The sequence below is a fragment of the Aedes aegypti genome, chromosome 2 (genome assembly GCF_002204515.2).
Source record: "Aedes aegypti strain LVP_AGWG chromosome 2, AaegL5.0 Primary Assembly, whole genome shotgun sequence".
NCBI lineage: Eukaryota > Metazoa > Arthropoda > Insecta > Diptera > Culicidae > Aedes > Aedes aegypti.
In genome coordinates, this window is record NC_035108.1 from 132,635,119 (window position 1) to 132,757,014 (window position 121,896).

Below are 121,896 nucleotides of genomic sequence, written 5' to 3' on the forward strand. Positions count from 1 at the left end.
GTCCGAAACGTCGGATGAAAACGTAAAATCCGTTTTTGAGCATAATAGACTGAAGGCCATAACCTACAACATAATCATCACAGTCGTATCCCCGAGAAAGTTTATACAGTGCTATATTCAAAAGTTTGAACTGGTTACTGAACGAATAAACGTGCAAGCTCGATATATTTTTGAAGGACAATACCAGACTGTAATCCTGATGTCGTGAAAAATGTGCTGTTCAATAATATCAACCACTATTGCTGATAACGGTTACAGACACAAATTCTTTAAACACAATACGCAAATCTTCTAACGATTGTCTTCATGGCTTTTCGGTTTCATGTTTCAGGTCTCCTGACAGAGTGTAGTGTAAATATATATATTTATTATTAGGTGTGAAATTGGGATATATTTATTATAATTATTAACAGGCATACCTCTAATCAGCAAACCAAAATGTTGACCCAAAACAATGAATTTATGAACTTATCACGCGACACAAGCACCAATTTTTCGCTATACCACCTTAGAATGCGACAACTTAAGCAATGAAGCGTTATAACGCAGCGCCGATTTCCCTACCATTGATGCCAATTTAGTTGTTTTTTGCAATCTGTGAAACCATTGGTAATGTAATGTTCCATGAGCAAATGTTTTCAAACGCTTTGGTTATTACTAATCGTAAAAAGCAATATCTTATGAAAATATATTTGAATTTTGAGACGGTAGCAAACAACTGAATCTAAATAATGGTTAATTATTGGAAATCTTTCAAATCTCTAAACATTTTTTTATTCAAAATTTTAAATACTATTTACAACATTTATACAATTTTTGTATAAATGAATAAATTTTGATAAAAGATATTCAATTTTACTATTTACTGAATCAACTGAACAGCAACACTGCCAAAACAAAAACAAGCTTGTTTTATGGAAATCTGAACAATCATTTAAAAAGGGCACATCGACATGGGTAAACAATGTCTTTGTAAGACGCTGTTGAGCCCAATTCAACTTGATCACGCTTACCAAAACTACTATCATGATGAGCTAACACTAATCTTTCTGATAGTGGTGTTAGTTTGCATGGGCGAGCTAAAAAGGGCTCAACAGCAACGTTTCTGAAAAAAGGCTCAAGACCTCTCCGGCCCTTTTCAAATGTTTGTCCAGAAATATTTGTCAAGGCCTTCTACGGTTCTATTGAGTTGTCATCATATGGTACAAGCGATTCATTGTATCATTCTATTGGTGGAAGAAGATCACCTATGGTACGTATCTCTTACTAAAATTAAAAAAAAATGTTCAAGACCCCCCGATAGAACATTTTCAAACCGGTCTCAAATGAAAGGGGAAAGCCTAAGCTTTCATTTGGTGGGTGTTTCATCGATACTGATTTTTTTTATATTAATGTTTTCTACCAGAGACACCGTGATTACGGACACTTAAGGACTCAGGGAAATATAACCCAGCATAGAGCATACAAAATAAATCATTCTGTATGATTCCTTAGCGCTATTGAGCGTCGGAAGCCCTTTACTTTCGAACGGTGGGTGAAGAATACACACACACTAAAAAAACCCCATTTTTACAGATGACGTAGTCATCGAGATTGACGTAATTATTGATGACACAAATTGAAATCTGATTCATTATTCAAATAATGATGACGTAAACTTGAGAACCAGTAAATTCATTTCCATTTTTAGACATGATCTGAACTTTCCAATCACTTCACCTGATTTTACACGTCAATAACTTAAAATTACACGAACGATGACATAATATCATAATATGACATAAACATAATAATGACATAATATTATGCACTTCGAAAAAATCATGTAATTTTGTGTCATATAGCACCGACATATTAAAGCGAGTAAAATGACACAAAATTACGTTAGATTATATTTTTCACTCATAGTTCTGTGAGCAAAACTAGTAATTTTACTGCTGTCAATGTCGTGTGCTGTAAATTACAAACATGACGTATTTAGTAAAAATATAACGACATAACCACAATCATTTCAAGGGATTCCCTACTCATTTCTTTCGGACACTGATTACAAGTAATAAGAAACACTGTTGTTGACCATTCCACATCTTATTTTATTATTTGCATTTATGTTCCCAATTACTTATAATAACTGTTTGATTATTGTAACGGTCGGAGTGGATGCAAAAGGAACATCTTCCGTGGAATCGATGCAATCATTTGCGCCACGCAAACACAGCCACTATGACACTAAACACTATCTTACACACTTTAATTTGCAGTTGCTCAAAACGAATTACTTGCACTAAATATTATAGGTACCATGTCGATGATTTCACTCCAAAAAAAATTCACTTGCTCCATGTGTTTTGTTTGATATCAACGGTGTTTGACGTTTCACGAACGTGCAGCCATGGATTATGTCATCGTTCGTGTAATTTTAAGTTATTGACGTGTAAAATCAGGTGAAGTGATTGGAAAGTTCAGATCATGTCTAAAAATGGAAATGAATTTACTGGTTCTCAAGTTTACGTCATCATTATTTGAATAATGAATCAGATTTCAATTTGTGTCATCAATAATTACGTCAATCTCGATGACTACGTCATCTGTAAAAATGGGGTTTTTTTAGTGTGTACGCTTCCGCAACTTCAATAATTTTAAATAAATCAAAATGTGTGGCCTTTTCATGATTCTTATTCCAGACGCTTCCTCACTTTTGCCTCATATTCCGGACACTTTGAATCGAATTCCGGAAAGCTCATGATAATCATTAATGGAACAGCAAATCATCAATCGAGATCGTTAAACCACCAAAGAGACAGCTAAGGTACTTGGGCAATATAAATTTTCAAAGATATTCATGGAAAAAGTTTACTAAAACGAGCCTTGAAAATGAGAACTTTTGAACAGCAAAAATTGAAACATTTCGCGTGAAATGTTTCCCCATACAAAGTAGAGTGTCCGTAATTAGAAGCTGTCCGTAATATGAATCAAAACGGTATACAACTTATATATGCAAGAATTATCAATATCTATCCATAATTCTAAGAGTTACAAATCTTCAAAGTTGAAGAATGTGGAAATAATGTCAAAAGAAGCCCCGTTTGACGGTATATAAGTTACATTATTACAACAAATAATGCCGAAAAATAGATATTTGGAATGACTGGAGTACGTTTTTCTAAAACCATAAAAAAGCACGTGGTTCAGTCTATCTGGGCACTGACCAACTACAATTCGTATAATGTCTGACAAAATTAATTGAAAACAAAAGCAAAATTACTGAATGAACTTCTTAGAAAAAAAAAGATATCTGTTTTGCACTGTGCAAAATTTTATGGAAGGCACCTGAAGGCACGGCAGTTCGGATTTGGCAAATTAAAATAATATATAAATATTTTTTCCTTTAAATGTATGAATTAAGCTACCAAAAGCAGATAAGAAGGTTTTTGCAGAGCAGGTTTTTGTATTATGAATTTTGGCTGAAAGATACGAGGTTTCTCTCGATCATTTTTGGCGCGTTTCAGTCTTTAGATTTGTACGGTATGCCCAGTCTATTTGAAGTAAAGAGATTGCTTCTATCGGAACACGTTATGCGATAGATTTGAATAAGTTCCCAAAAAATTAGACGGGGTTGGTGGTCTGATGGCTACCGCTTCTGCTTCATATGCAGAAGGTCATGGGTTCAATCCCAGGCCCGTCCCTTTCCTCGTACTTTGTAGTTGTATATCTCTCACTTTGCTTCTATCTTCCATTCTAAATATATCACACTCAAACTATTCGTTCATAGCAAACGCTAGAACCAGAAACGGATAAGAAACCGTTTCCCTAACGCTTCCTACTTCCACACGCACGCCTTTCTTACGCCTGATACATAGGCAGTCTGCTAACCACAAAAGCAAACCTCTCTGCCATGCCTTTCCCCCAATCCATACACTCCCGCATGAACTGACGTGGATGCAGTGGAATATACGGTCTACGTGGGAGTCAGTTCAATGCATCATCAATTCCTCCCCCTTCCCCTCATTGGTCTGCATTCTGACGTGGCAGGTGCCATTGTTGCCTAAAAATAGAAGATCACCAGCACTTATACACTGAGGATGCCTGTTAGTCCCAAGCAGTCATTCGGTTGGTTCCTTGTGTAAGTGCAGCTGATCTGGCGATACTGGAGTGCATCCACGGGCGGCCAATCAAGCTCAAACTCAAGCTCAATAAGTTCCCAAAAACTTTAATTTGATGTATTATTCATTTGAACCATAAATATTCCACCCCTTCTCTAACCGTTTACGAAACGAAAACAGCGAACTAATAATGCCCTCTGCCAGATTAATGCACCCTAGTCCGTATGGTGAAATGCGTCATATTGTTTGTTTTTCACGTTTGCTACATTTATGACAGAAAAATTTAGAATCCCCAGTAGATCACAGATTCACAGGGGTTATTTTAGTTTAATCAATGTTATTCCGATCAATACTCAAATCGAGAGTAATATACATATTTTCCATATTTTGGTTGAATAAACTTTCTGACATATCACAATGTAATATTTAAAAAAGTCTCTTTAAAACATGGCATTACGAATGATCAAAAAATTGGCGAAAATGAACAACTTAGTTTTTAGTTTAGACAAACTTGTCGATTACAACTATCTTTGCTAGTTTTTGGTGGAAATTTCTAACTTACACCTACAAAGTACAAACCAATCCATACAAGGTAACCCATAAGTTAACAACAAACCAAATTCAACTCGAAAACTACAAAATTATCAGATAGAAGCTCATCGAATAGTTTCTTTGTTTCAAAATGAAGCGTTTTTTCTCCATGGTATTAAAATCTAAAATTTAGTTTTTCGACTCTAATGTCTTATACAATAAATACGTTTCAAATTTCCGAATTTTGAATAAATCGTATCGATAGAAAAAAAATCGGCCAACAATCCTTGAATAAAAAACGGGTAACTACAGTCACCCCACGCAGTTGAATCACCCACAATTTATGAATCAGCTGACTTCAAAAGACAAAATTATTATCAAACTTGTCACAAAACATCACAGAATTATTTTTACTGATAAGAAACTATGTGTAAAAATAATTCTGTGATGTTTTGTGACAAGTTTGATAATAATTTTGTCTTTTGAAATCAGCTGATTCATAAATTGTGGGTGATTCAACTGCGTGGGGTCACTGTAATTCAAATGCATTGTTTTAATTTTCCTCATTTTAGTAGTTTCATTCTATCAAGGCTATGAATTACGCATTATCATTGCATAGACGTCTACTCAATGCGCACTCCGAATATGGTGTATATGATTACAAACCAAAATGTTTCCGTTTTATTAAATTACGATACGTAACAAAAGTAATGAACGGGAAGCCATTGGCCACGTTTGACCCAACTACGTTTAGTGCAAAACACCATCGGGCAACCAGCAGTTAAAAGTACCTCCCAGGAAATTCATTTTCTCCCACGTTTAATCTCAGAATTGCAACCACGTTCCTTCAACTTTCAAAAGTGGTGTTCCTTAAAACCTCAGAGCTACGCCACGAAGGCACCAGCAGCAGGAAAACTTGTATAAATTTCCAATTACTTTTTCATTACATCCCATTGAACACCACTCAAAGCTGCACCAGCCAACCGCACCTCCAACAACGTATGCAGTAGTAGTCTGCACTACATTGTGAAACGCTTCGTCACGTGGCCGCTGGAACCCGCCTCACACGTGTTTCAAAAGTAAAAGACCCGTATTCCAACCGGCTTTTTTATTTCCTTGCTAAGCTGGTGAAAGTTCTGGGTGCGAATCTGGAGGCTTCCATTTACATTCATCTCCAGAAAGTAGCTGGTGTGCAAAATCAGTGCCAACTTTTACAATACGAAGGCAAAGAGCGAATTCAAACGAACACGACCGATTTCGATGTTACATGGTTTAAAATTTACTTAACATACGTGTCGACACGTAGCTTCTTTTAAACCATGGAAGGCACAGCGATAACATGCCCAATTCATTCGGGAGCAGTTAACCCGTTACGAATTTTCACCTGCTTTTGGATTTCTAAGAAGTTGAAATGAATTACCGAAATGGACGAAACGTGAAAACCGTAACATCGAGTGAAATTGATTAGTAGCATTTGATCAATGTGTTACATGATTTCAATGTTTTAAAATGGAATATAAATAAGTTCGGAGTACCAATAATCGCACAACTAAGAACAAATATTTGTGCCGCTGGCTGCATTATATTTGAATCCTCTAAAAGCTTTTAATCTTGGTTTTGTAAAAATATATAAAAACTGCAAAAACTCATATTTTTGTATTTAATATCGCTTGTGTCGATAGTAGCACCGATTATGCCTACACTGAAATGAATGTTATTGTTTAAATTACTGAATCCATGGTAATATTAAGAACTGCACCAACGATTTTCAACAGACTACATTATTCTGTCAACATTACCAAAACATAGTCAACATCACTACACAAGAAAATATATTCGGTTTATTAAACCACAATTGCAGTATTTATGACTAGAAACATTCTTGATTTGACAGAGTTTCGCATTGTACTTTTGACCACACTGCACAATGGACCGAATCGACAATTTAGCCGGAAAAAAGTGTTTTCTCTGTTCTCGTCGATTTTAGACGTTCGATATCTTCAGAGAAGTTATTCGTAATTGAGTTTTGCATCTTTTAAGAAAAAAGTTGAATAGGATGGCGCCTATTTAAGATAAAATTTTGACTCAAACTTGTTTGTTTGATGAAATTTGTGTCTGCGCTCTTCTGCAAACTTTTAGAAAATGTTATTTTGAGCAACTTTGTCGAAGACACTTTTGATCCAACTCTTCATTTTAGCTAAGTAAATTGATTTTGAAAGTTTTAACGTAGGGTGGACCCAAAAAATCAGTTATTTTGGTCTAACTTTTTTATTTTCAGTTTTACGTGAATGTGGTCTTCAGAAGAGTTACATAGGAAGTAAAGATACACATTTTTGCTGAACATCGCAAGTTTGTGATGTTGAAGTTATAAGCAAATTTAAGTGAAAAAATATGAAATCTTCAGATGCCCATAACTCATGGAATTGGTTCGATAAAATTTTTCTTTTAGTGGCATTAGAAAGGCCATAAAATAGGCAACTTTTGCTGCAACAACTGTGAGAACGTAATTTTTGTAAATTGAGAAAATTCACTTCAAAAATGCACTTAAAAACTCGAAATTCGCTTGTAACTCACAAGATTTTTAAGTTAACTGCTTGCTGTCTTCAGCAAAGTTGCAGAATATAACTAGATCTTCAACTTTTCCATCTTCTTCTTCTTTCTGGCTTTACGTCCCAAGTGGGACAAAGTCTGCTTCTCAGTTTAGTGTTCTTATGAGCACTTCCACAGTTATTAACTGAGAGCTTACTATGCCAATGACCATTTTTGCATGTGTATATCGTGTGGCAGGTACGAAGATACTCTATGGGAAGTCGAGAAAATTGCCAACCCGAAAAGATCCTCGACCGGTGGGATTCGAACCCACGACCCTCAGCTTGGTCTTGCTGAATAGCTGCTCGTTTATCGCTACGGCTATCTGGGTCCCATAACTTTCCCATACACCACTTTTTAGAAAAAATGTGAAACAAAATATGAAAAACTGATGATACGATTCATACGTAGATCACCTTATATTTATTACTATAAAACATTAAGTTAGTATATGGGATCATTCAAATATCACGTAACGCAACAGGGGGAGGGAGGGGGTCTCACGAAGTGTTACGGTCCATACAAAAAATTAAAATTTTCCATACAAAAGCTGTTACGTGGGGGAGGGAGGGGGTCTTAAATTGCCAAATTTTGCGTTACGTAATATTTGAATGAAACCTATCAGTAGTCGCTGTCATATACTTGCTATTATGATTTTATTATTGAGTGATTCCAAGCAACAGCACCAAAAATTGGTAAATTTTTTAATTCATTTTTTTCTATTGAGCTGAAACTTTGCACAGTTTTCCAGTTCCATCTAAATCGTCATTTTCCGATATCAAATCTTCAAGTTGAGTCACGACTAACTTTTCAAAAGGGTGTATGTGAAAATGGTTCAAAAATTTCAAAAAGCTGCACAGCAAAAACGGTTCGTTCGATTGTTAGACAACTAAAGAAACAAAGTTAGACAACTAAATTAAGATTCCAAAAAAAATACAAACAGTAAAAAAAAAATTTTTTTTGCATTAAAAAACATCATTTTTGTCACAAAAACTCAAATATCTCAAAACCCTATCGGAATACCAACGTAATTTTTTGAGGGAAAACGGTCCATTATATTAGCTATCTACCATAAAAATTTGATGATGGTAAACCAATAAACAAAAAAGTTATGACATTTCAAACATGTCACAATTTTCACATTTAGTAGAAAAAAAAAATTTTTTTCGGTGTGAATTGTTACGGGAACCGCAGTTTGTTGCTGATTGTATTGTTAAGGGCCTTGCGTGAATTAAACAAGTCATTTTCATGTATTCATTAGTATTATGTATATTATATGTATAAATATTATGTATATGTATAAATATTATTTGTATATGTATATATGTATAAATTAAAATGAATTAACAGATTACACGAAAATATTTTTTTTTTACCAGGATATTGTTTTTAAGAGTATGATCGATGAGTTTCTAAATGTTATATATAAACTTTAAAAGTTTTGGATTTGGGTATGCGTTATGAGATCATGAAAACATTTTATTAATATTTATTTATTTATTTATTATTATTCAATTTTTTTACAATATCGAACACTTTTGCATCATTATCAGTACAGTTCGAGTATAGTTTTGCTTTAATTTTATTTTCTGACAATGGAATGAAACAGTGAAATTTTTGGGTTCCTTGGATCGTTTTCGCGTTATTATATTGCTCGCTGAGCTCTGATGCCGTTGATTCGTACTCTTCAGTAGTAGTAAAACAAAATAATAATTTTGTTAAATCTTCTTCTTTTCTGCGATTCGCCCAATCAAATAGTTCTTTTGCAGTTTTAATTGGATGCTCACGTTCTTTGGCTAAACTTGCTCTTGTGGCCATGCGCTTTATGGTTCCTCCAATAGCATCACAAGGACCTTTGCCATGTGACGTAGCAAAGAAATGCCATTCTGCATCAATTCCGCACTTTGATTTAAATTGACATAGGCTCGAAAAATTCTTACGGTTTTTGTACTGCGATGCTGCTCCATCAGACATGAAATATATCTTTCTGATTTCTTTATCCTTATCAACGCGTAAAAAGTTAATTATTTTGGCAATGAACAAATTTACAGATACTGAGTCGTGTCTTAAATCTTCGGAAATTACAATAAAACTAATATGTTCAATTTGCGTACTTCCATTGAAATAAATAACGAATGGATGAATTGTAGCTTGTTGTACGTTCCAGTGATGGGACTGCACTTTATCTTGCAATACAAAGCTATAGTTTTCAGAAAAATCACAAATGACTAAAAATTCACCATCTTGTAATGTATTTTTCGTATATTTTAAAAAGCGGGATTGCTCTGTTTTAATAAAGTCGTGAGGAATTAAACTTTCTAATTTCAAGCAAAAAAATGACACAAACTCATCTACAGGTTTTACAATAGTTTCTAGGTCACACCTATCCGTGGTCACCCATTGCTCGAATGATAACTGATCAATATAATTTTCTTCAAACTCAGCGAATAAAGTATTTTCCAATGATGAAGAATCTGGACAATCCGAACAAGATCGTAGATAGCAATTTGATGTTGTATTTTCACACAAAAGACTACCAGTTAACATTTTAATATCCTTTGATAAATTGATGCTTTTCAAACTATGTAAGATTAGGTTAATATTTTCGTGTGTTGTGCACACACAAACATTATGTGTTCCTGAATTGGATAGAAGCTTGCATTGCCTTGGACGAAGGCTTGCAAATGAGGAAAAACCTACCTTAATATTTTCGTTAATTTCCTTGAAGCGTGTATACGCTTCTTTCAAAGTAATCATCATTAATCGTTTTTGGATTGCTTGACGCTTTCCATCTTTTTACAGATACATAATCTTTTTGGCCAGGCATAGCTCTACTTACTTCATCGTCTTCAAAATATTGAATAATTTTTTCTTTTGTCTCATCTGTTAATGAAGTACTCAACCTAGAATTTTTGGTTGCAAGACAGTTATTTTTGAATTGTTTTGCCTCTTTTGCTGTATTTCTATTGGTTTTGAACTCATCAATGGCGTCTTGAATAGACCACGAGCTTGGCAGCATCGACAAAATCAATATTTTTTCTTTCCTTGTCGTGGCTAGATTCGAGAACCTTTCCTTCATATTCATAATTACCTCATCGTAGTCTGTATTTTCCACATCCTCAGGTCCTAATTTGAAGAGGTTTCTTCGTACAGCTTCGTTGATTTCACGGTATTTTTTCTCGGGATAATTGACGTAACCCATCTTCGTCCATTTAATCGGAGTCACTTTTATTCCAGCTATCCCTTCGTTGAAGCGTTCGATGTTGACCTTCTGGATGCACTCATCTTCTGATTGATTTGTTGAAACAGATGTCGCTGATGGTACCGTGGCAAGACTATCTGCACTTGGTACTTCTGGTAACTCCTCAGTTGTTGTCGGTGCATCTAGTAATTCCTCAGTTGTTGTTGTTTTCGAACTTCCTGCAACCTGATCTACCGATGATGTACAGATTGCCCGTTTGTGAACGTTTAAACGGCAGGACGTACAAATGCGTAAATTTGTATTCAATGTAGACATTGGAGCATAACCAGCCGCTTTCAGTTTATCTATGGTGCTTTCGGTGAGATTTCGTAGCTCTTTCGAACACTTTTTTTCTGCAAACGGCCTGCAACAGTTGAGAAAGCGACTACTCATGTTGCTCGTTAGATTTTAATAAACAAAATCACTTTTAAGTTTTTACTGACTAGTTTGGTGTCGTTTGCTTGACTGAAGAAAAATTTTACAATTAAATCTTTTATAACCATAGTGGTAGTATATTTTTAGCTTTTTCGTGAGTATGTTCATGGTATGTACCTATCATGTTTTTGATGTTGTTGAAGTTACTCGCTTTCTCCCAAATATGATTAACAAAGTCTATTCTCTACCAAGGCGGGTCTATACCCAGGTGTAATCAGATTTTAAGCGCCGAGAAAACCGACCTGCTTTACGTATACTAGATCACCTGGGTATAGACCCGCCTTGTTCTCTACGAGGTAAACTTTTTGCAGGTAAACTAGTCGTATACCTGTATAGAAAACTTTTTTTGTAGCTTTTGTCTTCAATATTAGATTTCTTATAGGTTTCTTTTATCAAAAGGTTTCAACACTATTGAGAGAATTTTTCTTCAGTTACGTACAATAAAAAATATGACACTATCAAGACTTTAGATCACAACACTGGATCGCGTCTAACTTTCTAATAGATGCTATAATAGTTATGAATAATTAAATAAAATATCATGAAAACAACTTGTTAACCTCATGTGGTACCCTTAACAAAAAATTCAGCAACAAACTGCGGTCCTAAAAAAAATTAACAATGAAAAAAAAAAATTCACTAAGTGTCAAATTTGTGAAATATTTGAAATGTCATAACTTTTTTGTTTATTGGCTTACCATCACCAAATTTTTATGGTAGATAGCTAATATAATGGACCGTTTTCCCTCAAAAAATTACGTTGGTATTCCGATAGGGTTTTGAGATATTTGAGTTTTTGTGACAAAAATGATGTTTTTTAATGCAAAAAAAAATTTTTTTTACTGTGTGTATTTTTTTTGGAATCATTATTTAGTTGTCTAACTTTGTTTCTTTAGTTGTCTAACAATCGAACGAACCGTTTTTGCTGTGCAGCTTTTTGAATATTTTTGAACCATTTTCACATACACCCTTTTGAAAAGTTAGTCGTGACTCAACTTGAAGATTTGATATTCGTGATCAAACGTCAACATCCCACCGCTAAATCGCTAGTGTTTGGAGGGGATTTTAACCTCTAAATTGCCAAATAACCTCCAAATCATCACCTCCAAGTTAGTTCTAATAACCTCCGTTATATGAAATACGGTGGCGCGTCGGTCGTCGCAAGTTTATCGTTAAACAGTCAATCGGAAAATGACGATTTAGATGGAACTGAAAAACTGTGCAAAGTTTCAGATATTTTTGAAATGGTCGATCAGAATCGACTTGCATGCCTCCGTGGAATCCCTCTATTGTTTTATTAGTACTCAATGGTATAATTCACAAATAATTCAAAATGTAAAATGGTAACAATGCAACCTAAGAAACTTTAAATGGTTCGTCATTGTGACTGCTATTATCAAAGATGGAAAAAAATCAGCTCTAACGACAAACAACACGGTATTTGAACGGTCCAAGAGGGCCATCGCTCTTGCAGCAACATGATTTCAACACCTCACCACGCGCGCTAATCATAGATATATCGAGCATCCGATAAACTGTTTGTCGTAGGACAAAAGGTTTGTCGGATATTGTAACAAGTTGCGATTAATGCGAATCAATTTAAAATTCACGGATAAACTTTCTCACATTCCATGCACGATTGACTTTAGGATCAAAAATGGTATGCTAGAGGTCATATCGCAGAGTGAAAGCATGAAAATCTTTTAAAATTTATGAATTCGGTTTGCGAACAGTTGATCGTTAGCACACATGCCGAGCGTTTTTTTTTTTCCCGGAGCGAAGTTGGCTATTATTGTGACTAACAGAACAATAGTGTCCTGGGGTACAGAACTGTGAAAATGGTGGAATAACTAACATTATTGAAGAAGCCAAGGTTATCAAGAAGTGTGCAGGTTTGGAAAATTATTGATAGATTAAAAGTACAATTATATTGCTACTACTTGAATAATTTTGTGTTAACTAATAGTAAAATGCATTATAAATTCTATTTTTTTTTTTTGTTTCACATTTCTTCATGAGGTTCGATATGAAAAAAATGTAGATCTGGCTAAAACCTTCAACTTTGCTGAAGGCAGCAGGCCGTTAACTTTATAATCTTGTGAGTTACAGGTGAATTTTGAGATTTTTAAGAGTATTTTTTAATTAAATTTTCTCAATTTACAAAAATTACGTTCTCACAGTTTTAGCAGCAAAAGTTGCCTATCGTATGGCCTTTCGATTGCCACTAAAATAAAAATTTTATCGAACCAACTCCATGAGTTATGGGCATCTGAAGATTTCATAGTTTTTCACTTAAATTTGCTTGAAACTTCAAAATCACAAGAATTACAAACTTGCGATGTTCAGCAAAAATGTGTATCTTTACTTCCTCTGCAACTTTTCTCAAGACCACTTTCACGTAAAACTGAAAATAAAAAAGTTAGACCAAAATAACTGATTTTTTGAGTCCACCCTAAGTTAAAACTTTCAAAATCAATTTACTTAGCTCAAATGAAGAGTTGGATCAAAAGTGTCTTCGACAAAGTTGTTCAAAATAACATTTTGAATGTGGGCTTCGTGGCCTTGGGATTAGCGGCGTCAGTCGTCAAGGCGTATTGTGCCACGGGGTGTGGGTTCGATTCCCGCTCCAGTCGGTGAAAACTTTTCGTCAAACAAAAAATTCATCGCTGGGCCACTGGGTGGTTCGTGTTGTCCGTTGCCTAATGTTAGTGTGCAGCCTATGTGCTCAAGACGGTGTAAATTTTCTTTTTAAAAATAACATTTCCTAAAAGTTTGCAGAAGAGCACAGCCACAAATTTCATCAAACAAAAAAGTTTGAGTCAAAATTTTAACTTAAATAAAGGCCACCCCATTCAACTTTTTTCCTAAAAGATGCAAAACTCAATTGCGAATAACTTCTCTGAAGACATCGAACGTCTAAAATCGACGAGACCAGAGAAAAAACTTTTTTCCGGCTAAATTGTCGATTCGGTCCACTGTGTTGAACGGTGGGTGTCACGGATTGAAATACAATGCTTTGTAGTGGATGCTACTATGGACATGGTTACGTTTACTGCACTGCTCAGTGATTTGTACCAGATTATAGTAAACTTAACAGATATTTATAGTTGGTTGATTAACGTTGGTGCAGTTGTTAATTCTACCATGGATTCGGTAGATTATACAACAAAATTTATTTGCGTGTACATGTGCACTGATAAAAAATGTATGGTAATGCAGACCACTGCCTTTTGTCAATATTACTATGCCAATTAATTGACTGTTTAACGATAAACTTGCGACGATCGACGCGCCACCATATTTCATATAACGGAGGTTATTAGAACTAACTTGGAGGTGATGATTTGGAGGTTATTTGGAAATTTGGAGGTTAAAATCCCCTCCAAACACTAGCGATTTTGCGGTGGGATGTTGACGTTTGATCACGAATAGTAAGAATAACAAAAAGTACACTCAGGATTTACTATGTTTTAGTTCACGTTACTATGGACCGATGACACGTGAACCATATGTTGAACCAAAATGTTGTTTTTTCCCCAAAAAATAGTCGTATGATAGACTAACCTTGTATCTCATGAGTTGTTTCCAGCCTGCTTCGTAGTAAAACAGCAAACTATACAATTTCAGCGTCGAATTTTATAAAACCAACACCGCATTTACTGTCCAGGACGAAAACTTCTAGAAATAGTTTTGCACTCTTGTTATTTGAAACATATGGTTCACGGTACTATGTGTATTGTCATCGGTCCATAGTAACGTGAACTAAAACATAGTAAATCCTGAGTGTACTTTTTGTTATTCTTACTATTCGTGATCAAACGTCAACATCCCACCGCAAAATCGCTAGTGTTTGGAGGTGGTTTTAACCTCCAAATTGCTAAATAACCTCCAAAACATCACCTCCAAGTTAGTTCTAATATCCTCCGTTATATGAAATATGGTGGCGTGTCGATCGTCGCAAGTTTATCGTTAAACAGTCAATAGAGTTTGATTTGTGTTTTTTTTTTTCGAATTTTCTGAGCAATCCTTCACAAAATTAGCGTTAAGCTTCATGAATTCAATCTGGATTTTTCCAAACATCATTTCCCTCCAGAGATCGCTACATTCTTGAAGGAAGTTCCAACCCAACAAACATTTTAGTAGAACAAGAGTTGAACAAACCACTCTAAAGAATACTTCAGCTGAATAAACTGTTGTTTAGCTACTAATGTTACTTGGGAAGTTTTCCAGAAATGTATCCATTGCATCTTCCGTTGATTTTCCCTAGGACTTCCACCAACTTTTCCATTTAGAATCCGTGTTGAAGAATTTAAAATTTTTCCAATTATTGTCGCTTTTGATTCCCAAGGAAGACTTCAAAGATTTGTTTCCAATCATTCAACAAGGGATATATCCAGGGAAATGTCAAGGAAATTTTTCAGATTCCTTCGGAAAAAAATTTGAAAAAAATCCGCGTTGAATATCTGAAGAAAATTGAAAAAAAAATTCGATGCGATAGTATTCCGATGAAATGCTGGAGAACTGTCGAGAGAAATTTAATGAGGAATACCAAGTCAAATTCATGTAAGGTACCGTGGGGCAAGTGGGCAATGGATTTCGCATAGTTGGGATTCTTCAAATTCTAGAGACCTTTGGCAAATTCTAGAGACGTATTGGCTTGTTGATACACGAAATAGTTGAAAACAGCGTTCAAATTACTTTAAAACTAACATTGGTAAAACTTATCTTACATGTACCTAGCTGCGGTAAACTGTTCCTTTAGTGGAGGAACCCATAAAAAAAACAACAGATACCGCAACTATAGGAACACAAATTAAAAATATACCGCAACTAAAGGAACAGTGTACTAATAGTGAAGGTATTATTTTTCGCTGACATGCCGTTGGTTACTGCGATGAAATAATTTTTCTCATTAAGTCAAAAGTCGTTACTTCCCGTTACAACATTAATATGTACATTGATAGCGCATCTTGAATTTAAGCGGTTAAATGAAGTACAATCACGCGTAGTACCTCCACTATCGCTACATCTACCTAGAAGCCTTAGCGAGTTCTAGGATTTTCTTGATCAAATGCTAACGAATTTATTTCTAAACGTCCCTTGTGAAATCGCTGGTAGCATCCCTGAAAGTGTTCCAGAAGGCATCTCTAGAGAAAACACTAGAATGCCTGAACCATTCTCCGGGATCTGAGTAAAATATCATTAAAAACTGGAATAGGGTCCTAAAGCCCTGTGCCAAACGCTTAAGTTTAGGCCAATAACACATGTTTACTCAATTTTCGAATGTTTTCCGTTGGTTTGAGTCCAAAAAACATTTTTTACGTTTTTTTTTTAGATTTTGTCACACTTTTTGGCATAAACTCAAATTTTGGGTGTATTTTGTTTTCCGTGTCCCTTTCAAATTGTCAGATAGAAGCAACCCCAGTGTTAAAACTAAAACCCCTGTGGTGTTTTTGTCGACTAAGCGAACGTCAAACATGATCAAAAGTGTCCAGGTTCATTAATGAACCCAATTTTTAAATTAAAGTTCAAGCATGGTATAGCCGTTATTTGAGCAGGAAAATTTGCTAAAGTAGCTGCACTAACATGCTCTTTGGTGTTATTGAATAAAAACGAGATTTCATTCAAAAATTAAGGACCCAATTAAGGCAAAAAGTGACTTTAGAGACCATTTTGATTCAAATAGAGACTTTGGATGTATTATTTTTCGCACATGTTGTGAATTTTGATCTTTACCTAAAAAGTTTATTATGTTTGTAGAATACACACAAAAGAATGGAATGTTCTCAATCATGTTTCATATGCTAATGAACGATACCCAACAGGAACTCGGAACTGTACTTGCCTCCACCAAATTAGCAATTGTACTGTCAGCCTGTACTTTACGCATTGTACTGTACAGAGCCTTCACTGTTTTACAAGAATACACTGTGGTCTGTTACCAACACTAATTAAATGTAAAAGCATATGTATAACAGTATAGCTGAGGTCTGAAATAAATTAAAGACGATCGATCTCTTTCATTTTTACCGAGCCAGAAGATACCCCATTAAACATTTGACAGTTCAACAGCCGACTAAATTTGTTGAAAAATCGGTCGATTGTTGCACCGACGCTTATGGAAGATTAACACAGGGATCAACCGAATATCACCCGATTTGATAGGGTGGGCCGACGTAATCCTACTAAATAGGTGGATAAATCGGTATTTTAAGTAAAATCCAAGCAAGTGGACCTACTAAACACCAGATTTCGTCGGCCACCCGATTTAATCTGGTGATTAGTCAGTTGATCGCTGTGTTAAACTTCCATAAGCGTCGGTGCAACAATCGACCGATTTTTCAACAAATTTAGTGGGCTGTTGAACTGTCAAAATGTTTAATGGGGTAGACGTTACTTCGTATTTGCAATCTTAAGTTCTGCTTCATTATCTAAACTTGTTTTATGCTGAATAAATAAAATGGACTAAAAATATAAATGAGTGGACATCGCAAGTAGCGTTTTGATAACTGCGCAGCCCCAAATTTTTTTCGATTGTGATACAACTTGAGAAACATATTCTAATTCAAAAAATTCCGCAATTGTGCTCGAAATTCCCGAATTTCAGGTTCTTTTCAGGTAGTAGACACTACACACTTAAATTATTTTACGGATTCCTGTGAAATCTCAACAGCTGAACGGTTCGGTAAAATAAATTAACGGAGTACGGTCAATTTTCACAGTATTCGGTAAAAAATCACCGGAATCCGTAAAATTCCGACGAAATTACGGTGTTTTATTCCACCGAACTGTTCAGCTGTTGAGATTACGGTGAAATTCACCGTAAGAGCTTAGTGTGTAGCGTTGGGCGATTTTGAATCGATGTTCCGAAAATCGATTTTTGCTTTCCGATTAATCGATTTTTTGAATCGATGTTTGGAGCACCTAGAATCGGGTTAATCGATTCTCTTCATTCGATTTTTTTATTCGATTAATTTTGTTGGAATCGTTAAATATTTCTTAATGAGTTTGTGGAAAAAAAAACATATATAGAACTAAACTTGAAGTAGTAAATCTGTTCGATTGATTTTCGAAACTGATGTGATAGAAAGATGTTGAAATCGAATGCAAATGCATTTGGTCTCATTTAAAGTTTCATAAATGTTAATTTTCATCCGATTCGAATCGATTCGAAAACATCGATTCAAAGGATTCGATTAAATCGGTGAATCGATTCAGCAGCTCAAATGTGAATCGATTCAGTAACATTGATGTTCTGGGCAAATTTGCCCAACGCTAGTAGACACCCTGTAAATATATCAAGTTAGGTAGTTGGGTAAAATTTACGAAAGATAAGATTAGGGGTCGTCGTTAAACTACAAGGAGAAGGTGAGTAGTTTTGGTGATTTTTCGATGTTTCTGATTTCTGGGACTCAAACTTGAGACATTTAACTTGAGTGCTTTACATTTGGGTTAATTCTACGACTGGCGTGAGGTGACAATTGTCGGTGTCGTATAACGAGGTGACAATTCTCGACTCGAGTGAAGTGACTCGCTGTGCAAATCAAATGGAGAGTCCCTTCACTCGAGTCGAGAATTGTCACCTCGTTATACGACACCGACAATTGTCACCTCACACCAGTCGTAGAATAAACCCAAACATAAAACCATTTGGATCCAATTCTATCCTATCTGTTCGAATCATGGTATAGCAGATATTGTAACGACTTAGCGAAACTATGTTATCAAATGAATTATTTAATTTATAAGTTTATTTTCCATTAGTTATCGAATACACAGATATTTGAGAAATATTCATCTAAACGACGATATCTTCTATAGACTTATTATTTGACGGTCCATACTGCATCACCAATCGTTCAAACTCAGACTGCTTTTTGTTGTATGTGGACACCAGGGCACTGTCCTTATGCTCGTCCAAAACCTGCGAGAGGTACCGATTGAATTGGCTGTTGGTTTTCTCCTTCTGCTGCGACAGTGCTAGCAAGTTAATCAACGCGTCATAATTATTCGGGTCCCGATTCAAACACTCCCGCAGAACGTTCTCCGCATCATCATACTTTTGTTGGCCGATGTAGCAAACGGCTTGTCCATTCAGCAACAGCAAAGACGGTGAAAATTTGTCACAGAAATCTTGGAAGATAAAGAATGCATCCTGCAGCTTTTCGCCACCGAGTTGGATGTTCAACCAGGCTTGGGAAAGTTGTGTAAGCGTAGCGTCGTCATCTTTCTCCTGCATGGTTTGCAATACTTGTTTGGCCAGATCGACTCGCGACATGTTCAGCAGGCATTCTAACTGCAGCGATAAGCACTCTAAATTGAAATTGCCTTGCAGGATTCTGTAAGAAGAGAAAATCATCAGGTAGGATAAAGAGCAACTGTGTTTTACAGATTTTCTTGAATATTTTGTGACCAAGAATCTGTATACGCAGATTACAGATTTAAAAAAATATATATACAAATTTACAGAATTGTGCCAATTACACATATTTATACAAATATTGGAGCAAAATCTATATTCTTAAAAGCCTTAAAGTTGATTCTTTAGAATACAGATTCAAAATACAGATATTTTGCTCCAGGATACAGAAATGCAGATGATAGATTTTAATGTGGCAAACTTGTTTAGAAGGGTTCGCTGCTGAAATAAATCAATGATCTAGAAATGTCTTACTTAAGAGCAGATTCGTAGCTTCCTTCGTTGCAATAGATGGTAGCACCGACAATGATCCAAATCACATCCAACGCATTGATATCTCCTTTGAACTTTTCATCGAAAAGATCCACAATTGCCTCCTTGCGTGATTTGTTCGAAAGATACTCGGCCAAGAACCGGAGGGCCAACAGGGGAGTGTCATTGCCGGGCTTAATTTCGTCCAACACGACCCGGTATTTATGCTGAGCAATGTACGCCCGATAGAGGAATACGTCTTTCTCCAGCGATGGTTTCTAGGTAATTGCAGCAGGGATATATTAGAGCAAGGAAATTGAAACAAGACAATTTTACTTACGCCGATTTTGTTGGCCTCATTGATGCAATGCTGATAGTTGCCGATGTAGAAGGAATTTTTAACATCGAATAACTCGTTCACTTCATTCGCTTGACGGCTCATTTTGCTCCACAAATGTTCGTTTTACGTAAAATGCTAAAATATGTTCGTTTTATGCACAAATTTCTTCACTTTTCACAAGTTTTTAGCGAAAAATTCAAAAAGATGTAAAAAGTGACGTGGAATGCAAAATATTGTACACAAAAACCCAATGTTGACGTTTTGCTTGATTGACAGTTTTCCCGATGCAGGGTTGCATTCGCGCGAACCTAGCGGTCGATGTGAAAACTAAACGGAGTACACTGAAATTATTTTTATTCATGATTAGGGCGAAACAGTTCAGAATCAACTTCTAAGATTGCACTAAGAGTTCAGAGGCACAAATCTCGCACTCAAAAGAGTTCATTCACTAATTTCATAACGCTTAAAATGGCCAGTTTTGACACCCACCCACTCCCATGTAATACATTTTGTAAGAATGTTGTTCAAATTTTGTATGAGCTGTAACATCTTAAAGACACCCACCCACCCCCTTCAGCGTTATGAAATTTGTGAATGGGCCCAAAATAATCCATACATCATTATACTACGTGAAAAATCACGTAGATCTATAATAATGAACCATCCCCTGACTTCATCTGACTAACGTAACAGTTACCGGTCCTCTAGTGATTTTCACTGCGATGAACCTATCGATTCTACGTGGAATTTACGTACATGATTGAGTTCATTCCGATCGTGTTCATTTCTCGATTCATTTTGTTTTTCGATGAATGGACCTATGCACAAGTTCACTATCTGACGTTTGAGCGGTGCCGTGTTATTTACGTGACCATGGCAACGAGTGAATTTGGCACCGCTCAATGGACCGATGCACGAGTGCACTATCTGACGTTTTAGCGGTGCCGTGTTATTTACGTGACCATGGCAACGAATGAATTCGGCACCGCTCAAACGTCAAATTAGTGAACTCGTGCATTGGTCCATTGTCAAACTAGTGAACTCGTGCGACGATCCATCGGTCCATGTACGAGTTCATTATTTGACATTTGAGCGGTGTCGTGTTATTTATGTGGCCATGGTAACGAGTGAATTCCGCACCGCGCAAACGTCAAATTAGTGAACTCATGCATTGTTCCATGGACCGATGCACGAGTTCACTAATTTGACGTTTGAGCGGTGCCGAATTCACTTGTTGCCATGGTCACGTAAATAACACGGCACCGCTCAAACGTCAAATGGTGAACTCGTGCATTGGTCCATAGTAAAGATGGTGGATAGGAGACTTTCCATCAATTTGATCAAATTCTCACCCGCATAGTAAAATACAATTCGCCTTATTATCCAAACATTAAATATCTTTTACCCATTAATGTTAGTCTATCACAAACGGTTACTTTTTTGTTGAACAATATAGTACCCGAAATTGAGAACGGTTAAAAGTTATTTGAGTAATGCATGCCAAATGTTGACAATACATTATGATGTTCATGTGTTGTAAAACTGTTTGAGAATGCTAGCTCGTGATAAATAGTGGCAATGTGAAATGACCTTTTGTCGAACGGTTTGTGCTTAAATTTGAGCGTCATAGTCATACACATGCATTTCACTATATGAAACCGATATTGAACAATTTGACAAACTGTAGAATACATTGGTATTTGTAAGCTACACTTCGAAAAAATAACATGAACTACGCAAGTTCCCAAACACTTCATTCTATTTTTTCTTCTCACAGCTCGATAAATGTGTTTACAAAATGAGCATGTTTGTATAATTTCATAAAAAGATCCCCATTTATGGAAAGTAAAGGGAAGGAAGGAAGATAGATTTATAAAAAAAGTGTAATTAGCACTGGCCCTACCGAAAATTTTTCTAGCGTGTATGCCTTCGTGGTCGTTGTGCTACTGTCAGAAATCGGATCAAAACAAGCAAAAATTTGTTTCGGATCAGATCCAAACGGAAAAATCCGAAAAGTTCTCCTTCTATTCTGTTCCGATGCGTATCCCAGTCGGATGAATACCAGTGCCATTTGTTAATGGAATCGCCTTCCCCCTACCGTATACTAAGGTAAGATAAATTTTTCACTAATATAAATTACCTAATGATTTATCCTGCAATTCTCTCATATTGCAGCCTGAACTCCAGCCCACATCAAAGAATCAAGCGCCGCGAGAAGATTTCCATCCCCGAGAACGTCCATATGCGGCCTCACCACTTGGACACAAAAGGGACAAGCCGAATGTAAATGCTGCGAGCGAAGTGTGGACACGACAGTATGGGCCGAAAAATGTGCTAAAGGAATGTAGTGTACGGATGAGTGCAGACTTCTGCGCATTTAAGAATGTATACTGCTTCGCGACTAAAAACGGTGAACCTGTGAGAAATAACTAAACCACGGAACGTGCGAAGCTCGTTTTTTGACCAACTTCACCGTGTCGCGAGTCACTTTGCTATAGTGTGCATCTATGCCCTCCACCGTGTGCATTACGCGCACTATTGAGAATCGAGTTGCGACGTGGCGATGTTGGTCAAAAATCAAACTTCGCTCGTTGGTTAACCCGTTTTTAAACGCGAAGCAGTACATAAGCATTTTAAAATTATACTCAGTCACAATTATATAACAGATATGTATACGCACCCTCAGGTAATACTAAGAAAATTTATTAAATAAAATTAAAATATATTAAAATAGAAATACATGATAACAACTAAAACTAAATGGTTTTAAGCATTTATACCCAAGAAACATTTGCCTATTTTATAATCATTTATTAAGCAATTTTTCACAACTACATACTGAATAGTTGCTTTATTACATTACTTTGCAGCTGCTACGCACACATTGTTCAAGCAAATCTGGCGAAATTATTAAGCTTCTTATCATTTAGTGACTGTAATCATATATTGTAATGATGTTTATTCAGGTTTCACTTAGCTTAATAAGGATTGATGATTTAACAACGCTAGTTTAACAAACTACATTATTGCAGTTTAATTCAGCATCATGTTTAACAACATTTTAATTATTTGCAAGTGAAACCTTTGCTCAGGCGTTGTTCACACAAATTTGGAGAAGTTATAAAGCGTGTCGTTGTATATTAACTTTATTCTACAACTTCAAAATCGATTTATAAGCATTCATCTCAGCTTTTATTCAACTGCCACAAAATTGATTGAAAACAAATAAATGACTAAAAATAGCTAACACTGTATACATCAAATGCACTGTATATAGCTTTACCATGAATTAATAACCACACTTTTAATAATTACCTGAATACTGGATTCAAACTCGAGACCTTCCCATCGTCAGCGGTATACCTTGCCATCTGCGCCATCCTTGAATTCATATATCAGCCTTCCAGTGCCAATATAAACCTCTTGTAGCTGATTATTGATCATGCTTGAGCTTCTATTCAACAATAACTAATCAACACGTGCTATGCTGATCAACAACTGAATAAGCGCATTACTTCTGCTGCTGTTCAGTACTGATGCGAGCTGAACTCAGTCGTCTATTTATAGCGCACAGTGAGAAAATTTATTTCAATGCTGGTCAAAAATAAAGTTTATTCACAAAGTAAAAACAGTCTGAAATGATTAATCGAATTTCATAATAAGTTTTAACTTATTAAAACTTTAATTGATTTGTTCATCTACCTATACTAAAATTCATTTATTAAATGTATAATATTTCTACTAGGTTAATATATTAATTACGTGTCGTACTTTTTCCATCTATTGAACATTATACAAATATAAAATATATTTCAATCAATAATCCTATGTCAGAAGACTGATTCAAAATATTTTCTAAACATAATTAAATATTGTATTGAGAAAGCATCAGTTATATGTTGTTTTTATATATTAGTAAGTTAGTGGCGAATTAGCCAAGGGCGAAAAGCCACTCAAATAAAGATAAATAATAATAATATTAGTAAGTTGAACATTGCAATGCATTAGGAATATAATGCAATTTTTTGATATTTTGTCCATTTTTCAAAAAATTTGGCTATGGTGTGACCTCTTTTGTAAGACTTCTTTGTTGCTGAACAATGTGTTACCTATTACCAATACCTATTCAGCTTTTAATCATGTTCATGTTAAACATGGAAACAGCTGAAGTGTGAAGCAACTAAAACGTTAGTTCGTCTCCTGTACATCTGTTTACACATTTATATTTGTTTGGTGGAATATTGGCTCTTTAATAGAAGGAAAAATGACTTGTTCAACTCATTAGTAAAACAATCTTGACAAGATCTTGGCAGAGATTCTTTGGAGAAGTTTAATAAGTGTTGATTCTACTATTATTCATTCCAATGAAAAATGTTGAACATTGACTTAAATTTGGATCTAAATACCATCTTCTCAGCTCTTTGTAGGGCATTTTTTCAGCTGTCATCATTATTCAACAATAATTAACTATGTATGTTTATTTGTGACACTTGACTGTAAGTTGGGTAACCACTTTCATGTAACTATTGTTAAATTATTATTTATACTTCGATTATCATTGAAAATGTTATGATTAGTAACTTTTTCCGATATCAATTACGTCACAGATGATGATCACTACATTAAGAAAATTTAAATTTTGATATTTTTAATCCAATGCGATTCGAACTTTACCCTCGTTGATCCATTACGTCCATTACGTTAATCCATCCATCGCATACACGTTTTGGATTTGATTTGAAAAACATTTGAAACATTTGAAAATAACATAAAAAGACATAATATGTTTTGCTTGAATAAGAGCATACTCATATACTGTTATTCACATTGTTTATAAGTTTTACTAATCATGCTGGTCAACATTTTGAGTATTAGACACTGAAACTTTTGTACGATTTGTTGTTAATCAAATGTTCAATTTCTACTAAAATGATGGCTACAATCTATAGAAGCTTTTAATCAGTCAATTGTTAAACTTCTTATGTGTTGTAGAACAAAAGCTACTACCCGGATAAAAACGTATCATTCAGTGAATGGAATAAACCATTAATGTACAATATAACGTATTGGATACAATACAGCGTATTGTAATTGAATGTCGAAGCAATATTATTCATGTTTGGATATACAATCCAAAAACAATATAATATATTGTAACAGAACATTGTATTGTTTTTAATTGGTTTTATACCTTACAATTTTGGTCAAATTCCTATTTTCGCGTAAAACAACTGTTGCTTTTTTCTATGTAGCTTTGCTGAAAGAAATAAACAAAACAAGTTCATAAAGCAAGAAATGTTGGGTGGAAAATATTCAAAAAGTCAAAATAAGTAGTTTTTTAGAAGTCACTTGACATTAGCTGACATGCAACCATGATACAGTTTGTTGAATTGTTTTTGTATTGTACAACAATACACGAATTGCTTATCAAGACAATACATGAACAATATATCATATTGTGTTTTCAAAATGTTTGTATGAGAAAATATCTATATTTGTATTGTTACGATACTTAACCACCCATACATTATATTGCAAAAATCTCATATACCATATAGCGAACTGTTCAAAACAATATATTGTACTGTAATTGTATTGTCATTATACAATATACTGTATTTTATTTCCAATATATTGAATGGTACTGTTTCAATACGTTATATTGTTTTTGTATTGTATTTTTTATCCGGGTATATTTGCATTTTCGGAGGTTTATTCAGCTCTTATTCAAAACACAAACTGCAAGTGGAATAACAGCTTTTTTATAAGCGGAAATTAATTTTATACAATTAATGATTCAACTAAAAATTTGTTCAGCAATGGTTGCTGCTATGCAGCTTGTATTAAACACGTAAGTATCTTAAAAGCTACCAATTGTTCCTTGGGTACGTATTTATTTCAAATAAGACAATGAAACAAGTGATACGTGTGCTATAAATTAACTTCAGAATTCAGCCCTTAAGTGTAGTTCTTTAATTTCATTAGCTCCGTAATTGCATGAACAACTGAATTGGCTGTTTTAATAGACCATTTCCGTGATTTTTTTTTATTGGCTTATAGCTTTCTGTCAATTTACTGAACAAACTTTCCTAAGGAACCGATATGTTTTGGAGCCTTTAACTGTTAGAAAACAATGATAAACTTGCGGCACCTTAGTTCACCCCTCGGTCCCCTACAATTTGTTTCACCTCGAAAAAATGCAGACCCCTTTTTCCCCTATGGTTTTGCCACCACGTTGTGGTGAATTTACGATCAGCTGGCATGACCAGATGATTTTTGTTTATGTTTTCATTCATCATAATGGGCTCCGTTGCGGTTTCGCTCCCTCCTTCCTTCACGGCTCCTGAAGTCTCCGTAATCACCGCGGAAACCACCTTCACCGCTTCGGCCGGTTATGACCGCACCCGGCGAACACAACACGGTTCTGTAACGCAAGGATTGTAGTCGACAGATGCCTGATCTCTCTGCTTTGTGCCAACGAATTGAAGGGATTGAGTATGCCGGAAGATTCCCGCCTAGAGGCAGCAACAGCCGCTCAAAATTCCTTACGCGGCTGTTGCTGCCTCAAGGCTGAAATCTTCCGGATCAACAGCCAACAGATAGATTAAGGCATTTGTCGGCATGAATAGACCAATCAAGTTGCCTGCGTAGTAGTGCAATATTGACAAAATTTTCTTTGTTTGCTGTGAGAACTGTCACAACATTGCTTTTGTTTGCTGTGAGAATCCAAATATAAACAGAATTGCTGCAAAACAACTACTTCCTTGTTGGCCTGCTGTTGACCGAAAGCTCAATAACGTCAAACAAACATCGATACCTTTTCATTCTGAGGAAATCGACTTGTGTAAGATTGATTGTGCGTTGGTGTTCGTGGCAGTTTGCTTGTGGACCTCTATAGTAAAAAATAGCTTCTAATAAAACTAGCGGTACCGTAACTGCTGGGTGGATGAGAGATTTGTAGTTAGGGGGTGGTTTTGAATTTTGAATCTGTGGAGGAAAATATATTTTCCTAAAGGAAGACTTGAATCGGGTTGGAGTTGGAACTATTATTCAGAACGGGTTGCGCCAGTTCCAACCTGGTTTAAAAACGTTTGTTTGAGTAGTTTCGGTGGCGCTCCTGTTTGGGGCGCCCTGACCGGGATCACGATCAGTTTGAGCGCGTACCTGATTTGACGTTTGCAAATGTAAACAAGCATCCCAATGCAGGGGTGGAATCGAAAAACTGTTGCAAAATCACCACGCTGATACCCATAGGGTTGAACAAACTGTGCCGCATCTCGAATTATTTTTCAAAATGTGGTGAGTATCCATGTTTTCAAAAATTTGTAAGAAAATCAGGAGTGCATATAAACAAAATCTTAAAGCGTTAATATTCATTAAAAATGATTGTCTTCCAAAGAAAAATACAAAAACTGGGGGTTAGATCTGACGGAAATGGTCTATTTTTGGAGGAATTCAGATGATTTATGAAATCATATTTGGAAAAATTCCATTTCTATGGTTCACCTGGGAAAATCCAGTTTAAGATCTTGGATACCTCAAGATTCAAAAAAACAAAATACTTGGAGAAATTCATTTGGAAATAAACACTAAATGATCTTCTTTTGAATTTTTTTTTTTAAGGCACTCCGTGCTCGTGGCCACTACTGTGCCGGACTCAGTTGATCTTGTAGGCTTCTTTACCGATACAGATCTATTTTTAACTTATCTACATTTACATCTAGTTTCACTCTCTCCTACTCTTTTACTCTCACACCGAGCAGGTAGGAGAGAGCTCTGCTGTTAGTGAGGCTAGCTGCCTGCGAAGAGGGTCAGTTTGTCTCAGTCACCATCTGATACTGACGGAGGATGGACGTGCTCCCCAAAGCACGGTCCTCCGTGAGGCGTATTCTGGTGACTGGACGGGTTTGTTTTTTGAGGGGCTGGGAATCGAACCCATGACCTTCCGCTTATGAAGCGAAAGCGTAACCTCAAGGCTACAGACCCCCCTAAAAGATACTTTCTTTTGAAATATCTGAACATTTGGGCAAATACTTGAATCAATTTCTGATGTAATTCCTAGAGAAAATCATGAAAAACATATACGGTAATACTTGTCGTAATGTCACGAAGAAAAAGGCTAAGATCTTAGATAAATGTCTGTTCTGATGCTACGATGAGTCGAACTCAACTCAGTAGAATTTACTTAACTCAACTCAACTCAGAACGGACCAAAATGCCACTTACATCCCTTTGCGTTTGAGCCTCTCAAACTTTCAATTTCCAGTCCAAGGTTAATTTTTTTCTTAGCTTCAAATATTTGCTATTATTTGTCCTACCCATGATTTCAAACGTGGACGCGCCTCTGCCTAAATCTATCTGTTGGCTGTTGATCCGGAAGATTTCCGTCTTGAGGCAGCAACAGCCGCGCAAGGAAATTTTCCTGCCTCTAGGCGGGAATCAATTCCACGTACTGAAAAATAAATCCGTGAGGTATTTCTAAAAAAATCCTAGAGAAATCTCTGGTAAAACCTAATTCACAAGTATCTCTGACATAGCGCCTGGGCTATTGAGGAAGTTTTAGAAGATTTTCTAGAAAATTTGCTAAGATCATCGAAAAAAATATCAATCGGATCTCAGGATAGTATTCCGCAGGGTTTTCTAAAGAAAATTCTATAATGAAAATTGTATGGGACTTTTCTGCGAAACTTTTTGGAAAATGTTTGATTAAACTGCAGGAGTAATAATTGGATTAAATGCTGTAAAAAAAACATAGAAAAATTGATTTGTTCGAAACCTTTTCAAGAAAGTTTGGATTTCTACGAGGAAACGTGGACATTTTTTTGAAGAAACCCACATGAACAAGTGGGGGAGTTCTTGCAGGTTCTTTTTGAGAAAAAAAAAACCCTTTAGATATAAATACTTTTTAATATACCTTTGAAGATTTTCTCAGAAGAAATTCTGTAGAAATCATTAGAAGATCTTCGAGAGTAACAACTGGAGAATTCGGGTAGAAGTAAAAATATCTGGATGAGATTCAGGCAAAGTCTTGAAAAAAAAACAAAGTAATAACTGTGAAAATTACTGGAGGTACCAGCTTTAGAAATCTCAAGAGTTTTTTGGAGCTAATTCTGGAAAAAAATCTTTTGAGTAGAGATGGGCATAAAGAATCGGAGCCGTTCAAAAGATCCGGTTCGCTCGAAAGAACGAGTGATCCGTGGCTCTTTTTTGGCGAGAGTTGGTTCATTTGATCAGCAAGGATTTTGGTTCGAGTAAGGAAAATCGGCCGAGCCAAGATATCTAGAAGGGAGGTAATCCAATCTGCCATATTCTTCATTCCGCCATATTGAAGTAACAAGTGACAGCTGGCGATTTTGTTCTGCTTGCAGTTCATGCCGCGATAAGAAAGCTCATGGACGCGCGAGAAAATTTTCACTCAACTGCTGTTACTAGCTCTAAACAACACCTAACAACTCCATAGAAATGGTAGCTTGAAGAACAGAGTACACACACCCGCTAGCCAACCAGCTCGCCAGCTGTCACTTCCACTTCCCCTGCAGCTGATCTCACTTCACACCCACTGACTGCTTAGATTGCTGAACCTCCCTTCAATTAATCTTGGGCCGAGCATATCGTGAGATTTTCAAGAAGAATGTACGAAGAATAAGAGAGCGAAAGATACGAAAAGGAATACGCATGTCGCGCAACAGGGAGTGATCGCTCTTTTTTCGGTTCGCTCGGTTCAGTTCACTCTTCCTTTGCGAGCCGCTGAGCCACTGAACCGTTCAAAAGATCCGGTTCACTAAAATGAGTGATTCGGTTCGGATCACTTCTCTACTTTTGAGTATCCTTTGAAAAACCAATGGAAGAATTTTTGGGAAAATTGGTAAAATTTATGGAGAGATCCGTCAAAGTCGGAGACCCTGAAAGTATTCTAAATAAAATCCTATGATAAATCCTTAATCTGATCGAGTTTGTGTATATATCGATCAGATGATAAATAGTTTAGTTTATTTTTCAAGTTTTCTGCTGATTTTATTTTTGTTGAATCGTGGGTAGGACAATCCTTTGACTGTCCTACTCAGGTATTTTTGTGCGTAGTACATGTCCTACCTGTCCTACCCACTTCCCGCGCCACTGGATTTAGGCATTTGTAGGCATGAATAATAAAAAATAGCCTCTAATAGAACTACCGGCACCGTAACTGTTGGGTTGTGTTTGTTGTGATTCAGAACGGCTTACGCAAGTTCCAACCTGGTTCAAAAACGTTTGCTTGAGTAATTTCAGGTTAGTTTCGTTTTGGCGCTCCTGTTTGGGGCACCCTGACCGGGATCACGGTCAGTTAGAGCGCGCACCATTGACGTTTCCAAATGTAAACAAGCATCCCAATGCAGGGGTGGAATCGAAAAACTGTTGCAAAATCACCACGCTGATACCCATAGGGTTGAACAAACTGTGCCGCATCTCGAATTATTTTTCAAAATGTGGTGAGTATCCACGTTTTCAAAAATTTGTAAGAAAATCAGGAGTGCATATAAACAAAATCTGAAAGCGTTAATATTCATTGAAAATGATTGTCTTTCGAAGAAAAATACAAAAACTGGGGGTTAGATCTGACGGAAATGGTCTATTGAAATTAACTGTTGCCTATACCCTCATCTTTTCATACACCGTGATCCCATCCATTATCGTTCATGCTCTCGGGTTTCAGATTTCCGTATCAGTCTGAAATCAAACAAATCAGTCATGGACGAAGCATTTACTTCGATATGCACATCAAAGCTTACCTTATTTCTAATTTCCAATAGACCATTTCCAACATTTAGCTGCGTACTAATTTTTTATTTCGTATTTATCCTTCAACAGGTTGATAAGGATTTTGATCTGCTGGCTAGAGGCGATAAAAATGGATCAAGAACATGGGACTTATGTCTTGAAAAACTGATTCGGTTTGTCAAGCGCCCATACAAGGATACATTTTCCAGTGACATCGTTGAGCAACTTGCTTCATCAGAGTTGGACCAAAGTAAAAAATCTTATATCTATTGTAATCTGGCTTGCAATCTATAGATAATCTCGTTTTTTTTTTCAGATTCCAAGGTTTGTGCCATTTTTATTCTACTGAATAACATTCTGCTGCCAACAAAAGTCACGAAAACGTTCAAGCCGACAATAAATACTATTCGCGCAAGAAGATGTGATCTTTTTTGCAGCGTCGGACGCAGAGGCCATCCAGAAAGTAAACGAATACAACGAGACTGTTTGCAAGCTAGGCCTTAAGCCGTCGCCAAAGCTAGTCTTCAGAGGCGAAAGCTTCAAAACACTGACAGGTGTTTTTGAAGTTCACTATCAGAATATATTGTATCGTCTAGATTCAGCAGTGAGGGCCATTGATGTACTAATCAAATTTAGTACTGTTTTTGGCTTGGAGCATTCACGTATTTCTCGCCTTGTATGGAATTTCGTGAGTTCGTACATGTACAAACTACCTGTTCCAGAGCAATACGGATCTATTATCAAACTTAAGCGGTATCTGTCTGCCGACTAATCATGTTTGTCTGCATGATTCCGGATTGTTCCCTGGAGTTCCCAACTACTACTGGATACCTCGAACATCTAACAAAGGATCACCGAACACCGAGAGAATTCCGCTACGTCTGCACTTTCCCAGATTGTTACCAAAAGGCTGCAAATTTTTACACCTTTAAGCGTCACGTACTTGCCCACATGTCGGATTCAATTGGTGGGGATCAATCTGAAACGAATATCATGGTTAATATAGAGAAAGAACCATTACACACCGAACGTCAGATAATCGAACCCGTTGTAGCTACGGTTACAAATCCTGTTTTACCCAGAGGACTGACACCGCTGTCATCCTGCATACATTTTGGCTCTTCTTCACATCGTTTTTGGTACTTCGCGTTTTGGTACCCACTTTCTGGTCGGTTTGCCCCAACTTGCTTCTGATTTTCGAGTATACGGCTCAAGTGCTGCTAGTGCTAGTTTCTGGCAATTAATTATATTGCGTTGTATCGTCATATTTGATGACGCTTTTCCTCTTTTTAATATTTTGTTGAATGTTTTACGCATCAGTGAGGTATCATTGATGTCTCCTATCCAAAAAATCATATGTTTTGTTAGTCCCAAAAGAATAAAAAAAAATACACTGGACGCCGTGTTGAATCAATGTTGGGTAGCTAATTATTGGCTCATTTCACCCCCCTGGTTTTACCATACCGTGAGTCACCATATACACAAAATTTAGAGGAGATAAAGCGCGACGCAATCGAGTTTACGTTAAGTCTTCATAATGAATCGAACCTGTCTCGTCGTGATGTAGTCAATATTCAACACGCAGTTGGCCACATGAATTCAAAAATAGTAGATAAAATCAAAATTCTTCTACCTTCGTTATCTTCCCATCCGGAAGTGGAATTTGAGCTCACAGGTTATCTCAGAAGATTAGAAAATCCATTTGATTTTATAGATTCTGACTATAAGTTTTTAAACTATCTTGAACGTTTGAACATTTTTAAATTCCCAACGATTATTTCCTTAGAAACTGGTAAAATCGAGCTAGCTAATGACGATTCCATCATACAAGAGAAAGTTAACTGCACTATTATGAACGATATAGAGTTCCAACTCACAGCCTACTTTAATGATGAGAATGTTTTGAGGGAAACCATAGCACATACTCAAATGTTAGAAAACAATGATCAAATAAATAGTTTTGTGAGTGCTCAGCTGTGGACACAAATTAAACAGAAGTATGCGAACCAAATCATTTTACCTGTCGCATTATACAGTGATGAGTTTGAGATAAATGACAATTTAAGTGCTCATAATAAGAGACACTCAATTTGCGGAGTATACTACAGCATCATAACTATTCCAGATCAACACAAATCTAAACTTGCAAACATCCTTGTGGCAGCTATGATCAAAAAGACCGATATTGGAGAAATGGGTATTAACAAGCTGTTTTCACCCATCGTACATAAATTCAAGGAAATTGAGGAGCGCGGTATACCATTCCTCATTGACGCGAAAGAGAAAATTGTTAGATTTGTATTAGTTTTAGTGCAAGGCGACAACTTAGGTATTCACCAGATGCTCCAGTTTTTGTCTTTTAACGCTAACTATTACTGTAGATTTTGTCATCGTTCGCGAGATGAATGCAGGGTAGATATCGAAGAACTTCCTGAGTATCGTCGAACATTGAGTACCTACAACGCTGACTTAGCTGTTAATCGACCTTCAGAAACGGGCATTAGAATGCAATCCATCTTCAACGAATTACCATCGTTTCATGCGGTTTTAAATCTATGTGTCGATCCAATGCATGATTTCTATAGTGGTGGTCTGTGCGTAACAGGGCTTACAGCTGTACTAAATCACTGCATTTATGATAAACAGTATATTACACTAAGTGCTTTCAATGCACAAAAAAGCATATTTAGTAAGACAGCTTTAGATTCCTCGCTGAAAAGAATGCCTGATGTGAATGAAGTATTCTTATCTGCTCAAAAACGAAAATCTGTTGTATTAAGAGCAACAGCGAGCGAAATGAAGGCCTTAGTACATTATTTCCCGCTGATTATTGGATCGTTTGTACCGAAAGATGATCCAGTTTGGAAATATTGTACAGTTTTAGTCAGTCTATCGGATAAGATATTATGTAAATCGTTCACTGAAGATGAGATTGTGCAACTTAATCGTTTGTGTTATCAGCACCATAGTTTGTACCTAGAATTGTTTCACGAACATTTGAAACCGAAGCACCATTTCGTTTCCCATTACGGACATGTGATACGCACATCAGGACCCGTTGCAAGTATGATGAACTTTCGAAACGAAGCGAAACATAAAGTATTTAAGGAGTACGCTCACATCATATCATCTCGCCAAAACATATGCTATACTCTTTGCATTAAGTCTTCGCTACAATTCAGTCATGATTTATTCAAGCATAAGTTTTTCAGTTGTTCAATAAGTGGTACATTTTCAATATGCGACCTTAAAGAGAAAGATTATTACAGTTGTCTACCTCTTCCAAATCCCATCAATGAAGATCAAGTTATACGTTGTTCAAAATGCATGCATTTCAAAGGTAGTGAATTCAGAATAGGTACCTATGTTACTGTTACTGAGCTGCAAAATGTACAAGTGTTTGAAATAATTGATATTTTAAGAACTGAAAATGATGAAGTTTTCATGGTGGCAGTTTTGTGGAAGTTAGGTAATTTAAACGAGCACTATGTTGCATTTGAAATAATTGATAAGACTTCAAGCTACAGAATGATAAACTTAAATGAAGTAGATGGCCCGCCAATCATGCCACACAATATTCAAAACAAACTATATTTTCGTAAAAAGACAGATTTCATTTCAATGGATGTCTAAGTACCAGTGTCAAGTCCTGTAAATACTTATTATCTATGTGTATAAGAAGAAAAGTCAATCTGATACAAGTTTGTAATAAATTTATACTGCTTCGCTACTAAAAATGGGTGAACAAACGTGCGAAGTTCGATTGTTGACCAACTATCTATGTCCTTCGCCGTGTGCATTGTGCGCACTATTGAGAATCGAGTTGCGACGCGGCAAAGTTCGTCAAAAATCAAACTTCGCACGTTGGTTCACCCATTTTTAGTCGCGAAGTAGTATACATAAATTTGTATAATAAACATTTTGTATCTAACTATTTACCATTGAATTTCCCTTGGAACATCTGGTAAACAATATTTTGTTCTCTGGATCAGTGATGTTTCATTAAATTCATAAACTGTGTCCATCCTTCTTTAATACTCCATTGCTAAATAGTTTGGAAATTGTTCGTGAATTTAATCGAAATATTTCTGATTCAGAATACAAAAATGTTTACCTGTACTTTCAATGAAAAGAAACATTTAGAACCACATCCTAAATTGATATGAAACGTCAATAAATACGATTGATGCGGCTCTTAAAAAGTATGTGCGTGAAGTATGGAGTCAATTTGAATTCATCATGATTTTAATGAAAACAGTGATTGGAGATAATCCATTGACTTCGCACATACTATGCATATGCGAACCCCCATTGCAAAAATCCATGTGGGTTTGCACATGCATCAAATGAGGACTTTATCTTGAGTGTACAGTTTTACCATGGCCCATAGACATTACTGCGAAAATATCGCGTATGGGTAACAGTAATGATTATGGTTGCGTTATGTTTATAACTCTTCGCATACGGTAAATATTTATGCGGGCTGTTATCCAGCTATCAATCTTACCTGGGTGGAAATGTCTGACGATTTATTTTTAAGATTTGAGGACAACGAGCCAAAAACCCACATCAAAACCAGGTATTCTAAGACCAACTTTAATATCAGATGTGTCCCACCTTCGCTACACTTCATTGATAAATGTTGTACAATACCTTTCTACTGATACAGCGGGGATTCGCTGGTTGGAACACGACTGCCTTCCATCTATCGAATTCGACCCGTTAGTTGGAACGACTGACAGCTGGAGAAAAAGCACCACACTAACGCATCTGGAGAGCAAATCGTCACGAAACGCACATATACATTCGCATTTGTTCTATATATGGAGACTTCAATGCGACGGTACTCAGACGTCAGAGTCAGTTTGACATTTCCTGTTGACATTTGAGTGCTTTTTTAGTTTAGTTTACCTTTCTATACATACACCTTGCTCCACACGTTTTGATAGTTCAGTACAGTCAGCCATTGTATAAAATATTCTTCACCGCGTGCGTGAGCATGTGCTCATTAAATTTCCTCACCTAAATTGTTAAGAATAAAACAAATTGCTGTTGTGTGTATTACTCGGCCAGTCACAACAAGATGTGTCAGCATTTCTACGCCGAATGTGTAATACTGTGTGCCAAAACATTTGGTCAATAAATATTATGTTTTATTTTCAACAAGTGGTTTTAGAGAAAAATAATTCGATTTGAGAATAACAATGCAAAGGAAGACGGATAGCACCTACACAAAACTTTAGTCAAATTTACTGGAAACATACCTTAGGCTTCATGCAACTACTTAGTAAAATGTTCAAAGAAATCACGTAGCTATTACGCGGTTCTCCGATAGAATGATACGCATTCATTAGTTCATTGGTTCATTCTTCGTCATCTATGATTCCCGTAAAAGCTACGTGAAAAGTGGGATGGAAAAAAACTACGTATGTTTGGGGTCATGCACAAATGCACAAATGCTGGATCCCTGGCGCGTTGATGTCCAGTGCTATAGGTGCTCTTTGGAAATTTCTGAATAAAAGCTCCTTATAAACGAAAAATTGTTCGCCTGCTGTATACTTCGCGGTTATTTTTGAAGAGAATCAGTTCTTGACTCTGCAATTGAACGGCAGTGACGCTTCCGGTGCACTAACCGAATGGAAAACCTATGAAAATTTTTAATTGAATCGCTATCCATTGTTTTTTTTTCTAGGGATTTTCCCCTGGAACCTACAAGCCCATCAAGAAGAGCTCAGGGGTCAGAAAGACAATTTATTAGCTCCTGTTGAACCTTGAATCCTAATGAACTGAAAACATCAATATTTTAAATAAAATAATACGCCATCTACTTATTAGAAGGAAATTAGAAGGAAAAGTTCATAAAATAAAATAGGTTTTGAATTCATTATGTTTTTCCATTTTCCAAAAATCGTGCAATACCTCCATTGAATGCTCATAAATATTGGTAGTAAAGGAGCAAAGGATCATTTCTCGCATAATCTGGGATAACGCCCTAAAAGCCATTGGTAACTACGTATGTAGCTCGTTGTTTCTGAGCAAATGAATGAATAAGCATCGAAACCAACACTACTGGCATGTAGAGAATGATCCTTTCTTCAGTATAGCGTTGTTAAATAACGTGTAACTCCATTCAAGTTCTCAAAAACAACGAGCTACACACATGGTTACCAATGGCTTTTAGGGCGAGATCATAAGTTATGCGAGATTTACCCAAGTTATGCATTGCATGCATTAGCCAGCAAGAATAACTTGATATTCATCCTAAATGCTCAGGAAAATGTTGAACTGAAATAATGCTGGAAAGCATTCATAAGGTTGTTAAAATGGAACATTGCTTGACAGTTATCGAATAAGTGCAAAATAACATTTATAATGCTAGAAGTGTTGGCTTTCGGTAAAATTAATGCAATGATATAATGCTTGTTGTTACTTGGGACAGAGACATTTTTGGTTAAAATAGAGACTTCAGAGACGTTTAATAAAAATAGAGACTTTTGATAAAAGACTTGCATAAAAATAAAGACCAATTCTTAAAAATATACCTGCTACCGACCCTAGATATGATAATCCTTTACTGATCAAATATAAGAGACAATAAATAATAACATCAATTATGGTTTGGTAAGCCGATAGAAATTTACACGCGAAAGGATTTTCACTGAACAGCTAGAATAGCGTTTTGATAGCGACGTAGCTGATTTTTTTTTTTTTTATTGAAGAGAATTTTCTTGCAAATAATGGTTGCCTTGCTCTGGGATTGTCGTAAAAATATTCTACTGTGAATCACTGCTTCAAAATAACTTATTGCGGTCGAAATTCCCTGAGAATCCCATCTTCCAGCTTGAATAATATTCCCTGATAATTCCAGGTTTTAGACACCCTGCATATATTATGCGAGAAATGTCCTCTTTAAGGTGAAGATGAATCGAAGCCAAACTTCAAATTTTCAAGAGCACAAATGTGGAGAACCGAACACCCGTTTGAGTTGAAAACTGAATCAATTGGTCACCTCCAGCTAGTGACCAATCGATTAAGTTTTCAGCTTAAACGGATGTTTGGTTCTCCAGATATGTGCTCTTGAAAATTTGAGGCTTGGCTTCGATTCATCTTCACCTTAAGATTCACTTACTTCCGGTAGGTACTTGCTATCAATTTATGTGATTAAATTGAGTAGCTCTTCTTGTGCCTCCAGAGCGGCAATCTTCAAGATTTTTCGTTAGTTGTTCATAGTGATTGTTGTTCAATAAAAAAAGAGATTGCAAAAAAGAAGTCTTCCTGATTAGTGTCATGTCTACCTATCTCAAGTGATATTAATTATTCTGCCTTTTGACTTGGTACCTTTTATCTGTTCGTACCTACGGTATTTCTGAGCTATAAGTACTGGCTGCAGTTGGCGCAAAAGACAGACTTCCCGAACTGTGAACTGATTAACATATTATTTTATTCTTTATTTGCAGGATATAAAAATTAGAAACAAGTTATTCCAGTGAATGAAATTATCGCGGAATGAGACAAGCATTTTTCAAGCAACTCGACAATTCGTTGCGCGGAACAGATTTCGTGAACAGCTATAATTGTTGATCATAGTACTGACGATAAGTCAGATCGATCCGATCAATAGAAATAATAAACCTTTCACTGCTCCAACTTTATCGGCTCTAAACTTATCGTGATAATTATTATAAGGTAAAAAATAAACAACCGTTGCCTCCGACAGGATTCGAACCCATGAACATGGACAAAAACGAATCACAGCTTCAACCCCCACAGGGATGTTATCCGGCATTCTTGCAACATGTCCTGTCCATCGTATACTTCCAGCTTTGGCCACCTTATGGATACCGGGTTCACGCATGTACAGTCAACTGTCCCTAACTCGATATTCTGTACCTCAACATCGAGTTAGAGAAACATAGTACAGGTTAGTTCTCATGCCTACCTCGATGGTCCTTTGGAACGCAGTTACTTTGGGTTTTGTGTTCTGTAATTCGATACCTCCATAACTCGATGGTCCCTTCAATATCGAGTTATGGAGAGTGCAGGTTGTGCCATATGAGCTCCCTCCCATGTAGGTACAGCTTTTTACCTTCTTTTTGTCTGTGATAATACTTTGATGGCGCTTTCTTTCACTTACAATAAATCATTGATTTTTCATAATTATCTCCGACTGTTTCTTTATTCAATCAATGTTTATTCAAAAACAAGTTTATCAAACTAAACATCTCTATTTAGCCACGAGTGCCGTTTGTGTCGATCCTTCAGTTTTCCTGTTCATCACAACACTACACAATGTAGTACGAGTGACAAACGTTCCCAATCCACGATCACTGGCTGGACGGTATCCTTCTATCCTAACACGCGTTGTTGGAGATCTGTCTTGCAAACTGAATCTCGAATAGTTGTTTGAACCAATTCAGGTACCAAAAAGCGGGAAAACAAATCTTATCAAACAGATAAACTGGGACGACTGAAGAAGCTTCGACGAGATAAAGATATAGGCAGATGGTTTTAACGATTTTTATTGTTCATTTTCGTGAAACTTTAACTTGTTTTATACTTGTTTATTTAAACAAAGATGAAATGACATAAAATTAAAGATGGCGGTCAACGTCACACAATGTTTTTTTTTTACTTTTATTAAATTAAGTTTATTCCTTTTGTAAATATCTAACTTTTTAAGTGTAATTTCGACGACTACAACTCAACAAGAAGATGATGTCTCTCTTTTCAACCTTTGTTCACTTTATTTAATTATCTTATTTACATTGTCTCGTATTTTATAAAAATAATAAATAAACTAAAAGGACATAAGGTAACATAAATATTTGAAAAGGGTTCAACAAAAGATCAACTGAAAAGGCAGTATATAAAGATACAATTCGAGGAAATGAAACTTAAGCATTAATAAATGAGAGAAAAATGTCTTCAATTGTTCATTTTCACTAGAAAAAAGTAAAAGTCGCTGTTGTTCTACTCTACCCCAGGGATATTAACTTCAAATGGTCTGGTTCTGATCTACGGTGAAATGTTAAGAAAACTTCGGCAAAACTTTTTCGATACTTTTGATTGGAACACGCTCACTAAATGTATTGTAGTATTTTTTCACTTTGGTGTAGATAATTCGAATTTAGCCTTAAGTAAAACGAGAAAAAAAGGAAATTCAACTCATTTTATCCTTTGGATTAGTTGTTGAAAACCAGACATTTGATATTTAACATTTGATTTTTGATATTCGGTTTTAATACTTCCTAGTAGGAGAAACAGATGTAGGTTTCCTTCCTAGATTTAATAAATAACGATTTGGTGTTGGTTTTTGTTTTTTTTATTGTTTCGACTTTTTTTATTCATTTATTATTGCATTTTTGCGTTGGTTTCTTGTTTGCTGAAAGAAACACGATTTTGTCGAGTACTAGCAGATGTTAAAAGCCACTAGAGCTTCTTAGTCCCATTTTTTAATTTCGCCTACAGGGTATAGAATGGAAAAAAGAGAAAAGACAATTAAGTTTATTGTGCGCAGATTAACGGCTGTCGAATAGTTTGGGGCGTAACGCGCCAAACCGTCTCAGTCACTTAAACATAACAAACAGTAGCAATCAAAATTGGTCGTTGGTAAAAGGGTTTCGAAAGACAAAAAAAAAAGCATGGAAAAATTTTAATGGAAGCTTTTGGATCGTTGCAAGCCAAGGTAAGTCCGTCACAGTCGTTTAGTCCGATCGGTTTTCTGAACGAGAGGGCGTGGCTTGCAACAGTATGATGAATTGAAGCGTTTTGAAATATTATTCGAGATTTGAAATTAAGGAAATGGAATTTGATAGTGAAACAAACGTCGGATAAGCGTTCAATATGGGGGGTATGAGATAAGTTCGTCTGTGTGTTTGGGGGATAAATTATCTATAGAATAATTTAAAATAAATAACTTTACTTGTTTCCTTAGTTTGTCGTTTATCTGCTTAGAATTATATCACTCATTAAAAAACATTTTAATATAATTCTAATTCGTCGCTGTACGATGGCAAACAGTTTGTGGGGTTGATTGACGTTAAAGGTTAGCAGTAAGGATGGCGTAGGGTTGTTGTATAGTAATCATCAGGTTCTTCATTGTTGGTAAAGGAACAACAACAGCACAAACACAGAACGAGGTCGATGAAGCATGAGATAACACAAATAAAAGGAAAGGGTCTGGCTATATCCGAGTCTGGTTAGATCTTGGCTTAAGGATCTGTTTCCCTGTGTATAGTTGTTTGTTAGACGGAAACAGAAACCATTGGTCGAGAACTCGCGATAGCCAAGGATGTCTGCCTTAAAACCCCGCGCTTCGACGGCCGGTTCCTAGTCCTTCCTTTGCACTCGATGTATCCTGTTCTCCGAACACCAGTGCAGCACGAGATGCACGCGACACAGAAATAGATGGTAGCATAGGTACGGGGAAAATAGGATGTTTTACTTTGGTTGAAGCATGCATCATAGACGTTGTAATTTGCGCGTGGGGTTCAAGGTGGCTGTAGATTTTCTTAGTTCTGGAGGGAATATTTGGTGTGATGAACAGTTGAACTGGATGAAACGATAGGAAGCTTGTTAAGCTTTCTGGAGTGGTGATTTAATGGAACTCGGGGTTGACTGCGTGAGGAGAAAGAGAAAGAAATAAAGGAAATATTCGATTAACATTTCGTTGGCTAACAACGAGTGTCACTACTTCCACTACTTGGTGCGAATTTGGTATCTGGTATCAGAGTTGTAGAAGTGTATAGTTCTAATTGAGCATCATTTTGTTTTGAATTATTCCCTTTTTGATTGTGCTAATATTGTTTCATAAATTAATCAAAAACATTTTAAAATTGATGAAAATGTGACGCAAAATTCAAATATTGAGGGGTAATATTTAAGTACGAAACCTTAATGTATTTAAAACCACGATGGCATTTAAATCCACGATAGGCTCGCTACTGCCACAATAACTGTAGCGATAGCTCTCATTCAATAACTGTAGTTAAGTGTTCATAAAGGCACTATGCTACGACGCAGTCTATGTCCTAGCTGGGACAAAACGCCGTAAAGAAAAAAGCTAGCTACTGTAATTACAATTATGTGATATACGACTGGATAAGTTACTATGGTAATTTTCTGGTTATCAGCCAGAATAAATGGTTTACGAAACAATTATTCTCACTCCAACGTTTCTATTCCGAATTGGATTTTATCCAATGATGAAGATCCAAATCGGGATCGAGACGATGGAGCGAGAATAATTGTTTTGTGAGCCATTTATTCAGACTGCTAACCAGAAAAAAATACTATTGTAAATCTAATTGATCTAAATCATTAATTACGAAAAATTGTAATCTTTTCAAAAATATGTCAAACTAAAACAACTTAGAATCCTTACAATTCCGCTACTCTGATACCAATTTGTACAGCTTACGTCAAACTCGTTGCACTACTTGCTATCCTAAGAGCATCGCCGAAAAACATATATAACTATTCTACTTTTTCGGTTTGTGCTAGTTACGAGTGCTGAAATTTTTACACATTGATGTTGGTTCTATGCGTGTTTGTGTTGCAACTACAAATACCACAACATCTAGCCTAATCCTCTCGCTCGGAATGTTGGTTACAATTTTTTTTTGTACACATCGAACATGGAATGCACGGGTACTTACTGGAGGATGAACAAATTCACCGCATGGAATGTAGGTATATCGTATGAAGTTGGATGATTCGTATGGAAAGAGGCGAAATGATGCTCGAAGATTGATTCACAGATGAGGCACACGTTGTTTCTGAGTTCTTCATCGGGTTTTGGATAGTAGGTATCTGCTTAATCCATGCACAGGCCAAAAAGCACTCGCTCGTTCATTCACTTGATCAAAACACACTTGCTTTTAGAAGAAACTGCGGATCATTTCTTGTATGTGTCTTCTGGAGAAAAGATCCACGGCAGCGGTCGCAGTGAAAAGCTTTATAACTATATAAGATGCTCAAGCATTTGTATATGGTGTTTGATGTTGAGTGTACTCAGCTGCCGAGAGATCGCTAGGTTGGGCATTTTTCCACGTTGCCATCTCTCGGCGACTGTCCCCTCCCATTCCCAAGAGTTGACCGGTGGCATTTGTGCGGCTAGAGAAGAGAAAAAGCTCTGATTGTGGTTATTGGGGGTTAGTGAAAAAAATAGTAAACACACTCGACTAATTTTTGTTAATGTTTTAAATATATTTAAAATGCATTTTTTCTAGGTTTTTCAGTTTTTTCGTGTCTTCATTGATGACCTCTCTCTTGCTACGAAGACTTCCAGTACTCATAATTCTTTGTTCCTTCACTACAGTAATGATAATCATATTTGCCTGCTGCTTCCCATTCGTTTTTTTTTTCATTAAATAGTTGGAGTAAAAAAACTACTGTAGAACAAGCTTCACACAGTCATATCTCTTTTTCATTTCTGTTGTCCTCTATAATGTTTCATACAACCGTCGCGCAAACTTAAGTGCGTTTGGTTTATCTTTTGTTTTTCTATACTACTTTTAGAGCTTGTTTGCTTTCGTCAACAAATACAGGGGAATAATAATAACAACTATTTTACTCATTTGATTTTCCCTTTCCGGAGTTTTTTTCATATCCATAGGCTGCTTACAGGTTTTCCATGGTCGTGTATGTGTATTTAATGTAACTGTTAGGTATTTTTCATGACTTCACATGTCAATCTGTTAATGTTTCGAAGTAACCTAATGTAAATTCTGTTTTTCACATTTCCTACTTAAGTTTCACCGAATCGCAAAAAGAACAATGAAATTATTCAAAAACAATTTCATTTCATGTATATGGTTATTATCTAATTATGCTAACTTGATTCTTCGGCATTTTCGCCATTAGTTCATACTAGGTTCTCCGGAATCTACAACATGTGCCGTGCGCATGAAAAATCGCACACAAAGAAAGTGGTTAAGTTTTGCTATGTATAGACACTCAGAACCACCCAAACGGCCAACGGTATTAAAAAAAATCAAGCAAAAGAGACACGCCACATTTAAAAAAGGTTTCTGTTCCTACCTAATTTCGATGCCAAGCAAATCTAAATTTGCTTGAACATCACAAGACACAAATTTCGAAACGAAATAAATCAATTGCATACAAAGCTATCTTTGTAACCCCACGGTTTCAATTGTTGCACAATGGTTGTTTAACAACGACTACGACGACAACAACAACAACAGTAACAACGTGGGTCAACTTTTGGATGGAATTTAATTCTGTTCTACTACCCTCTTCGAGGCACACAAAAAATGTTTATCAGTTGTGCTATCGGTTGACAATTCACTATTGATTATTGCACAGATTGACAGGTCTGTGCTACAGCAACAAATGAAAAGTTTTGAAAAAAATACAATAATTCTAATAATGTTTAATTGCATTGAATCATTTTGGAAGCTAAATCTGCATTGAAATGGGCTGAAGAAAGTTTCGATTTATACGATTTTTAACTACCAAAGATACAAAAATCAAAACTGCAAAGAACACAATTATGAAACAGCACTATTGCTGAAGAGTACAAAATCCTAATCAATTGAAACTGATTTGCAAATTTCTGAAAACATAGGGCGTGAGAGGACCTACAATTTTATATTTCCTAGTTGATAGAACATTTGACAGATGGTACGATTTTGGGTAAGTAGTGGTAGAAAAATTGAGATTAAATGTGCGATTAACGTCTAGCACTTAGTTTTTCTTTTGTAGTTACTCAATAGTAGTGAATAATATATTAAAAATATTCAGTTGGGTAAAAGGGCAGGGCAGAACGACAAGTCTTGATTTTGGTTTTTAGGTTGAAGTGGTTTGAGAAACACTGTCCAGTTCTAAATCGTCGTGTTCCAACCACCTTTTCAATAAACATGGAAACCAATAGGAACGATAAATGGCTATTTTCCCTGTGTCTAAAAATACTTTCCAAGTCCCAAGATGACTGTTGTTTACATGTTAATCGTTTGTTTTACTATGGAAGATTTGGTTTATTCAATTAAATCTTCATGCTCGAACGATTCACACAACAAATGATGCTGGCTCAAGAATAGTGCAAGTTTAGTATAAGAACAAAAAAGGTGTTTCTCTACAGCTAAACTGTTGTCGTCTACCCGGGAATATTCGACTCCCCAAAGTGTAGCGAAATTGGTGAAACAAAACTTAAGTAATCATTAGTCATTCATTCAAATCCAAAGAATCAACCATTCGCTTTGCGTGCTCGATGCGCGGGATAAATTATTTATCTTCAGTTTGCTGGGTTGGCTTCGATCGATGGGTCATAATAAGAGGAAGGTTCGTTTCAGTGAATGTTAAGTTAAGATGCTATATGATGATGAGGGAAAATTACAAACGAAGGTAAAAAAGATCACTCAAACACATTCAACTCGCGCTTATTAAGATAGAACTCATTCACTATCACTGTCATTAGTAGTACTTATTTTCGTTTTTTCGTGTATCGTGGGAAGGGTTAAGAGGGAGTTTTGTTGCTTATGGGATGAGACACACTTGTTTCTATGGTTATTTGGGAGTGGACGGTCTTTCAAAGCCGTTTGTTTTTGCTTTTCTGCAATTTTTGTTTGTGTATTGGTGTATACGATATTATTAATAGTATTGCATTACAATTTACAATTTATATCTTTTTTTTGGATGAAATGTATATAAATATATACGATTGTATAGCAACGTTGTATAATGATTTACGGTTAACATGCTGTTTTTTCTTTCATAAAGTGTAGAAATAGAGGTTAATCGCAAAAGGGGTGTTTGTTTTTAGAAAAAAAAAACACTTCTCTATGGGGCCCATTGCTTGGTTTGAGATTTTAAAACAGAAACAAATCCTATGCACAATACGCGTAACCGTTTTAAGGGAAAGACGGAAATGTACAAACATAAATGATAAATAGTAATCAACTAAAAAATAAAAGGGAAATCTTATGAGTGTAGTAGTTAAAAAGAACATTCAACAATCATTAGCAATCACGAATCACTTAAGAATTATCATCAGTTTTAACGCTCAGTTTTGCTAAAATCACTCGTTTCGTCTCGATCACGCCCACGCCTCTCGCGAATTAGACTTATCTGGGAGCTAAAAGCTCCATGATTTTCTCTCGAACTGACAATCTTACAATTATAGCTTCCCCGATTTCGATCAAACCAAAAATAATAAATTCAAACGAAAACTGCTAATTGATATCGAGAGAAGTTACAATCACATGGACTGCCGCTCGAGAGTGACTTTTGTTTCCTAAAGATTCCCCTTTGCTATCGACTTGTTAAACTTGTCGCGAAATTCAACTCTTACTTGTAGCATTTGTTTTGAACCGCATAGGAATCGCGTTTTCGGTTGTTCTGTTTCGATTTTGATTGCGTGTTTTTTTTTGAGTTTAGTATGGACCCCATAAAATGTAAGCAAAGAACACTGCCCACGCTAACACTAGCCAATGCATAGTTTTGATATAGCTCTCACCGTCGGAGATCCTTCTGGCGACGAATTTCAGGATTTCATCTAGCAGCACAACTGGCAGCGAGAACTTCATCACAGTGATCCATTCGTCTCCGTTCAGTGGGGTGACCTGGAACACGGTCTGTGGAATAGAAAGAAGGCAACACAGGTTGGAATGGCCATTCGGGATAAAGGAAATAGTGAATTTGAACCACAAACATTGACCCATCACTTACGGAAAGAACATCGACGTGCAGAATGACGAAGTGCAGAGCGAACGACAGGCACATGGATCCAATGAGCCACAAGTTCGACCATGGTGGCATAGTGACCAGAGACTGGTTCTCAGACAAGCTGCAGAAGAAATGGAAAAGAAATCAGTTACCTATACCATATTATAAGCTTCTCAGTGTAAATCAACGTACCTGTTCATGGCGTTCAACATCTCAATGGTAACCAGAACAGACAGAGCCATGGTCATTGGATGTGGGTCAGTGAAGATCTTGCAGTCGATTCCCTTGAATTCGTCTCCACCAGCAATGCAGGACAGATGGTGAGTCAGCTGCCAGTAGGTCAGCTGTGGGCCGTGGTCAGAAAACATGAACCACCAGGCAGCACCACCGACGGTAGCGGCACCGACATAACCACCAATAGCCATGTAACTGAATGGATTGAAAAAATCAAAGAATGATTCAGATTAATGCCCATCCCGTTGACCTCAGTATTCCATGAACCTACCGGAAGAACAGCCAGCCGGAGATCAGACCTTCATCAGCCTTACGTGGTGGTTTCTCCATGATATCGAGATCTGGTGGGTTGAAGCCAAGAGCAGTAGCTGGCAGACCGTCAGTAACCTAAACCAGAACAAATTCGAACGTTATGTCACATCCCATCTGCAAATAATCTTTAAATCATCTCTTACCAAGTTGACCCACAGCAGCTGGACTGGGATCAGAGCTTCTGGCAGACCAAGGGCAGCGGTCAAAAAGATGGACACGACCTCACCGATGTTGGAAGAAATCAGATAACGGATGAACTGCTTCATGTTGTTGTAGATGGCACGACCTTCCTCGACGGCGGCGACAATGGAGGAGAAGTTATCGTCAGCCAACACCATCTCGGAGGCGGACTTGGCGACAGCGGTACCAGAACCCATAGCAATACCGATTTCGGCCTTCTTCAGAGCAGGGGCGTCGTTGACACCGTCACCAGTCATAGCGGAGATTTCGTTCATGCTTTGCAGGTATTCAACGATCTTGGACTTGTGGGCGGGTTCGACACGGGAGAACAGACGAGCACGGGCGCAGGCCTCACGCTGTTCGCTGACTGGCAGATCATCGAATTCACGTCCGGAGTAAGACTTGCCGGTGGTGTCTTCATCCTCAGTGAACACGCCAATACGACGGCAGATAGCTTCAGCAGTAGCCTTGTTGTCACCAGTGATGACAATAACGCGAATACCAGCAGCACGGCAACGAGCGATCGAGTCCAAGACTTCCTTACGTGGGGGATCAAGCATACCAACAACACCGACGAAGGTTAGGTTGACTTCATAAGTGTAGAACTTGGTCGAATCGTTCAGATCCATATCATCAGGCTTCATTGGGTTATCAGCGGTAGCCAGGGCCAAGCAACGGAGGGTATCGCGACCGGTACCATACTGGCGAGTCAGATCCAAGATGCGGTTCTTCAGAGTCTGAGTCAGTGGCACCTTGGTAGATCCGACACGGGCATGAGTACAACGATCCAGGACACCTTCAGGAGCACCCTTACAGAACAGTTTTGGTCCGGTTCCAAGCTTGGAGGCCTTGAGTGGAGTACAGTAGCTGGACATGGATTTACGATCGCGAGAGAATTCCAGGGTGAATTCTTTCTTCCACTTGGTTTCGATTTCCTGACGGACGCAGATAGCAGCCGAGCGACGATCCAAACCTTGCTTGGTAACGTTGAATGGATTCATCTTCTCAGCAAGGACGATCAGAGCGGTTTCAGTAGCTTCACCGACCTTTTCAAAGACCTTCTTAACTTCGTTGAAATCAATAGCAGAGTCATTGCACATAATGCAGATGGTTCCCACTTCCTGCAGAACTTCGTAGTCGGAGGCCTTAACTCTCTGGCCCTTCAGGGTCATTTCACCAATTGGTTCGTAGGTGGATCCGGAGATTTCGAATTCAGTGAAGCTGCTGTCGTTGCCTTCAACCTTTTCAAAGACGAACATACGCGAGACGGACATCTGGTTGGTGGTCAGTGTACCGGTCTTATCAGAGCAGATAACCGAGGTACAACCCAGGGTTTCGACGGATGGCAGCGAGCGGACAATGGCGTTCTTCTTGGCCATACGGCGGGTACCCAGAGCCAAACAGGTGGTGATGACAGCTGGCAGACCTTCAGGGATGGCAGCAACAGCCAGAGCGACGGCGATCTTGAAATAGTAGACGGCACCCTTGATCCACGAGCCACCGTGAGCTGGATCGTTGAAGTGACCAATGTTGATGGCCCAGACGGCAATACAGATCAGAGAGATAACCTTGGACAGCTGCTCACCGAACTCATCGAGCTTCTGCTGCAGGGGGGTCTTGATTTCCTCGGTTTCCGACATCTCGGTACGGATCTTACCGATGGCGGTGTTCAGACCGGTTCCGATGACAACACCACGGGCCTTACCGGCGGCAACGTTGGTACCGGAGAACAGGATGTTCTTCTTGTCCTGGTTGACGGCACGGGGATCCGGGATAGCATCGGTGTGCTTGATGACGGACACGGACTCACCGGTCAGGATGGACTGATCGATACGGATGGTGGTGGAGTAGATCTTGATCAGACGGATATCGGCGGGGATCTTGTCACCGACGGACACCTCAACGATGTCACCGGGCACGATCTCCTTGGCGCGCACCTTCTGGACGCCGGACTTGTCGCCACGGACGACCTTGCCCATCTCGGGCTCGTACTCCTTCAGGGCTTCGATGGCGGATTCGGCATTACGTTCCTGGTTTAGAAGTTTTGCGGGATAGAGATGAAAGAAGATTAATAAATTTTTGTACAATAATCAATAATTGGTATTGATGAAATTCTCAGTTCTGAAGTTTCAGTTTCATATGTTCTATGTAAGTACCTAGTTGGGCTACTCAATAAGCTTAAAGTTTGTATGAGAAAATCGACATAATGTATGTTACAATTACATTGTCAACAGAAAAGAGCAAAATTTGAAACTTTTCTTGTGGAATTGCCCTATTTGCTCCGAGGGAAACAGCATATTAGTTCCCTGGGGTAAAATTTTTGGCTTCCAGAAGAAAACATTCCTTGCATACCTTTTTAAAAGGACCGATCTAACATTGAGAGACTTCTATTTTTTCTTCAATTAATAACTTAGCAACATTAACCCGTATCCGCCCAGCAAATGGACAAAAGTTAGCATTGCTTCTATTTCGGCGATTCTTGACGGTTTGCCTTCGTTTTAGCTCGATTGGAATCGTCTGGGTGTCTAGTTTTTCGAGGATCATTGGGAGATTTTGGGAAATGTCCACCGGTTCGGAGTTATTCCGGTGGATTACTGGGTCAAGGAGGTTTAATACGCCCCAACTTCCATTTTAATCAACTTTTACCCAACTAATTGATATAAATCTGACTCCATTTTTATTTGTCTTTATAGTTTCAACTACGAGCGTCATGTGATAACTAAATTAGACAATGGGAACAGCTTTTTTCTTCGGGTATTTTTTCAGTTGTTCCACAGAGGTCCCATTCTGTGGAACCAGCCCCCAATAGGGCAATTTTATTTTTCTTCTAAAGTGGTAAATTTTTTTTTCTTCTAAACATTATAGTTTTGAAAAGCAGCTCTGACCTCGAACAAGATCATTTTAGTGGTATTGGTCACCCAGAAATAGAACCTAGTTCCCAACTAAGTCACTGGACCTGTTATCTAGGTGGCATGGCCAATATCCTTTAACTGTTTTCTCACGACCATTTCTGAGTTACTTTTGCAAATGATGAAGTTAAGGACCCAAATTTCGACAGTTTAGAAGAAATGAAATTGACCTATCTTCGGCCGATTTCAAGGAGGTCCCACAAATATCCGAAAAAAAATACCCAAAGCCTAAGCTCAGTGTCTATTTTAGTTCTCACATGACGTCCGTACTCGAAACTATTAAAAAAAGTTGAGTTAGAGGAATATTTATACTAAAAAATTTGGCTAACGTTGATTGAGAAGGTAGTTGGGATCGTTTTTATCCGACTTGACCCAGTAACCCACTGGAATAACTCCGAACCGGTGGACATTTCCAAAAATTCCAATGATCCTTGAAAAAATAGGCATCCAGACGATATCATTCAAGCTAAAATGAAGGCAATCCGTAAAAAATCGCCGGAATAGAAGTAATTTGAACTTTAGTCCTTCTTGTATTTAGTATTCTTGTATGAAATTATAGCCTAGAAAATTGTCTTCAGATCTATAGTGAAAAGCTTTGGCATGAAAAGATAACGAGATAGGGGAGAATATCTCATTGTTACCTAGGTCTATTTGAAAAGTTACGCGAGATTTCTGGTTTATTGCAGTATAGTCTCCAAAGATTCAAGAACCTTTATGTCACCAACTGAATAAATTTTGGCTGAATTGGCCGAAAATGTAATTGGAACAGTCTTTCTCATGCATATGATCGATTTTATTCGTACAAATGTCAAGCTTTATGAATAAAACATATTATATTTTTGTATGACTTTACTACCACGGAGAAACCCTGGCCTCAGCAAACCATCAATGGGATCTCAGAATAACGAATACATTATATCTTGTAGATGTTTCCTACCTTCTATATAAAAAAAAAATGAAAACAATTTTGTAAGAAAATTTTCTACATCTTAAATCTTCCCAACGGGTCTAGGGCTTTACCCTTTATCAACTAGACAATTTATATATGGAAATATGGGCTTAAAATAAGCCTTCAAGAACAAATATGCTTCAAGGCATCTTGGCCTTCCTTTCAGATTCAAGGAAACTTCAAGAATGAAAATAAATTAAACTTTTCTTGATGATCAATAAAATATTCATTTGAGGGAACCTAAAATATACAAACCCGCATAATTTTGGACACAGTGGCCAGATAGCCAATAAACGCACAGCTATTTAGCAAGATGTGGGTCGTGGGTTCGTCTCGTACCGGTCAAGGATCTTTGAGATTATCTCGACTTCTCAGGACATCTTCGTACCTGTCACACGATACACGAATGCAAAAATGGTCAATTGGCAAAGAAACCCCTCAGTTAATAGCTGAGAAGAATTCTCTGTCCCATTTGGATCGTAAAGCCAGAAAGAAGAGGAAGAATTGTCAACCTTATTGTAACTGAGCATATAAATGGATTTAAACGTTTTTTAACACTTCAGTCGTCGCGCTGTTGTATTTTGTACAACACTGCTGAAAAAATCTCGCTTTTCGTTCACAATAGCAGCGCGGTGGTTCTGACGGAGGCAAACCGCGCGACGACTGAAAGGTTAACAACACTATGATAAAATGGTTTCCCAGTGTTGATTGTTTGAATATTTCAATTTGCATTCATTTTTTTAGAAATACTCGGTACTCGCTAAGTTACCAATGGCGTTATTCTAAGTTAGAGGTCATTAAAAACTGACGTCCATCATTAGGGGGAGGAGATGAGTCTACGAAAGTGTGACAGTACATGTACCAGGTATTGGGAAAAGCGTGACAAAGCCTCTCTGGAGCAGGGGGCATCTAGAAATCCTGAAAAACGATTGACGTCATATTTGAATCATCCCTTATGCGAGAATACATCTCACTCATATCCAAAATGGGTTTGCAGGCTACACAAAACCATGCAAAGGGCAGCCAAGAGAGATTTTTAGATTTACCATAGAAAAAGCTTTTGATATACTTATTGCCTCATTCAAAACGAATTTACATTTTCATGTAACGGTTGTTCAGTAAAGAACGAGAATGATTTCCATACCTTTCTGTAATTAAAGTAAGAAGCGTAATTTTTTTCTCTACAAGAGAATTGCTCTCTGGACTCCCTGAAAATACCGTTCTGATTCAAATTCCGGACACTCAACTTTGTATGGGAAAGGTTTCAATTGAAATGTTTCAAAATTTGCCGTTCGAAAGTTCCCAATTTGAAGACTCGTTTTAATATGATTTTTCTATAGCAATCCATGAAAATTTACAATGCTTAACTAATTTGACGTTTTTCCAATAGTTGGTAGGGTTTATTTAACGATTTAACTTTTCCAACTTTGTTTTTCACGAGCTGTCCGGAATTTGAATCAAAGCGTCCGAAATATGGAGCAAAAGTGAGGTGGTGTCCGGAATAAAAATCGCGAAGAGGGCACACATTTCTATTTATTTAAAAGTATTGAAGTTGTGGAATTCAAATCTTCACCCACCATTCGAAAGGCAAGTGTCCTGATAGCATGATAACGCTGAGGAATCATAAACATTGATTTAATTTACATGCTTTTAGGTGACTCACACTTCAAAGAGGCCTTAAGTGTCCGTAATATGAATCAAAACGGTATGTGGAATGTTTCTTTCGCTCGGGTGCTGTCAGTTCAATCAAAGATGGCGTCGAAACAGCAAGAGCGTGTTGTACGGTTTTACGAAACGCATAGTAATCGTGGAAAAAAGTTTACGGTAGACTAGAGTGCCTATAAACAAGAGTGACGTCTTGTTCCAATTTTGACAGGTCTCCTGCTCAATTGGAACGCGGATTTGTATATGGAAATGACAGTTCGCCGCTGTTCGGACGGGGTTGGTGGTCTAATGGCTATCGCTTCTGCTTTGCAAGCAGAAGGTCGTGGGATCAATCCCAGGCCCGTCCCTTTCACATATTTGTAACACTCTTCCTAATAGCTGTCTTTCTCTATCTCTCTGCGTCATTATGGCGCAAACATCATCAGTTCTATCATCTATCGCTAGAATTGAATAAATCGACTTAACCGCTTACCACAGTGGTATCCATATGGTCAAATACCTCATCCATCACTAACAAAACACTCCTACTTCCAAGGTAGCTGTGGGAAATGCAGGAGATTCTCCGATTTTCTAGTAACAACGGCTAACTAATTAACTTCCTTCCTCTCCCCGGTGGACATAAGGACGTGGCCGGCGCCGTTATCAATCGAGAAATGTAAAGGGTAGTGTTATTGTACATTGAAGATGGTAAAAACAAGCTTAAACCCAAGCTTCATCTGAGTGGTTCTCTGTGCAATATCACTATCCTGATTGATCACGGAGTAGCAACTACGAAGTGTATGTTCCATCAGTTGATCGTTTTTTTTTTGCTCGTTTTTTGATGACAGTTCGCCGCTGTTCCAATTTTGACATCGACGCCACTCTTATCTAAATCCACTCTGCGCTAGACCACTTTCGAGACGAAACTTCTCCCGTGAGTAAAGTTTATCGAATCCTGGCATCCCTGAGCGTGACGAAGAAGAAGAAGAAGGAAGCGTCGAAAAGACTGAGCTCTACATCAAGGGCGCAACGAGTTTGCATTACGCCGACCATAAATATCACTGCTTCCATACCTTGATTCACCGAACCCTCATGATGGAGGGCATCTTCTGTCGGAAGAAGACTCGGTACCCTGAGCACACGGACGAGCAGATAGCGACCGTGAAATCGCAGTGCCGCCAACAAGACGCGACTAAGTTGCTAAGTCGTACGGCTTATCAGGGCCCCTTCAGTGTTGACCAGACTCATTTCCCCGAAATTCGAATTGTGAAGCCATGAACTGTTATAACTGTGCGTTGTATTCCTGAGATGGAGGGGGAGGTGGTTGGGCTTGAGTGTTGCACATGGGATCCGACAGTTTCAATCTCGGTGGGCCGCAATTCAAGTTTCGGTGAAATGATTCGCACTCACTCACTCACTCACTCACTCATTTCATTTCACCGAAACTTGAATTGCGGCTCTCTGGGATCAAAATTGATCGATTTTGTGTGCAGTACTCAGTGTTGACCAGACTCATTTCCCCGAAATTCGAATTGTGAAGCCATGAACTGTTATAACTGTGCGTTGTATTCCTGAGATAAAGGGGGAGGTGGTTGGGCTTGAGTGTTGCACATGGGATCCGACAGTTTCAATCTCGGTGGGCCGCAATTCAAGTTTCGGTGAAATGATTCGCACTCACTCACTCACTCATTTCATTTCACCGAAACTTGAACTGTGGCTCTCTGGGATCAAAATTGATCGATTTTGTGTGCAGTACTCAAGCTTAACCATCTGCTTTTCTATCTTAGGAGGATAGAACATGGTTGTAGTAGTTCGTGGCTTCGTAGTTTGGAAAATGTTATTTTCGGGGAAATGAGTCTGAACAACACTGGCAGTACTCAAGCTTAACCATCTGCTTTTCTAATAATTTATTTACCTAATAATTTATTTAGTATTGAATAGCTGCCTTATACGGTACAAAGATGTGTCCTCAGTTTCAGTTATATTCTGATTTATTTTCTAAGTAATTTCTACGTTTCTTGTGTATTTCTTCGTGATGATCGATGACAAATGAAATCATAGACAAACGGATGACCAACTTAGCATTTCAAACATGTTGAAAAGGAAGTAGAATATAACGTCTGGTTGTCCATGACTAAAAGATGTAGGAATAGTTTTTTTTTTTCAATTTTTTACCTGCCACACACCGACGCAAGCGTTGGCGATCAGAATGAGCAAAATGACCAGGGGTTCCACGAAGGCTTCAACACCTTCATGTTCTTCAAAAAGGGCGAGGACCTAAAAGATAAAAAGAAACACGTTATTAAAGGTTTGTATGATTTTCCGTAAGAATCGTGGTTAGTCTGTTTCCGAGTTGAAAGTCAAGACGTCAGAGAATCTGTCAAAAAAACCGTAAGGAACAAACATCCACACGAAATGCAATGACGAGAGCCAGCTTCGTACAAAAATAACGACACATTTCCTTGAACTTGATTGAAACGACGATGGATACGGGGGTGGAAAATGGTCAGAAAACGCGCCGCGGCAAAAATGAAAGCAACGAAGCGGCTTGAAAATTCTGCCATTTATCATACTCGAACCAAGAATAGAGATGTAGAGTGAATTTTCAGTTTTCTAAAAAAAAAATCCGTGACAGAAACACGCAAAATGTCCAACATCAACCTCGGTTGGCTGGCAGTTTTTTGATATCTTCATTGCGTATAGCCTTCGCCGGGAGCTGTCACGTATCTGTAGCCAGCAACGTGTGAGATCGCTCCCGGCGCTCGCGGTAGGTGCTTATAGCCTGGTGTCGAACGTAAATTATATACCGCTTAAGAAAAACCATTTGACCGTACCGGGATTTAATTATCAATAACGCCTTCGGACTGTATGGAATGATGCGTCATTCGGTTCAAACTAATGGGACTCTTGAGATTACTAAAATAGCCGCGGCCGTCGTCGTTCGAGTAGGAATGAATTTCGCAACTAGGATTGAAAATTGAAGTACATTTTCGTGTTGAGACAAAGGATTCAGCCAACGAATTGTCACGTTCTAGTGTTTAAACATTTCATCTTTCTCGCGGCGGTTTTCGTAAAGCTTGTCGTCATTGTTGTAGGTAGGTGGCAGTTTTCCACTCGTTTTAAATTGTAGCAGTCAGCAAAAGTGAAAACGGTTGCAAATTTATGGTGTCACTCAGCACTCTGGTCTATGTGTAGGTCGGTGCAGTGGAGAATATAATACTTACAAAGGAAATGATAGCAGCCAGCAGCAGAATCTTAACTAACAGATCATCGAACTGTTCCAGAACTAATTGCCAGATTGTTTTTCCTGTTTGGGTGATTAGAAAGAAAATAGATGATTAGAACTAATTCGGAATTCGTCAATGGATTAAGACATGTGACCTGTACTGATTTATCGCTATCGTCGCCGTTGTCTATGGAGTAGAACATGGATCTAGATATAGTATTGTAATAATATTATAACCGAAATTAACAATCAGTTGTTCTAACTGCAGCATGTCTCCTGACCTCCATATAGATTGTAATGCATTGTGAACAGTGGTTTTCAAGTTCACATGGCTCTCACAAATACGACATACCTCGTAATCAGTGCCAATTATGCTACAACCAACCATGTAATTAACACCGTGTTCACATTGTTGTAACAATCATGCCTACGACGGTAAATGTGACTTCCTTTCTTTCTCTCCTTGTTCTATCCTACTGCTAGAAGCCAAACCAAGTGCAATCTATTTTGATTGATTGCAATTCCGCTCAGTGGCTCCGGAAAACAGGTCATCGCAGGTGCTACACTGTAGCAGTGTGCCCCATGTGTTCCAGTTTCTCGCTTCATTCGCTTTGCTGAAACATGAAAGCAACTCTAGCGATGGTCTGCAAAACAGTCATAAACATGTACAGCCTTTTTGTTTTCCTAAACCCGACCAATTTTGTCGTTTGAATTTCACGGTCCTGCTGGTAGAGTTGAAACGATCTTGGGCTGGGTCATGTTCCCCTAGAAGCAGAGACACAAAGCAACAGGCAACTGGGCCGTGCAGTTTCAGCAGTAAACATTGCAATGATTTATACGCTGTTTACTTGAACATGTGTGTGTGTGGGACCATCCACGAAACTCCTTGCAGCTGGTTCACTAGAAAGATACCGCGATCTGACAAGGCGACCACGCTGGAATACGTTGCCGTCGATGACGGAAGCGCTGGTAAATAAAGTCATGGACCGACTCTATATACCTAAAGCTGTAGAAAAAAAAGGTGGTGCAACGTCTGTTCTGTTCGATGCACCATTTCTATTTACACGACAGCCTTTATTATTTGTTAGGTATGAGCTGCTGCTGCTGCACCGATGCACCGCTAAAGGAGCAGTCATAATTATCAAAGACGACGATGACGTCGATGCCGCGACTGGTCGCGATTTTCTACGTTTGTGTGCGTTGCGCAACACGTTTCAGTCGTCAAAATAATCAGCGATTGTTTCAGCCATCAGTCGGTCGGCGCTACGCCGAACGACTTTTTGCTAATTGCAACAGACGAACAGATCCCATCTATGGCAAAAGCAAAGTACTATTTGGTGCAAATCGGCTATGACGACGACGTGGATGGTCGTCGATAAGCAACAGCATGCCGGAACTCGAGTTTACATCGGTAAATTGTTTTTTTTTTTTATGAACAACAAGAATCACTATTTCTCTAGAAGACTTTTGAAATGTTTCTTGAGTTCGGAAAAATCATCACTATGTAACTTTTACTGTTCCAACTTCTTATCGCCTCTTCAGTTTCGAGAACGCCTTTGGTTATCGAAGTATTGTTCCCTTTGGTCATTCCACCTCAATAAGCTCCTTAACTTTCTGAATTCGGAAGTTATTTCGAACTTTTTTTTCATGCAATAATTTGGATACTAGGATTGCCAAAGATTTGAGCCTTCTCAGTAGTAGGCACGACTTCCACAGATGAATGCGCCTTCGTATTTCACGACCAACGTTGTTGTCGGCCGTAAGCAAGGATCCGAGGTAGACGAACTCGTCACCTACCTCGAAGGTATCCCCGTCTATCGCGACACTGATTCCAAGGCGGGCCCTGTCAAGTTCAGTTTCGCCATCAGTTCGACTTTTATTGCTTCGCGTTTCAGACGGGTGAACAGATTTGCCACCGTTTTAAATTTTCTTCCAATAATATCCATGTTGTTCGCGAAACAGACAAATTGTCAGGATCTCTTGAAAATCGTGCCTCGACTGTTAAATCCGGATCTTCGCACGACACCCTCAAGCGCAATATTGAACAGCAGGCACGAATGTCTATCACTTTGTCATAGTCCCCGGTGGGATTCGAACGAACTTAAGTGTTCGCCGGAGATCTTCACGCAATTTTGCACACCGTCTATCGTTGATTTAATCAATTTTGTAAGCTTCCCGGGAAAGCTGTTCTCATCCATGATCTTCCATAGCTCTACGCGGTCAATACTGTCGTATGCCACTTTGAAATCGATGAACAGGGACCTGGTACTCACGGCATTTCTGGAGGATTTGCCGCACGGAAAAGATCTGGTTCGTTGTTGAGCGACCGTCGATGAAACCTGTTTGATAACCTCCCATGAACTTGCTCCCACGGTTTGCTATAGGCGATAGACAACGGAAGATGATCTGGAAGAGCACTTTGTAGGCGTCGTTTAGGATAGTTTTCACATTTCAGTCTGTCGCGCTTTTGTAGGACATATAACGTCTTGCTTCCACTCCTCCGGAAGCTGTTCCGAGTCCCAGCCGATGCAGACAAGCGACCAATCTCTCCGGGCCCATCTTGATAAGTTCAGTTCCGATATCACCCTTGCCTGCGGCCTTGTTGTTCTTGAGCAGTTGAATGGCATCCTTGGGGAAGTCGTGGGAGCTGGTAGGTTTCCACTGTTCGCTGTGCTGACGTAGCCATCGCCTTCGCTGCCCTGGCCTGACCTGACGCCATTCATCGTAGTACTACTTCCACCTTTCACTCACCTCGCGTCCGTCCGCCAAGATGCTCCCATAACGATGTATACTTCAGCTCGCGACACGAAGCCTTTGCGGGATACGTTGAACTTCTGATAGAACTTCCGCGATTCTTGAGAACGGCACAGCAACTCCATCTCTTGGCATTCCACCTCTTCCACGGGGGCACTTTTTGTCCCGGAATAGTTGTGTTTGCTGTTTCTGCTCCAGTCTGTATCGTTCAACGTTCTGCCACGTACCATGCTGTAGCCCGAGCTCGCCTTCTTTCGGCAATGCTACCTCGAAATGCTACGTATCTGGTTGTTTCAGTCGCGCTAGATTGTACCGGGCGGATACTCTCTAGTAGGGATGCGTGTCTCCAACGTACTTCGAGTGTGTAGATTCTGCATCTTGTGAACCATGTTGTAAAAAATTGCCTTTTTGGAACGAGTGCTTGGATGAAGATGCCACAACCAGTGTTTGTAAACTTCCTGTAGACATTGAAGTTGAACGATGAACATTCTTTCCTGATGATAAGAGGGTCCAAATACCCGTAGTTCTCCAAACATTTCCTTTTATTAGATGAACTCAATATTCACGTTGTGGATTATATCCAAAATTTTGTGTAGATCTTTTCTCAAGATCACGCCGACTATGTCGTCGACGTATCACCACCTTTTGTTCTGTAACACGCGTTTAGATCACCAAGTTGTCATTCAAATTCGTCAAGAATAGTTCGCACAAAAAACAAGACTCCAACGAACTTATATGAATGTTTAGTTTTACGAGGTACTTCAGGGTTTTCGAAAACGTGCACTTGTTCCTCTAGCTCACTTGGTCGGGTCGGATAAAAATTACCCCGATTTCCTTTCTCGTCAACATTCACTTATTTTATTGGTCAAATTTCGACTTCAAGTCTACTTTCTTTGACATTTTTACTCATGAATATTGATTTTTTTTTTTTGCTCGAGCTTGATTGGCCGCCCGTGGATGCACTCCAGTATCGCCAGATCAGCTGCACTTACACAAGGAACCAACCGAATGACTGCTTGGGACTAACAGGCATCCTCAGTGTATAAGTGCTGGTGATCTTCTATTTTTAGGCAACAATGGCACCTGCCACGTCAGAATGCAGACCAATGAGGGGAAGGGGGAGGAATTGATGATGCATTGAACTGACTCCCACGTAGACCGTATAGTATATTCCACTGCATCCACGTAAGTTCATGCGGGAGTGTATGGATTGGGGGAAAGGCATGGCAGATAGGTTTGCTTTTGTGGTTAGCAGACTGCCTATGTATCAGGCGTAAGAAAGGCGTGCGCGTGGAAGTAGGAAGCGTAAGGGAAACGGTTTCTTGTCCGTCTCTGGTTCTAGCGTTTGCTATGAACGAATAGTTTTAGTGTGATATATTTAGAATGGAAGATAGAAGTAAGTGAGAGATATACAACTACAAAGTACGAGGAAAGGGACGGGCCTGGGATTGAACCCATGACCTTCTGCATATGAAGCAGAAGCGGTAGCCATCAGACCACCAACCCCGTCTATTGACATTTTTACTCATGAATATTATATGAAAACTAAGTTAGCTTGGGATCTCCGTGTTGAACCGGTTCTAAGTTGGTCAACTTTCTTATTCTTTTAAATTGACAATGTGGGTGTCACACCACACCAATTTTAAAAACTAGCTTAGCGTGGCCGTCTGTAATCATTTCAAGGATACGTTCAGAAAACAACCTGAGAAACAAAAAAACAAAATTAGCACATTTGAATGACCCCAGGTGTATCGACCTTTTATATCTACCTTTAAAATGAGTCCATTCGTTTGTAGTAAAAATTATAATAACGAATTGATTTATACCAATTAATTAGATAATTCTTGACGAAAAGGGATATTGATGTCAATTTTATTCAGGTTGATCCAGTGACTCACAGGTTAATCCCAGATCGTTGAACATTTCCAAAAAAACCCGAATGAAGTAATGCTTCTGTCTGTCTTGAGACTCCACTTTTTTTTTATTCTCATTTGCTTAACCTATTGAGAGCTCTTCTATTCGCCAGCTTGGGCATCACCAGAGCGAATTCAAATTGACAGCTGTTCATTTTAGTACAGAGTCCGTGTGCCTATTCGCGTCTACGAAGGTAATTACCACAAAATTAGCACATTTGAATGACCCCAGGTGTATCGACCTTTTATATCTACCTTTAAAATGAGTCCATTCGTTTGTAGTAAAAATTATAATAACGAATTGATTTATACCAATTAATTAGATAATTCTTGACGAAAAGGGATATTGATGTCAATTTTATTCAGGTTGATCCAGTGACTCACAGGTTAATCCCAGATCGTTGAACATTTCCAAAAAAACCCGAATGAAGTAATGCTTCTGTCTGTCTTGAGACTCCACTTTTTTTTTATTCTCATTTGCTTAACCTATTGAGAGCTCTTCTATTCGCCAGCTTGGGCATCACCAGAGCGAATTCAAATTGACAGCTGTTCATTTTAGTACAGAGTCCGTGTGCCTATTCGCGTCTACGAAGGTAATTACCACAGTTGACCCTATGCGTGAAGCTCTGATTATTTTACATGGCAAAGCATAGCAAGTCAATTTTCAAATGCTTCTAAAAAAAATCAAAACACTTCCTAATTAAATTCTGTTAAGTGTACGGAGTTAGACTATTGATCAACTATAGAATCAGCAGCATATTGAGAAAAAAATATAAAATTAAAAATTATATGCTTATAATGTAGCCCATCAAAAGTATATCAACATATACTGAAAAGATTTCAAATAACTATTGTAGTTAAATTTATATGAGCATTAAAAATTTCGCTTCCTATACCTTGCCGGGTAAAATTTTCGACGCTTCACGCATCGAGCAAACTTTTCCCAGATGGCAGCACCGTACCTTCGTACACTCGAATTTATCGATTATTTGTCGATCTGATCTGAAGTTGTGCCCCTTTTTTACACTCTACCATCGCCAGTAGATGAAAGAGCACATGATGTTGCGTATCAGTCCAGAGAGAAGTCCATCGTTCCTTGCCGTTGGTCGATTGCCATGTTATCCGGGTTCACAAGAGCATATTCGCTCAGAAGTGGATCAGGTTGTCAGTCCGCTTTCAGACGGCCATGGAGATGGACGAGTGGAGCTCGTTTCGTTTTCATGCGGATTGACGAAAGCTTTTTGTTGGGAGGGCTGGGAATCAAACCCATGACAATCCGTTTATGAAGCGAACGTGTTGCCAACTACGCCACGTTGCCCCCCATACTCTACTTCTTAGCTATTCAGTTGTTCATTGCAGTACTGCTACCAGCTTTCAATCATCTTACTTGTAGACAATACCTTCACCCACATGTAGGTACGTGCAGACGTTGGTTGCATCCAGGAAAAATGAGTTTGCTGTCATAACCTCAGATTCTACAGTCCTTGACAGGTCCTTTGCTGCAACAGTAGCGCTAGCACTGCATTTTTTCTATCTGAATGCTTTTGTATTTGGAATACCAATTTACAATCGTCCAGCTGATTTGTTGAAATAAAACAGAAGGGTGCAGAGCTACTTGGGCACTTCCATGATTCACTTTGGCATGGGGTTTTTCTCGGTCGAATTTGAAGATGAGTCTCAATTGGCGTGTTACCTTCGAAATAGGCGTTGAACGGTGTAAATCGAATCTCAGTCTCAAATCTGGCTAAATCTACAGATCATGCTTTGGTGAGAGAGCATTGCCGTCAATTCAGTAATCACGGATATAATTGAATGCTAATTATCAGTTTGCTTCTACGGCACAAGTCAGCTAACACAACCATTTTACACTTCTAGACAAAACAATCGTTATTAATGGTTGCTTGTAAGCTTCAGGAGAAACTTCCATCAAAATTAGCTAAAATCATCGAAATTTTCTCAGTGTGTATGAATCACGTTTTTGATGTTTGTCAACCCTGACCTGCATACTCGAATACTACCCTCCTTAAAAGAAATATATGTATTATCCGGAATATCCACATCCCACTTCTCGTATCCGTTGTTTTCCCCTCTATCAAAACAAACCTGGACAACGACGACGACTACAGTCAGTTTAAGATAAATCCAGAGCCAGAAGCACAACAACAGGTCACTGTCGCACTCTGGAGGTCGTCTCACCAAACCGATTACGGCCGGCTGCTACTACTTACCCTCTTCAGCTGGGAGTTCTGTAAGATAGATAAAAGAGATAAAAATGACATTAGCGCTTCTATTTACTAAGTAAGTATGTAGGTTATTGCTGCCCGACGAAATTCAGGTGATGATGGAATTTTGCCTCCTATCGTCGAATGAGCTCGGTTCGGTCGGACAATACTGACCTAGATCAGGGTGGTAATGGTTAGCAGCTATTGATGGGGGTGCTACACGAGATACAAAATATTTGGAGCATGAAATTCCTCTTTTTTCTTGGAAGTTCGGTTGCCAGACAATTCTCGATAATTTCACAGGGACCTATCACTCACGCTTTTCTCGAAATCTGACGGCTCTGACCTAACATATGATTCGCTTTAAAAATATCGATTCGAGTGCGATGAGTCTGTAGCGAAAAACGCGAAAGTCAGCCAGCGGTGGTCCCACTCATTGCCGCCCGACGACCAGTGTGGGATGAAAATCTTGTGAAAACACGTCACGCAGAACGTGGATTGATCTCCAACGGTAGAGCAGCACACGGGAAAAAGCTAATTTTGCATCCTCCCCAATCGACCTGGGCGGGAAGTAAGGGGTTCGATGGGGATTTCTTCCTTCAGGCTGCACACCGGGCACACTGCTGTGCGATGTATGTTGGTTTAGATGTTTCATAAATAAACTCGGTACACAATATTTGGATGACGATATCAAATTATTGTTGCTTTGCTAGAATTTCAGTGCAACGGTTTAGGTGCTTTGAAAAGATTGCGAGTTCATTGATTTGCGAGTTCATTTTGGGCATCCTAAACGTTACATGGGTCATAAACTTGAAGACAAATACGCGAAAGAACAGAAGGAATTTTCCGAGAGAGCATTTGTAAGAAAGATGATTTCATATCGATGAACTCCTGTGGGACTTCTGTAAAAATCTCTGAAGAAACTAGCGAACTATGGATCAATTGCTGTTTTTTTTTAACTATCCAAACTATGTTTTGGATAATTTTTAGAATGGATATCTGGAAAACCTCGGGCAATATCTCTGAAGAATGTGTAAAGGAATAATTTGAGATATAACTGTGACATTGCCTACTGGAAATCCTAATTGAACTCCATTATTGACTACTACAGGGAATCAACAGACGCTACTCAGCATCAGTAGCATCTTCAATGTGTAAGTAGTGGTTATTATAATAATGAATGAATGAATTGTCTTTATTAACGAGACTTTCAGCCCTTGGCTGGTTCGTCTCTTATTATTATAATAAACAAAAACGGCACCGGCTTCGTCCTAATGCAGGTCAATTTGAGGATGGGAATAAAAAGTTGACATGTTACTTGCTCTATAGAAGCCGAAGAAACCTCTGCACTTTCACAAGAAAACACTGGGAGTTTGGTTATGGGAAAAAGTTGTTTAAGGGATTCGTATTGGTAAACGATGAAGATATAATTTAAAATGAATACATGAGCACAAAATAAAGATGAACAGGACACGATTCCTGATTAAACACTACTCCCTAATTGAACGTTTTGAAAAAATACATGGGTCATTAACGCTAGAACTTTTACGATGATACCCAGAACGAATTTATTGATATCCTTGATTAATTGCTGTAGGGAACGCTGGAAGATCTCCTGGATTAAGTAATTAAGAATCATCGGCTTAGAAATCCCTGGAATGATGACAAGAGAATTTCGCGGAATAATCCCTGGAGGAATTTTTGTAGCATTTCCAGGAGAATCCGAAGAAAATGTGGAAGGACTACCTGTAGAAACAACTTTTAACGAATATCTGAAAATTCTGCGCAGGAATTTCTGGAGGAATTCTCGTAAATTACTTTGAAGTTCTCTCTGAAGAGTTCATGTAGGAATCAAATGGAGAATGCTATGGAAGAAGTACCGGAAAATTTCTGGAGAACATAATGGGACATTTTTGCAATAATACATGTGAAAGTAGGTAATCAGTGTGGGTCTGCTGAAAGACTTCCTTAAAGAAATTGTGTAAGAATTCCACTAATAACTCTTAAGCAAACTTCTGGAGGAATTTCTGTACGGATCATAGGGAGACATGCTGGAAAAGTTAGTAGAGGTGTTTCTGGAAGGATCCCTAAGTGTGGTGTGCCTGAATGTCTTTCTCGAGGAATCTCTGTAGTAAGCACTGAAAAAATCTGAAACTGATTCTAAAGCAATCTGTGAATGAATTCCTACAGATCCTGCAGAAGAGTCACGTATGATTTATTGGATTTACTTCAGGTTTCTTTACAAGAAACATTCTACAAATTCCATTTCGATTACTAAAAGTTTGTACAATACTTTTTGTTATTTGTTTGAGAATTTTTCAGATCTTAGGCAATATTTTTTTTTTCATTTCCCATGAAACCTCTCCAACAATTTTTCTAAGAAATTTCTCAAAAAAAAAAAAATATATATATTTTGAGTATCTCAAAACATAACCTGGATTTTTCCAAATCCACAAACAATACCTCAGGTATTCCTACAGGAATTCCTTCGTGTATTATTTCTGATATTTTTTCAAGAAAGTCTTTAGTCCTCCAGGATTCTATCCTGTGATTTTTCTATCGGTTTTTCTAGAACTTCAAGACTTCCGTTTGAAACAAGTTGGAATATTCAACCAGAAACTACTCCAGGTGTATCCAAGGATTTCTTAGGATTTTCTACAAATTTGTCCTTCAGAATTTCTTCCAGATTTTAACTAAAAATTTATCTAGGGACACAATCAGGTATTATTCCAGAGGAGATTGCCCCTAAGATTTCGTTGGAAAGTAATCCATTTTTTCTAAAGGAAGTTTTCAAATAAATTAGTGCCATCATTCTTCCAGGAGTTTTCCATGTATTTTTTCAAGGAAATGTGATTGAAATTTTCCAGAAAGCTGCGAAATTGTTTTAAAAAAAACGTGACGTTTTCCTAGAGCAAATCTTGGAGTCACTTCTGTTAAAACTTGTATAAGTCCTTAAGCCATCCTTGATGAATAAAGATTTCTAGAATAACTCATTCTTGAGGAAATTTTACAGGATTTTGTGGATTGTTACTGTGATAATTGAAAAAAAAATCATTTGGATCTCTGGATTATATCCTGCAGGATTTTGTAAAGGAACTCCTGGAAAAAACATAGAAGGAAATCTAAAAAAAAAATTGTAGGATTGATCGGAGGATATTTTGAAGAAAAAGAAAAAGTTATAGTGTAAACTGGTGTGGAACCTTAAATGAACTATTGGATGGTCCATGGGAATTCAAAGAATTTTCGATTAAATGCTGTAGAAATGGTTAGAAAAAAAAAAGTCTAGGAAAACTAAATAATGAAACACAGGTCGAATTCAAGGAACTATTTGAAATGTCGAGGAATTTTTGGAACAATTCTTTGGAATAACCGTAGATGGAATAGCGTAGAAATTCTTGTCGGGTTCCTTTAAAAAAAAATCCTTCGTCGAATTTTACCAAAAACTCTAATATCTGGAGGAAGTCCTAGGATAGTCTTTTGAACATTCAATGTAATCCCTGAGAAAATTACTGTAGGTAGTAACGTTGAAGGGTTCAAGGATTTCCTGAATCAAATTCTGGAGTAATTCCTTTAAGCATCCTTTGGAAAATTATCGAAAGAATTGAGGAATTTCTTGAAGAATTTCCGGAGCGAACCTTGTTTTAGTTCCAGATAGTGTTTTAGATGAAATCTCCGAAGAAACTTCTAGGATAATTTCTGAAGCTGTTCTTGAGAAAAATAACAAGAAATTTTGCAAGTAAGATAAGGAAAAAAGAGACTTTAGAGACTACTTTGTTAAAAATAGAGACTTCAGAGACCTTTTATCAAATATAGAAACTTTTTAGAGACTTCCATAAAAATAAAGACCAATTCTCTAAAACGAAACCTGCTACGCTACAGGTCCTAAATATTTTAATCCTTTACTGATTAAATATATAAGTATTGAAATCGTTAATTATGTTTTGGTAAGTAGATTTTTTTTTTCGATTGAAATTTTTTTTTCTGAAAATAATGATTGCATTGGGTTTTGACGTAAAAATCCTTTGGCGTGACCATATTCTACCATGATTTACTGGCTCAACAAAATTTCCCTGATTGTGATTGAAATTCCCTGAGAATTCCAGATTTTTTTATAGGTTGAATAAAATTCCCTGATAATTCCAGGTTTTCCAGTTTTTTCCAGGTTTTACACCCTGTCTAAGTTTAAAGAATTTTGTTTTCTAAAATATAAGTTTCTATAAACATGTCTGCATTATTTCAATGGTTCGCTATAATGTGAAAATGTGTAGTACAGATATCTATGCAGAAGTATTCTCAATTAGAATCTAAACCGCCCTAAACATATTTGAGGGCCAGAAAGCCATAGCAATGAACGCGCAGCTATTCAGGAATTAAAGCCTGAGGATCGTGGGTTCGAATCCCGCCTGTCGAGAGTCTTTTCGTAAAGGAATTTTCTTGACTTCCCAGGGCATAAAGAATCTTGGAATTGAGCCTTTTAATGCCTACCAAATTTTTCTTTTAAATACAGCTATTTAATTAGCCTAAGGAGTTACAGTAACTTGAGCTCACCATAGTTTAATAGAAACTAATCATACTCAAACAATTCAAAGTTTATTTTTTACTGTTCTTTTAGGAATTTGTTTCTCAATTCTTCAAGCTTATGAATATATTTAAGCTCCTTTTACAATTGCTGATAATGTTTATGGGTATACATTTTTTGTAGCAACAGGATTGCATGGACTACATGTATTAATTGGAAATTCTTTTCTGCTAATTTGTCTCATTTGACATATAGAATCTTGCTATTGGGATTATTTATGCCCTGCATGCTACAAATTGCATGAGTCAAATTTGCGCAGAAATATAATAGTCTGATAGAAAAATCTGCTTGAGACGTGCGATCAAACTTCTGTACACTAATCAAAAAATATGTCAAATAATTCAGCCAGACAAACTACTGACAGCATCTCCTCCCATGTCTCTTTCTCTGAAGTCCAAAGGTTGAGTGCTATTAAAATGTATCAACTGATCTCAATCACCTGTCCTTGTTAGCTAACAGCAAATGGCCAATGTCTACATCCACTTTCGGGCTAAACAACATCCCCTCACCTTTGATATGCACCACCCGTGTGTGACACTTGAAGTGACAAGGCGCACCTTTGGCGGCAAGATCCACCGTTCAAAAACACACATGCAAAAAACGGTTGCGATCGTCCATGTTCCGAAAATAAATATTTACCAATCTCGGCGAAATGTGCGACGATAGAGCGATCCCACATCGCCGGATTGGGATATTTTACGGCGCAAGGTTTTGTGTCCCCAAGCCAGAATTCACTTCACAGGACAGACGCGCTGCTACGGTTGGTCTCTAATCCGCGATCTGTGTTTCTTTTCACTTGGTACCGGGTTGGCTATTTCCGTCGTTTGATGGGATAGAGGGGCAGGCAGGCAGATTGCCAAAAACTCTAACCGCCAACAGCCAAAATGTAAACAAACCGCAACGGACAGAGTGCCGGAAAGGCGCGCAAAATCCAAAGATCATATCGAAGATCTTCGAGCTTTTGCGTCGTCGACGTTCCCGCGAGATTTTGTCAACAGCGTCCTCCGGTTTCGACAGGTTAAGTGATCATTTCTGTTAGCCAGTGGATATTTTATCGATCTCGCAAATCAGAGACCCCTACACCTTCGCAATCTTAGAAAGCAACATTTGTTATTTTGGTTTTGGTTCAGAATTTACGACCGTCGTATAAATTTGGCGCAACAGGTGGATTTGGGGAGGATCGTCGTATATCATTTGAAGAAAATTTGTGGGAAATTTTTGGTGTCAACCAAGGCGTTAAGATGATCTAATTTCATACCTATGATTCGCGATTAGTATTCAACTGAGCCAAGGGTTCTCCAATTGTTGAATTTCCTCTCTCAGTATGCGTAATGGACGTAATGCACATAAGTAAACAACCCCCGGAGTTTGACCGGATAAACCGGCCGAACCAGGTGCCGATCGAGAGGGCAACGTTTGTTTAAACTTCGCTCTATTATCGGAATCGAGATCTTTTTGTAAACGTTGTAGTGTTTAACCAGACCTCTCCCTGTATGGATAGAACAAAGGAAAACCTGCACTAACGTCATCACTCTTGTTTGCTGCTCCCAAGTGTGAAGAGAGGTGATCGTGCGTACTAGTTTTTCCTTTTCTAGACGCCACTGCAGCAATACATACAACGCGAGAATCCATCCCGCATTCGTTTCGCTACAGAGTCAGCAGTTAAGTCAGTACTAGTCGTTGCCCAGTAGGGTGGTCCGTAATGATCAAACTACAAAAACCTTATGTTACACGGCCCAAATCATCCAGTAGCTACTGTGAAAGTTTGAACGAAATCCGTCAAATCTGAGGAGGGAGTCTAGTTAAACAAGCTTGAAGTTTATATGGAGAAAATCTACTAACGATATGGGAAAAAAACAATTACAATTACATTTTTGACCATAGATGGTATATTTGTTCAATTTGTTTCCACACAAACTTTAAACTCTATAGTTCCTAATTAGCGTTGACGTATTCTGATCCAACTTTCGCACTAGCTTCTGGGGGTCCAAACGAACAATTTTGGGGGGTATTCTCATATTTTTCATGTAAAAATGGGCCACCTCGTTCCCCAGTCACGGTTAACGACCAGAACGCGTGCATTCTCCGCAAGGGACGAAGTTAAATGGCAACGACATGCTCATGATCACTACTGTAACAGCAGTGCAAAACTCGTCAACGGCGCGCTTACGTCAAAGCTGACCCTTCGTCTCGCAAAACTAGGGCCATCAAAGCGACTTGCATCGATCGTGTACAGATCAGCAGATGCAGCCGAGTTTTCGGGGTGGTGGTAATGGTGCGAGTGCGTGACTGCCAACAAAAACTTCAAAGCGTTCGGATGGCGCGCGAGAAGCAGTCAGCCAGCCTGTTTGTCGTCGAACTGGTGTGAATTTATAATTTTATTTATAACTCCTTCCTAACCGTGCCAATGCCATGTGCCGCCGGTTGCCCCGAATGAATAATTGTCCCCAAGCGGGGTCTCTGCTTCTCTTGCTCTTGGCAAGTTGAACGGTGACGGTTGTTTTACGATCGTTTCGCAAGTTACGCTTCTGCTTGCTACGTAGATTTTGAGAGAGGGGAAGTCTACAGGAAGGAACTTGAATCCGGCGGATAAATTCAGCCGGCGCGGCATAAGGCCATGACACTGACTGCCAGCCTGTGGCGAAGGCTCTCCCGCCAATCGATCGATGATCGGTGCCGGTGAGAACTAGATAGTTGAGTGTGATCATGTGTGCGATCGCTAGCGTATGCGAGCAAAATGTCAACAGCATCAGGATTCCCTGGTGTTTCTTAATCCTCGTTATCTGGTTTCGAATGGGGATTCTAAGTTATGGCTAATGCTCCTAGGCAATTGATCGAAGGAATACTGCATTGCCATTTTGCTGTTTGGCAATGATTCCAGACGAATGATGAAGGCAAGTTTGCTAATTAATACCTGCTGGAGTTCACATGCCTATTGATGTTCGATTGGAAGCACCGTTTTATTGCTTGAAATTTTCCACTCGTTTTCAACTGTATTGAAACCACAGTTAGATACAAAAGCAGCTGCTATCTAAATTGAATAACAAACTATGCAGAGATATTGAATGTTAGATATGTTTAATGAGATACATTTCTTATAATATCTCAAACTGTATGAAAAAAGTAAAATTTGCAAGCTAAAATATGATCTTTCTATAGATGGATTCTCATGGAATGACAGCCTACTGTACATTGCGCGATTATTTATCTTGACGGCGATTTTGAAAACTTTTTAAAATGCTTATAGATCGTCGCAACTACTTTAAATCGTTTTGGTGTCTTCTGCGCGATTATTCATGGTTGTCTAAGACATGATCGTGCAAAAGACACCAAAAAGATTTGACGTAACTGCGACGATCTACAACTGTTTTTTTTAAGATCGTCATCGCGGTAGCCTGTCATCTATCAAGGACCCATAGCCAGTAATCTATCAAGGAGCTTATCATAAAGCTGTGAATGATTTTATGAGAAATTCACAAAAATCAACCAAAATGATCAAGAATACGTCAAGAGTCTCGTTAGAAATTTCTAAACAGAGATTTTTGTATATAGATCAAGGAACTTATAGCAAATGTATTCAAATATATTGTCCTGCAATTATTTTAGTAAGAATACATCTAAATTCTCTCAAAGAATCTATCAAAAATCGGGCCAAAGATCTGCCAATAATCATGACAACAAGAACGAACTACGTTAGGGATTATGGAAGAAGGTGGAAAGGATTTAACATTTATTACGTGCCATATGAATAATTTTTCATTTTCATACAAGAAATATTACTATGGAAGGATTTTCATACGTAACTGATGGATAGGATGAACACAGAAATTCTAAGGAAGAAATTCGAAGTATTTTACCAAAAACATGCCTAAGAATGCGTTTGAAATCCATTAAAGACCGATTTTTTAGGTGACAGTGTTAGCAAAGGAGTCTTCTTAGTTAAAATCGAATTTTGATTTAACTTCAAAAGCATCTAGCAAGGAATCCAACGAAAGTCTCTTAAGAAAATCAATTTTTGCACATAAAAATTTCGCCGAAAATTTCACCTTAAATGGATTGAGAATTTCACCAAGAACTGTATAAGAAATAAGCTAGAGATTTTAAATTTAAGAAATAAGCTAGATTTTAGGAAATAATCTAAAGGACTCCAGTAAAGATCTAATAAAGAAATCCCTTGGATGCAATTTTAAATGTCCTCTTAAATATTACACTTAGACACCACGTAAAACCCGTCGAAAATCTTTGAAAAAATCAAAGCGAGTTTAAATACAGACAAACATTTCACAAGAGTTCTAAGGTTGATGCTAAGTGTCTCATCAAGAGTTCTGCGAGAAATTCGACAAGATCTCACAAGAAAATTATATTTTTTTAAAGGCACCGACACGTTAATGCTTCCAGTGTAGTGGACGATTTGCCTTTTGAAGGATAACTACACTAGACGACTAGACATCGGACTAGCGTGCAATGCCCAGTGGCACAGTTGAAAAACATTCCTGACGAAAAGTTGTTGCGGTCTGAAGCGGGGAACGAACTCACACTCCTTGGATCGATGCGGCCAACAAGTCTGGTAGCGAGTCACTTTTAAGTGACTTGGTCGCTTTTTTCGACCTAGTCGTCACTAAAAAGTCATTATTTGCAACAAAAAGTCACAAAGGTTACATTTTTCAGAAAAATGGTCACTAAGTCACTTTTTTGTGATCTGATGATAACCCAACGATAATCTGAATCAGTTTCTTCAACTTAAATATCAGTCCAGCAATGTCTTACTGGTTTTTATTATTGTAATGCAAACCTTTGTTTTACATCAGTGTCTAAATCAATTAAAATGTCCTAAGATGAAAGGATTCTTTACTAACTTTCTGGAAGAATTCAGGTGTATACTGCACAGTCATTTTGGACCGAAAATCTGGAATTTATTTGTAGGGTTTGTGAAAAAACTTCTAATAATGTTTTTAAATTTAAATGTCGGCCCAATTTCTGACCAACGGAAAATATACTGAAGAGATCTTTAGCCTACCTTTTGAAGAAAGCTCAACAAAAGTGTTTCAAGAAAAAAAAACTCTGAAATTTCAACTAAAGATTGTTTAACAAAATTGTCAAAAACTTGTTCAGGTACCATACGTAGTTTTCCTCCGGTTATAAAGCTTGAAGCTACCTTTGGAAAGTGAGACTGGACTTTATAGGGAGTCTTGGATGATACTTCAGAAGATACAATAATTGTTGGAACAATTTACTAACGGAGCTCTGGAATAGTATCCCGCAGAACTTTCTTTAAGAATCCATGAAATTCTTTGAGTGGAAACCCCGAAGTTTTGTCTGGAAATCATCGGAGGGATTGCAAATATAATTGCTGTAGAATTTTATTGTGTGAAACTTCAAATGATCTTCTGAAGAATTAATTAACAATTTACTGAAAACTGCTCAAGAAACCTATAGAAAAGACTGCAGGACTGGACGAAATGCTTAAGAAATCACTAGAACAATCTTTGGAGGTAATTGAAGAATTCCCAAAAGATTTAATTGAATATTCAATGGAGGAACTATTAAAAAAAATCAAATAATATTGTGAATTTTCCAGAAAAATCCTTTAGAAACATCTGAAAGATATTCAGAGCAACAACTGAAGAAATCGGTGGTAGAATTACTAAAGGAATCTTTGAAGAATCCCTGAGAAAACTTCCGGAGTAATCCTTGTGGAAATTACTGGAGATATCTGCGTTGGAATACTGAAGAATTTTCTAGAGCAGTTCGTTTCAGCATCTTTAGAGATATTACTGGATTTTAGAATTGATTTTCTTACAGAATTGCCGGAGAATCTCTAGAGAATGTTCTAAAAGGATACCTAGAAAAGTCTTTAAATGCATTCTTGAATAAATCTGAACACATTCAGAACGAACAAACTAGTCACGGGAGAATCACTGAAGCTATCCGTCGAGAAGCCCAACGAAAAAGTTTCACGATGTTCATAATTTAGGTTGTAAGAGAATAACGACAATAATGCTCTCTTGCACCTTCTGTGAAAAAGTTCGAAGGTATATATTTTTTACAATCCCTAGTTTACTGTGCTAAATTAGTTTCACGATGAACAACAAATGATAAGCAAAATAAGGACTGTAATTGAATTGACCGGGTGATGAAACGTGCCAAAAAAGAAAACTTCCTCAAATCGACCTTAAGCCAATTAATCGAAAAGCTCAGTCAAAAGCCATCCGAATGCCCTCCGATCGCACTTGGCAACAAATCTTTTCATTGACCTTCCGTATCGAACACACAACTTCAACCAAATTGTTTTCGCGTAAAAGGTTTCACTCCAATTGAATAGGAAAAGTTTGATATAGCTCTAACTATCTGAATATTCCGATTCAACATTGTAGGCAGCACAACCGCAACTCTGTAGGGGTATATGTTCTTCGCAGTGATTCCCTTGCTATAGTTCACCAAAGAAGAAGCCCTTTGAATATCACTTGACATTGTCCTTTGGCACTGGCAGTGTCGTCGTAAACTTCCAACCCACCCGCAACCGCGCGAATGAAAGACAACATTCTAGAGGTGCACGTTTGCTGTCTTAAATCCAACACATAGATACAGCTACCAGTTAGGAAGGCAAGCAAGAAGAGTGATGAATCCTTCAAGTCTAACATGTGCAATGAGCATGCTAACAATGGCATTCATGATACCCGGGGGCAGCCCCATAGGGCAATCGGGGAAATCGTAACTCTGAAGTGACTGAAACAATAAAACTCTGACCTAAATCCGGATGAATCAGACTGGGAGCTCTTTTATCGCAGAAACCCGAGAGCAGACTCCATTCGCAGCAGTACACATACATTGGACATCTGCTAGAAGCATTAGCCGGCTGGGTTTACTCAAAAATACATATCTCACTCACGGCGAAGAAGTTAATCTTCTGTGTGAAAGCCAAGCAGTACATCCCAACTGTATTTATTATTTTAATAGAAAACAGCTCTTCTATCTCTCGCTTGGATTTCTGGATTCTAGATCCTGAGCGCAATATGGCCTACACAACAGCAGTAAGTAATAATTTCATCGCTCGAACTGACCTTCCCAAGCCACACTAATTTTCGACGAGAGTTCATAAATGAAATTTTATTGTATTCCTAAAATAAAAATTATTGCATGTGTTTCACCTCTTCTGGTTTCATTTTCCTCTTCTGACGTTCTTTATACGAAAAAAAAAAAACAAAATCCAGGAGGACTTCAGATTTCTGTTTATAATTATACGGCTCTTGAGAATATATTCGTGATCGGTGAATCGCGAACCACCCGAGGTTGGAGCAGAAGCTAGGAAACATAATATTTACAGCGGTGCCGAAAGCATGAAAAATAGCCGAAACATTTATCCGGCATTTGCATGATTTGCTACACCCGATCGAACCTCCCGATCGCGGTGACGTCATGGAGAAACCAAGTGCGCATCTATACTTCCCAGTCTGAAAGCACGTGTCAGTCTGCTAATTAGTGGCGCACCACACACACACACACACACACACACACACACACACACTTCGGAACGGATCAATCATGCAATTTTCCACATTGCAGCCCCAGTGTATAACAGCAGCATCGCAAGACAAATGGGTCTAAAATAAACCCATCTTTTGCGCACACACGGGAAAAGACCCTTTGATCTCCGAAGAACGCACGCAGCACCAGCAGCTCATCGACGCAACACTTGGGTGCTGCTGCCGGGCGAAAGCCGTGGTCTGGCTTTTTGCGACTGGATCGAGGAAAATCGAGAAATCCGAAATCGTTTGATCTGGAGAGATGATAACTCGCGGGTGGATTATTTGAGCCAGCCGTCAGAAAGGGAGGCCCATTTGAGGCAATTGAAATATTGCAAGGGATTGCGAGGGATTCCTGGGAGTATTCCATTCGTTCGAAGATTTTGAGAGACCTTGAAGGAAAAAGCTTGATGAGTAAAATAAATTATTTACTGTGTATAAGAAGTGATAACTGGCAGAAGATTATTTACTGATTTGATATTGTAGGTTGATATTTAAATGATCGGGATAAGAAAGTATCAACATTAACAAACATTTTCTTTTGTTTCTGATAGACATAATAACTGGAAGCTTTACCTGTAGCCTATTGAAGTGTTGCCAAATTTCCCTAAGGAATATTATTTGAAATATTTGTTCCTTACTGTATTAGAGATCCTTTATATCTATAAAGGATCGTTACACGGTATAGATCTGAATCCTCCTAGAAATGTAATAGGATTTAAGATTTATGTCAAAACTAATGTGACATAAATGCAAATTTTGTAACTTCTTTGTAAATCTAATATCTATATGCTGGAAACATTCCTGTCAGAAACAATAATTCAACGAGGACTATCTTTCATCATCTTAGAAAACTCTAACAAGACCAACAATGTATAGACGCTACCTTCTGTTTTTTCTTTATACAAATACCCTTTCCAAGTAGAAACTACATACACAGTTGAAATTTTCAGTGTCGCGTGGAAACCTGTTAAAATATGTATGTCCCTCTTCCGAGAGAGCTCGGCCTTCCGAACGATCTTTTCCCCCGAAAGATATTTTAAATTGACGTCAAAAGGAAAAACAGCCTTCAGAGGACAACATGCCATCCACCTCCAACTTTGATTAAAGGGTTCGATCCGAATTCAATTTTCCACACGTTCCTAGTTATCACCATCTCAATGAAGCACATGGTCCTCCGATCTGCGATTGTACAGATGTAAGAGGCAATTGGCACACGCCTATGTGTTAGTGACCAACTGCGGAGTTACACATTCGTCCGTATCGTATGGGTCCGGTCTGGTTTTCGTATTGCCAATTCAGTTCCAATTCAATTATACGTTATCAGGCCTCCGCTCGATTATATAGCTACGGGGAGTACCTCGTGGTATTTACTAAATTGATAAGCCTCTCTCGCTCGATAATACATACGGTTAGCGCACCATACGGTAGTCCCCCCGCCGTTTACCGATGCGAGACCGATAAAGGAAATATCCCAACCTGACCGAATGAATTAGCTACATTTCTTGTCAATAGGCAATTAGTGCTGTATGACGTATATGGTGATGGTTGTAAGGAACACTTCGTTCGACCTTCAAATCATAAATGCGTATGGAGGTGCGTTCCCTGTCGGAATCCACGTGGTACCGGTCCGCGGCTAGCTCAGCTGATCCGTGACTGACACGAGACTGGTCGGCTGTCTGACTGCTCTTACTGGGCTTTGCTGTTTGCTTTCTGTTGATTAAGAAAGAAGAGGGATTGCGGGGCTTAAGCTTGGCAAACAAGGCATTTACCGTCTCCCCTCGACGACTTCACTGGATAGGTGTTGTTCCTTTATCTGTGTTAAGCATCCTGTTCGTGTTATAATGTGATGGAGCTTAAAGAGGGAGATACAATGCCTTTATAGGGCAGTAATTTTGATTGGATCCGGTTGAGTGGTGTTTCGAGGCGCCAGAATGAGGTTTAATGCGGATTTTGCGGGTCAATGTGGGCATTTTCTGGATTGCGAGGGAGGTCTTTGACTAGAGATGTAATTCTCTTGTTTGTGTCACGTTTCTACTGGCATAAGGTGAAGATATATCGAAGCCAAAGTTCAACTTTTCAAAAGCACGGATCTGGAGAACCAAACTTCCGTTTAGGCTGAAAACTTAATCGATTGGTCACTAGCTGGTGGTGACCAATCGATTGGGTTTTCAGCTCAAACGGATGTTTGGTTCTCCAGATCCGTGCTCTTGAAAATTTGAACTTTGGCTTCGATTCATCTTCACCATAAAGCTTACTATTCTAAGAGCACTACCATAGTTATGGGCAAACAGATTTGTTAAACTTGCCATAAACATTGGACTCGGAAAAATGCGACACTTTCTTTTGGGAGTAACTTTTTATCGTATGGGTAAAAATTAATGAAATTTTGGGTAATACTAGTTCAGAGTGTTATGCTTATAGGCCTATTCACATGACGTCTCAAATCAGCTGATCGGGAAGCACTTTGACAGTTCTTCTATGAAAATGACAGGCCCGTGTTAGCACCGGTCCTCCACCGATGTAAACAAATGCATAGACGGACCTGTCACATGAAAAGGCCTATGTGTGCAAATCGCGATCTGTCAAGTAATTTTCAAGATGGATTCGAAACAAGAAAAGCTACGCCAGCAAATCTTGGGCGCGGTTATCGATAATCCTGGTCAGTCGCATAGATGGATCGGCAAAAGGCTTAGAATCAACCATTCCACCGTGTCCCGCGTTGTGAAGATGTTCCAGGAGATGAAGACCATCGAGCGGCACGCTGGAAGCGGCCGAAAACCGAGAACGGAATACCCAGAGAAGGCGCGGAGGAAAGGGCACTATTTTAAGAACAACTCGAACCTTTCCACCCAACCATGAAGCGGGCTGGGATAGGTGTTTTTAAGGTCAGGAAGGCGCCAAATCGGACTGACAAGCAAAACACGGTGGCCAAATTGCGTGCGCGGAAGCTGTACCGTGAGTCAAGCTGGTCATGGACGACGAGACATCAAGGCAAACACCAAACAAATCCCCTGCCTCATTTTTTTTATCGGCACGTCCGGCATGGAGGTTCCGGAAGAGAAAGATGGACAAATTCGCGTGGCAGGCGATCAACGGACGGTACAGCAAGCCGTTCGTTACAACCGGCACCATAAACGGGCGGTTTTATCGAGAGGAATGCTTGCAGAAACACCGTGGTCCCACGCAGTTCTGGCCGGATCTCGCTTCGTGCCATTACGCCAAGCCTGTAATGGATTGGTTCGAAGCGAAAGGCGTTCATGTGGTCCCGAAGAAGGCAAACCCGCCAAATACACCAGAACTTCGACCGATCGAAAAGTTTTGGGCGATAATGAAGAAGAAGTTGAAAAAAAGCTAAAAAACATTCAAAACCGATGAAGCTTTGAAGAAAATCTGGGAGAAATTGTGTAAGAAAGATCGGCAAAGCCTCGCCCAAGATCTCATGAGCAGTATTAAGAGAAATATATACGAGCATTCAGTTTGGGGGAGGAAATTCAATAAAAAAAAATATGGCAAAACAAAGCTAATATATAGCTATTTAATACATGAAAAATTTACAGAAGTATCCGATTTAAAATACATTTTTGGTGATCATTTTTGTGTGTCTCATTTTTCCCGCATTCAGTCTTTACAATTCCGACTTTAGCGATCATTTTTTTTCTGAATAATTAGTTTTTATGTTAAAAATAGCGACTTTTGAGCGACGAGGTCGAAAAAGTGACCAAGTTACTAAAAAGTGACTTGCTACCAGCCCTGACTCCTATTTTTGTTCACGTTCAAATGCTCTTTTGATCGAAAAGCGTTTTGCTTTCACGCCAGCAAAATCAAGTGGGCCGTGGATTCAATCGAATGTTGGATCTGCCGTAAACAAAAATACTAAGATTATAAAGCAAACAGTTAACAATTGATGTATATTTGTTGCTGAAATTCGGGTGAAATTCTCGTTAGGGACACCGCTGATATTACTATTGACGGTTTAACGAGAAACTTGCGACGACCGACGCGCCACCATAATTCATATAACGGAGGGTATTAGAACTAACTTGGAGGTGATGATTTCGCAATTTGGAGGTTAAAATCACCTCCAAACACTAGCGATTTTGCGGTGGGATGTTAACGTTTGATCACGAATTGATTAATAGATCATTGATCGTAACTCTTTCGGCACCAACCGCATCACATCAACGGCGCTACCGTATATGGGGTTTAACATTGTGACAGCATTGCTGTTCTGTCAAACACACAAGTCTACGGTGGCGCTATCTATGCTTTCCATAGCGGCCGTTTTGGTTATTTTAATGATCCATTGTTATTTTGCAACAATGATGTTGAATTCATTATAGAAACGTATATTTTGTATAGAAATAGTTGACCATAGTCGAGAAAAAACAGTATCAAAGGTTAATCAATGAAATGTTGGAACTTCTAATGTATTTTTGAAATGATTTTTAGTAAAAAGTACTCGCTTCTGAAATCCTAAACGAATTTCTGAAAAACTTTTGTTTTGGTTGTTATTCCTAACCGTCTTTAGCCCTACTTCCGGAAGAGTTTTGATGAGGTTCTTTCAAAAGGCAGGTTAAGATTTTCGACCACAATCTGCTGCAAATAGAATAGATTTTTTTACTTTTTCTGTTGGGAATGGCTACGGAAAATTGACTTCAGTCAGCTCTTCAATTTAAGTCCGACATGCGATAGCTAACATCGGCATTCAGATGGTCGAAGCAAGAGCTTTTATAGCAGCCTGACTTTCTAAACAGACGTACTTCACCCCATATCTACTGGTTGTAATTCGCTCATAGGAGCAAACATTTTCGCTAGCAAATCGGTGCAGTTTCTACCAAATTAGTAAAAGTGATTCAGCCTTTGCTCACGAGAGTATACACCAGCACCAGCTCTACCTTCTAAAAGGGGTCCACGAGTTTAAAAAGACAATTTACACCGTCTTCAGCCAAAGGCTGCACAGACTGAACAATCACGAACATTAGGCAACGGACAACACGGAACACCCAGTAGCCCAGTGATGAATTTTTCGTTTGACGAAAAGTTTCCACCGACTGGAGCGGGAATCGAACCCACGCTTCGTAGCGCAATACGCTTGAACGACTGACGCCGCTAACCGCACGGCCACGAAGCCCACAATAATGTGTGTTAATAATGTATACACATTGAATAGAACATGTAAAGTCATAATTAGATTCATATGTGTCATAGGATTTCCAGACGGATCGTTAAGCAGATTGAAAAGCACTCTTGTTAACCGGCTCGAACGACTATGATCCAGTTGATCGGTGGCTGTTCCAACTCCTTCTACATTGTTTCCTGAGTCTAGTCAGTTCGGAATTGCACCATGGGGTCTCTCTTGTAATCTTCACAGACCGCAGAGGACAAGCTTCTCCAGAAGCTTTTATAATGTAGAACGTTGTAACGTCAACGGCATCATCCAAGACACATAGAGATCAATAGACGGAGAGTATCCAAGTCATTTGATCGCAATGGATTTAATATACGTAATTTTCTTGACTAAAAGCAAAGTCTGCGATGTAAACATTCATGTTTCCAAAAAAGAAACGGTGGTCAGAAAAGGATTCCTCATCTTGGCGATTCGTCAATTCGCGACTGATTCTTTTTGAGTAGAACATTATGTCTAACACTTCTTCTCTCCCAGATACCATGATTTGATTTATTAGGGCAGTTTTATTTAATAGGTAATCCAAGATCTGAGCTTTAACCACTAAAAAAACTATGCAGGATTGAGCTTTCGGCAATCTCAGCAAGAATAAAACAACAGCGTCAGAACAAAAAACCAGTTGATTATCTCAGATAATCACACAGGACGCATGTACTATTGCTTCGAGTAGAACAGGAAGGGGACAATACTGTGGACAGGGCCTTCCTTAGCCGAGTGGTTAGAGTCCGCGGCTACAAAGCAAAGCCATGCTGAAGGTGTCTCGGTTCCCGGTCGGTCCAGGATCTTTTCGTAATGGAAATTTCCTTGACTTCCCTGGGCATAGAGTATCATCGTACCTGTCACACGATATACGAATGCGAAAATGACAACTTTGGCATAGAAAGGTTTCAGTTAATAACTGTGGAAGTGCTCATAAGAACACTAAGGTGAGAAGCAGGCTCTGTCCCAGTGAGGACTTGATGCCAAGAAGATGAAGGAGAACATAAATAGTTGTCCAGCGTTTTTACCAACAGTTCAAGCAAATTTGAACGAATCATTCAGCATTGTCGTGGTGGTTAGGATAGACCCAAATCACATATTTGCTCAAGTCAGTTAGCTTGTTAGCGTGGTTAAAAGCAATAAATAACAATTTTACTTGACCTTCTTCAAAAAATTTCATTCGGCTCTCTGGGGTCAACCATCTGGATTTTAGAATTACGATAAACATTCTCAAACAATCTCGGTGTAACTGTGACACGATTTGTCACAAATCGTTGGGCATTATTTATCACTTTCGACTTTTTCCACGGGTATTTGGCCTGACGTGGTAGTGGTCACCCACGACCACGACCAACGAGAAGAAAGTTATTAATTAAGTTATGGCTAGCCTGTGGTACGACGGCGATAGCCAAAGGCCTGCTACTAACGGACAACTCTTTCCACATTTTCCCACTCCTACTGGTTTTGCCAGAGTTCGCACTTGTATATTTAGCACTGGCAAATACTCCGGTGCTTGAAAGTCCGTTCGGTGAGAAGGAAGAAATATGAATATTAAATGTATAGAACAAAAAGCTGCCTCAGTGCTCTGGTAGATTGCTCTAGTAGAAGATTACACGGAACGGCTGCATGTACGCTGTGTAGAGTACAGTAAATCTTCGCCATATTGACTGTTTAACGATAAACTTGCGACGATCGACGCGCCACCATATTTCATATAACGGAGGATATTAGAACTAACTTGGAGGTGATGATTTGGAGGTTATTTGGAAAGTTGGAAGTTAAAATCACCTCCAAACACTAGCGATTTTGCGGTGGGATGTTGACGTTTGATCACGAATAGAGCAATTCATGGTTTAACCGTTTCTAATGTTACGCACAGTCACTCTGACAATAAGTATGTATAATTGAAAACAATTTTCTAAGTAATACTTATCAAATAACATAACTTTTGAGGAACTTTTTGTAGATAATAATATTGCAAGATCTTAAAAAATCGGTCATTAATTGTATGGAATATGGCATTTGCTGTCAATGGTAATGTTTCCCAATTACTAAAATATAACATCAATTTTAAGAAAGTAAACAACTAAAAGACAAATCGCGATAACTCTACATTTTGCTCACATGAGATTATGCTGTCAGTTTAATTGAATTAGTGATGTACTAACAAGCGAAAGCATACTGTAGCTGCTAATGAATTCGAAAGACACTGTTTTGTTTATTTGGTTTCATGCGATATAGGAAAGTCCATGCGAACAATGATGGCGCTACTTGCGACCTTCGCAACATTTTGAGGCGGTCCTGTTCGATGATGAATCACAGTCAATGCTAAGCTTTTTAACGCATCGTACGAAATATTAAGGGGTGAACAGTTGTGGGTGGCAGGCTTAGCGAGTCCATCCAAGGCAGAAATAGTTATTAATCTCCATACTGAGCCGACTATGATGAAATTGGTTGAAGCTTAAACCGACGCGGCAGCCAGAGCTAATTTGTATTAATTACGTGCTCGAGAGACACTAACTTCGCTAAATTGATGCAAGTGCACCGTTTCAGGATTCCGCGACAAAGCGAAACCGTTAGAACGGTAGCGAATTATCATCGAATGGTCGATTTTAATCAGGAAATGATTCCACGAGACTCCAACCTGCTCACGTGTGTAAGTGGGAGACGCGATAGGGTTCGGTTGGAGTGTATTGTCTCGAGCTTGTTTATTTGACCGCGATCATGATCATGATCACGAACCGTATACGGAGGAAACGGAACGTATGAGGTACATAAGAATTTCTTATGGAATAACGACATAAGAAGTATTTTGTTCTTCATTCGAGAATCTCATAACATTCCACAACAGACTTATGAAATAACACTCATTACATAGACAGATATAATTCCATAAGAAACTCTTTTTGGATATCAAACGCATTGATCATTGGCATTCATAAGACAATCTAATGGAGTACGATTTTCTTAACAATTTCATACGAAAATCTTATGGATTACGTGGAGAGATGCTAATAACAAAATATTCACGATTGAGATTCATAAGCGCGCGTATGACAATGATTAGTCACACTTGTGAAAAACAGTCGACTTCCTATCAAAAACCACGTAAGAATTTCATACGAAATTCTTTTGGAATAAAGACATAAGAAGCATCTAATGAGACTCATAAGAAAAACTTGTGAACTTCCATCGATCATTGCGTTCATAATACAAATAGATATAATATCATAAGATACTCTTATGAAGGATCATAGATATCAATTATGGAATTCTTTAGGACCATTATGTATTTAGAGAATCGCTCTTTGAATTTAGGAAAATAAAGATATTCATAAGATCTCTAATGATAACGACAAGAATTTCTTGTGAATATCGGACGTTTTGTGTTTCATAAGAGTCTTATGAAAAAGAGAAAACCAGTCATGAAATCAATTCACAAGCGTTCTCTTATGAAATTCGTACGCAATTTCTGGCTCAGTGTATAGTCGGTTAGCAAGCAAGGCTAGACCAGATCAGAAGATCGCAACACTGTGTCGATAAATGGCTGTCAGTGGAAGGTACGAAAGCCGTGTAGCGCCACAGTGTAGTTAGCCTGGGATGGAAATCCGAGACAGTCAGTGGCTGCTCTAGAGCGAAGCAAATAGTCAACGAATGACGTAAATCGAAATGGGAAACGCGTTGCGCGTTTAGGTTACGGATACACAGTAAAATATTGTAGGCACCGGTGTACCGAAAATATTGGTAAAAAGAAAGACTATTTGACTATTCCAGAATGTGATACATTGCATAATAAATATAAATTTTTCACTGTGCTCATTATTAATAATCGACGTGTTTCGAGTGGATTCGCAAATTAAACCCTATCCACGTAAATAATAATTCAGTAGATTCGTGCGCAAGCACATGATTCACGGATCGAGCATTGACTTGTTGATAGGAGGCAAAATTTCCTAGAAGAAGAGCACACCAAATAAAGAAAGATAAATGCTTTTACTTACCATTAGGTCCATACTTCTTCTGGTATTCCTTGACCTGGTCGAGAGAGAGACCCCGTTCTGGATCCACTCGGAAGTGACTGATCACTTCTTCGACGGACTTGCTATGGCCGTCCTCCATGGTGAATTAGCTAGTAACCGGCAGTTCTGAGGGGAGAAGAAAAATTGCGAAAAACATATGGTTAGAGCCGGGTCCGACACAGAATGGCGAATCTAGCAGACGAGCACGATAGGAGATAAACTGAGAAACGTGATCGAACACCGGTACAGCTGAGAGCATGTGGGTGGTGTTGGTGGTGGTGTGGTTTACAGAAATCTGCGATATCGATGGGTGGTGATTGCGTTGAGAGATTGTGACACGTTCGATTTCTTTTCTTTGCACACTTGTAACGGGGAGAGGGCGCACACACATCACTATTGTTTGAAGCTTCTGGAGCACGTTGTTTGCTGAGTAGGACGGATATTTATTGCACAGATCACAAAAATCACAGATTGATAAATTTATACAGACATTCCCATAATATGTAAATCAGATCACTGAAATCGTGACTGAGAAAAGAATGATGCAATTGAAGGTAACATTCAAATAAGTGGGTAAAATACAAGGCAGTCTGTTGAGATGTTAATTTTCAGAGGCCAGTTTAAGGTGAAAATGAATGGAAGTCACACCTCCAATTTTGAGGTACACAAATCTAAAGAACCAGGCACACTGTTCAAACTGAAAACTTGTTCGATTGATTACTCGCTGATAGTGACCAATCGATCAAAATTTGCAACGCAAAGCATAGTTTGGGTTTTCTTAATTTTGACACTGTCTCTTTATAAAGGATTAACTGACAACGCTAATAACTTTGCCAAATTAAATAAATCTGTAATATTTCTTGTTCAAAACATGTTACGAAAAGTCACTCAGTTTTCTGTAATGATGCAAAGAAAGCAACGATGAAGAGACATCGATTAATGCAGATAAACCCTTATAAACAATCAACGTCGATTTGTGCTGTTCAAAATTCTATGATCAGCTTAAGGTGAAACATCTCGAAATCCAATGGTCGACTTGTGCTCCTACTCACGTTTTCCAAGCCACTGAACAGGAGAAGTAGGCAAATGTTCCTGATCTTCTTACTACAAGCTTTCTGCTAGTGCAAAGCCGAAAAAAAAAACACTTCACGGAATTAGTGCCTTTGAAGTTTTAGTGTAGTCTTAAAAGTTGGGTTACAAACTTTTAATATGTACTAGGCAGAAATGTTTAAACCCAACAGGTCCAAATGTAACATATTTTCTGTGAGCATCAATTCATACTTGTTGTAAATCTGTTTACTCATTATGTTATAACCTAATTAACGTAAACTACTGAACTGAGCAAGGGAAGGATTTTATCAAAAGCATAGTTTTTACATAAAATTACAACAATCGACTGTTATCATTGGTTAACTAAATGAGTCTTGAGTAGCATGACGAGCGATGAGCACCAGGTTTAAAATGTTCAACAAAGGGGCCGTCCTTAAAGTTTGTCACGAGTTTAGGTGAGAGTGGTAGTTCATCAAAGTTTGAGGATCCATATACATTTTTCAATGTTCTCCTTTCATTCTTCTAAAAGATTATTGAAGTATTATGCTGAGCATCACTTACAGTGATCCCTCCATAAGTCGATGTTCCATGATTCGATATCGACTCATGGGACCATACTAAAAACATAATTTTATGGTTACTATGATGGTCCCTAGAAGCAGCTTTCCAAAGAATTGCTGTTCCATGACTCGATATTTCCATGAGTCGATGGTCCCTTCAATATCGACTCATGGAGGTTTCACTGTATTTGTTTTTGGTCCACCGAATTATATTGTTTCACAGATTTAACTCTTAACTCATAACAGTCACAACAGGCTGCATTTAATTTTTGACTCGTTATTCAAATAATAACGACAAAGATAAATATCGAATGATAGAACAAATTAACACAAGAAACCTGTCGATATAACTGAAAAAGGAATGATGTTTATATGTCACGAAATGGTTTGCAAACGGGGTATCGAGTTTTGAACATTCTTTGTAAATGAAAATGTTAAATAAAAATATGGAAATATTAATCGAGAAACTCTGTTTAGTGAATAAATATTTCCATAGAAATCAGATGTGAAATAAAACTACAGCCAACTCCCCATAACTCGATACCGAAAGGACAATACCATCGAGTTAGGTAGGAATATAGAACATACAAAACCAGTGCATCTACGATGCAAAGGACTATCAAGGTAGCCAAGAGAACAAACTTTATGGTTCTCTAACTCGATATCAAGTATCAATATTCTGCTTATATCAATATCCTACGAGCACTTCTGCAGTTAAGTATCAAATGACAGTTTTCTTCGTCAATTATTGATAAGCGAACGCTAAATTCAGCAACATTGAATTACAGTCAAACCTCCATGAGTCGATATTGAAGGGACCATCGACTCATGGAAATATCGAGTCATGGAACAGCTATTCTTTGGAAAGCTGTTTGAAGGGACCATCAATGTAACCATGATTTTATGTTTTTAGTATGGTTCCATGAGTCGATATCGAGTAATGGAAGATCGACTCATGGAGGGATGACTGTATTGACTTCGCAGCACCAAACCGTAATCGCGCCTGCTCATGGGATGCGAAGTTTTCTGGATGCGAAGCAAATGTCAAAGTCTAAATAATGGGACGGCGGCTGTGATGACTCCTGGCGGCTTTGACAAATGTAAATAAACGGCTTAACTGACCTCTTACACACTAAGGGCCGATTTCTTCACTTTCGCTCAAGCCGTAAACCACGTTTAGCCATACGATTAAACCAGGTTTAAGGCCTAAGCGGTGATGAAGAAACCGCTTATAAGTCATTATTGACGAACTTCAAAGAAATGTTATACAGCTTGTGAAATTGATATTTCTGATGTCAAAATTTCATTGAAAACAGTTTTATTTTCATCAATGTGCATTACTCTAATTTGGCAATGAATATGAAATGTGAATTCTCATTTATTTTGCTGCCAGTTGAATAAGAAATCAAGAGAATTTTTCCACTTTGTTCTGTACAATTTTCTCTCACTGTGTAAATAAGTTCACAGCTCCAAACTGAGCTGCGATCGCATTCTGGATTTTACCAAAAAATACAATATCAATTTCACAAGCTGTATAACATTATTTCATTGAAGTTCGTCAATAGGCCTATTCACATGACGTCTCATAACAGCAAATCGGGAAGCATTTTGACAGTTCTTCTATGAAAATGACAGGCCCGTGTTAGCACCGGTCCTCCACCGATGTAAACAAAATGCATAGAAGGATCTGTCACATGAAAGGGCCTATAATGACTAAGTGTGTAAGAGGTCAGTTTAGCCGTTTATTTACATTTGTTAAAGCTGCCAGGAGTTATCACAGCCGCCGTCCCATTGTTTCGACTTTGACATTAGCTTCGCATCTATCCATCATCCCATTGTTTCGACTTTGACAGAAAACTTCGCATCTCATGAGCAGGCGCGATTACGGTTTGGTGTTGCGAAGTCAATGTTCATCTCTCCATGACTGCTGTTCCACGCCATTAGGTTAAATAGAAAATGGGACAAGTAGGCGTAGAAGGGCAGATAACTAGAACCATCGTAAGAGTTGGTGTTCATGGCTACCTCGGTGGTCCCTTGAACCGCAGTTGCACTTTGTGTTCTTTAACTTGATGGCCTCTTCAATATCGAGTTGAATGTGAATGCATCAAAATTTGATTGGTAGAATTTAAGTTTTCACCTAGAACTTTAAAAAACTCGTCTGCATGATAGTTTTTGTTTACCATCCCATGTCGTTGATCGTGTTCGTTACGGCCCCACAGCCGACATAACGGCTCAACGATATAACCACCATGACGACGACTGGCACAAGACAACGAATCAGCGATGACTGAGTGCTCTGATCGTTTCCGAACACTGCCGGCATTTCTTCCAGACACAGCTGAAGATGCCAACGTTACCTGTCTGTGGTCGGCGTGTTGGGGGGCCGATCACCTCTTTCACAAATTGATCCAAGTAGGTACAGTCAATTCGCCAAGAGTCGAATTTGAAGGGACCATCGATCGATCCATGGAAATATTGTGTAACGGAACAGAATGCTGTGGATAGCTAGGAATCATCCTAGTAACCATGAAACTTTGTTTCAACATAGTATAGATACGTGAGTCGATGCCGACTCATGGAGGTTTCACTGTAGCTTACGCTGCTGGTGTTGGTGCACAGAAAAGCTACACGCAAGCAACCAGGTAAGTTACTACGCGAATAATAAAAGAAAGGCAAACGACCCATAGGAGAGACGACGACCATAACCTTAAAATTGTCGGCATTAACACTTTTTCATCAGACGGATTCGGGTGTAATTGCCCTAAATGTACGAGAATGATTGTTAACTGTATCAAATTAGGTAGGTAATCTTAAGTCTCTCGAAAGTACGTGTAACGATAAGCGAACACCCCCTCCTGCGAAATTCCTCCTCTTCCATCGTATGATTCCGTAAACACTTACGTGGTGATTTGTGTATTGCGTTCAGCGAGCAAAAAAAAAACGGGAACCAGTTCCACTATCTCTTGCTCACACTCCTTTCTTGTTGACTGCGCGCTGGGCTTCCGTTCTACAGAATTTCCACAGCGACTTTCAATGGCCTACTATAACTACTATCACACAATAGATTTATTACTGGATATCCTTCCGCGTAATTCTTGGTATTCTTCAGTCGCGATCCGCTATTTTCTCCTGTTTGGAAGATTCTCGCGATCTCGGGAGCAAAAAGTAGCCTGCTCTTCACGCACGACGCACTGTGAGAAACTCGCCGTTCAATTTTCCTACTTTTTATTTTTGCGAATCACACCACGCACTCACTCGCTGTCCTCCCCCTGCCAGATACGGAAAGAAGCGGCAGCCACACACTGAACACGACTGATGTGACACAAAACCCGGACTGCTTACTGCGATGTTGGTGATGGTGCGGAATTCTATCATAAAATTTTACTACTGGAAAACGTCAACCTGATCACCGAGCGAAACGGGAACGTCATTTTTCAGCACTGACTCATTTTGAAAATCGCGATGAGAATCCGAAAACTTCCCGAAAGATTTTCGCAACAATGGATTGCAGAGTAGGCCGAAAATGTGTTCAATTGAAAACTTTGTCCGCGTTGCTGGATCTACTATGGTTTGGAAGCAGCAGGCGATGATGGTGGCGCACAGCAACGAGGACCACGACGACGACTACTACGATTGACGACGGAGCGCGGAAACACGGTTGATCGACGAGTGTGTGTTGTACTCAAGAGAGAGAGAGGAAGAGCGCACGAGGCACTGAAAAAGTATTGCTTGGCGGCGATGTAGGTCTGAAGCGAAACTGAACCTACTGCGAACTGCGAAATGAAACTTGACTTGGACAACACAACCGCGACGCGACGACGGAACGAACGGCGAGAACAGGCTACCGTTGCTTTTGGCTGCTGAAGTGCGCCCTTGTGTGGAAGTAGCAGTCTGGCTAGCGAGAGAGAGAGAGAGCGAGCGAGAAAAGGCCACGACAGAGGTGCCTGATTGCACACACACCAGCGGCCGACCTTGATGGGTGATTAGCAAACGCAGAGAGCAAGGATGACGGCGTGCCAATCAGTGGGTGCTTTGATGAGAAGTAGCAGTTACTTATGAACTGTTCATTGAAAAATCGAAAGGAGCTAAATAATTTAGCTTTAGAGAATAATTCTAATACAATACAATAATAATAATACAATTATTATTAATCAATCCAGTCAGTTCCCTTCGCAGTGATCTACAATATACTGTAATGTGGGGTAACGTTGATCAATTGTTTTTGGTAGTATTTTGAAATATCATTATAAATTGCAATCGTTGTAAGTTTTATGGTGCTGATATCTCAAAGATACTGTTGCAAGTTTTATATTTTAATACAAGTAATGGCACCCATCGCTTGTGACAATATACTGTATTTTATACAGTCAACTCTCCATGACTCGATATTGATGGTCCCTTCGAGTTAGAGAGGTGTCTAGTTACAAAACACAAAACCTGTGCAACTGCGATCCAAGGGACCATCTATGTAGCCATGAAAACCAGCTCTTACTATGATGCTCCAACTCGATATCAAGATACGGAATATAGAGTGAGGGAAAGTTGACTGAATTATTGAAGTTTTAAGCACGTTTAAAAAAAATAAGCAGGAGTTTTTATTTTGTTGATTAAATTTGTGGCCCCTGAAGCCAAATATGATATCCAAACCAGAGACATATAGAGGCATGGGGACGGACCTGGTGTAGTGGTTAGAACACACGCCTCTCACGCCGAGGACCTGGGATCGAATCCCATCCCCAAGATAGTCACTAAAAATTTTATTGACGACTTCCTTCGGAAGGGAAGTAAAGCCGTTGGTCCAGAGATGAACTAGCCCAGGGCTAAAAATCTCGTTAATAAAGATAGAAAAAAAACGTATAGAGGCAATAGTAGTCGGGTTTAGAATGGGTACCACTTTTAGTAATGCATTTGATCCCTTGGTACTGCAAAAAGTACCCTTGTTAAACAGATCGCAGTACAATTGTCTTGGCATTCTAGAGTTTGCTCTATTACCTTATACCTATGCTAGACAATTTTGGGCAACTGCAAGGAACATGGTGATCTTTATTTCGTCTTTGTCCAAACTCTAACAAGTCATACAATTTTGAGTTATTTGAAAACTTCAAACACCTTGAACTGTACAATATGCCTAAATGTAAGCAATTCTGTAAGAACATTCTGCATTCTTTATAATAATTCGGTATTTTCTGAGGGCCCGGACACGTTAATGCTTCCAGTGAGCATTTTGCCCATTGCAGGAAGCATTATACTAGACAACGGACTAGCATGCAACGCCCAGTAGCACAGTCGGAAAACTATCTCAACGAAGTTTTCCGGTTTGTGGCAGGAATCGAACCCACACTGCTTGGCACTTTGCGGCTAAATGCCTGGTGACACTAAACGCATGGCTTAAAAACCCACGAATTAGGTAATTATGCTGAATTGGATATACTTATTGAAAAGTTGACGTTGCAATCGTTTTCGGCATTATCATACCTATCATTGTTTTGATAGATTGAACTATTTACACTTGAACAAATCTTATTTTTCACGAAAACCTTTATTAAGACGTAAGAGATTGCTGTTGTGATAAATTATTTCAAGCGTGTGCTAGAATAAGGGCGTAAGTCGCATGGTCGATTTCACTTCATCGATCCTCTCTTCTGTGAATAAAGGTGACAAGACGTAAGTTTGTTAGCATTTTTCACCCCAGGACGCAAGATTGCATCGCTGCCAAGCAGTCTGAAGTGAAATATGCTAACAAACTCGTATTTTGTCACTTTATTCTCAGAAGAGAGGATCGATGAAGATAAATCGACCATGTGACTTACACCCTTATTCTAGCACACGCGAGATTTAAGTATTTCTGAAGATATTTTAACAAGATTGTTGAACATGATGAAATTCTGTATTTTACATAGTTTATGGTCAAGTGATTTCATTGGTTGTTCGACTGTAGTTTCTTGTTAATATTGGATTGGCTAGTGAAACAGGCAATTTGAGGGTCTCCTTGTTTTGAAGTTTTGTCCGACCACGCACCACTGTGCGACGTCTTGTAACGGTATTCGTGCGACGGTGTCTCTCAATCGCGACGTCGAGAGTCGAGACGAGCGAGATTCAAGCCTTTTAAGTCTCGATCTCACACAAACATTCTTATCACTGACTGTCGTATCCTTTGCTGGAGAACAAAAAACGGCCATCAGCTGCCACCAGCTGTCTGACGACAATGCACTCATGGGTGAAGGGTTCGGGATGATGCATTTTTTCTCATTTGCGTCGTCGCGACGACGACGACGACGATGGTTGGGTGAGATTTGCGAGAGAGAGGAAGAGAGCGGCTGGACTGGAGCGTAAGCCGGGTGGAACGAAAGTAACGGTGTCTGTCACCGGCAGGGGTGGGTACCGCACACGGTGCCTCGTTTGACAGACTCGACGTGTGGAATATAAAATGTAAGGCCGACATCTATCGGTTTTTGAGCGAATCTATCAGCTCCAGATGAAGAAAATGCCGGAATAGCATTGTTTGAGTGTACCGTTGAAACAATGTTCATTACAAGGCTTATGAAATTTGTTTTTGTGTCAGCCGTAACGCCAAAGTCTACTCCCCCTCCCCCTAGAGCGTTACGTAATTTGTAGACGGCTTTGGCATTAAACAACTTTGAGGTGGAATTAGCAATCTAATGCGTTGGTTGCACCTGAAACGTAAAGCGCTCAAATAAAATTTATCTTTTTACCAAAGTATTTTTGACAGCTGATCCAGTATGAGCGAAGTGTCACTTTTATTGCGGAATAAATGAGCGACCCATTTTTTCCGTACGGAATAGTGACAGCTCCATTTGATTTGTACGACAGGTGTTACCGACGTTAGGAAATCAGCTCTACTTCTCGGCAGCGTATACGTATACAGCTCAAATACTTTCGGTAGCGGAATCATTCCTTGACAGTTTCTTAGCCAATCCTTTTGCACAGTACTTATGATCAGCGTACAAACCATAAAAATGATGATTCTTTCATACATGTTTCAAGGGGAACATAACAGAACCCGAGCAAAGCTTGAGATCATATTGAAAACTAATTTTGATGTTGTGATGTCGCGGATTTTGATAACTCAATTTGTTGTCATTTTGGTCGTTTTAACGGTTAAAAAATCAAAACTGAGAGCAGAAAAATGTTCCTTGAAATCAAATTGAAAACTCTTTTTGCTGTCAGTGAAAGCAAATTGAAAACAGTTTCTGCTATCATTGAGAGCATATTGAGAACTCACTGAGATATACATATTTTCGATTAATATTGAAAGGTGGCTGCGACTAGATAAATGCTTCAATTCCATATTCTCATAGTATTTGAACATGTAGCACGGATAAATTTATAATTAAATAAAAAGAAAATATAAACCAAAATTTAAAATGATAGCAGAATGAAAACAAAATATGATATCGAATATTTCATTATTAAATTGATATCAAATTATGATATCAACCTGATGTTGAAAACAATATATGATTTTAACTTGCTTTCATTTTGATGTTGGACTTTGCTCGGGAATGCAGTCAAACTGAGTTATTGAATGAATATAAAAGGTGAAATTTCGTTATTTACTATTTTAACGAAAGACTCATTCCCTCAACCACCATAAACAGTTGGTATTATATCTGTGCATATTCAAAGAAACTCTTTGTTCACGATACTACAAGGAGTGTAAAATCAAGAACTTTGATTGCTGCACGATTACATTAATAACCAACCACGATATACCTCATTATACAAGTTATATATTCAAACTATTTAGTACAGTTGGTTACGTCAATAGATTTAGAACAACGAAGGCAAATGGAACTGTACAAAATATTAAGGTAAATTGTTTTGTCCAGCATATGTTGACAATCTCAAATATACCATGTTTGGGAAAATTGTCAAAGCTCCGATCTACAATTCGAAATAGTTCCCTGAACAATCTCCAAATATGTTATTCCCATTGTCAATTGCCTTCGGTTCATCGGTTTCAAAATATTATGGTTTCGTTTATGTGTCCCAAATGCATTAAAGAACAAACACTTGTAGTGCTGTCTAAATAAAAAGAAATACTAGACGGGAAAATGCGTAAACCAAACAGTAATAGGTTATTTGTTTATTGATCATGATTTGTAAATTGACAGAATTTCTATTCGCGTTCCTTCCACAGGCGCCCCACACCAAGTTTTTTTTTTCTTCTTCAACTGCTCAATGGTTTCTCGAAAATATTAAATATAGACCATTCATCTTTTCGTTCTCGCTTCTTATGACTGTTATTTGAGCGCGATCTGTTCCGATGAGATAGGGAGCGTTTGATTTTTTTCTTCTGCTTTACGGTTATTTAGCATAAATCAATACACATATTGGAAAAGAAAATATCCTGCGCCATGTTTCGGAGGGTTTTTCCGCGATTTACGATGGGAGTGAGAACTACGTGTAAACAAGTCAAAGTGCGCAATTAGAAGCCAATGATGCCCAATGAATCAATTTGGCACGGTCTAATTGAATTATTTTATTAGGTAATTTTTCCCGAATCGGCCGAGTGAATTGTGATGCTGACGGAAAAATGTGCTCCAACGAAAAAAACTTTGCTGGCTGAAAGGGTTGGTCGGAGTGCATGCATTTTTTTTGGTGGTGGGTCGAAAACTTTGATGAGTAAATGTGATCCCATGGTAAGTATAGTACATATGTATACACGTATCGACCTATGATTGGTGTATAAAAATGGAACGATCACCTGGTCAGTTCTATTTCTAGACCCTCTCGCGGAGGATGGTGTGGTATAACTTTTGCAACTTTTTTGCCTTCGTATTGAGCTATATTTTTGAGTGTTTGCTACTTTTTGCGTTCGGGTTTCGGTTGTCGCAACCTCCAGAAGAGGAAAGTGTGTATCACATTAACGTCGTCCTATCACGATGGCCATCGATGTGGTCCAGTTGATTTAGAGCAGGGAAGATCAGTCCTGGGCACACGCAAGCACTCGAGTGCTGATCTCCATCAAGCCTCTCGCGAAGCTTAGTTTTATTTAGAGCACTTCTGTTTTTTTTCTGGGTGACCAACAGTTTTGCTTTTGCCCGGAGATCACTTGAGTGGTTTAATGCTATTTTTAAAAATTATGATTTTTAATCCGAATGATTTACTGTGAACCTCATGCGAAAAGCACTCCAATGATCAGTAATTTTCACAAATATCACACCAATTCCTCCGTGAAGCCGTTATTTTGTCCAGTTGAATAGTATTTACGGAAAAATCTCAATTACACACATCACAATGCTCACTTCAAAAGTCACTATGTGGTTCGATATCACAGCTTTCTACGGTTTATTGCAATCACTTTCGTCCCAAATTGGGAAAATTTAAGCTACACTGATAACGAAACTTTACCAAACTTACACCGTTTCGAAGGCACTATCTGTAAGGTACTGGTTGAGTTGACCAAGTGAAACGGAAATCCACTACAAAATAGTGCGGTTATATAACAGACCTTAGGCCCAGCCAGTAGCGAGCCAGGCTAAGGTTACTGATGACGGCAAGCAGCGCACTAGTGAAGAGATCGTAAACGACTAAGCGTTCACCTTCGGTCGCAAGGATCGCCGTGAAAATTGCCACTTGCGCAGTTGGCGGTTTTCCTGGTTTGTGAAAAGCCAGACGCGCGCAGTTTTCGATGATCACGAATCGCGATCATCATTCATCGGAGCGAGAGGGAGCGGGAAAGAGTCGTGAGAGTGAGTTTCTATCCGAGAACGGGAAAAGTGCCATTCTTTTTTGGATCTGCCCTGCTAGTCAGCGATCCCAGATGGCTTTCCCAATTGTATCCCCGGGGAAAATTATGGTCACTCACCCTTGGCACTCAAAGGCAGCATTTTGCCGGGCACCGTTCTTTGGATACCGGTGAAAACCGTGGATGAGAGTGAGTACTGGGGGGCATTTCACTCTCCCAGAGCAGTTTTCGATGATCTCGATGGTAATTATTTTTACTCAGTCCCAGGGTCGCGCATGTAATTTAAGATTAAACGTATATTATTTTTAAAATAAATAATTTCTTTGCAGTCTGAGTGACGAAAAGGGAATGTAAGCTTTTTCACTTCCATTCTCGCGCGGTCGAAAGGGAACGGCGAGAACAGTGGTTGATGCAAAAGTTTAAAAATAACCATGCCAAAGCTGTTCCCGCCATATTTCGTCGAGTCTAGTTTTGAGAAATCTGGCCTGACGGCCTGCAATCATCATTAAGTATTGTCGTTGATATTGCAAGTGCAATGCGTCCGCCCGATGCATTCGAGAAGGATGAAAATGAAAAATTTTACTTTTTTCTTGGCAAACATGCATCTTGCGGGTGATTTCGCTTTTCGATGTGGAATTTTTACGAGACACACACTCGCCGTTCTTATGCGTTTTCTGAAAACTCTAGGGATTTGTGTTACTGTGCTTTTCGAAGTTGTTTGACAGTTGTTTGTTTTGTTTGTCTATTGTTTCTTTCGGTGTCGTTGACTTGGTTGAGGTCATTTCCTACATGAAAAATTGTGTTCTGGATGGCTTCTGGCGTTAGTTGACGCATTGTTCGCATTAGTTTGTCCAACATCAACGATAGTTTTGAAATATAACAGTATTTTTGCAGACATTTCTGCAAAGATTCTTTTGTGAACCATTTTTTTTCATAACTTTTACAAGGATTTCACAATGTTATCGTCTAAGTATTCCACTAACGACTCCTGCAAGATGTTTTCAACAGATAACTTCAAGTAGTTTCTCTCAAATTTCCTCAGGAATTACATAAATACTTATAAGAAATTTAATGAATATTGCCTATTTCTTCCGAAATCAGTTTAGGATTGTTAAATTGATTGTTAAAATATACTTTTTTATGATTTGTTCAAATCTTATCTGGATATAGCCTGAGGATATTTCTCTTAACAATACACTGTAAAAATCCTCTGATATTCTGCTTTACTTACTCCTTTAATTTATCTTCGGAAAACTTCTCTTAGAAACTTCTCAGGAAATTGTTAATGAAATAAAAACAAGGATTTACCCAAAAGTTAGTCATTAAAACACCTTTGAGTGTTAATTTAACTTTTTCTTTTCGTTTTTTTTCGGAATCAACACCATTCACTATTCCAGTTATCTAAGTACTTCTCCAGGATCACCGAAATACTATTTATAAACTCATTCAAAATACTAACAGAAGCTCTAGAAATCTCTTAAACGGTTTTATCTCGTTAGGCTGATTGCCATTTGGCCGAATGCTTTTGAAATTCTCTTAAAATACCTCCAAAAATTCCATAAAATATTTATGCTAAAAAATAACTTGTTTAATTCTTATTCAGCAAAAATTTTTGTTGGATATGATGATTTCCCTAAGAAATCTCGAAGATTTGTGCTGAGATTTCTTCAAGGTTTTCACCTAGAATTAGCCCAAGATTCCTTTTAGTAATTTCGGACGGGGTCATAGAAAATCCTGATTCATCCTTTGGGAAATAGTGGTTTGATACTTTATGTGATCACGAAAGGAGAAAGAGGGAATGTTTAGGTATGAATCATGGAGAAAATCAAATGAAATTAAACTCTTGTAAAACCTATTTGGTAAAATAGTTGAGAATCCCATGGAGACATCTCTGTAGAAATTATTTGATTTGATGCTATGGGTTATTCCTGACATAAACAGGAGAATGTTGGTTTGTTTCATACCCTAGCAGAACTGAATATTTAAAGTGATTCTTTATCAAATAATTTACGTTCGATTGTTTAAAAATTATTCTGATTTTATTCATTTATATTCAATTTCACGGATTTCTTATCAGTCTAATTGACGTTCAGTCCAGGAGTGATAACGACCGTTATAGAAACATTAATTTACTTACTGCTTATACTGCCCATAAAAGCATAATTTGATTTTCGAACCAACACCTTTTTTCATCGCATATATAGTTTAATATATACTTTACTATGCATATCACAATTTACATACTTTGTTTGAAAATGTGGCGTAAAAATATGAGCTTATTGCAGTCCCATATTGAAAAATAAAGGCAACAGTCTCTATATGAACTGTCAACCCAGTTAGCAACTGCAAAACGTAAATTGTGTTCAAGTTTATATTTTTCGCTGATCAGTAGAAGCAAAATGAGTAATCTGTGCGGTGGTGCTTAATGAATAAGGCGTGCAGAAATATACTAGAAAATTTTTAAAATTAATTAATTCTACTATGAATCAAGCATAAATTCCTCTTTGGATCCACTTTCTGGACATTCTTAACGGAATGCGACCAAGGGATTATCCGATAGTCTTCCATAAATATATACCTTTGAGTTGACAGGCTTCATGCAGGTTCCTTCATGAGTTCTTTCGGGATTGACACCATCGCTTCTTAACATTTCTCCAAACACTGACTCACGATCACCAACATATTTAAAAAAAAATCATTCAAAAATATATCCAAGGATAGAAACTTCTCCAAAATACTAACAGAAGCTTCTTTCGGGATTCCTTTGAGCATATCTCGAAAAATATTCGTCAAAGATTAATGATGATCTTCCTTATGAAATCTTTTCCACAAATTGCGTCAGAATTCATTACAGTGATTTCTTATAAAACTTTTTTTGAGAAATCCAAGGAAAAATATTTTTAGGAATTTGCTCCATTCTTACTTATTCCTTAGAGAATTTTTTTGTTTAATTCTTTGTATGATCCCTTAAAAACATTGAAACTGAAATCCCTCAACAAATGTTGGATTTCATATTTGTATGATTTCGAGAGGTTCAAAACATGGTACTTGGGAGAATACCATAAAAGGAATTTCCCGACTATTTTTTGAAAGAACTCTCTCGAAAAATCTTGAACAAGTATAATTAAAATAAATACGAATATCTTGAATATCTTCACGAACTTTTGAAGGATTCTTCAGGAGTAATTTAAAAAAAAACCTTTAGTTTAGTAGTTGAGAATGTGCTGTAGAAATTGATGTAAGAGCTACTGTAGGATTTTTTTGATGTAATGTCTCAATTAATTACTGGAAACTTGGACAGAAACTCGTGGAAAAATACTCCAAATTCTACCATTAAGAAATATTCGTCAACTTCCCGAAAGGAATTCCAATGAGGATTCCTAAAGAAACTAATAAAACAGTGACTGTCTTGTCAAATTTTCAAATGAATTACTGTAGTTATAATTGAAAAACATCTAAGAAGAAATATGTTGAAAACTTCCTGACGGTATGTCTTGAGGAATCCATGCCTAGAGATAAATGCTCAAAGGTGTTCTTTGTGAAATACGTGTACTCATTTCTGAAACAATTCCTTATGAAACCTTTCATCACATTTCTAGAAAAAATGCAGAACATTATGGCGAAAAGATTTGAAAAAATCAAGAGTTCACTATGCTCTAGGCTGATAGAAATGCCTTTAAAAAATATGATGAAGTTGCTCAGAAAATTCTGAAAGTACTCTAGAAAAAGAATCAGTGCTTTTTCTAGACAACCTCTACAGAACTTTTTGCCGGCTCAGAGATATGTTTGAACGAATTTGTTTGGGGGTAACAGGTTACATTTCTTCAAACTATGTTTTGGAAAAATGTTTCAAGGAAGAATGTTTGTACATAATAATTTTAGAAATACATTTGGGAGTCTTGAAGCCTTGTCCAAAGTTTAGTACCAAACGCTTAAGCTTAGGCCAGAAACACATGTTTATTCAACTTTATATGCTTTTCATTGGTTTACGACCAAAAAACTTTTTTGTCTGATTTTTGAGATTTTGTCACACCCCTTGGTTTGAACTCAAATTTTGGGTCTATTTTGTTTCCCATGTTCCGTCCGAAATGTCAAATAGGAACAAACAAAATGATCGAAAGTTGAGGCTCTGAGGCGTTTTTGTCGACTGAGTGAACGTTAAACATAATCAAAACTGTCAAGCTTCAAATTCAGGCCCATTTTCTTTAATTTAAGTCAATAAGATATGATCGATTTCTCTTCATCGATCCTCTCTTCTATGAATAAAAGTGAAAAGATGCAAGTTTGTTGGCATTTTTTCATCTCAGGTCGCAAGATTGGTGAGTAGCTGATATGAAAAAGTGCTGAGAAATGCGAAATATTATTTCATAACCTAACCTCGCTTTTGATACTTGGGTTATACTTAGTGGCTTAAGTATTGTCATATTGTGTAGAGGGTTATGTTTTATTGGCAATTAAAAATTGAATTGTGCTGGAAATTTTTTAAACCTTCATTGCAAAAACATTTTTTTAATTTAACAAGAATTGTTAGATTCTGTCATGTATTGCAGTGTATTAACCGATTATCAGGAAGTTTGGTATAATTTAAAAACATCTAGGCAGAAATTTCTTTAGGTCATCGGAAGGAGGTCCTAGTTTAAAATTTTATCTAGATATGATTCGTATTTAGTTGTGTGTTCGATTCTCTCTTCTGACTAGTACACGAAGTTCCATCGGTTTTGATAATATTTTACGATGCAACATGATGGAGGAGTTCTTTCTACTTAATCGCAAACAGTCGCCCGGCTAAGTAATTGGCTAAAGGGAATATCGATGAATGGAAATCGATCATTACAGTTACGCCCTTATGAACGCGAGAGATGTTTATTTTGAGAATATGAATTTTAATGTGACAGGTCCGTCTATTCATTCGTTTACATCGGTGGAGGACCGGTGCAAACACGGGACTGTCATCTCCGTAGAAGAAATGTCAAAGTGCTTCAATGGGCATATCTCGCGTAACAATTCTAAAGGGTCAATGATCAAATTGTAATCAAAACGGGTTTTGATATCATTCGATAGCATTTCCCAACACCCGCAAACTATGCAAACATTGTAACCATAATCATAAATCCTTTTTTTTTTTTATTAATTATGATTCGTGGTTTACGGCTTATCAGCCGAGTGTAAGTTTAACAACTAGCAACTTTTCGGCAGTTGATAATCATAAAACTTACCGTTATAAACTCGATTTTCAAAACGGCCAATAATCGCTTTTTTTCGAAATCATTCATTGGCCCCCTGCTCGAAACGGCCAATGATCGGTTCTCTCTCCATCAAGAGGGCCTACAAGCGGAAAAATTTGCAAACTGTCATTGGCCTTAGTATGGTGAGAGGCCAATTACTCTCTCTAGCTCATTCATTGAAAACGAAAAGGGCCAAGCACGCTAATAAAATTCAATTTGGTGAATAAAATAGGCTCATGCTTTGTTGAAAATCGGAAATGTGCCAAGCATTTAAAATCCATTAGTTTTACCACATTCTTGGAAGTTTTCAGAATAAAATCTATTATTAACGTAAATTAATAGTAAATCGTCACTCAACAAACAAGAAATAACATTGATTGATTCGAAAACTGAGAAATAGGAATTGAAACAATATTCAAATCGAATTTTCTCAAAATCAACGATCTGAGGATTGGCCCTTTTGAATTGTTACGAGAGATATAGACTGATAACCTGAGACTGATACCACCAGATTGGAAAAGAGAGAAGAAGAAGAAGAAGAAGAAAGGGCTTCAAAGTCAGCTTATTTGAAACGTCTCGTGAAAAGGCCTATATCCGATGAAGTAATTTTTTTTAATGAAGCTTGGGTTATATATGGATTTAATTAGATGTACTTGTAGTATGTCATTAAAAAAAACTGAGTGAATTTATAGCATTGAAGTGGTGGGATACTATTTGTGATGCCTTCAACCATTGTACTTACAAGTTATAAGATTTACACAATGAGTTTGAAAAAAGGCTGGTTTACACAGGCACATTCTGGCATTCAGCTAATACACGTACCCTTGATTTGCCACCACACTCGAATGCTACTGGTTCACTCAAACGTTACGACTGACTGCCCGTGGGAGTTTCAAAAATCCACACTCCACAAGTACAGCGTAACTTATGGCATCGATTGCCACCGCGCGCCGCTCCATTTCCATTCTCTCACTTCGACGACCTTCCGAGAAAATCTGATCCCGTGCCAAATCGACCATCGTTGGAAACATTTTTTTTTCTTTCCAGAAAATTTAACCCACTCTTTGGTTCGGCACCACCAGCAACCAACATCAACAAGTTGTTTTGTTACGAGGTAGGTACCACCTCGATTTGTGAGTCTCCGCTTGTTGCATTCATCCTAGATCGATTTCCACGGATGGGTGACCATTATTTACCCCCACTGCACAATTCTCTCGCCACGGCTCACAGAAGCACGTGTCCAAGTGTTGATAGATGCATTTTTGGCAATACGGTTGGGATTAGGAAAAAAAAAAGATTCACCTTCACCCTCCTGAGGCGGTTTGCCTATAAATAAAACGAACTATCTATACACCTACAGGACTTAGCATGACCACGATAGCTCGCAAATCGTTGGATCTGCAGTATTACATTATTTGGCAACGGGACAGTTTAAATGTCACCCAATATCTGAACTACCACTTGAAGGAATTTGGTTTTCGGTTGACCATTTGTCGATCTACAGACAAGCAGAACTGTTTTTCATCGATCGTCACAGTGGCACGACTTCATGCGAAGGTTGGAAAAATCCGCGAAAGTGTCCCAAATTGATTAAATACGATTTTAACTCTGAATATCAACATAGTGACCTTCAAGATCATCTTTCAATTGGATCATAGCTGCCTATTTGCCTTTTCAATGCACTGGGCTGCAAGTTAATTTGCTTCAAACTAACTTGCGGAAATTGACTCGCAATAAGCATAAAAAATTGTCATTGGAGACTTTAATGTAAAAAATCGCTTATGGGTTAATTCGTAAAGCAATTCTAATTTTATTTGATGATTGCTTCTCAGGATATTTCTCAATTCAATACCCTGATAGAATTCAACTCCCGCTGTTTGAAGAATACTACTAGAATTTTTGAAGTTTTGGCTGCCTTCGAACCACTGTGTGGATCGGTGCGAAACACCTTAGACCACGCGTCTCCATGACACACTTTTGCTACGCTCAATTGAACCCTGCAGGCGTCGAAACAAGTGGCAGAAGACTTATGCACTAGTGCACCCGGCCTTCGATTAAAATCTGCCGTCTGTCTTGGGATCGGACAAAGGCATCATCGCTCACAAACAACGGCCGTCAACGTTTGCCAACTAAAATCGAACGATATTTTAATGAGCGAAGTAAAATTTATAATTAGCGTCGAAAATTTATTTATTGCATTTCCAACCCACCGACCGGTCCCAACCAATGGACCAATAATGGACGACGACGAGAAATCATAAGGCATGGGAGGGAAAAATTGGCAGGGTAGCGCCCGCACTAATGATTTCCATGTGGAAATGCGCGCCAAATACGCTGTTCAATTTTAAGATCCATTATTCGGAATTGGCACCGGCAAGCGGCATGCAAGGTTCAGGAGAGCCAGAGAGCTGGTTAGGGAAATAAAAAGTGAATAATCGTTAAATTTTTCCAATCCATAGAATCGACTATCGTTTAGGTCAGTGAAATCGAAGGGGAAATCTGAAAATTGTGTTTAAATGATACTTCTTCCAAATTTTTATTGGGCCACACTGCTCTGCGAATCTAATCATATCAAAATCAATTGGGAGACAAAACGTCGAAAAACAAAACGTTGAATGCCAAAACTTTGAAAGGACAATACGTCGAACAGAGAGAATAGAGTCCTAAAACCATGTCCCAATTTTTGTACCAAACATTTAAGCTTATGTTAGAAATACACGTTTACTCAATTTTCTAATTTTAAATTTAGGCCTAAAAACAGTATTTTTGGTTTCTGTGATCATGCCACGCCCTTAGATTTTAACGCATATTTTGGGTGAATTATGTTTTCCGTGTACCTTTTGAAATGTCAGATAGGAACAACCCCAGTGTTAGAAAGCAAAACACCAGTAGTTTTTTTTGTCTGCGAATTGAAAATTCTAGGATCCTTTGAAAGGATCCAAGTGTTTCTTGGAAGAATGATTTGACGTTTTGCCTTGCGACTTTCGTCTTTTTGTTTTTCGACATTTTGTTTCGTCATTGTGAAATCGACGTTGATCACAGAATCTAAACCTCATTGGCGTCACGCATAATTTAATTTGTTAAAGCCTGTACTCTACCATGCGTCTCCACGTAGACAAGTTTGATTTCGTGCGTCAGCTTCAATACCCAATGCTAAGATTTCAGTTTTGGCAGAGCTCTACCTTTGTGTGGGGAAACAAAAACCACTCTTTCCAATGTGGTCGAAGATAGGTATCTGTTTACATGTAGGATTTGTGGTTTGTTTTTTTTTCTACGGCTGAGGCAGTGCACTGAAGCTATCAAATCACGTTTCGTGTGGTTCGCTTTCGAAGGAAAAAGTTGAATGATGCGTTCGATCGCATGTGTTTGATCCAGTTCCGGAGAGCAAGTGCAGTTTGATGTTTTTTTTTGTTTCGATTGAATATAAATAAATATCGTTTGAGTGATGTTTTCTTGTGAGGCACTAGGAACAATATGTATTTGTTTATAATAGATGGATTTCATCACGGCCTAAAAGAGAAGACATTATAGCTGCTTTAAATCCTTGATAAAACCATGCATTATGATTGGATTATAAATCGTGATAAAATAAACGATAATATATTATAGATATCCTTTATCAACTTAAGTGTTTCTAATTTATGTACCAGGCTAATGAATTGGCGCTCAAGAGTGGAAGTACTCTAGTTTTATAAGATTCAACTGCTTGTTTCCCTTTTCTGGAGTTCATTAGAATATAAAGGGGAGGGGTAGATTTCAGATGGTTTTTCACAAGAAATATATGTTTAGAATGCTGCCAAAAGATGTGATGATTTTTTTTACATCATCACAGCTATGCCCTATATTAGATGTGTTCTATAATTTTTAATATACACCATTATATTTTTGTGCATATGTTCTAAAATGGGTTATTTATTATTCATGGGACCGAAAAATGCTTCTCTGCATTCATCGATTTCTCTTCATCGTTGTTCTCTTTGCGTTATTGTAGAAAACTGAATATCTATTCGTAACATATTTTTGTGCTGTAAGATGAAGAATCACTATATCTCGTTTCATTAACAAGAAATATGCAATATATAGATTTGTCTAATTTAGTGATGTTATTAGCGAAAGAAATAATCGATGAAGCGAAATCATCGATCCATCCAAATTAAATTGTTGCATCATGAGAATTTCCATGAAGAATTCCTTAATGAAAATTCAGAAATTTGTCAAACATCTCTCCTAGGATTGGATAGAAATACGTCAAAGTTCTTGAAATGAATCCGTTAAATATTTTTTAGGTTTTGGACAAGGATCTTGTGAGAAAAACAATTTATCAACTTACAATCAATCGAATGTTTTGCTCTGGATTCTCTCCGTGCATACTTTTAAAGACAGGCCTTTTTGAAGCACGGGCCACATTTCAGAAATAATATTATGAGGCGGGCGAAAATTTTAGCTACACAAGAAATTTTAACACTTTCGTAAAACGAAACAACATTTTTTGGAAAAGAGGTAATTGCTGCAGAGAATTTTGCTCAGGATTCTATCTACCATGGATTTAGAAAATATTTTGTGAAATTGTACTCCAAGTAACATCTCTTACAGACCCTAGCGAAAGATTCTGTACAAGACTTTGTGAGAAAATCCATATCGCTTCCTGGATTGGAATTAATACCTAATAGTAATCAATAATTAATTAAATTAGATTGCCTTAGTATATTGCCTAGAATAATCCAAGAAATATTTCAGAATGCCAAGCAGAAATTTTCCAAGGAATCTTTGAAGTAAGTCTGAAGAAATTTCTTATACATCACTCATAAAAAAATCTAAAAGAAAGCCTTAGTGATAACATTTAGGATTTTCTCAAGCAATGCTTTGAAATTGTTTTTGGAATTCTCCCATGAATAACTTTAAGAACGTTTAACAGAAGAATTACAGGAGATTACAGAACAACCAACTGATTGGCAATTTTTTTTTATAGAAACACTTAAAAAAATCATCTAGTCATTCCTGAAAACAATCTCAAACTAGGGGGGTCTCGTAGCCTCGAGGTTACGGTTTCGCTTCGTAAGCGGAAGGTCATGGGTTCGATTCCCAACCCCCCCACACAAAAAACTCCGTCCAGCCACCAGAAGACGCCGCACGAAGGACTGTGTATAGGGGAACACATCCATCCTTCGTCAGTATCGGATGGTGACTGAGACAAACTGACCCTCTTTGTAGGCTGTTGCCTCACACGACACATAAACATGGCAAAATGAACCACCGCACACCAATGGACTTCGATATGGATATGGATTGGACCAACGGCAGCACTCTCCTCTACCTGCTCGGTATGAGAGAAATAGCAATAAGAACTAGGATATAAATAGATTCTGTAAATATGATCCTCGGCATAGTAGTGGCCAAGTGCACGGAGTGCCTAACAAATGAAAGTAAGGAAAAAAAAAAAAAAAAAAACAATCTCAAACTATTGTAGGTTGCTCCAGAAGCTAAACTGACATCCCTTTAGGAGCTACTTCAAAAGTTTATGCACAACCTCCTACAGGAAAGTCAAAGATGTGTTCAGGAATTCAATAATGATTCCTCTAGAAATTCTTCGGTTACCGATTTTTTTTTAAATCTTCCAGGAATTCCGTCCATTTTTGTTCTAGGTTTTCTTTAGAAATCAGTTCACAAATTTTATAAAGGATTGCTCTGATAATTAATTTCTTCTCTCTTACTTGGAATATTTTTAGAGAAACTCCTGAAGTAATCCCTGAAGAAATATAGATATATGGAACGCATGTCTTGAGATATCTCTGGCAGAATACCTTGAGAGATCTTTGGTAGGAAACTCAGGAGGAAATCCTGCACTCTTGAGGAAAACTCCGTGGATTTATTGTGGTAATTGTGGGAAGAAATTATAGAAAAAAAATCCTACAGAAATTTGTGTAAGAATTCCTAAAAATAGAATCCATATAAAAATTGTGCTGAATTCTTTGGACCAATTCTTATTTTAGGAATAATTGGAGAAATAGTTGAAGCAATAATCGAAATTTTGCTGATGGAACTCCTGTTACATTTTTTGTGGAAACTTTTTTATAAACTCATGAGGTGTTTAGAGTTTATAAAAAAGTTTATATCATTCCGTAATATGTAACAGAAAACCTTTCAGGAATCCTTGAAGAGTTTCTAAAAAAAAATTAGTTATTACTTCTCAACCAATTTCTTCAAACATCCTCAGCTATTCCATCTACCCATCTAAGATTTTTTCAAGGATCACCTTCAAGGCGAAGAAGGCCGTCATTGAAATTTGTACGCGTCGTTGATGATGGTTGCTAATTCATCTCACGATTTCAAATCAAAGAAAATCAGTTGGTTTTGCATTGACACAGCTGAAAAAGTATCAGCAAACTTTATGCTTGTTAGAGCGTACAGTGATACATTTTTCAATTCAATATAAACTATCAAGACTGAGTTTTATCACTTTGAAATTGCAAGCTGAAAAGTTAACATTGATGCCAAAACGAATGACGGGCTACTTAGCCTTAAAGTCACTTAAGGAATTCTTCCATGAATTACTATAAGATCTTATCAACAATCTATTCAACAAACATTTGCCAAATACATTTCCAAAAATGCGTCTGTCAATTTTTGAAAAATCTCAAGGAATTACTTCATAAATTGCTCCATAAACTCTTGCAAATCTATACCACTAGTTCATACATAAAATTTCGAGAAACTATAGAAGAAGCTCCTAAAACCATACTCATGGGAGTTCTTGGTGGGGTTACAGTCATCTATCTATAACTCGATATTGCAGGGACCATCGAGGTATCAAGTTATAGAACACAAAACCAGTGCAAATGTGGTCAAAAGGACCATCGACGTATCCTTGAAAATCAATTTTAACTATTCGATAACGAGATACCGAATATCAAATAAGGGAGAGTTGACTGTCTTTGAAGTAAGGAATAACGGGTGGAATCACTCGAGAAAACAATCTGTTAAGAACTGCTGTATTTATCTTATAATGAATTTTTGGGAAGATCTTGCCTAAAGATCTATGTAAAAATATCTGACAGAATACCATGCACAGATATCTTATGGAGCTCCTATAATTGAACTCCAGAACGAATCCTAAGACCTCAAATCCTGGATCCCTGTGCACATTACTGAAGTAATTAGCGTAGAAACTCTTTACTGAATCTTTGAATGATTTCTCTCTGGAAACCGCTGAAAGAAATTCTGGATTATTTTTGCAATGATTTTTCCACATATCGTCTTGCAGAAAATCCGTCAGGTATCATTCTAGGAACATATGCAGGTTTGAAAAAAAATCTTGAAGACTAACTTTGATAATGTGTCGAGTAATTTGTCAAGAAAAGCTAAACATATTTTGAGTACTTTTTATTGGCAGTTCAATCGAATATTCAATGAATATGAATGATAAATGATTGTCCTTATAACAATCCTTATGTTCTGTATTACAACGGCGTTACTGCAGTGATTGATTTCTCTTCTTAGATCTTCCCATTCGTTAAAAACTAGGCTAGGCTCCAAAGATTGATGATTCTTGAGATGCCGTCCCGAATAGGCGGCGCACCACCGGTTGTTGGTCACTCAGTTGGCCAGCAAAATTCACACCGTCATTGCGTAACGAATTTACGATCCGAATAAATGGCTAAAAATAAGCCGGGACACATTATGCCATTCTTTGCGCGCTATTTGACCGACGTGGCCGTCGTCGAGAAGCGTCTTCTTCCATTATTTTTTTTTGTTCATTTGTCCGAATAAGTTCCCTCCCCATCGTGAGAGGAGGGTATATTGGTGGTGCGCGTTAGGGACCATCTTTTTGGTCAGCCTGACGCCGAAAGAAGTTGACAAAGGACCTGCCGTGCTCAGGAGCTAAAAATAGACCTCCGAACCGCGCAATGGACCATGGTTTCGTTTGACCAGAGCTCTCGCCAGAGTCAGCTCGAGCGGAACCCGTCCAAGTGGAAGCGGGATCAAGGAGAAAGAAGTGGGGTTTTCGCTTTGGGGGAAATATTTTAAGCTTGTTGTTATCTCAGGCCGTTGTGTTTTTATAAAAAGAGGAAAATTTTCATTTTTCACGGTTGCTCCCATGGGTGACTTTGAGTGTAGCGGAGCCGCATGCGCTTCCTCTACTTTAAAATTCTTCAATTGACGACTGTTGCCACTTTAGAGGTGGACGGAGGCCAGAAGAAAAAGAGAGCAGCTGCTAGACATAGCTGTCAAGAAGCGAGATTTTGTCGGCCATCGTTGCATAATGTCCATTTTCTTATAAGCAAGAAGAAGACTTCGTTCGCACTGAACTTGCTTGGACACTCGTGAAGAACGTTTAGAGCTGTTGAAGACAGATGCGTAGAAGATTGATCACTTGAAGACAACCATGGCTTAGTCATGTTGTTCCTACTTGGAACATTTCTTGTATATGATTTAGAACTGTTCACATGTCAGTAAAAATGTCAAATGGTCACTTCCACATATACTGGATTATTCTTCCACCATCTTTACGCTGAAACCATGTGACCCCTGTACTTGAACCCAGCACTGATTCCAAAATTAGAGTTTCAGAAGTCTTTTTCACATTTCTTTACCGCCTCAATACTTCACCGAAAAGACAGTGACATTTTTGCCATACATACGGTTTCAATGTGACATTTTAATTCTGTGACATTCCGTAACCGGAAGATGCCCAGCATGATCTTATCCGTTGCTCTTCTGACTTCAATATCTATTTTCGGATTAAATACTGCCTGCAAATCTGCTTCTGATGTGTTGTGCGCTCCCAATATCCAAACTTGGTCACAATCTTCTCACTGTTCAGCTGTTCCATAAATGTCTCACAGTCACTTATCGATCACCTATCGGTATCACCTCTGGGATCATCAATTTGTTCCTCTACAATGCAAAAATCTTCACCAAACCACAAAGTCTTCGGCACGTCCAGCTGTGTTTTGATTGCTTCCAGGGATCCACCGGAAAACACTGCCAAACTCCGAAACGGAGTAATAATGAACCACACCACACCACGTGTTTGTATCTTAATCAACGCTGCTCCAACCACCAGGAATCACGTTTTCAGTTTTTCCCTACACAAAACTCAGCAAAAAATAAAAACGCACACGCGCTAGTTGTACTGTGCTTAAAAGCAGAACCTAGCGGAGCAAACCAAACCAAACAACTGACCTGTTCTGAAAGGTCGAGACAATCGGCAACGGTTTAAAGTTTGCGTGTCCTTTTATAAATTTTCCACCGGATCACGTCGAGACTTCGAGAGAACCCCCCCTAAGGGGCGGCGATCTTGGCAAGCGCGAAGAGACGCAACCGCAGAGGGGTAGCCGCGTTTTCACAAACACATCCAATCCCGCGGTAGATTTTTCCCACGTTGTTGGGGGGGAAATTTTGGATACCGGGTAGCCGCACAGTCACCACTTTTTAATAGGTGGGAAGAATGGGCACGAGGGGGTTTTGAAAAGGGGTTGCGATCGTACCAGTACAGATGCAACGACCGAAGGAATGAGCTTCTTTTTGTGAGATCAACTGCGCCTCCCAACGCTCACAGACGATTGTTCTAGGGACAGGTGTGCAATGGGACTAGGGTTGCGTTTTATTGATAATTTTCAATTCCAAAATATTTGAATTCGTAGAGTTTTATATATTTTATTTTATAATGTGCACTCCAAATTCTTGATATAAAATACAAGTTGTGCATTAGGGTGGCCCATAATGGTTAAACAACAAAAATGATAAGTTACAACCCCCAAATTTGTTCATTTAGACACCCAGAAGCCACTATGAAAAATAAAAAAGACACGTCAAAAAAAGGCACATTGCATTCTACCCTTTAGCTGCACAGACTTTGCAGTAGACCACGGACAAGCATACTCCAGTAGCACATCCAAGAACCATTCCTGACGAATAGTTTCAATGGCTGAAGCGGGAATCGATCCCACACCCCATGACACGATGTGCTTACTGTCTGACGACAATAACCGCTCTGCCATGAAGCCAATAATTTTGAGCGGAACCGTCAACTCAAGAAGGGGGCTAAACAAGCTTGAAATTTATATGAAGAAAATCAATCAAATATATGGGAAAATGTAATCGGCTTTAGTAGATGAAATTCTTCCATTTTTGCTTTGAAGTTATCCGACCAGTGGATTACAACAGAGTTGTAACAGGTTTTGTTACTCAGTTAGCGCATTTTTTGTAACAAAATATGTTATAATTTTCGCAGGTTAGTAGCTAAAATAACAAAAATTATAACACAATTTCCTTAACACTCAACAAAATTGAAATAAAATATGTTATAATTTAAATAAAAGTATAACTCATTATGTATCAAATCAAACAAAAATATAACTCATTTTGTTATTTTACATAACCGAAATATAATAAAAATTGTTATTTTCCTAGCTCTCAGATTTTTTTAAAGCAAATTGTGTTATAATATAGTTTTAAATTGAAACAAATTTGAAACAATTTTTGTTATTATAACTGATTTTGTTTAAATTGGGTTATAATTTACCCCATCAACTAAAAGTGTTTCTAACAAAAATGAAAAAAATGTTATTTGTAACAAATCTTGTTACAATAGTGATATAATTTTGTTGTAATTTACTGTTAGGTTGTACCTAGAGCAGTTAAAATTTGAGTTTCCTTCCCCTCCCATGTACTGCGTGGATTCATCAGCAGGCTGCACCCCAGTATCCCGAATGCCATTAACCCGAATGCCACAATCCCGTATGCCTCTGTCTTGCACTGGTCATTACTCTGAAAGCCACTATCCTGAATGCATCATTACCACGAACGTCACTACCCTGAATGAGCTCTTACTCCGAATAGAACTTGAAGTAACCAACTGGTGTACAAATTGCTAGCTAAAAATATATTAAGCTTCCCTTCTCCAATATGCGGCTGTGCTTTGGAGTTACAGGTATGTCACGTTCCAGTTTTGTCACGATCAGTACTATTCTATCTAACTTTTATTTATTTATTTGGTTCTACATCAATCAACTTGATAAAACCTCACCAACAGTTCACTCGGTTCATGGTCGCCTCTCTTAACCCTCGACTTCGATTCACGCTTTCCAGGTCCTGGTGCACCTGGTCAATCCACCTAGCTCGCTGCACCCCACGCCTTTTTGTTTTGACTGGATTCGAATACCATCTTTACAGGGCGTTGTCCGGCATGCTTGCAACATGTCCTGCCCAGCGTATCCTTCAAGCTTCTGACTACTGGGTTCGCCGTAGAGCTGAGCGAGCTCGTGGTTCATCCTATGCTCCTACACACCATTTTACTGCACGCCGCCGAAGATCATGCTAAGCAGCCGTCGTTCAAAAATCCCTAGAGCTTGCAGGTCCTCCTTGAGCATAGTCCTCGTTTCATGTCCGTTGCGGACTACCGGTCTAATGAGCGTTTTGTACATCGTGCTTTTGGTGCGCACACTAGGTCAGAGCTCAAAAAACGTGCCTTTTTTGTAGTTTTCGATGTCTAAACGTGATTGATGAAAGATGGTATATTCTGAAGAGTTGGAGGATATTGCTTAAGTTTTATTTTGGTATAAAAATAATGGTGATCTATCCACCTAGCAGTGCAGCTTAAACATATTTTTTTTTCAATATTTGCTTAAATCGAGTAGCAGTCTTCAGCAAAGTTGTAGATAATGATAATTGAAAGGAGGTAAATGACAGCTGATCAAATTGGGCATGCTTTGATGTAATTTTATTATTAGGGGGAGATCCCCCAATACCGGACACTTAAGCCATTAAATTCATAATTCGAAAAATTTTATTTGCTCCTGTTACCCATTTATGATAAATATTATCATTTTTATAGTGTATAAAAATAAATTTGAAAATATAAATATGAATTTTGACATTGCATTTTGATGATGTATTTTAGTACTAAATTGATCGATCTTGAAAGGTGGCACCCAATACCGGACACAATCTGGAAATGTCTCGATTTCTTTAATTTTGAACACCATTGAATGTTTTTACTATAGGAATAGTATATAATTGCCAATTCAATGCATTTGCAACTTTAACAAGAACAATTTGAGTTTTTCTTATTTTGCAGGATGTCCATCAAAAAGAGTAGTGTTTGATCCTTCGACCTTGACACTTGCTCCTGCGGGGGCGGGTGATGAGGGCAGGATCAAACATGTCGCGCGTCGGTAGTGAAGCGGTGAAAAAGTGATCGGTTCGTTAGTAGTATTTGATCCTTCGACCTTGACACTTGCTCCTGCGGGGGCGGGTGATGAGGGCAGGATCAAACATGTCGCGCGTCGGTAGTGAAGCGGTGAAAAAGTGATCGGTTCGTTAGTAGTATTTGATCCTTCGACCTTGACACTTGCTCCTGCGGGGGCGGGTGATGAGGGCAGGATCAAACATGTCGCGCGTCGGTAGTGAAGCGGTGAAAAAGTGATCGGTTCGTTAGTAGTGTTTGATCCTTCGACCTTGACACTTGCTCCTGCTGGGGCGGGTGATGAGGGCAGGATCAAACATGTCGCGCGTCGGTAGTGAAGCGGTGAAAAAGTGATCGGTTCGTTAGTAGTGTTTGATCCTTCGACCTTGACACTTGCTCCTGCGGGGGCGGGTGATGAGGGCAGGATCAAACATGTCGCGCGTCGGTAGTGAAGCGGTGAAAAAGTGATCGGTTCGTTAGTAGTATTTGATCCTTCGACCTTGACACTTGCTCCTGCGGGGGCGGGTGATGAGGGCAGGATCAAACATGTCGCGCGTCGGTAGTGAAGCGGTGAAAAAGTGATCGGTTCGTTAGTAGTGTTTGATCCTTCGACCTTGACACTTGCTCCTGCTGGGGCGGGTGATGGGGGCAGGATCAAACTTGTCGCGCGTCGTTCGCTCAGAGAAATGAAAAAGCGCCGCGGGTCGCTAGTAGTGTTTGATCTATTGATCGCGTCGCTTGCTCTTGCGTGGGCGAGTGACGAACACTTGTTCGGCGTTTAATGCGATTATCGAATTATTTCGCGAATCCGGTTAGGCGTGATTATATCATGGATCGCATCACCAAACATTGGTGACTCCCAGATCTTTACCTTATCCCACTAACCCAATATCCTCTCCATGACAACCGTGGAGATGCAGAGGTGATCTCGGTCTCTAGTAACAACGGTAGTCACACTAACATTCCTTCCCTTCCCCAATGACCGTAAGGACGTGGCCGGCGCCGTTATTGACTTTTAAATTTGAGCTCTCGATTTGTGCACATTGAAGAATGGTTAGCTAATCCCAAGCCCCATTCATTAATTCCCTGTGCAACTTCGATTGTTCTAGTCAATCACGGAGTAGCAACTACGAATTGTACGGTCATCTATGCTTATGCTTATGCTTATGCTATTTTGCAGGATGTCCATCAAAAACCTCTTTCATATATCATGAAAAATAGCACATTTTACGATGTTGTTCTGAATGTCAATTCTTCTTAGATTTATTGCATGTTTAATACCATGATCGTCGGAATTCATGAAAAAGGGATGTATTCTGAGACACTGGTGCAATAATTACAAAGAAGTCATATAACAAATTAAGCTGTCCGAAACTGGGAGACAGGAGGTGTTTAACCAGAATTGTAATTTGTCCACATTTACTTCAATTATGGTACAAAATACATTTATACTTTCAAATTAGGATTATGTTCGATCATGCTTGCATGATCCGAAGAATTTTGTCATATTAAAAAAATACTGAATAGACTCAAACTTAAGGCGATACGTAAATTTTTCTAAGGTTTTCAAACATTTCTACTTTTTTAAAAAGGCATGCATATTTCAAAGATGTGTTATTCGACGCAAACATTCGTCTCCATAATAGCTTTCTTTTCTGCTAATACACCATCTTGATTGGACCGTGATTTCTCAATTTTTCGACTTTTTCCGGTATTGGGTGCTGTCCGGTACTGGGGGATCTCCCCCTATATTTTTAAATTGCTCTAAATGGGTTCATAAACAGTAGTTCCTAATAAGCATTGGAACACGACGGAACAAAATGAAACAATGCGTGATCGTTAGCCTAAAACAACATCTTTTAGATGGAAGTTGTTTGGTTTGCCACTTTCTATGATATTTTGAGACAAAAAGTGGCTATTTTTTTTAACTAAAATATATAATAAACTTTTTTTGCTAAAACCGTAATGGAAAAAGTTATTCAAAAAAATCTGATTTTAGGAGTATTTTATACAAAATGCTCTGTAACTCTTGAACAAACGTTTGTACAAAGTTGGTGCCTTAGAAGAAAAAATTTCAATTATCATTATTTATAACTTTGCTGAAGACTGCTACTCGATTTGAGCATATATAAAAAAAAATATTTTCACATCGCACTGCTAGGTGGATAGATCACAATTATTTTTTTTTTATCAAAATAAAACTTAAGAAATATCCTCTAAGGGCCGATTTCTTCACCTTCGCTTAAGCCATAAACCACGTTTACCCATACGATTAAACCAGGTTTAAGGCCTAAGCGGTGGTGAAGACCATCCTTCTTGAACCACGTTTAGATATCGTTTTTCGGGCTCTGAACCAGTGTGCGGTGGTGGGAATTGTACCCACGACCCTCAACTTGGTATTGCTGAATACATGCGCGCTTATCGTTATGGCTATTTAGACCCACCTTCAATTAAACTATTTAGCTCAAAATCTGCATCAATATTTTTAGGATAGCCACATTTTACTGCTAGAATTCTTTTGGCTGGCAAACACGTGTACTCGAAATGACACAGAGAAGAACGGGCGAAAATACGCAGATATTAAGAATTTTTCAGCGCAGAAGCGGAGCCGTCATCCCCTTTGCATGAGGTAGCGAAATTTGTTTAGCCGTTTAGATTGTTGCTGGAATCCTAGAAACAATTCATTGGAGGAATTCCAAAAAGAATATGAAATTTCGTGTAGAAATCTTTAAAATATGTTATGAAAGAACTCCTCAATAGATATTTCTAGGAACTATTAGAAGTATTTGTGAGGTAAACGATGAAAAAATCACTTATGAAATCCCTGAGGCGTGAAATAGTTGTCATAGGATTGTCGTTTAAAAAGAGCACGAACGATTACCTGTTCTAATTATATGATAATTCTCTGTAGAAATCTTAGAATCAATATCTGAACAATTCCTGAGAGATTTTATGTAGAGAAATAGATGAAGGGTCCATCTAAAATTTTTAGAAGAGGAATTCCTGCAGCATGTAAAATCTCTTAGAAAATTGAGGTCAAATTTGGAAGAACCTAAAAATTACATTGGAGAAAAAAATTAAATTGGAATATTTCTAGAGAAAACTTTGGAGAAATGCCATAATAAAATCCCGGAAAACGCCTGGCAGATTCACTAAAGAAATTCTATCCCTCACAGAATATTGTGGATGCATTAATTACTTGTAGAGATACTTCAGTTTCATGATTCAACTTCACAGTCTATTCTTGTAGGAATACATATTAAGTACACCTCAAGGGAATCATGAGTAAATTTTTATGGGAAAGATTAGAGAAATTCCGACATATATTACTGGAGGAATCCATGGATGGTTTTATTTATGTTTTTTTTAATGCTACAGGAATTTATAGAAGATAATCAGGAAAAAACGCATGAATAATTGCTGAATTGATTCCTAAAAAGAACAAAAGGGACAAGAGAAATTCGTGGAAAAATCCCTGGAGTTATTCATGAAAGGATTTCAAGGAAAAAATAATCTACAGAAATCTCGAAGAGAGTCTGACGGAATCATAGGAAGAAACTCTCGGATTCTATACCATAACCCGGAGTACCATTACTCGGAATGAAATTTACCGGAAGACCACTTAACGGAATATACCATTACCCGGAAAAGCCATTTACCGGAATGCATCATGACCCGGAAAACCAAATCTTTATCAGTGTTTTTCAATACCATTTTTTTTCTCTATCATTGATGCTCAGCAGAAATTATGTCACGCCAGCAATGTACATCCTTGACTCCCTCGGTTTCCATAAACACTTACTCGAAAGACATCTCTAAACTGCTATAGACTAAATATGTTGTTCTTTTTGCTGGCATTACGACTCAATTGGGACAAAGTTTCCTTCTCAGTATTCTAGGATCATTTCTACAGTTATTAGCTGAGCGCCTATGTCATCTGGCCATGCTTACATTTGTTTATAGTTTGACAAGTACACTCCCGTGCAAAAGTTTCGGTTCACCCCCTTAAAAACATACAAACTTTTGCACGACGACTTGAATGGCTGTTTCTTTGATTTTGAATAGTTTTCAGAATAGTTCGTCAAAATTTCGCAAGCACTCTTCTAATAATATAAGAATACACTTCTAATGACACATTGATTTAAAATTTTGGTCGATCCATTGCTGAGGAAATCAGCCATGTTTTTTCAGTGTGTCAAATTTAAGTAAAATTAAGTGTACAATTGTGGCTGGAAAAATACCTACGAAGTAAGAATAACAATGTCAGACCAGAAGTCGCATAACAGTATACGTAATGACTCATTTATTCCTACAAATTTCATCACATCAGCATTACACGGTCGATGAAATCGTCCGGTTGATCAGTTTCCTCGCCTAAAATGCTGCTTTCAGATTTCGTTTGTACTTTAGCTGCTTCGTACAAAGCAGCTGTCAAATAAAATCATAAATTAAATCGCATAATATTACAGATAAGTTCGCAAACAATCTTATACTCTCGCATTATATGCCATCATATAAAATATGTACGTATACCGCCTCCACTTTTGTAGGTATAAGGCGACATCTTATACTTACGTGAAAATTTTCACATGTAAGCATCGTTTGAGTACTGCAAAAGGTCATTCCGTTATACGTACATTTTGTTTGTCTGGGTAGCTACTAGCATTGGTCGATTTTAAATCGATGTTTTCATTCCGAATTATCGATTTTTTCAATCGATGTTCTGAGTATCTGAAATCGGGCAAATCGATTTTTTTATTGGATTCAGCTTGTCGAAATCGGTAAATATTTCTTAATGAGTTGATGAAAAAGAAATTATATATGGAACTTGCCTTGAAGTATTAAATCTGTTTTATTGAATTTCTCAAACTGATTTAATTGAGTGATGTTAAAATAGAATGCAACTGCATTTGATATCACATAAAATCTTATAGGGAAAGTGTACCAGTTATGGCTATAGTGGTTCCCTATTTGGCCATATATGTTTTCTCGAAAACTTTCACATTTTGAATATTTTTAAATGTTTTAACATCAAGATTCATTTGATATCAAACTACTAAAACACACAGAATGATAAAAAATTTGAAAATAATAAAATTATCACGTATGGCGAAATAGGGAACCATTATGTCCATAACTGGTACACCTACCATAAATTTCAATTCAAATTTGATTCGAATCGATTCCAGAACATTTATTTAAAGGAGTCGATTAAATCAGTGAATCGATTCAGTAACATCGATGTTATAGAAAAAAATTGCCCAATGCTAATAGCTACACTTTACTGCTACGTATACTTATGCTCTGAATTACGAACAAATATCATGATATCAACATATGATTGCACGTGTAGCTTGTTTGTGATTTAATTAGATACAAATCGCCTGGTTTCGATCGGAAAACTATGCCTTAAAATATTGGCCATAAAATGAAACATTACAGACAAGAATAGAATAAATAAGAAGATTTATTTTTTATTTCTGTTTATTTATTTCTTTATTAGAATTTATTTAACGTAAGGAATTTCCTTCTTCAAGTGTTACACTGTGGTGATTCCATTTGAAATATTTAACTAACTCGAATCATGTTCCTGAATTTGATTTTCCTGAATGTCCTACTGTAAGCGCTCAAGTTCTCTAAGCAAACCATAAATATTAGCATATTAGTGATACATATGTGATGCCAAATAATATCGAGGTCAATATAAATCGTAAAAATCGCCTATCAAATAAGGTGGGGTGCATTTGAGTAAATGGAACATCTAAATATTTAGAAACGTTCGGGGTTTTAATTTTTTTATTTTCTTAAGTTAAAACAGTTTAGAACGCAATTTTAGTATATCAAAATATGAACCACAATCATTTTGCAAGGGAAGTGATATACAGCAGTGCAATTTTCATTTTAGCTTTGTAATTTGAGAAAAGCTATAAAAATCAAGAATTAGTTTAGTGCCTTGATAATCGAGAATAGGGACACGATTCGCCATTGTGATATTGCACCGCAATAGGTGTACGTTTCCTTTGAATTTGCATGATTGTGCTATTTTTCTCCATGACATTTGTGTCTGTACCCCAAATTCAGTGCCAGGGCGATAAAATAGAAAGAACAATACGTAATCATTAGAAAAAGATGTTTGGTCATTTTCGATTAAACACATATTGCCAAAAACGCCGAGGTGACGTTTGCTGAAACGACATTCGGTGAACTGACACTCGGGGAAAAGTAGCACAAGCAATCGCAAGACAAGCTTTAGAGATAAGTTAAAAGAACAGCTTTTTTTAAGGGTAACAGTAATTCAGAGATGAATGCAAATATCTGAAGATGGTGCATATTGGCATGATCAAGTAAATATCTTAGGAATGGAAGGACCTCCACTGTTCATTATCTTTGGTGGTCAACTCAAATATTTTTCAGTTAACATACTGATCAGTTAACATGATGATCTGCATGACGGTTAAGGTGAAGATGAATCTAAGCCAAAGTTGAAATTTTCACCACCAGCTAGTGACCAATCGATTAAATTTTCTGCTCGAACGGATGATTAGTTCTCCAGATCCGTGCTCATGAAAATTTGAAGCTTGGCTTCGATTTATCTACACTTTAAAGGGTCGTTAATGAAAATGTCAACATTGTACCAAAATAATTTTCCGGTAAATGCTCCTTCCGGGTAATGGTTTTCCGGGTTATGCCGCAGAACGAACTATCGCTGAAATCACAGTGTGATCCTTATAAATGTTTGATGAAAATTCCTCAAAGAACTCTAGAAAAAAGGCAAAAACTACCAATATTTTTTCTGAAGACCACTAAGAGCGTATAGTAATGAATAATTGACCTTTGAGGAACTCCTTTAGGTTTTTTAGAAATCCCTACCGAAGAACTAGTGCAGAGATCTTTGCTTTTTTTGTTGAATCGCTGAAATCATTTCTAAGAAAAAAAAAAATCATAAAACAATTCATAAACAAATACTGAAAGCGTACGTGAAGGAATCGTTGATGTCGTTTTTTTAAATAAATATCTGTACGAATACTTAGATGTTTTTCTGGAAGAAGACCTAGAGAAACACATGAAGGAATCTTTGAAAAAAAATCTTGCAGCAAAACCTGGTGATGTTTATATAGAAATTCTTGTGAACATTTCAGGATAAATTCCAGGATATTTTTTAGAAATCCCTTGTAACTTTTGTAAGTATATTTCTAGCTGAAGAAGCGTGAAAATAGAATGTGCTTGAAGGGAGTTCTGATAGTCATATATTTTTAGCATTTAGTTACCTGAAATTATGGTACATAAAATCATTGGATTGTTTTCAATGACTAATGTAAGTTACGTCCTGTTTAGAATAATAGCAGTGCATGCCAATTTTCGCTACATCGTAAAATATTATAAAATGGATTTTTTTCAAATTTAATTCATATTATAGAAACCTCTCACGGAAATTCAAATGAGTTGTATCGCTGAGATACCGGGATTACGACGTCAACAACTGCCTGAAATCTATTAATCATGGAACGTCGCATCGAAATTTAACTATTTGCGAAAGTTTGAAATAATCATCGTTCCAGTACACTTTTGAAGAAATTGAGTAGGCTTTATGGCAATGGGATGAAAATTTGAAGACAATTTGAAAGAAAAAAAAGAAAATTTATGTAAACTGGACAATAAATGCTGGGTTTACATATTTTTCCTCATAGCTATTCAATGTTTTGGTATAAACGCACTTTTTAGTGGGTTTGTCATACTTGTGAAACATTTTAGATGTCTCTTCGTCTTGTTTGCATCGTATTTCATCAATATTTTTTCAGCTGGGATGGTTTTGCAATCATATTCTCAAAAACAAGTTTTTTCAATTACAGTGACCCAACGTTATCCCCTCTGTAGGGTGTGATTGAGTCATTTCGTTCATTATTTCTATAAATATTGTATTTTTAAGAATTTAGCAAGCTTACTCGGATTCAGGGAGCTTACATTTATTATACAGAGTTATTTTGAAAACTAACAATAATCGCATTGACAAGTGATCAATTTCACCCCGAAATGAGATGCCTGATTTTTTTTTTATTTTAGAAATATAGCTCAGCATTGAAATGGCATGTGTTAGAAAATGTTGGTACATGAGCCAATGAGGCTCACCTTCGTACTTGTTTTCTTGCATTCAATTGTTTGGCATTGTCAACATTATAGAAAACAGACAAGAAAAACCGTAAAGTTGATCAATTTCACCCGAAATTACGGTATAATGTAACTGCATTAAAAAATGTTTCAATAGACCGTAAGGTAAAATGTCCAACTATCCAACAAGACCTTGCTTAAGGTTGTTTGTTCGGACTCCAGTCAAGTTGAGAATCTTTTCGACGTAGCATCAGAAGAGAAAAAGAAGAAAAAAATCCTAAAACTCTCTTCGATTTTCCATAATTAAAAGCATTTTGTTTTCTTTTTAAGCACGTTAAAATACTAGATTCCGTAAATGTAACCCATCTGTAGATGAAGTTCCTGTCCTGTAAAGCAAAAATGAAGCAAATTGAAATCTAAAAAGATAATTTTGCAAAGACAGTAGGAACTCCAGAATTCGGACGGTAACCTAAGGCTCGAAATAAATACCAACTGTAACTTCAAGATATTGTTAGAAAAGTCAGTGTATGAGCAAGATAATCTAGGAATTCTACAAAACCAGCTTTGCTTTAAAATTTCCAACAGATATCCTGGATCTATTTTTTAGAATTTCCAAGCTTAAACACTTTTTACTGTCATACCGGATTTGCTTAAAATTGGCATAGGGACTTTTTAAGATATACTTTAAAATTTTGCACACTGGTTTGCAAAATTGAAAGTATCCTTGGTTATTGGTACCCTAATATATAAGCGTTCATCAAAAATCTCATACAACAGTAGAACCTGACAGAAAATTTCCTTCGGTAAGTGCATCTATACTTATTGAAAATTCAACCAATACAAACCCACAAGCTTTGCGTCCGGTGTATGTAGTGACTAGCGACCACGATTTTCCGTCAGCTGGTTGGCGACGGTCCAAACATGTCTGACAAGTTGGTGGTTTTCTGCTAGCAGCATTTTATAACATACAACTAGTAACAATCGGGGCGGTCGGAACAATCGTAAAAGATTTGGAATGATTAACTTCCCCGCGTCGTCGAACCGTGTGTAAGGAGTTTGTTCTCAAGGATTTCCTA

At 38.0% G+C, this 121,896-nt stretch overlaps 2 protein-coding genes across 8 annotated transcripts; both read right to left on the minus strand.

Annotated features, from left to right (window-relative positions):
* Nucleotides 1–18,628: 18,628 nt before the first annotated feature.
* On the minus strand, nucleotides 18,629–20,170 carry LOC110676030 (coatomer subunit epsilon). The gene is made up of 3 exons (XM_021842422.1): nucleotides 19,911–20,170; nucleotides 19,574–19,848; nucleotides 18,629–19,238 (listed from the first exon to the last, which is right to left on the minus strand). The coding sequence occupies exons 1-3, from the start codon at nucleotides 20,010–20,012 to the stop codon at nucleotides 18,698–18,700; spliced, it is 918 nt and encodes a 305-aa protein (XP_021698114.1). The 5' UTR covers nucleotides 20,013–20,170; the 3' UTR covers nucleotides 18,629–18,697.
* Nucleotides 20,171–39,168: 18,998 nt separating this feature from the next.
* LOC5568141 (calcium-transporting ATPase sarcoplasmic/endoplasmic reticulum type) lies at nucleotides 39,169–109,802 on the minus strand. Of its 7 annotated transcripts, XM_021842429.1 has the most exons (12): nucleotides 94,975–95,146; nucleotides 83,963–84,106; nucleotides 62,699–62,716; nucleotides 55,802–55,884; nucleotides 54,753–54,854; nucleotides 47,039–49,105; nucleotides 46,855–46,970; nucleotides 46,542–46,778; nucleotides 46,353–46,470; nucleotides 46,141–46,258; nucleotides 40,588–41,282; nucleotides 39,169–40,127 (listed from the first exon to the last, which is right to left on the minus strand). In XM_021842429.1, exons 2-11 carry the CDS (start codon nucleotides 84,078–84,080, stop codon nucleotides 41,263–41,265), a joined length of 2,997 nt encoding a protein of 998 aa, XP_021698121.1. In that variant the 5' UTR covers nucleotides 84,081–84,106; nucleotides 94,975–95,146; the 3' UTR covers nucleotides 39,169–40,127; nucleotides 40,588–41,262. The 7 variants fall into 7 exon arrangements, with proteins under 7 accessions (XP_021698121.1, XP_021698115.1, XP_021698116.1 ...); XM_021842423.1 differs by lacking the exons at nucleotides 40,588–41,282; nucleotides 94,975–95,146 and adding an exon at nucleotides 109,711–109,802; XM_021842424.1 differs by lacking the exons at nucleotides 40,588–41,282; nucleotides 94,975–95,146 and adding an exon at nucleotides 109,647–109,737.
* Nucleotides 109,803–121,896: the final 12,094 nt, after the last annotated feature.

Bases quoted from the DNA above. Each gene is read 5' to 3' on its own strand.
- LOC5568141 (XM_021842423.1), bottom strand. From the start codon at position 84,080: ATGGAGGACGGCCATAGCAAGTCCGTCGAAGAAGTGATCAGTCACTTC. The intron at 46,471-46,541 runs GTACGTTGATTT...TTTCTTCTGCAG, and splicing joins ATGTTGAACGCCATGAACAG to CTTGTCTGAGAACCAGTCTC. The intron at 46,259-46,352 runs GTAAGTGATGGG...TCTATTCCACAG, and splicing joins TGCACGTCGATGTTCTTTCC to ACCGTGTTCCAGGTCACCCC.
- LOC110676030 (XM_021842422.1), bottom strand. From the start codon at position 20,012: ATGAGCCGTCAAGCGAATGAAGTGAACGAGTTATTCGATGTTAAAAAT. The intron at 19,849-19,910 runs GTAAGTAAAATT...GCAATTACCTAG, and splicing joins ATGAGGCCAACAAAATCGGC to AAACCATCGCTGGAGAAAGA. The intron at 19,239-19,573 runs GTAAGACATTTC...CTCTTCTTACAG, and splicing joins AGCTACGAATCTGCTCTTAA to AATCCTGCAAGGCAATTTCA.